The sequence below is a fragment of the Apteryx mantelli genome, chromosome 8 (genome assembly GCF_036417845.1).
Source record: "Apteryx mantelli isolate bAptMan1 chromosome 8, bAptMan1.hap1, whole genome shotgun sequence".
NCBI classification, from domain to species: domain Eukaryota; kingdom Metazoa; phylum Chordata; class Aves; order Apterygiformes; family Apterygidae; genus Apteryx; species Apteryx mantelli.
The window spans coordinates 35,719,706-35,831,504 of NC_089985.1; the positions used below are offsets into that span (position 1 = coordinate 35,719,706).

General features: G+C 39.6%; 2 protein-coding genes across 4 annotated transcripts; one reads left to right on the forward strand and one right to left on the reverse strand.

The window, feature by feature from the left end:
• Positions 1-6,077: 6,077 nt before the first annotated feature.
• On the forward strand, positions 6,078-78,531 carry OSBPL9 (oxysterol binding protein like 9). Of its 3 annotated transcripts, XM_067301237.1 has the most exons (24): positions 6,078-6,280; positions 17,649-17,699; positions 21,989-22,067; positions 36,338-36,414; positions 45,981-46,076; positions 48,146-48,193; positions 53,772-53,801; positions 57,101-57,151; positions 62,379-62,417; positions 65,431-65,524; positions 66,069-66,170; positions 69,631-69,790; positions 70,488-70,600; positions 70,892-71,010; positions 72,433-72,518; positions 72,821-72,995; positions 74,695-74,779; positions 75,052-75,162; positions 75,550-75,613; positions 75,728-75,868; positions 76,586-76,664; positions 77,003-77,094; positions 77,557-77,692; positions 77,809-78,531. In XM_067301237.1, the coding sequence occupies exons 1-24, from the start codon at positions 6,170-6,172 to the stop codon at positions 77,881-77,883; spliced, it is 2,214 nt and encodes a 737-aa protein (XP_067157338.1). In that variant the 5' UTR covers positions 6,078-6,169; the 3' UTR covers positions 77,884-78,531. The 3 variants fall into 3 exon arrangements, with proteins under 3 accessions (XP_067157338.1, XP_067157339.1, XP_067157340.1); XM_067301238.1 differs by lacking the exon at positions 62,379-62,417; XM_067301239.1 differs by lacking the exons at positions 6,078-6,280; positions 17,649-17,699; positions 21,989-22,067; positions 36,338-36,414 and adding an exon at positions 38,248-38,310.
• Positions 77,681-110,462, reverse strand: NRDC (nardilysin convertase). Its single transcript, XM_067301236.1, has 31 exons — positions 110,229-110,462; positions 105,096-105,411; positions 104,810-104,891; positions 103,342-103,495; positions 101,462-101,535; positions 99,931-100,026; positions 98,708-98,830; positions 97,169-97,226; positions 96,086-96,159; positions 95,819-95,888; positions 95,328-95,405; positions 94,791-94,911; positions 94,654-94,712; positions 93,988-94,042; positions 92,137-92,241; positions 91,788-91,911; positions 91,167-91,253; positions 90,662-90,781; positions 89,133-89,184; positions 87,840-87,990; positions 86,550-86,677; positions 86,059-86,221; positions 84,684-84,715; positions 84,243-84,381; positions 83,658-83,705; positions 83,242-83,294; positions 82,556-82,639; positions 80,722-80,812; positions 80,281-80,397; positions 79,881-79,970; positions 77,681-79,601 (listed from the first exon to the last, which is right to left on the reverse strand). Exons 1-31 carry the CDS (start codon positions 110,426-110,428, stop codon positions 79,404-79,406), a joined length of 3,342 nt encoding a protein of 1,113 aa, XP_067157337.1. The 5' UTR covers positions 110,429-110,462; the 3' UTR covers positions 77,681-79,403.
• Between the last annotated feature and the right edge of the window lie 1,337 nt (positions 110,463-111,799).

Consider the following 111,799-nt stretch of genomic DNA (forward strand, 5'->3'; position numbering starts at 1 on the left):
GCTCAAGTCTAATACATTATTGCTATTTACCTGGACAAAAAAAGAGAGGAGAAAAGATTTTTTTCCTCCAAATTTTAGTAAGACTTTGAACCATAAAGCCTGGATACTGTCCACAACGGCCTAATAATATACATATATTTTGGAACCTACTTGTATATGTATACACACTAGCTTTAAAGACAATGATATTGCAGAATCTATTAATAGCAGAATAAATTTAATGTATAAAAAAAAGAAACACTCCTTCCTGAAAATAAACATAGCATATGATGCTTATGATTAGAGACAATACGCTTTAAAATATCAAATCAATTCTTACCGTTTTCCCTCGGTAAAATTGCTTCGCAGCAAACTCTTCTGTAAACAGTGTAAATTTTGTGAGAAGACAATGCATCTCCTGCATATTTACGAAATGATTTGACTGCAAGGAGCAAGTAATCTTACTTGAAACATGTTAATAGGCCAAACATTATAAAAAGAGGTGATGGTGTGAAAGCTTAGAGAAAGAGACTATGCTTATTTGCCTTTTTTGTACCAGCGGGCCATGTACCACGCTGCAGTGAAGTAAACATTCCAGTCAAGCAGCATTCCTCTATATCTTTTCAAAGTCTCTGTGGAGACTAAAGCAGAAATCAAACCCTTATTTGTGGTTGAGAAAATAGCATAGACTTCTACATTAAATTTTAAATAAATTCTGCCCACAAGATGAGAAGATGCTTAAATCAAATGAAGAGATGTTACCCATCTAAGCAGTGCATTAGGAGTATAAAATGTGATTCAGCACACTGGGAACTCTAAACTCTTGTACTCGGCAAAGATATCAGGCCTGTTGTTCTAAAGACTAGATTATGATTTGTTGTGGGTTTTATAGTAATACCATACTACTAATAAGATTACCCTGCAAAATTCAATCCAGCATTTTTCTAATTGCTAGATATATCTCCAGCTGTTTCTTCAGTATAAAGGCTACGCAAATCTTTTAATTCTTTTGGACTAGATTTACAATATATTTAAGTTACAAATTTTGTTAGAAAATACTTTCCCTGTTATGTTTGTATTGTTGTTAATGCCTCCATCTCTGAACACTGAAAGATCTCAAGTGTGACAGGTAAGGGATGTGGGGGGAGTCCTCTGCCCATTCCTCTGTGAAAGACGTACACAAGATACCTGCATTCCTAAATGCCAAAGCCCCTCACCAAGCTAAGAAATGTAATTCTGGTAGAAATGTTGAGCCCTAAAATGTATATCAGTTTACATTTCTTGCAACTCCCTGACAATGTGTCATTATGTCAGTGTCCTGCAAAACTGCATACTGTAATCTGCATTCCTTTTTTTATGAAACCATAACAAAAATTAAAGTTATTTTATTGTTATACAGCTAGTCAAATTTATAATGCCCTTAAAATGTGCTTCCCTATGGAGGCTGTAATAGGGTTTGGTCAGTGAGCGAGTCACTCAATTTGTTTAACTGAATATCATCACACTCTGTTTTTAACACATACTGCAACATCTGACAAACTTTTCCTAGTCCTGTAGCATATTGGTGCCTGATAGGTGAGTCAGCTGCCGTTTTGCAGGATCATTCCTCCAGACATACAGCACTAGTAAACAGGATTAAATAACTAAAGATTACAGAAATCTCAGAAGATTCACTTCATCTTTGCCGCTGTCTTAAATACAAGAGAGATTCATCAGTCTTTTCTTAAATGGTACCATATTTTGGCTGAACACTTCCATGTGCATTCGTGAAACAGCTCCAGTATCATAATACTCCCCAGTGCAGTTCTAAACATCCCGTGAAGAGAAGAGAATCTGGACAACAGTAAGAGATCAGAAAACTCAGATCTTTATGATGCTTTCCTGAAAGTAAAGTCCTTTCTCTTGAGTAGCCTAGCCCAGACAAAGCTATGAGCCCTAAGCAGAACTAGAACAAGGATTCTGTGGCCTGAGGAATTTAATTCCATGTAACCAGTGGTAATTTGATTTCTTCTGTGCTATTACTGCACAGAAGTGTATGCTAATAAGGAATCATTGAAAAGAGTCGGAAGGCTCTGAGTAGCTCTCAGCAAGGTTCCCCATCCCTGACCTAGAGGAAGGTATGACAATTCATTAAGATCAGAGAAAAAACAAGAAAATGGGCAGGACTGGAAAAATGTATTGCTGATAGCTTTGATTTGCTGGGAACATACAGGAATAAACACTGGGGAAAAAAAGGCCCAAGATAGAATTATTTGTTTGCCTTGAAAAGATGGAGAACCCATCACTGTCTTCTTGCTGTTTTAAGTGCTGATTAGTATAAATATTCTTTTTTAAAAAGTAACAGTATAATAAATCCAGTGAGAAAATCTACTTATAATACACTTGATTTCATTCTCCTCTCTTAAGGATGATTGCTTGTATGGTAAAGGTGATTCTCTCTCATCTATCCTCCTCTCCACAAACCCCTAAAACAAACTTAATTCTGAAGAAATAAAATAAGAAATGTTTAGGCTCTGCCTAATGTTTCTCTTCTTAGTGTATTTGGCATATGCATAGATGGACTAGAAAATATCTTCTTTACAGGACAGCAGGAGGAGACTGAAGAAGACACAGAAGGCTTCATCTTCTATTTGATCTTGATTTATTAGTGCATTTGTTACCCATAAGAAATCAGATGGAGATTTTTTCCTGATGGTACAAATGAAAGACATCATTACTTGCTATCAACAAGCAGAAAAAGAATCATCCACTAACAGGCTAAAACATAATTTCTTAATTATGATGATTACATCATCAGTAGTTGACACAATGACCTGATAGGATAAGAAACACAAAATGAAACTGTTAGCCCATTTTTGATGGGGGGAGGGGGCGGAAGGGAACATAATATAATTTGTTCAGTCCTCAGATGGCTTCCTTATGTTCTCCAGCACCCCAGGCAAATGCAGCTGTTCCCAGAAGCTAAAGCTACTTTCACTGTTGCCAGTCACACTCTCTGACACCCTTAAGAAAACCCACAAGCCACACAACTTCATCACTGAGGTTCTTCAAGGTTAGTTCGGTTATAATTTCAGGAGTATTTTCCTCTAAAAGATCAGTCTTTCCTTCAGTATATTCTTTATTCTCAGTCTCCCCAACATTGGTCCCTCTCCAGTATTTATTCTAAATGGGCATGCCTTTCTCTTGGCCAGAAACCATACAAAATTAGACTGTAGTGGCCAAACAACAGATGCAACTTACTGGCAAGCTTGGACAAGGGGAAAGAAAAGACATGAAAAAAGTAGGGTGCAAGTTGGAATGTCCTGGAAAACACAGGAAGGATTGGGCGTATCTGAGGTTTCCCCCTACATTCCCGCTGGGACAGTCTGAACACTCCAGAGGCCGCTCTACGGGATAAATGATGCGGCTGGTCAGGAAATCTGTGTGTGGCTGTGATCCTGCGGGACACTGTAGCAACATAATTTAGTTGAGGCCTCTGCGCGGCAAGACAGTGATGCTGGGCAAGATTTTCAATGAAAGGAACAGTGCATAAAACAAAGGCAGCACAAGGTAACAGCTGCTGCTTTCCACCCAGTTCTGTTGATCCTTATAGTACATAATTCTCTTAGATGGCAGTAAGTGCCCTACTTAATGTTAAAGAGGGCGACACACTAGTCTAATTTCAATTTTGTAAAATATGGAGAACATCACAATAAAACTGTTCATAACTGTAGAAAACAACAGCTCTTTATAATTGTTCCAAATTGGATACAAAAGGAACATTACAAAGCAAACAAAATAGGAAGTAACTTACTAACTCCTATTCCAAATAATTTTTTATGCAAAATTGGTGATGATGATGTAATATACAAAGTACATAAAGACAGGTTATATCACAGCTGTGGCTAATTTCAGTTTGTTGATTTTTTTTTTTTAATTAACTAAAATGTTTGCATTGATCTTTAAAACAATTATAATGGGCACCTAGAATCTTTATTGGAAAGACATAGCTAATTAAGTCTAATCTCGTCAGCAATACCCTCACAAAAAACGCTCAATACGTACTGAAGTAATCTGATATACACAAAAGACACATCATCATGGCATGTGAAGAAAGTACATAAAACTATGAGATACTGCCTCTTGAATGCTGATAAATGCCCATGAAATTATAGCCTGTTATTTCAATTTGTATTTTTTTTTAAACAATGATTCTCTAATCTCTGCTAAATCACCTAAAGAAAACATCGACACTATATTTTTAAAAGAAGTCTGGAGAGGAATTCACCTTTAATATTGGTTAACACAGCTGCTCCATCTACTCTAGAGTCATCAAGGCTTAGTTAAACTGAGCTAGCTAAAATGTATGTCTTTTTCTAGCAGAGACAAGTCTTTGGCACATTTCCCCTCAACAAAGTCAAAGAGAACAAAGAACGAAAAAATGCACACTGAAGTGCAACAAACTCCGCCTCTGGCAAACCAAGGTACACAGAAAGTTCTTCTGCTGTGAATTTCTCATTGAGAATGCCCTGCTTATGGATAGCCCTTTCACAGTTAAACTGGGAGATTTTTTGTGCAAGCTCTTTGGACAGCTTCAATTCTTGTGGTATAATACAGTGAAAGTGGTGATCTGAGATAATAAAGCTCCAATCCAACTAATGCTTTAAATGGTAGTGCTAGTAATATTCTGGCACCATCTGATGTTTTTTGTTTTGCTTGCCTGGGTATAATCTCTAGGCAGCAGTGCTTTATTTAGGTCAGCGAAACTAAAGAAGAAAACAGGCTACTGAGGTCATATACAGCTTGTAAAAGAATGTTATCAAAATTCACAAGCCAGGTTTCAAGACTGAATTGTACATTAGCTAGACTGAACTGGTAACATCATGCACAAACGCACCACCGGGTGACTCCAAGGGGTATTATAAAGCCAACACTTTAAATGCCACTTTGTAACAAGCTAGTAAGCAATGTGACATGTGAAATGGGAGGATAAATTAGAAATAGGAAATATTTATTATTTTGTAAAATCAAGCATACAAGCCCTGCCTTGGACTGATTCTTTCACAAAAGGGGAAACTGGGGTGATTTTTCTGTAAAAAATAGTTAATTTGGTACGAATCTAACCTGCATTGTTGTAAGACACTAGAACCAATTCAGCCCTACAATGAAGGGCTTTTTATATCGAAATCAGAAAAACAAAAAGCTGTCTTAAAATCTGGTTGAAAGAAACAAGAAAAAGAAATCCTATGAATATTGTAACATTTGTGCAATAAATACAAACTTAATAGAAAAAAGCACCATTTGTGCAGCTATATTGTCTGTCCCTAGGGGGGAACCAGTATCTCTGTTGGTCCTTTGAAGTTTTTGTGTTACAATATAACTGAAGTTACTGTTTATGTTAGAGCAGACCAGCGCCAAAGAACATGCCTTGCACTGGAGCAAGAGATTTATGATTGTCCATTGCTCCTGGGGAATTCATTCCACATTCTTGGATCTGTCCACAGGAAAGCTGGGTCCTATTTAAATAAGCTTTAGCCTTAAAAGGTTACTCCAGTGCAAGAGAAGACAGCAATTTCCATCTCAGGTTCTGCATGTTCTTTTATGCACCCTGGACCCCAGCCATGTAGCTCCTTCGAGAGAGGGACCAGGGCCCTGGGACTGGCTTGGCAAACCCGAGAGGAGCTCTGGACAGGCAAACAAAGGAGAGACACCGGGTTAAGCACAACAGCGAGGGAAACGAAGAGGCGAAGAGGCGCCAGAGTGTTTTAGCTGACAGGATGTTGCTCCCTCACACACTCGGGCACCAGCACGTCCTGCCCCCCTGCCTCCCCTGAGCCGCGAGGTGACCGTGAGGGGAGTCCCGCCGCCTCAGGGCCAGGCTCCCCCCGCCGGCACCCACGGGCTCGACCCCTGCGCCTCCCCTCAGCCCCGCTCGCCTCACGACGCGCGGCAGCGCCTCGCCCCCGCCCGCCTGTCCGTTGCCCCCTAAGCCCCGCCTCCCCGCCGGCCGTTGGGCTCCCCCGCCTCGCCGCTGCTCTGGTCCCGCTGCGCGCGCAAACCACGCCCTTCGGGGAAGTGTGGCTCCTGGCCCCGCCCCCCTCGCTGCGTGCCCCGCCCCCTTCCCTCCTGGCGGCCGCCGCCGCCGTGTCTCTCCCCGTCTCCCCTCACAGAACGGGCGGGCGTGTGTGGCGGTGCCGGTTCGGTGCCTAAGATGGCGTCTATCATGGAGGGCCCGCTGAGCAAATGGACCAATGTCATGAAGGGCTGGCAGTACCGCTGGTTCGTGCTGGACTACAACGCCGGGCTCCTCTCCTACTACACGGTGAGGGGCAGCGGCGGGCCGGGCGGGCGAGGAGCCGGGAGCCCGGCTGAGGCGCAGGGTGGGGGTGGGGGTGGGGAGGGGACGTGGGGCGGTGTGAGCCCTCGGGCGGCCAATGGGGAAGGAGGAGGCGGCGGGAGCAGCCAATGGGGTGGCCGCGCTGGGAGATTTATCGTTGGGGGCGAGCGGCGCTGTTATTGTTGGCGCCCGGCGCTGGGGGGGAGGGGGCGTCCCCGGGGCGGGGTCGTTGGGCGGGAGCGGGCGTTGCGCCCTCGCGGCTGGTTCCCTCACGGCCGGTTCCCTCACGGCCGCCCTGGCCGCTGCGTGCGGGGCCTTGCTCGGTCGTGCCTGGGCCGTGGCCTCGGGCTCCTGCGTCCCGCTGCCCCCGTGTCCCCCTCGCTGTCCGGCGGGACCCTGGTTTGGCCGCGCCGGGGCTGGGCGGCTGCCTCCCTCCCTCGCCGGAGGCTCGCTGCGGGCAGCTCTGCGAGGAGCTGCGCTCTCTCCTGGCACAGAAACGCTGCCGCCGTGCAGCCCGCGCCCGCTGCCTAAGCAGCAGGTTGTTTCCCAATTTGAGATTTACTTTCCTGTTTCTGCTGACCCCTTCCTACTTTCAAAGGCGGACTTTGAAAGTACGTTAAGCTGCCAGGACATCTTGACGCGCTGCTTAACTGCTGATGGATACTGACTTGCTAGTTCGTTTGGCTTTGTATATAAAATACAAGTTAAATTATAAATATTTTAGCAGTACAACTTCTTTTTTTTCCCCAAGCATATGCCTTAAAATTAGAAGCCTAACTGGCAGAACTGCATGCACGCACGGATAAGCAGGCATGGAGCAGTTACTGTCACTGTGCCAGTTTGGATAAAACACTGACAAATTTTACCAGTAGTAAACAAATGATAAGAGATTTATGGTGAATAACATAAGTTGGGGTACCGTGGGGCGACATTCATGACTTCCTCTTCATTGTCTGAGAAGGTATATGCATACAGAAGCACTATATATAAAACTTTTTTTCTAAATCTGTATTTCCAGCTCTACTAGGAAAGAGCTTTGACCTCCAGCCCTCGAAGTTTATAAGACTCTACATAAACAAGTTAAGGACTCTAGACCAAATTTAGTTCATGTACACTTAAAATCCTTGCTTTACCCCACCCAGAATGTGAGTGGAGAAGAAAAAGTGCTTTTATAGTTCCTTTTTAATGGCTGTTCAAATGTCAGCTGTTTGGCTGAGATGAATTAGTCAGTATAATGTAAGTAAAGGTCCAAGGTGCAAAGACATTAATTGCTCAGTTACAGAAATAGAAATCTGTGCTGATATTTACTGAATGTGCATGCAATAAACATTCTGATCATTGCAGTGACTTTCATTCAGCGATCTTCACCTGTTTAATCAGTCAGTTCTTAATTTTCATTCTTTCCTGTGATTATGTATCCCTGCATATGCTTTACACTTTTACTCTGTATGATTTATTATGTTCTGTGTTATTATGCAAACTTTTAGTTCATAATTTTAAAAACTCTTTTTGTAACTACCTGTCCTAGAAATTCAACTTTAGGTCAAGAAATCAAATCGCCTCCTCTAGTCTGTGTGCCTTTACCACTAACAACACCCTACAGTTAACATTTACTTTAGAATGCTTTCTTTATCCACGTGCTATCTTTTCCGCACATACTTCTGTCAAGTACTTATGCCATTTTCTAGATACTTGAATTCATTTTTGTAGGTAAGGGTGTGTATCATGTTGAATTTAAGCTATTCAAAGACTAGCTGCCAAAAGAACTGGTCCTGCTGCATACACGCTTCTTCCTGTGTGCTGGCATAGTCACTCGTAGGGCTGCATGGTCAGCTGGACTGTGGGTATGAGAGAGAATTCAGATCAAGTCCCAGTTGACCACATGTCTCACAAGTACTAATATCAGTGGGATGCTGTTTCTTTCAGCTCTACCTTTAGCTTTAGAGTAATAATTCCAGAAGTGTAGTTTATAAGACTGTGGTAAATAAGCAACTTTAATGTGGAACGTTAGCAGGTTTGGGGGCATCATGTCTGTGGGGAAATGGCCTGTTACAGCTTTCTCCTATGATTCTGCATATGTATACTTGTATTGTCAAATCAAGTCTCATCTATGTGATTGGATATAGACAGTCATGAGCTCTGTTCCCTCTGAGCCAGTTTCAGTCTGAAGCAACACAGTTGTGTTACAGTATGACTCTGCTCATGTATCCATATGATTTTGAGCCCGAAACTGGCTCTTCTCCATGAGTGTAATGCATGGGTGGGGTAGGGTGAGATTCTAGCTGGCTGTATAGATACGCAATCTGGAAACAATTTTGCTGATGGAAGAAATTACGGTTCACTCATCTGCTCTTACCTGTTCATCACCTCTTGCAGACTCCCTAGCCCATTTCAATCCAAAATGATGCTCATGCAGGAAACACTTTCTCCAGTAGGTCCAATGAGCATTAACTTTTGACAGAGGGGCTGTGCGAAATGGCAGGGTAGTAACTTTTCTTGCAGCTGAATTTTCCATCAGAGCTGGATCCAGAAAAGTACATCTGTTCATAGGTGTGTCCTTGTACTGTTCTGTTTAGTCTTCTTGGGAAGTAGCTTAAAACAGACTGCACAAAAGTACCCTTGATATGGAATAAACATCCAAACAGAGTTAGTGCAGAATAGTACTGGGCTTGTGGAAATAGCCCCTAAATTAGTGTGCTTTGTCTTTTGGTAAACTGACTAAATGTTAACCTAAATGTGTGTTGAATACATGCATCAGAAGCAAATGAATTAAGTTTGCTTTTCTGACATGATAACAGCTTTCAAGAAGCAAGGCAAAAGTTTTACATTGTCTGAGTCAAAGAAAAAAATAGAATGTAATATTCACTTATTTGTGTTTTAATTTGTATCTTTCTTCCTCTATACTTTGTTGTATTGCAGTGAATGCTAGTACTACTACTTGGAAGTATGAATGCAAATGTTTCTCACACGCGCTTCCAAACAGTTTTACAATTTTTTTACAATGCCAACATGTTTGCTTTTTGTTCCTTTCTTCTTCTGCAGTTTATGCTTGTAAAATTTCTATTATGAAAGAGAAAAAAAAATCTTCAAATTTACTTGTAATTACATTTATTTATATTTACTTATGAATATATTCCAGAGAGTAAAACCTGGACTAATAGTTCAAACATTGTCTTACCTGCTTTTGTTCTAATAAATGATTGTTTGATAGCAGCAAATGGTATAATTTGCATGCAGTTCCATTGATATTGTCGCTTAAATCTCTTCTGTCTCTCTTCTTGCCAGAGTTTTTAAATCCAAATTCAGTTCTGCAAGGTCTAGGTATTTTTGTAGGTAATATCAATTGTATTTCTTTTACTTACTCCTGCCTGAATTTAAAGTGAATGATTATGTTGTTGTTGGGTTTATGTGTTGTTGGTTTTTTTATTTTTGGAAGGGCAAAGTATGAAGTAAATTATTGCATGCCATTTGGAATCAGTTCAACCAATGGTTTCATAAGTGTCTTTTTTTTCCCCCCAATATTCTTTGATTTGTGGACCCACCAATATTTTCTCTTGGAGGTATGTCTTCCTATGTAGTGCATGAAAGTCTACTGAAGCATTACACTTTTTATGGGGTGTAATTGGACATAGCTTTAGGCAGGAGATGACAATATTTAAAAGAAAAGTCTCCCAAGTGTCTCATTTCTGTCTTCTGCTAGCACTGGAGTTTTGAAGTTGTTCCCTGAGCTGGGTTCCAGCTGAAAAATAACTTTCTGCTGATATATATATATATTTATTTCAGTTGAATTTGTTCTGTAGTTTGTTTTTCTGCATGGCTGTATTAAAATGTGTGTTGGCATTGGATAGAAGATAGCATGAAGACAAAGAAATGGCTAGGGTGGAAGAGGGAGGTGAATGGCATTTGCTTTTTGTTTGTGTTTTCTGGCAGCAGTGCTGGCTTAAATACACATCAACTATAGCCTTGATTACCCTTGAGAATCTTGTAGAAATAATCCAGAGACACCCTCAAGGTTGAAAATCAGAATAACCTTTTTAAAATTCTTGTTTTAAGTGTACTTTTTAAATAAATATTTTAATTGTATAATAAATTGAAAGCTGAACTGGCATAGTTGTGCAAACAGTGCTAAAACCAGGGCCAGTAGATAGGAAGGTCAGTCTGCAATTTCAGTTTTCCTAAATGAGTTTGTAGTGTCTGCATGCGATAGTGATTCCTTTTTTTGTTTGTTTTAATTTGGAAGATTAGGTGAATTTTGGGTCTTAGTGCATTTTTTTCCTCTTTTAAATTCCATAAAATAACTTCCATAAAATATTTAAAACCTTCGTGCATTTTTGATGTCTGGCAATATTGAAAGGAGAACTGCTCATACTGTTGTAGACTGAAATAGCAGCCTTGTATAGTGAATGAGGGTTGACAGAAAAAATTGTTGTATATGACAACTCTGTAATGTGTATTCTTGAAACAAAATTTGGTAACCTCCAATTCTTTTATGGTTCTCTCATCAATACATTCCTAAAGAACAGATTAATTTAATCTGTTTAATCTGTATTTAAATATTCTGTTGTTTCTGTTAATCATTTCATCAAACTCTACTTTGTAAAACATGCTGCTTGAACTCTTTCAGGAGCAAAACCTATGTGAAACCATTTGTGAGGAAGAAGCAGTTGAGGTGCTCTAAGAATAAACCATAAACTGTAGAGTGGCCAAAACCAATTTATCTTTCTTTTCCTGTCACCCTGAACATCTGGTTTTATACTTGCCTTATATTTGATATTTAGTGTATACTGCTCTTTTAAAATGTGGAAATATGGCCTTGCTTTGTATATCCTTTAATGCACCAGTGCACCATTTCTTTTTATAAACAGAAAAGTCTCCTAAGCAAAATGATAAACATTATATAGTTTTACAATGTGAAAGTATTCTTAAGCATTCATATATCTTTTAACTCTGAACTATTTTTTCATCATTTGTAAAAACTCACTGATCTCATCATATATGAACTCATCATATGTACATATGACCTCATCATATGTAAAAACAGTTAGGCTTTATCCCCTTTAGGATAGGGGAATGGGAGGGGGAGAAGAGGTATTTCTCCGTTTGTTGGACTTAGATGACAAATGAGGTAGGATTCTGCAAGCCAGCATGTTAACTAACCCTTCCTGCCTTCCTAGACCAGATTTTTTAAATGGGAGGGAAATAAATCCAACAAACTGCAAATGATACACCAAGCTGTTACCACAATTATGTATGTAACGTAAGACCCCTTACAGTTTTATAGATGCCAATGTCTTTAGACACATAGTATTTTCAAAATCTGATATTTTTCTTAGAACTTGATGACTAGGATTCAATGCCTGGCACTGTATTTTCCTCCTGGGGGGTATATTCACTCAAATAATTGAGCAGTTCTTACTTCCTGGAAACAAATACAGGTGATCTCTGTGTGACATCTCCTCCACCATGTGCCTGGGGACAAAGCGTGCTTGCTTTCAGCAATGCTGAATTAATTCTGTTCTCTTTGGTAGTTAGACTATGGGTCTGGTTTTAGGGCTCTCAGTACTTGATCATCATTTTGCACTGCAGGTCTATGACATTTCTGGTCTGATATAAACTCACTCTCATTGTTCAGATCTGTTCAAAATATTTGATGGGTTAATTTTGTACTAGCAGTCCGAATTGAGTGTCATCGGTCCTCCCAAGGTCAGCCATGTTGTCCACTCCAATAATTTGACAGATGTGGTTGGGTGCTCATATAGGATCCAGATCAAGATGGGACTGTTTGGTGAATCAGTAATGTACAGATCATGTGCTACTTGTGGATCCAAAGATTTTAGTTATGCAAATCTAAAATACTAAAAACTTAGTTCCAGATGTTTAAATTTGAGCATCAGTAATAAATCAGTTTGCTTGCAGAATTATGTCTGCAAAATCTCATCTACTGCATATTTTTATTAATATGATGTGCAAAATAAAATCAGTAGCAATCTGGACTATCAAGTCCAGACTATCCAGACTATCAAGTTCTTTTTTTCCGATAGGTCACAACTTTGTATAAAACTAGGTATTTCAAAATCTTTTCTCAATGCAGTTTGCAAATGGAGTGGTTAAGCTAACTGAGGCTAATGATCTCATGAATTACCAGATGAGAGAGACAATATAATGAATATAGCTTTTTTAAAAAAATACTTTAAAATTATACAGTATGAGCTTTAATAGCAATGACAGTATTTAGAAAATTGAAAAGATCAAAATAATGATCAGGTATCCAGTATGGGCTTTTTAGTCTGTAGCTCTGCTTCTTGAGGGAGAGGTGGAAGGAGAGTCCTATGATTGTGCTGTATCTTTCACAACTTTACATTGGATCCGATTAAAGCCTCTCATATATTAATTTCTCATATGATTCTAGAAGCAGTGTAGTGCTTCTCTATGTCAGGAATCATTAATTGTTGCCTTTTTCAGATTTACGTGGCATCTATCAGGGTTAAATGGGCCCCATAAAGAGCAACTTCTGCGTGATACATGGCTACAGTTCGGCCACAGGTTTTGCTCTTATTTAAACTATACGGCAGCCTTTCACAGATTTGCATAACTACTCTTTCAAGACAGCTAAAAGCACCAACATATAGGTGCTTGCTATGAAAGAGTAATTAGAAATTGCTCAACATACTGCAATTTACCTGATTAAAGAAGAAACCAAAATGCTGAATAGTAAGTGTTGTTTATGCACATGGAATCCCTTGAAATACGAGCTTGCTCTTCTACCACTGATATGGAGACTGAAGAGTAATGTGCATCGTTTGGGATCTAACACATAATCTGAACATGAGAAATTTGAATTTTGGGAAGATAAAGTTTAGAGAGTAATTTTATTCTGTGAAGAAAATTTTACAGCCTGTATAAGGCATCTTTTCCTATGGTGTTCACTGTTAACTTTAATTGCCTGCACTTACCCTACAAAAAGCAAACCTGAATTTGTGCATAGCTTCTAGGAAGCCAGTTGTTGCAGCCTTCTTTCTTGTCAGTCAGTGCATATGCGAATATAAACTTGCACTGAAATCAAATTACTGATTTAATGTAATTGAGACTCTGAACACTTAAGAAGCTGAATGCTTTTTAAAAATTTTGCTTCTACTTGCTGTTTAATGGTGGGTTGGGTTTACACTGTCTGCTTTTTCTGAACATAGTGGGTGTATTCCTACTGAACATGAGTTTCTTCCACCTCTCACACTGTCAAGCTATTAGGAAGAAATCCACCTTTCTTACATCCATGGATCACGCTTTAGGAATTAATGGTGCCGCTGTGGCATCCTCAATTATCTGCAATAGTGTTTTGGTTCCAGCTTTGTGACTATATCCACAGAAGTCAAAGCTTCAGCTATACCAACAGCACCTGTTTGGTTTCAGTTTCAGGACCTGCAGTTAGAGGACTTCAGATCCCAAGCAACTTTGGGGTGTTACAGTCCCCCTTGTCCCTCAGTGAATTGCACCTGACCCAGAATGGTTAAAGGGGTTAAAGAAGTTGTAGTGCTTCTGTAAGCACTGACAGCTCAGAGCTGGCTATTAAATAGCTGTTACAGCTGTCCCTATGCTCAAACAGATCCCTCCTCTGAGAGCGGTGTGTCCCTTGCAAGTGACCTGGAGGAGCGGTGGGCTGGGAACAGCATGTTGAGTTTTTAATTTGTCAGGTTTTATCTCTCTTTGAGAAATGAGGGTTGCCTTAGCATTTGGAGCAGAACCATAGCTGTTCTAGAAACTGGTCCCACCAAGTCTTCTCCTATAGATGCAGTTAAACTGCAAAACCACTGTTTATATATGGAGCCTGTTCCAGGTTCCTCCTCCCTAAAAGGAAATAAATGACTTAAACAGTTTTGCTCATCTGTGTACTTCTGTTAGAGATTTCTTTGACAACACTGTATTAGTCAGGAATGTACCTCTTCATGTCCTGTACACTTCTAGTAGCGGAACTTGAGTCTGAGAACTTTTGGGGAGGCAGACAGCAGCTGGATTTTATATTGAGATCTGAAACTTCCCATGCAATAGCTAAAACTCTTGAAATAGTAGTAATTCTAAAGATGAAGGTTGGTGGGTTTTTTTTTGCTAGACCCATGCATTATTTGAATTTCTCTAAGAAGTTGCAGGTTTCCTGAAATGCCTTATATTAGATCAGTTCGGTAGTCCATCAGCTTTGCTCTGTGGATGTAAAAAGGAAACTAATAAAGGCCACTTTTTCAGCAGATATCTACATTCCTGGCACAGTGGTAGTGTATATTTTTGTTCATTTTTGCAAAATCTTATTTGAGCTTCAGCTAGAATTTATCTCTTGTTGTCCGCTTGTAACCTATTCAAGTCCATTATCATCAAAATCAGTACACTGTGTCTTAAGCATATTGAAAATGTCATTTTGTATAGCTACGAAACTGATCACTGAAAAAAAATAGCTGTATATTAAAACTTTGTATATAAAAAGAAAGGAAAATGTGACTTTTTAAATAGCCATTCCAACATGTCTTTCTGCTATATGAGATTTTTTTCAGTGAAATGGAACCGTTCCTCAAAGCGATTGCAGGATGGCATTGCTTGGACAAGAATGCTTGACCAAGTGTAGGACGTTCTGGATACCCATGCTTTGCACTGTGAGACTAGAGATAAAATTGTCCAATTCTTTCCCCTTCAGCCACAGGGTAAAACTTAGTGCTTTAAGGGGAAGCTGTCTGAATTATATTTTTTATAAAATCGTATTTTTTGGGGGGGAAGGGACTAAAATGTTGACTGAGGTATATTTTAAAGTACTCTCCTGCAGCAATTTGTGGAAGCTTTGCTATATTCTGATGAAAGAATACACCCCTGATAGTGATGGCAGCCGCATGCTCTAGCGCACCGGGAGCTCGGCTGCTACGGTGATAGGTGCCGTGTTCCACTTAGGTGGAATGAACAGACTTAACACTTCATTATAATTAGTATTAACCAATTAAAGTTCGGTGTGAAAGCTGAGAACTGATTCTGTGTCTTAAAGTCAGCTTTACCGGAAGAGACACGCTTATGCCAAGTTTCTCTTTATCTTTTTAAAGAACATTAAGAATTGTAATGTTTAAACTTAATTTCCATCCAGTTAAAAGGGGGAAAAAGCAACCCTTAAGGCTTTTACAGTATCTTTTGCAGTTGAGATGATAGTCAATCTGCATAATTTGAATCAGTGTGGTTCTGCCTACCCTTGCAGTAGGACTAGTTCTCATCTTCCCCTCACTTAGCCGGTTCAGGGGTTTAAACCAGACAAAACCAAATTGATGTTTTGTTACCTTCACTTTTTGTTTGATTTAGTTCCCTGAGTGTGCTCGGGGATTAAAGGAGTGCTTTGCCTGGCATATGGGAGGGCCTGGAGCGTGTCATCAGGACTCTCAGAGCACAGTAATCTCGCTGGGCTTCTTTTATCTGCTGCAGAGTTGCATCCTCAGTGCAGAAATCTACTTTCATGTCAAGATTATGGCAGTATTTCTTCCTGAAACCACCAGAGGGAGGAGTAAGCTCTTAGTAGTGCGCTCCCATTTTAGGAACTAGATCTCTTTATGGCAGTAACTGTAAAAATATACGTGTAAGTATACTTCGGTGAGGTGTGTGTAAGGTATATATAATCTCAAATAGAAAAATATTAGAGTAATTTATTTCTATATCCTTTTCTGTTCTTGTACTTTAAAAAAAAACCTTTAAAAATCTTTCTTAAGTGGACATTTTTATTTAGGAGATCTAAAAAGAAATTATACATCTGTAGAATATATTATGGATGGTCTTTAAATCTGTTTGATGCTAACCTGTACTGACATGAAAACAAGTAGGTTAATTCTCATGGGTTTGAATGTTCAGAAAAAAAAACCTCTTTGACAAATTAGACTGAATTGACTGAATTAGAGATCAGCAAAAACTTAACTTGATTTGAAATTCTGACTCTTATATTTTTAATTTATCTTTAGTCAATAGGACTTGCTGTGACACTTCATGCTTTCCATGTAGCTTTCTCTCTCAAATGAGCGGCCAGATGACGAATAATTTGTTGCAGTTAAGTCTGATAGTTCTGGTTCCTGTCTTTTTTTTCCCACTGATATCAATAAGATTTCATTGCCTAATGGCTTAAGTGAATGTAAGTTGGTCATAATCACATCAGTATGTTGTCTAGATGGAAGAGTTAAGATACTGTTGGAAAGAAGAGGATATTTCAGTAGCTGACAGCAAGAGAACTTGGTCATCAAACTACAGCGGTAGTTATGTTTTTATGACCTGAAAGAATGTAGTTGGGATATTTGGATGGCAAGGAAGAAGGGGTTATACTAGAACAGGACTGCCCTTGGAGCAAAGGCATGGAATTTCTCACTTAAAAAAAAGAAAGGGAGAGTTCACTGAAAACCAGAAGATGTTTTAAGTGCTATCAGAAAACTAAGTATTTATAGAGTTCCCCAAAATGTTTTCTTTTTTCTTTATCTTAAAGGATTTGTGTGTGTGCTACATGGGCTTGCCAGTATTGCCCCTTAACTCTTGTGACACTGGCAAAATGTTGCCTACAAAATCTACCCATGTCAGTGCTGGGCATAGCCAAAAGTTTAAGACACGACAAGTTCAAGCTAGCAGTGAATTGGCTGTTTAGACCTGCCTGTTTTGATTTGTCTTGATTTTGAATTTCCTTGTCATTGCTTCAAATGGAGATACTAAAGAAGAGCTTCAGGAATTTAGCTGTGAGGTGGGCTAGTCTACAGGATGAAGCACAGGATTAAGTAGGACTCCTGTTTTCTGATTTGGGATCTTATCACTTAGATAACATAACCATAACTTTTCTATCTCATGAGTAGACATAGAAACATGTCTGAACATGAAATTTGTGTCTGTTTGGAATGGGGAACTTTCTGACAGAGATAGAATTTCATTTGTACAATTGTTGCTGCACAGCTGGATTCTGTTATACGGCCACTTTTATGAGAGTGGGAGAGAAAGGAAGAGGATGTAATATCAGTACTCTGCCAGTTTTTAGTATTCCCTATTGAGTGCCTTTTTTCTTCACCTCTTCTTGCTTTCATAAAGGTGCGAACCGAATCTTCTAACTGTTTCGTCAAGGTATCTACAAAACTTCTTGAAGTGTGATATTGTATTCCTATTTTCTAAAGGATTACTTTTTCATACCGTGGTGGTGTTTTCTCTTTTGTGTCAGAGCTAACCTCTGTTGTAACAGTATCGGTTTCATTTAATCAGTCAATAAAATATTATAACAAACTGCTTTATGCTTTTCTCAGTTGTCTTAAATAACTAACTTTCTCTTGCAATTCTTACTAAATTTGTTAATCTGGTGATTTTTTTTTTCCTGTTTCAGTCAAAAGACAAAATGATGAGAGGATCACGCCGAGGATGTGTTAGACTCAGGGTAAGTATTGTTTTCTTTGGTGCTTAATGACTTACTGTGGATAATACGGCCTAGTGGAGAAAGCTGCAAGGAGAATTCTGAGGTTTGGACTTCTTTCCTGGCTCTCTAAGATACAGAAATAATGGACATATTTACAGAAGGAAAATGTCAGAGGTCAAGTGGCATGCTGGGCTAGCTACATTTTTATGGATAAAAAAGCATTATATGACAAAGTAAGATGGATTAGTAGTGACATATGCTATGAAGAAGTTGTGGTTTGCAGTTCTTGTTTCTTTGCGTGTGTGTATGGATATATATGTATATACATTTATGTTCTGTATCTACAGAAGATGTAAGAAACCTGCTGTCCTTCTGCCCTTCTGATCTGTCTTTGCTCTGTTACTGTGTCCTCCGTTCTGCCAGCTGGGACATTCTTCAGTGCTGCCACTTGACTGTGTTTCATTCAGCGTATTGCAGTGCTGTGTATTAATGTCAGGCAGCAGGTGGTCAGGCCTGAGCAAGGGAAACAAAGGAGGACTGGAAAGGGCAGGAAGAACCCAGCGGGCAACATTTTTGAAATCTCAGCTGGGGGGGGACACAAATAGGGGAGACAGAGCTGAGGAGATGCAGACTGGGAAAGCTGAGTGCTGTCTGTCTGAGACACTTTGCTTGGGACTTTTAACCTTGACTGCTGCTGTTGCACCTTGAGGCGGCACTATGGAGGTGTGCTGCGAATGTGACGTCTTTGCACGTGCCCGCTTTCTACCCTATGGGCATGCACTTAGCAAGAAATTTTCTTGCATAAGACCTTTTTCTATATTTATTCCCATTCCTCATAGGCTCTCTGGTTCAGTATGCAGCCGTACTGAGAAGAGCTGATGAAGGGGAGTGTCAGGAGGATAACGGGTGAGAATGGGAACTCTTCCGAGTACTGAAGGACGAGGAGTACAGGGAAGGTGCTCTGTGGTCTGACACACAGTCTGATGTATGTTGCAGCAGAACGCTGCCTCTTCTTCTCCCATTTATTCCTTCCTTCTGTTGTTAAATCTTTTCCCGTCTTCCCATGGGCCTAATAAAGGGGTTGCAATAACCTTTTGGGAGTCCTACGGAGAGTCCCCGTTCATGTGCATTCCAGGTGTCTTACTGCCCTTTTCTTTCCCCTCTTTAATGTATCAGTATTATAATTTATAATCTCTTTAAAGGTAATGTAAACTCAAACCACTGTCTACAAAACTATATTCCTGCAGATTCATGAGGATGTTTTTTGCGTTGTGTGGAAAAATTTAGTCTGAAAAAACATGTCCGCTTTAATAGTGTTGTGAGCCTGTCAGTGTGGAGGTTGGCCTCAGCCTGTCAGTTTAAGGAATATTACAAGCGAACAATCTGTTCAACATTATATTATCCATTTTTTCTGTATTTAAGAAAAAACAGTCCCTTTCTCTTCCCCCATCTGCCACCTTCCCACCCCAGATTGCTCTTTGGAGTTTTCCTGAGATTTGTTGACTTTTTTTCTCTGAATGTGTGTGTAGCTGTGTTGTTTTTTTTTGTGAGGGAGGAAGGGGTCTTTTTTCCTACTATTGTTGTAAAGCAGTTCTTTTGGCAGATGACAGCCATAGCAATAGCAGAACAGATGGGCTTCTGCAATCTGAAATTCTGTCAAAGAGGTTTTCTGTTTAGATTAATTGTTGATTTGTAACTGTAGGTGTGAACATAAACAAACATGTAATTTAAGCAGTTTGCCTAAAAATACTTCCTTTTTCCTTTAATAGATTTTTTAAAAGCTTGTTTCTCATCTTTTTTCATTTGGTAACCATGTTTCATAGGCCAGAAGATTCATCTTCTGTCTTTTGTCCTGTGTCATGGCATATTTAGGAAGGTGTGTTCAGAAAGGAATCAATGCAGTCTGTACTGTGCTTAGGTCCTGACCAAGCTTTCTGGAATACACACTTAAACTTTCACATGCTGGTTTTTCTTTTTCTTGTCCATATGTATTTTCTACATGACAACAGAAGCATCTTCTATGCTTATGCTCAGGCGCTTTGCCTTAGCATTAAAATCAGTGCGTGTGCACTTTATGCAACTTTGTACTGAGATCGGAGGATGCTATTTTCTTCCTTCTCAGTTTCCTCCCACCATTTTGGGTGGAGACAGGACTTAGTTGCCCTAGTCTTACCTTTTTTAGCCTTGCAGTAGTTTTATCTATATTTCCATTCTAATTTAACTATTTATATGTAGTTTAATTATTCCCTAATTTTATTTTTCTTGGTGTTTTCTTACCAGCTAGAAGAAGGCTTTGAATTGTAGTCTTTGCTTTTTGCTTCAGTTCCACTAATTTTAATTTCCCCTCCTCTGCTTGCCTTTCCCTCCTATAAGCATGTTTTTAGCTTAAGGAGGCTAAACAAACATGCAATAAGTCATCAGTTCCAGAAAAACTGGGGTCAGGAGTTCTGAGAACTCTGAGAAGACTGAAGAACAAGGATCAACAGAGCCTCAAATCAAGAATATATTGTTGATAAGTGAATTTCTCATTTGTCTTGCTAGCAAACATACAGAAGAGGAACCTAAAGGTTAACGTTTTAGTTGTTATGAGCCACAGGATCCAAAATTGGTATTTTTTGGTTACTCTGAGGAAAATATTTTTGTCGTGTTCTTGGTGTCTGACTTAGAGATTTTTGACGTAGCTGATGAGGAGGAGCTAGACTATGACTTTGTACAACTTGTAGTGATATTCTGTTTTATTGCATACCAAAACATGTACTTACAAGAGTCCTAGATGTATTTTATCTATTGGTCTTTAAAAAAAATTGTTCTGGCAAAATGCATTTGGCCCATCATGACATGTCACAGGCACACTGTGTGATTACCAGATAGGAATCAGGAATCAGAATGTAGTGGCTGGTCATCTGGTTGTTGTTGCATCCCGGCACTACAAGTATTCAGAATTACATCTGCTTGGTGTACTTTTGGGGACCCTCTTTTATAGCGATTGCAGAGCTGTCCTAGAAAAGCCTATTTGGAAAACACTCCTTTGGAGGAGTTAAGTGATACACTCTTGGCAGTGGAAGGGGAAAAAACAGTTTGGAGCTACCCCTTCCTGCTGTGTCGCCTTGAATTACCTGTGGTTGGTGTTATTCTTAAACAGGACCTGTAGCTGCCACTCTGTCTTCTTGTGCCTGTGATAGGCTTAGCCAGAAACGAGCTGGAACCATCTGCCAGAAACCTCATTCAGGGGCTATGAAGTATTTGCATGAGCAAGGTTGATTCAGGTCTCCCTGCCCCTAAATCTGTACCCAAAACATTTGTATGTTTGGGCCGGCCTGGTTATTCACCTAACCCTCCGCTCTGTAGTTGCTCTATGATACTTGACTGAATGAAATGAAGCACTCGTTGGCATTGACTCGTAGGGGCTCTTCCTGCTGTTACTTGCTGTTCACTTGGACACGAAGGGCAGAATTTACCCTTTAAATATGTGTGCTTTCCAGTGATGGCTTTCTGTTTTGTGGGAGGGGGAAGGACAGAAAAGGAGCCTAATGCTGTGACTGCTGCAAGAGAAGAGAAACTTAGTAAATCTGTCCGTGATACTTGAAGCATTTTGAACTAATGTTGCAATTTCTTGGGAGTCAATACAGGCATGGAATGGTTCTTTTAAATGTCCTCCTCCCCTGAGTGAAATTGCATTATTTGCTAAGTGTTTTGGTGGGGGAAGGAAGGAAGATGTCGATAGCTATGTAAATAGCTGAGCACAGATGAACTTAACTCTATCATTCACTTGCATTTCCTTCTAATAATTCATCAGCAATTAGAAGACAGCAGCTTTTGATATATTGTGTTGACTTACTGCTGATATTTATTTAGGGACTGAAAATTAGATCATTTAATAGGTTGAGAACTTCTTTTTGTAAAATATCTATGTATTAATATTTTTATACGTGGGAAGTATTTATAATGTATTGCTCCCTACTCCTCTTTAAAACATAGGGTGGAATGTAGTAGAGAATAGTGGATTACTATGTACTATAATGAGGCTGTAGTATATAGCCACCTCCACTCCCAAAGTAAATGATGCATATTATTATCCAGAAAATCACACAGTCGTACAAATAATTACTGTTTTTATCTGCAACTAAAGATTTAGTCTTTTAAAAAACTGACTTACATTCCACGACCAGACAGAGAATCCTTCTGCTCGTTACGGTGTTCAGCTGGCTTCTAATTTCTCAATGCTTTTTACATTCCAGGGGTGTAGTGATAGAGTGTGTGCTGCTGATGTCACTGCTTGCCTTATCAGGATTTTGTTCTTTGTTTCACAGGGAGCTGTGATTGGTATAGACGACGAGGACGACAGCACCTTCACAATAACTGTTGATCAGAAAACCTTCCATTTTCAGGGTGAGCTGAAAGCAGAGATTGTTTTTTCTTATAATAGATCCCACTTCTTGTATTTGATGGATGATTTTAAATGTTTGGCACCAGAGCAGCATGAATGAGCGTACTGAGAACATTCTGGATCCGGGGTGCTGCAGGTTAGGCAGGGATTTACATCTGCAGTGGATACATATATGCTAGAAAGAGACTGTAGCTCTGGCAGGATTTGGAGATTAAAAATGTAAAGAACAAATCGGTCAAGGGCAGAAAGTAATGGGCTTCTGATTATGGGTTGTGCTTACAAAACGTTTCCGATCTTCGTTATCAAGATACAATTATGCGTTTCTGTATGAAGAGAATCAAGACTGGTCAGAAGGTTGCAGTTTGTATTCAAATAGAAGTTAATACTCAATTATGAGGAGACTAGAGGAAACATTTGGCTTAAAGGTGGAGCTTTGCTTCAAGATTTACAAGCTTGCATTCTTTTCATCTACATTTCTGTGTCTTGTCTGCCAGTCACCATTTCTCTGCTATTATCCTTTTATTCACATTTACTAACACCAATGCCATCTGCCACTGCTATGTTTCGTCATTGCATGCTATGGTTCACCGGTAGAAAGGGTAAGGTACTATATATCATTGTTTCGTATTCCTTAAATTATTTTATCTGCAGCAGTAGGAGAAAATATTGTGAAAATATTGACTAGAGAACTTCTTTTCTAATGTTAAAATCCTAGAGAAGTTTGATAAAATAACTTTAAACTAACGTTTGTTAGTCCTTTTGATTTTCTCTAAAATGTAGTGACTAAAGAATATAATTATTTTGCATATAGCTGGAAATTTTAAATATCCAAGAGGCACATTTGCATGTAAGAAATATTATTAGTCTATATAAACTGGAATAATTCTGTAACCTATATTGTACAGTATATATTTGCAAATCAGTGATTTGTAAATGGGGGTTTACATTAATAACTGCTGTGTTTTTGTGAATATCGCTAATGATAAATATTAATTGTACACTGGGTTGTCTTTGGCATATGTATTCTTTGTGCTGCAAGGAATTGTAGCCTTGCTAAATGATGCTGCTGTACTCTGGCTTTTCACTGCATTAAGCCTCATAAATGTACCTTCATAATGCTGAGCTGACATCAATACTTAAATCCACTGTTTTCAAGGATAACTGATAAAATGCAAGCTAATTGCTAATGCAGGTAATGGAATGCCATGCCCCGGCAGTCTTTCAGTACTATGAAACTAAACACTGCTTAATATTTGAGGACTTAATACATGTGAATCTAGAAATCTCTCATCTGTAGTTACTAAGAAAAACCTTTTTTAGTATGTCTCTTATTTGCAGTGGTTCTTTGTAAGCTATATTGTGCTTAGGGGAATCAGATGTCTTAAAAGAGTGACAGTATTTGATACAAGGAATGTTCTGCTCTAAATAATATAATTTTTGAACACCAGCTTTGTCACATAACATCTCATGCTTTATAGTCTTCATTTGCATGCATTTCATATTAGGTCGGGATGTGTGTATGCTTCTGTAGTTTAGAACTAAGATCTTGTACACTATTTCTGTATTATGCTTTTACTGTTAACATATTTTGAAGATAACATACAAGATATCCAGCAAATTGTAATGGTATAAGCACAGTATTAATTTATGGGAATGTAAACTGAAAATGTAAAAAGACAGTTAAGATATTGGTGTTGGGATATTTCTGTATAAAACAGCTCTGTGAAACTGTCTGTAGTTCTTAAAATCACTGTAAATATGTGTTATATGCCTCATGCAGCCCTTGTGACATATTTATAAAATGCTTGTTCGTGATATTAATTTCATTCAATATTATACAGTATCATACATCTATGTAAATTGTAGGTAAACACCAGTCATGAATAATGGGTAATTATGCAAATACAACCATACGTATTCTCAGAACATGTAGAATACTATGTGTGTTCTGAGAATACATACAGATAGTATACATATAGTATTTCTAACAATTTATTTCTCTTTATTTTTATATGTGATGCAGATAGAACTTCTATTCTGTGAGATATTCATAGATATAAATATATTCACCCTTTATGAAAGAAGAGCCTTCTGAAGAAGGCTGCTTCAGAAACTGCAATTTTTTTTAAAGACATAATCTCTTCCTTCCCTACCACCTCCTTTTTTCATTTACAAAGACATCCAGGGGTCCAAACAACATGGAGCCTAGTTGGGAAAGGGAAGATAGAAAAGTAGAAAAATATATGAGCTCAATAGATGTCAAATGGCAAAACTTAAAAAATGTCAGGGTTTCAAAGATCTGCTGACCTATGGGTAAGTTAGGATCCCATCTGCAGCGGAAGTTTCTCTTTCAGGCTTCAAAAGAAAAATATGTTCCTATACCCAGACTTTAAGTATTGATTGGTGAAGACTTGAATCTCCTTTGACCTCAGTGAAATTTTCCTGACAGGCAGGGATAGAATTTGAATTTGGGAGAAGAAGGAAAAACTGTGTACTGGATGAATTAATTATTTCTTGATGTCGCTTGCTCAAAACTGCACTTCTGTCTCACACCAGAGATGTAAGTGATGAGATGAAGGCAAATAAGGCATTTAGAGATGTTTGATCAACTTCTCACAGGGATATTGCTTGTGCATGACTGTGCTTGTGTTTGTGTAGTTGAATTTTTAAGTGTTAAGACTCCAGCAGCTCCCACTAAAATTTGCCTGTCACTGGATCTTGGGAGATTCTCGAGTCCCTCCAGCGTGTAGCTCATACCTTGTTGCTGCCTGTGACAATCTCCCTCTTTTGTGTTTGCCACTGTGGTTCCTAGTGGCCATGTCTGTACTGAACATTATTAAAAGTTTAAAAGTTGTTATTACAAAGAAGATGCAGGCTTTGAGTAATGACTACATAAATATCAAATGGTACCATATAGTTAATATCTTGGTATAAAAGAGAAGAAGTGAATTGAATAAATATGGGCAACAGAACAAACAGCATGTTTTGATTTTATTGTCAGCTTAACTTGGGCTCTGCCAGGGTGCCTGGCAGATTTGTTCCCTTTATTTCGTTGTTACATGCCGCTGTATTGATACCTGTTCACTCTGGATGGGGTAAGGGAGGTGCAGAATGTCCACAGAAGTTTCAAAATATATTTCAAGTAATGTATTTCATCTCCTGACTGGCTCTTGCTTGGTCATACTGTATAGCCAGTTTCATGGCTTGATCCAAAGACTTCTGAATTGAGTAGATCTCAAAGCATTCTCACAGGTTTGTTCAGACTATATGCAAAAATCCATTTAATTTGCTGAAGATATTTGGAATAATACTCTTCTGTCTAGATAAGACTTTCCCATCAGGAGACTCTTTCTTGATAATGTATTTCTTTCTTGCTGTAATACACGTCCCTGTTACAAATGTTCATAACCTTCAGACACTGTGGGTTTTATTTTTTTTTTAACATCTTTGTATCATTGTCTAGTTATAAGCTCTTTCCATTTGGAAAGTCAGTTCTTCTGTCCTCTGTATCACTTAACTGCTTTTTCTGTTCACTGGGATGCTAGTGACTTAAATTCAAGAGTGGGAACATAATGTTCAAGATAGTCTAGCAAGGGTATTGTTGCTTTCTTGATGTTTGAATTGCTGTCTAACCTGAAATAATGTGTATTTTTTGACTGAAATGCTTTTTTAATACATTACATGAAGGAATAAGAATTCAGATTTCTTTTATAACTCCTGCTTGAAAATTCAGCGGTTATTCTTACCGCAGGCAGCACAGTTCTTTGGAAGACAAGTCAGTCTCGTCTCCACTGTGCTGTGTAATAAAGGATTGAAAGACTGGAGGCGGTGCAGTGCATTGATCTGAGATGATCTTACTTTAGCATTTGTCTTTCCTTTCCTATTCCTGCCACAAAACTATCTGAGAAATGAAGCGTGAATGTGGCTGTGAAACATGAACATAAACGCTGTCAGCCGGTAAAGGTAGATCACTATCGTCTCCTTCCCCAGCCTGCCCCAGTTCCTAGCTTCATTCGTGACTGCCTGCTGTCCCAGCTGAGAACAGAGGAAGATATGCACAGCAAGAGGTTGCCTTAATGTGTATGAGCAGGGAATTTTTGTTACTGTGGGGTATTGTCACTAAGGATATACTGGGGCTCACAAGGGCCGTAGTTGCTTAGCACTATCAGAATTTGAAATTTTTCAGTAGGGTGGCTTTAGGCCTGTGTTTCATCACTAGTTGGGGAAACTCTGTATGTTTATAGTCTCCTATAAAAGCTTCCTGTTGCCCACTGAATAGCTGACAAACCTGATTGCCCCTGTGGTATAAAGAGGCGCTTTTTCACTTAAGTCTACTGGGTTGCCCGACTTAAATACCAACCCATAAACTGTAGCCTTTTTTTTCTTTCCTGAAAGTTCTGAGAGTTTTTTTTAATTTTAACACAGATTTTATCTGCTATGGAAAAATGCCTGGAAAGAGATTTTGGTATGAAATCTTGGTCTGTGCTGTTTTCCTCAACTGCTGTGACTGCACTGACTGTTCTAAACTAACATTTTTCAGGCCTTTTGGGATCTTGCTGATGTTGAAGCAGTTGAAGCTGCTAACAGAGGAGGATAAGCAGCTATGTAAGAGTTAAACTTCCAGCCTTGTCTCTTCATACATTTCCCTCACAGCTGTGCTATCTGTCCTCCTCCCTGCTCATAATACAATATATATTCTGCTTTATGAATGTGATGAGATCCATGCTGACCATAAGATCTATTTCTTTTATCCTTACCATGAGTATGCTGTCTTTAATGGGGCTATCTACACTCATTTTTTATGGTGATATATACATAACTTTCGTTTTTTTTATTTACTGTGGTTGAAGTAGCAGATTTTGAAATTAATGTTAAACTTAGGAAGAGCAAAGAAAATAATACCTTGAAACAATATCCGTATGTGTAGTGTGTGGGGGTTTTATTCTTTCTTACAGAGGGAGGAAAAAAAATTATTGCTTGTTACTTTTGGCACCAATATGACTATTATCTCAATTTCAGATAAGATACATAGCAACTGTTTTGAAAAGATGAGCTTTGTGAGCATGAAGAAGAGGTTCATTGGAAGGGGGGAGAAATGGTCAAAAAGGTCTCGGTACAAGGAGTGGGGAGAAACTGAAAAGTTTGACGCTTTTTGCTTCTGTTGAACAAGAAATTCCAGTAGCAATAAACTTGAGTTTTAATGGTTCTTCAAATTTTTTTTTTGGTTTGTTTTCAAGCCAAAACATGGTTTCTACCTTCAACTAGTAGTTTCTGAGCAAGTTTAGTGTGATCTGCAATGGCTTTTAAATGCAAAACATAACTTGAAAGCTACTGTCACAGAATATGCTATATAAAGTGTTGTTTAGCACCATAAGGCTGCCACTTACACAAACATACGTTTAATCATTGCATGACCTAGAACATAGCTCTGATGGGAGGATCAGAGGAAACTGGAGTTCATACTGAAGATACTATCCAGGTTATAAGCCTGAATGACAGATAGCATGGGGGCTTTTATTTATAGTATTTGGGGAAATATGCTTAAGAGCTCCATTTAGTCATTCTTGAAGATAAGGTGATAGGTAGTCATCTGCAGGAAATACCACGAAGATAATTTTAACCAGAGGGAAGTAAAAGAGCAGATCTGCTGATGTGCATGAAGTGTGTTGCCTGTATTAACTTACTATCTAAGCTCTGATGGAGATAGCAAAGAGAAAAAACAGTTTGTGTATGGTGGGAAGTGGGGATGGTTGTCCTGAGACAAGAACTTTTAACAAGGCCTTTTTACAGGGCCTGCCTGCATTCCTGAGGAGGCTATATTCGGAGTAATGAGAAACTTCTTGACCTACCAGTTTGAGTTATCACTGGACTAGAAAGAATCATCATGCCTAAAACATCAGCGTTGAGGCAGAACTGAAAGCTGAATTGTGAGGAGGTTACGTGAATTATTTTAGGATGTGGGATAAGAAAATGCTATTGGCTATTTCCTAATCCCTTATAAGGTAGAGCTCTGAAATTTAAAGGTTGAGTCACTGAAAGAAGAAAGGATGGCCTGAAGAAAACTGAACCTGAAATGAGCTTTAGTGGGTATGTTTTTACTTTTAAAATACACAGGGAAGGGAAGGAAAGACTTGCATGTAGATTCTTTTGTCATTTCTATTCCAACTGCAGTTTTAGAAGAGAGAATGCTTTCTGTGGTCTGGATGAAATGAGGCTCTTAATTTGAAGGTTAAGCAAAGTGTTTGACCTAGACCCTTAAAGATCTGCCCAGTCTGGTGTTATAGGGAACATGGTATTGCAAATGTCCTTATAAGAAGATACATTTTCAGTACTAAGCTTCAAAACAGCAGAAATCCATGTGCCTGTCTTTTATTTGACAGACTGATGAGATTTTTCAATAACTGCTTTTTGCGATGTCACCCATGCCTAGATCCACAAAAATTATTAATGTAAATGATACCAACACAGCCAAATATTCTGAGCTAAAAAGACAAAAAAAAAAAACAGTAGTAGCTTTGGGAGCAGGAACTGCAACCTAACTCCCTCCACTCTCACCAATGAAGGCTGAGTAACTAGGTTTAAAACTGGTGCTGCTCCTTGCTTGTGGCACTTTTGAAGTACTGAATTTATTTTCCACGTGGTGACACATTTGGAACATATGACCATATCTGTTTCCATGACAGTCACTCTAGCTGGAGCTGAATACCCTTGGACCAGGAGGAAGTAAACCTGAACATTCACTTCTTTGGCAATCTAGGTGGTTAGAGAAAAGGTGGGGAAGCAGAGTGGAGGCAGCTTCTCTAGCCCTGTTCCTAAATGAAGGGAACTGGTGTCTGTGCTCAGTGTTGAAGCCAGTGCTGTCCAGATAATGTAGCATGCCCAGGTCCTTCAGGAAACTTTTCTTTAGGGATGCTTAGTACATGTATTCCAAGTAGTGTTGGCTATGACGGAGTTCTGCTATCCTCAGCTCAGTTTAGATAACACCTCAGGATCCTAAAAGTGGCAGAATTTTTAAGTATTGACGTTCTCTAGTGAAAACGCAGATACTTGCAGATTGTCCCATACTTGAAACTGGTTAATAAATTACAAATTGGGCATGAATTCCCAATGAGAACCAATAGCATCTTGACCATGTATCTTCTTTGTCACAGAAGTTTTGACGTGAATGTATGTTTATGGGCTAATTATAAAGCTTACTCAAAAAGCAACTCTTAAATTTACGATTCCAAATGATAGCAAGCTGCAACAAAAGTTGGCAAAGAAGGAAAAACACTGATAGTTGTGATTTTCCACTATCTGTACCCACTTCATTTTCACTGATCATCTTAAATAGATGGGAAACAGTTTTTAGGAATGTGAAGTACTCAGTAAAGTGGCTGTTATCCTGTAGCTCAGAAGCAATGCTGAATAATTAGGTAACAGTATAACAGCAGTTTAGTTGGTTTTTCAAGATCATAGATTAACCTTTTTAATGTATTTCATGCAGGAGACTACTGGATGTCTTGTGTGGACAAGATTAGAGGAAGTCTAAGAGTCTTCACTGAGTATGGGGGAACAGACTGGTCAATCCCCCTGCAGAACAAAAAAAAGGGTTGATTTTGGGGTGGAGGATGGCATCAGAAGGAATACTAGCAGAAGGGGGAAGAATAACTGTGACACCCCCAAAATTATAGAGGAGATAAAGTACTGAGACTGTCTACAACCTCCTGACAGATTTGGGAACTGCATTTCTTAGAAGGGTATGTGTAAGCAATGAAATTATGGCAATATGGTAGGCCTACATGAAACCCTGGCTACCTCACCTTGCATGCCTTTTCTGTTGTTTAAAAGGCTTCCAGTGACTTTAAAAGGCCATTTTTTTAGCCACGAAACAGCCCTTTGACCTTATCTGTATGAAGTGTGACTTTTCCACCTTATTGGGCACTATGGGTAAAATACTCTCTCCATTGAGATTGGTGGCAAAAATCCTACTGATCTCAATATAGTCAGAATTTCACCTCGGTGATCTGGTTATTTGTCTGTAAAGATAGTACAGTGGTTCTTAATTTGGTTGAGAAAATACAGGAATTTTGAACAAAAATCAGTGGAAGTTTTGTCTGAATAAAATGCATAATCGACTCTATTGACTCTGTGGGTGTAATAGATCTTTTTTTCCTGAGTTCTGCCTGTAAGTAGGTCACAGTGAATGCAAATAAAATATGCATCTCACTTTGAGACAGTATGGTGTATTTAAAATGTCAGCCAGTGATTTTTAACTAATTCTTGAGGTTTTTCTTTCATCCTTATGCCCATGTAGACAAACACACACGCGCACAGGCACCAGCATGCTAATCCTGAGGTGATGTGTTTACTATGTTATGTCTTCCAAGGATTGCTGAGCATGACCTAGAAATGCTAGCGGTAAGTGCTGTATCATGGAGAGGAGTTGTTGAACTTGCTTATATCTAATCTTTAGATGCTACTGAGCTTAGGCTAGGAAAAGTAATCTGTTCCATGCAGTTCTTTAGCATTCTATAAGCATTATATAAGTACATACAATCTCTTTTCACAACAAAGTAAACAAAATACTAGAATACAATAGGAATTCTAAGTTACAAAATTTATTCTGTATTTAGGAAATTAATAGAGGGGGAAAGTATTTCATGTAGTCGTATTTCATTTGCCTTCTTATTCTCATAGAATAGAACTTTTTAAAATCACTGTCATAGCTGACTTTGCAACTCAGGAAATGCAGAGATAAGAGCCTCTTTTAGGACTTGTAAGAACATCCTTTTTCTGAATGATGGAAATCCCTCAGTAGAAGCCACGATTGTTATCTTTAGTACTTTTTCCCTTCTATGGTTTTCTCCTTGTTTAAAGTAATTGCTTTTCTTTCTTTGTGCCTCTTTGATGAAAGAGGTGTTTGGTTTTTTTTCTATGAAACGGATGATAAAATACCTTGTAAATAAGCTCAGCTAGGCAGAGATCTCAAAAAATGCAGTGTCTTTAGAAACAGTTATCATACTAAATCTCATTGTAATGCAGTTACATACTTTGCAAGTGTGTTTCTGCCCACTAGTCGTAAATAGAGTTGTGACTGTCCTAAGTGCCCCATCGTTGTCTCTAACATGCCTGAGATGGCACAATAAATTATACAGGTAACTTTCTGTGGATGTACTATAGACACAAAGGAGCCAATGGCTAAGCATATGGGAACAAATCGTTATCTATTTTATACTCATTCTGCTACAAAAATGTAAAAATAGCTTAATTGACATAATCATGGTAAAGTTGCAACATCTCAAGCAATAATAATTCAAACCTCTTGCATTCAGCAGTGAACGTATGTAAACATCTTAAAGTGAGGGTGTAAAGTGAACAGGGCCAGACTCTTTCCAGTGGTGCCCAGTGACAGGACAAGAGGCAACAGACACAAACTGAAACACAGGAAGTTCTGTCTGAATCTAAAGGAAAAATGTTTTTATTGTGAGGGTGACTGAGCACTGGAACAGGCTGCCCAGAGAGGTTGTGGAGTCTCCATCCTTGGAGATATTCAAAAGCCACCTGTACAGGGTCCTGGGCAGCCTGCTCTAGGTGACCCTGCTTGAGCAGGAGGGCTCGACTGGATGATCTCTAAAGGTCCCATCCAACCTCAACCGTTCTGTGGTTCCATATTGCTGTACGTGGATTTAGCAGGTCCCATGTGTGAATGTTCACTGGCAAATCTTACTGTGGTAAAAAAAACAAGTTAATGACTGTGGCATCTTAAAATGAAGAGCATAGGGCCTGTTTCCATTCTGTGAACTGCAGACAGTATTCATATTTTTGTGGCTAGCTGACATCCTACTACACGTTGAGTTTAGGCTGACAGGGTAACTATTGCATTAACCCATCGGGCTAAGATCACAGTAAATATTCATGTAGTGTAGTGGGCTCCTATATGTAGGGTTTTTTTTTAATTAGTGTAAAATTGTGTGAATCACTTACAAGCAGCTGAAGTGTTTTTAACTTAAGTTTTTTAAATGCTGGATATTTCTCATGTAGATGTCTTGGTATTTCTTGTTTGGCTTTTGTAATACTGATGTTTTAGGAAGAAGTAATTTATTTCTGTCCTTCTTTCCCCCTCCCTCCCTCTGCCCCTTCCCTTTCTAGATGTTAGATTTCAGACATTGTTCCTCAATTTTTATAAAAAACAAGATACTAGTGAAATTCCTTGGTCTTGAAAATAATTCTTTTATCCCAAATATGTTGGCAGAAAGAAATTCTGGAGTAGCTTTCCCATAGGAATTAGGGGGGACATTAACTTTAAAATGGAGCCTGATCAAATCATGGAAAAGGTTGATTTCAGGGCAATTGAGCTGGGAACACAGGACTAGTGAGCAAGGAGTCCTTGTCCTCTAGCTGCTGAGAAAAGCCTCCAGCATTTGCTGATGCTGAGTGAATATTACACAGTGTGCAATACAAACTTTTTTACCTGAAAAGATATTAGAGCTGTATCTTTGGCCAAAGTTACCCTCTTTAAATGAAAAATGCCTTGGATATCTAGCTTTCCCTACAGAGAGGCGGATAATGCTCTCTGACCATTGGGTGTACATTTTTTTCCATAAATTGTTTTTGAGTGTGTTGGCTAATCTCTTTTTTGAATGTTTCCATTGATCTTTTTTTTTCATCAGTGATCTTTTGGCAGCTGTTCAGTTCTAAATTGCTTTTACCATTAGGGAGCTTTTACTTGCACTTAATCTCACAGCAGCCATTTTGATTAGATTTAATATGACTTTTCTCTCAGCTTGCTGTACTAAAAACTGCATCCTATTGTCTTCTCCATGGTTTTCTTAAAAGATGGTATGGAGGAGGTCCGGAAGGATTTGCCATTGGTTATAGATGGTCTGAATTTTTAAACCCGTGTCCTGAACAGAGAGTGCTTAAAAGGTTTCACCATTTATATGCAGTAAGCAGTGTCCTCATGGCAGTATTCCTGGACTTACAGTGACAGAGACTTTATTTTCATCACAGGGCTGATGTGATCCATGTCTTCTATCTCTAGATTGATCATGCTATGCTATGGGTTTGCTGTCTGTGGCAGGACACAGGGATGTGGCTTAGTTTTTTGAGTATATGAGGAAAAAAAAAATAGCTTGCATTTTTTGCTCTGCTGAATCAGGGATAAAACCAGGGATAAAAATGGTTGTTAGAAATATAGGAGCTTTGGAAGCTTATTTTATTCATGAGCTTGGGAAAGGGAGTCTAGTTTTTGAACCGTACTGGTTGGTTCTTTGGTTTCTAGGTCTCCCATGTTGCTGTGCGGCTTTTCTGCTCTGTTAGTACATGACCTGATACACAAGTCTTAATGAGATAACCTTTATTAATGGACTACTATATATTGAGATTAGTATTTAACTAATACAGTGAACTCTTCTTTGCTGGCAGTATGTAAGGTCATGGAAAGTCTGTTGCAACAGAAAGATTAATTCACTGGTGTGCTGCTTAATTGTTCCTTTTTTGTTTAAATAACCCTGGGCAATAAAACTTGAACACAGGATTTTGGTATCCTGTGAATTACAACTAGTCTGGTTCAATGGTTGGTACCACAGTTCCCCAGTAATACATTCTTTGGGAGGGGGAGATGATTATTAAACAAAACCAACAAACAAACAAACAAAACCAGAAAACAAACTCCAGAAACCTTACACACATTGAAATAACTTGACCACTGCCACTTTGAACACCCATTTAAAAAGTTTTGAACACTTGAAGTATTTATAAATTAATGATTCTTCTTCCCTCATCTCTTCCTCTGGCAAATGAAATACTCTTCACAGGCATGGATATGTGAAGAACTGACAAATACTTTCCCAAAGGAGGATTTATTAAATATATTTAGAAGACTTGAAATGGGTTTGAGTGGAGGTGGGTTTGAGTCGTAGAATTCCAAAGGGTAAAAGCAATGGAAACTAACGGGTGATAATGAGAACACTGAAAACAAAACATTTTTTGAGTCTGGATAGTACATTTCAGTATAATAACTTACGGATATTTTCTTTGAGCTCCATAACAAATAAGTCAGATAGGAATCTTAGTTCTCAGATTCATAATAGGTGCTGGTCTGCTTAAGGTTTCCTTGATTTTAGCAGACTTCCTGTTTCTTTTAAATACCTTCCACTTGAATGATGAACTAGGAACAATTGTCAATAGCTATGCTAAATCTGTGCACGGGCCAGTTTCTCTCTACAGTCTGCTTAATGCCGGTGGCTTTTTTCTTCCTTTTGTTTTTTTCCTTCTTTTCCTTCACCTGGAGTCTGCTGACCCTGTCTGCTCCTGTGTTGTTTAAACATTCAACAGGGCAAGGAACTCCTTCAGACTAGCAAAGTAAAGGTGGTGACATGTCTGTATTGGCGGGGGGTGGGGGGAGAAGAGTATTGGAAAGAAAATGGCAATGATAGCCCTTAATCTGTTTTGATCTGTTCTCCGTCCTCCCTCTCCAACTCATCTTCCTTATCCCCACAGTCGTGAAAGCTATCCACTACCCACTTTAATCATGACTTAATACATTGCTTTCTTAACTATCATTGACTGCAACTGAGATACATAATCATGTTTGCTTGTCATTACTTTCTGACTTGGATTCTTAATGAAAACTGTGTAAGAGTCTGTTGCAGAAGTATGAAAATATTATTGTGGATGTTGCAGTTAACATATAACTCAGGTTCTACTGAAAGACAGTTTTAGACTAGGATTGTGTTAAGTTTAACACTTATTATATACTTCAGATTACTCTCTGTGCTTCATTATTCAAAGTTACAGTGTCCACACTGAAGTAGAATTAATGGACAGTTTATTACACATTGAAGAGCTTCTGTTAGTTAAGAAAAATTTAAAAAGAATTTTTGTGCATTTCATTTTCCTATGAAGAATATATACAAGTTGTTATTTTCTTGAGCCCATGCACTTATTACTGTGTGATATCCTGATTGGCAGTTGTAAAAATGATTGGAATATTTGGGATTTAATGAATTAAGTGAGAAATGTCTATGAGAACTGTCTTCACATTTATGTCCCTAAAGATGGACAAGAGGCAGATAAACACTCAAATAGCAGGAAGGCAGAAGAACTTTTCTTTATATTTCTCCAAGTGTGGTTCCATGAGCAGGGGAGCTGATGGCAGAACACTGCTGAGACAGTCATCTTTCACCCTGACTCCTGGCTGTGCTCTCCTACCTTTAGGGATTCAGTTCACAACCACCACAGTGGAGTTTTTTTCTGGGGTGAGGGGATGAGCTGAATCAGGTCACGGGAGGATCTGGTGACTTCCAAAGCTCATGCAAAGCAAGCAGTGGAGTGTGTGGCCTGGTGGGGCCTCCTACTGAAGGACCTCCAGCTCTAACAGTGGTGACCTGTTAAAGTTGTTGGTCATCCCGTTTTGTGAACCCATACCTGAAAAGACCTTTTTTTTTTTTTTTTTTGCTTTGACCAGGTTTAATCTACTGAGCAGACAAGCATAGGAAAGTACAGCTATTTAAAACTGGCTCAGATTAAAAAAAAAAAAAAAAAGTGATGTTCCTTGATTGTAAGCAATGATGAAACTGAAGAAATTACCTCCTAATGGTAGTTCGTGATACAGAAACACAGTACTTTTTTGTCTTTGCATGTGTGGTGCTAACTTATTCTTTATAAGAAAATCTTTGTGTGTGTGTGTATGTGTGTTGACACATTGGCAATGCTTAGACCAATATTCGTAAAAGGAACTAAGACCCTGATTAAAAATAGATTTAGAAGTCTTGTGTATGCAAAGTACCACTTCAGTGCTCTGAGATGGTGGTGTTGGTACTTACCTGAAAGTTATTGTGTCTAAACTGCTGTCTGAATTTTATTATCATTGAAGGTAATATCAGAAAAATGGCATAACTTAAAAAAAAAAACACAACAGCACACAGTTATAAACAAGCTTAAATTCTCAAGTAAAGGAATGTTAAATCCTGATTAGAGCAGGAACTGAGAATATTTATGATTTGGAGTTGTTACTAGAATACAATTTCTAACAAAGCATAAAAGTTCTTTTGCCTGCCTGATTATTTAAAACACCTCTTCAGTAGTGTAGAGTAAATTAACACAATAATATATAGCTGTAACCACAAAAAAGAAACAGGATTTTGAGACAACTGTGGAATCATATCCTCGATTCTAGATAATATGGTTTAATTTTCATATTTAGTGAGGACATCACATCTGTTTGCTTAGGGCTTTTAGTATATATAACTTAAAATATTTTAACACTGTATTTTGAATACTTTTTCAGCTCGAGATGCTGATGAGAGAGAGAAGTGGATTCATGCTTTAGAAGACACTATTCTCCGCCACACTCTTCAGCTGCAGGCAAGTTTCGCTTTCACTTTTTTTTTTTCCCCCAGAACAACAAAATACAATGACATGACTGCTAATACCAAACACACCTTGTATACATCTGATTGTTCTATGGCCTATACAATCAGATATAGTAAAATAGTAATACAGGTACCTGAGATTAGATTCTAGTCTTTCTGTTACTATTTTCCTGTCTCACCATCATGACAAGTCAGTATGAGACTTCTCTTTGATGTTTTCAGACTGATCTTTACACATTTTATTTATTTGTTTGGTAAAATTGGAGTTAATTCTTTTTGAGTCAAACAGAATGAGACATCTGGAAGTCTGTTATATATTTGCATACCATCTAATTTTTAGACTGAGACAGCAGCACTGAGCGTATTTGATGAATGACGAAAATGGCAAATAGCTTATGTTTGAATCCACTGTGTAAGCTGGATATTGGTAGTTACCTTTCTTGTGACATTTAGCTAGGGAAAACTCTAACCTGAAAAAATTCCTCAAGATTACTTCTTCCTAGATAGTGTTTTTTGGTTGGGAGTGGCAGTTCTGAAAAAGGATGGTTGGACTGAGGATGGTTCTTAGCACTAGCCATACTAGCTCAGTTCCTGGTGCTGTTCTAGACTTTGACATATCTACGGAACACTCTAATTTTTTGCCCTGGACAGAATCCCAAACTTTTTAGGAAAGGGATTTTCTCATACTTGGTTTGTACCACAAAGGTGTCCAATTACAGTGTAGAAATCTTAAAACAGCTATTCATTATTTGTATTGAATAAAGGTTTACTGTGTTTTAGAGATACAGTGAGTGATTTGGGTCTCTTAAAGACTGACACTATGTAAAGAAAGATACATTAAAATCTTTAGCATCACAAAAGAGAAGCAGCTTATAAAGACTGACTTAGATATGACAACATTTTCCCAGTTTAAAAAATCAGACATAATCCTGAACTTATTCCATCCAACTTCAGGCAGCTGTGCATCTCAGTCAAGTGAGGATCCATTTACTTTTCCTGCTGTAGTGGTGGCTTTCAACCCTTTCTGACTTAAGGACCGCTAAAAATTTCCTAGTGGATAGCAGATCCCCGGATAACAAATTCAAGCCTGACAGTCGGCTTCATTTCCTTAGCGAGATGTCACGGATATTTTAGAAGTAATCTGTGCACCCTGGCACAGCAGCTGACCAGAGACAGGGGTACCCCGCTCTGCGCGAGGGGGCGCAGATTACCTGGCAGGCAGCGGACGTGGGCAGGGCGGGCCGCGGCTGGAGGGAGGCCTCCTCCCCGGCTCTGCCCGGGGGAGCGGGCGCCTGCTCAGGGAGCGCTCCCGTTGCTGCCGGAGGTGAGGCGCGATCCGCCTCCCGGGCCGCGGCAGCGTGTTGGTACCGCTGATCTTCGAGAACCTTCTGCCACGTGCCCGCGGCCTGAGCTCCCGTTCGGGAGCACTTGGCTTCACACCGGCCGGGATAGCGCCTGCACGCGGTCCCGCTCAGGAGCCTTCAAGGCTGCCCCCCTCCGCCGAGGTGACCTGCGGGACGCTTAAGAAACAGGCGAGCGACGCTCCGCAGAGCACCGCCGCGCCAAGCCCCGGCTCTATTTCAATTACACTAGCAGCGGGGGCGGGGCCCGGTAACCGCCGTTCCCCGCGGGGCGGGGCGGGGCGGGGCGGGGCGGGGCGGCCGCGCCCGCCAGCCAATCGGCGGCCGCCTTGGTTCTGAGGCGAGCGGCGGGGCCGCGGCTGCAGCCGGCGGGGCTCCGCCCCCGCCCCGCCCCCGCCCCCGCCCCGCCGCTCCCCCCCGCCGCCGCCGGTGGCGCTGCCGGGCCCGGCGGGCGGCCAGCCAGCCGGCCAGCCAGCCAGCCCCGGCGCTCGCCTCGCCTCGCCTCGCCGCGCGCAGGAATGGCCGGTGTGAGTACGGGGCAGACAGCGGAGGGGGGGAGGCGCCAGGCTCCCCCGGGGGTCTCGCTGCCTGGAAGCCGGGCGCGGCGGGCGGGCGGGCGGGTGCTGCCCCGCCTCACCCCGCCCCGCCCGGGGGCCGCGGGGCAGAGCGGGACTCGGCGGCGGGGCTGGGCCGGGCCCGGGCTTCCCGCGCCGCCGCGTGAGTGCGCGGAGGCTCCCGGCGGCGCCGCGGTGCCCCGCCGCCCGCAGATGCTCCTGCGTGGGTTTGCAGGAGCCCGCTGTGCACAAACATGCCTTGGCTTCAACTAACGTTCCCAGCAAAACGCCACTCCTTGCGCTTGAGGTTCTTCTGCTTTCTTTTTCATTTGGGCGATAAAGTTAAACGAGTTCCCTGGGAGGCTTGTCAGCTCTGCGGCTACAGGGTTTCGAGTGCTGTGGCAGAGATTCGTTTTCTGCAGGAGTGTTTTCTTCAGTGTTGTGAATGGAAACTTGGAGATATCTATCACATAAAACCTTTACGCATCTATTTTTTGTCCAAAATTATTTATCTTTCTTGAGTCTCGCTTCTGGTTTTTATGTAGTTTTCAAGCAGTCAGCCCATTCTGGTCCAGGAGCCTCCAAGTTTGGAAAGTCGGAAGTGAACCTTGGATGAGTTTTCTTCGTAGTGCCAGAAACACATCCGTTAGACCTGAGAAAGTATGCTGAAAGCTGGGTGGTTCGTGTGTGCTGTGTAAACCGATTGAGTGAAAGATAACAAATTAGTGCGAGACTAGAGAGATGAAGCAGTGTCTGGATGTTCTCAGCTCTCATTTAGCCTCAGTGATTCTATTTGTGCCTTAATGCTGTTGCTGTGTTGTCCCTAGGTTTGTATAATGGAAGTGTTTTGAAACACTTTTTTTAAAAAAGTAGGAACTTGAAAGAATGAGCTATAGCGGAGGAACTGAGTCATAAAGACATTGGAATGAATAAGGGGCTCCCAGCTGCCCAGAGGTCTGATAATATTATAATGCTGATAATTACTGATAGTAGTAATGTTGTATTCAAATGAAACAAAAATGGGGAGGAAACATTTCAGATATACCTGTAATGTAATTTCTCAAAATTTTGAAACTGACGTCTGTTGCTCTGCTTGCATTTTGTATGTTCTTATGCCCAAAGTATTACTAAACATGTGCTTGGTTCTTCTGGTGTTAGCTTTGTCTATTGAAAAGTCCCTGAATCGTAGGCAGTACGATAGCGTTGGAAGTACCATTCTGAAGCCCGCTGATGTTTTTTCCTCTTGGCCCTCAAGATATTATTGTTGTGGCATTGCTAGGTCAGTGGCTTTCCGGTGGCAGCCCTTACCCACAAGATAAGGGGAAGGGTGTACATGAGGTGAAGGTGTATGGTCGTTCGGGTTTCTTGTTTGCTTGGGCAGAGGTAGGGTGATAACTTATCTAAAATTTTCTTTTGTTCCTTACCAGAATCTGTCACCCAGCAATCCTGCTCAAGTAGGAAGTGCTTCTAGGCTTCTTGTGTAGTTAAATATCCTGCTTTCCTCCTCTGTCTTTCAAGCGGCACCCTAGTGCCAAATGTACTTCTTGGCTCAGGAGTTCTCCTGTGCCTAAACCCCTTAAAGATAACTCATGTCTTCCATGACCACAGTAACACAGCTCGCTCTTTTTTGATCTTAAAAGCACAAGACCACTGTTAAGAGATGAAGCTACCTAAAAAGCACCAGAAACTGTTCTCTTCTCATGCCTTAAGGGAATTCTGTAATAAATGAAGTAAATATAAGCATTTTAAAAGGCTGAATGTCTGCATGTAGACTGGTAGTTTTATCTTTCAAATAAGATCCTGTCCTTAGTAGTCATGCTTCAACCTGAAGGGATAGGCCTGTCTTTCCCCCCCCCACCCCCGCATTAGCTCAAGCTTTCACGCTAATTCTTGCCTTAAATCTTATATCCTGAGATGTACTTTTCCCCTCCTTTATTCCAGTGCTGCTACAAGATCTTGGTGACTGTCTGAAAGCGGCAGCTAAAGAAGTTATTGAGAATTTCATAAAAGACAACTACCAACTTGATTAAAAACAAACAAACAAATATAAATCTGAAAGTTGCATATTCTACAAATAAGATGTCTTTCATGCTTTCTGAGTACATAGGACAGTGATAATCCACATTAGAGAGTCTCAAAGTACTTGCAGGCTACTTGCAGGTTTGGATTGCCCACCAAAATTTACAAAAACCCTTCAGGTAATACCCCAAACTGTTTCAGCCTCTGCTTGATTTGCCTTACTTATTTGCCTTACTTTAGCTATGTGACTTACTGTAGAGACAAAGGAACAGAAATGATTATCAGTACAGAGGCAGGCTCCTTCTTATTACAGTAAAAGAAAAAGAAATTAAAAAAATTACAACTTGCCATTTCATAATTTGAATAAGATATTTACCTACCTTAGTAGCAAATAGTAAGATAGGAAAGCTATATTTTAAGAAGTGGACCTGGGATGGCTGCTGTGTAGGGTGATAAAATGACCGAAATACTGAGTTATACTATGGTTTCACTAATACTTAGAGTTGGTACTTCTGCTGGGAACAGTCTTATCTGTCCTCAGTAACTTACTTCTCCTAGCAAAAGTGAAGTGACAGTGCAGCAGAATATATAGCTGAATTGGGAACTGGATTTAGAAGTGACCCAAATTAAAACTACTCTCCCTGCCATCTTCCTTTTCCTAGTTTACTATTAACTCAGATTAGTTTCCATATAGAGTTTACTATGTGGCAATGCAAATGTTTGTGCTGACTTGAAGAGCAGAGTAAGGGTGAGAACAAACAGGGGAACTGATTTTCTTTCTGGTTCACTTATGCTGGTTTAAAGTGTTTGTGAAACTGTGCTGCTAGTAGCAGATCATTTAGTGTCATGTTAACCAAAATTTTTGATGAACTTTTTAAACCTGCAAATGAAAATAAAAGAAACAGTAAATTTTTATTACGCATTTCCCTTGCATGAACTGTGTTCTTACTCACTGGCTTTCAGATGCTGCTTCTAGTGTGAGTCAAGAATACTTGCATAAAACTCAGAACAGATTCTTTAAGACGAAGAATATATCTGATATAGATTTTTCAAGTGCTGGTGGAAGGCCATAGAGTTAACTGGCATGCTCCCCTTCTTCAGATTTTGCAAGTCGTAATGATCGTGAATGAATAGTGTGCGTGAATTAGCTACATCCATAACAAATGATGCAAGTAAAGGGATGGGACTCAATATCCTTATGTTCCTGAAAGTTGCTGTGAATTTGAAACCTCACAGAAGTTATGTTTTAAAGATAGACTTTTACACCTGTATGTAAATATTTTGGAGTTTTGAACTCTGTTTTTCTTCCCTCTTAAGACCTGATAATATCTCTAGCTGCACAATGTCTTTGCTAAGCATTTTGTCCTTTGCAAAGCAGTAATGCTTTTTCAAAAAAATGTGTGATAATCTGTCTATTTGGAAGGCTTATTTGCTTTCTGGAATTCTTAAAATAAGTTTTAAGAACAAATGTTTAACTGAGAGAGGTATATTCTAAGTTTAAATGTAAGTTAAAAATGTAGCAGAAAAAATAGGTTAATATTTGCCACAAAGAAAAGGCAAGAAGATATCATTGTTTAGTGGCTTACTAGTTGCTCTATCATTTTTCTGGTTTTCTATCAGTGGTTCTTATATGCAATGTCCTACTACACAAGAACAAACATGCCTTAGATAGGGGATATATTTCTACTGTAGAATTGGGGGGGTTGAGGGAAAACACTATTACTCGCTTCTCTAAACTGACTCTAACAAGATTTTTTTTGCTGGACTTGAAATCCTAATTACATGAAGACTCCAGCAAAAGTATCTTTAAAAAGATAAGAAAGTCAGTCTGCTCTGGACAGCTTTCTCTTTCCCTTCCCCAGCAAAACTATTCCACAAGGGCAACTCTGTCAAGTCTTCACTGCTGCCTCTGCCTTTTTCTTCTTTTCCCTGCCTTCACTACTGTTCATTTTCCACAGAGGTCCTCATTGCAATGCTTTTATTTGAGAAATATATCAGAAATTTTCTGGTATGCTTCTTCTAAGGATAATGTGATCTTTTCATCCCATCCTGTTTTGAAAGGACTGGTTTAAATTAGGCTGGAGGATAGGGAAATAGGTGATACAAACTTCTTGAGTGCTAGTAGTTCTGTAGTGGAAATAAGACGCATAATATGTGTTTTTAAATTATTCCATATTTTGCTGTTGCTCTCCCCTTCCCCCCCCCCAGCCACACACACACACACACAAAAAAAGGGATGTGTGTGAAGGGAATAATTTTGCCAGGCTCCTAGCTTGAGATTTTTCACTCAGACTAGCATGTAAGGTCTGTCCAAGTTATTGCGTATCATGCCATTGGGTATCATGGGGATCACACTGCTAATTGGTAGGTCAGTGTGCTGCTGGGCCCGGTGTGCTCTTACTACTTACAGACATCAGGACTGGCGTGCGTCCTATAAAGCCTAGTCTTCAAGCTTGTGATATGTCCTGAAGGGAAAATCTCAGAAGCTATAGGATGGTTGTGTGGGGGGGAAAGAAATGCTAAGTTACCTTTTCTCGTTTCTCTAGATGGGTTATCAAACATGGGCTTTTTGCAGGAGGAGTCAGACACCAAGTGTATTTTTGGGAGAGGTGGGCAATCCAAAAGATTTATCAGTTACTTGCTTCTGTAACTATTGCATCTGGTAATACAACTATCAGTTCCTTAAAGCTTATATATATGGAGCACAAAGTGCTGGTTATTGGGGAGAGATAAAGTATACTTACTGACAGATCTAGTGATTCAGTGGAAAAACAGATTGTATTACTTTGAATTGGTACTGACGGTAGGACTCAATGTATTTCTGAAGATCTAGAACAGTCTAGATTCCTCTTCTTTTTTGTAATTTGAAGATACTTATTTGTGGAATCATAGCATAGCAAACTGGAAGGGATCTCTGGATGTCATCTGGTCCAAATCCCTTCTCGAGGTGGGACCAACTTCTAAGTTACCAGGTTATTCAGGGTCATATCTAGTTGAGTTTTGAACTCTGCCTCCGAGGATGGAGATTCTACCATCTGCGGGCAATCTCTTTTGTCAATTTATGAATAGGACAACAGCATATAATAAATGTTTCTCATAAAAATTTGATTGCTAGTTCAGGTGTGCGGTTTCCTAGTTTACATGTTTAACAAGCTGTTTTAAACTGTGTAAAATAGTACTAACTTTTAAAATATCATTCTCTTACTCTGCTGACTCAATCTTTTGAAACCTTGTGTCCTACCTGGCAAGGAGAGAAGAAGAGGGTCGCTTTTTTCCTACTGCGTCTTTGAATAACCAGATAAGGAAGAAATGAAAATTTGCCACTAAAGCCTGCTCTTTTGCTTGTATGCCTGCTGTTTCTAAATTACTCCTGGGTTTGAAATATCGATTAGTTTTGTTTACTATTTATTCCATATTTACTATTTATACAGTGTTTTTTTTCTGTGCTATTGCTAGTCTTGATACTTTAACTTTCCAGGTGTCTTTGGGTTTTTAATTTTGAAACTCTATGAAGGTTTACAGTTATTAACCTAATCTCGTAGAACAAAGACTAGTAAATTCACTCAGTTAGTTAGCATATTCCACCTAAGCCGTCTTTACACAAACCCAGAGCAAATTAGTGAAATGCAACAGCTTTAAGTACCTGTGTTTCTTTTCAAAATTATTTCACTTGCATTTCACTTTTGTTTTACGTCAGCTTGACCCTATACTTACTTTTATGGTTTTCTCTTTCTGTTGATTGGAATTTTAACATTCTAATAGAACTTTTTTGGACAAGGATTTCACTCTGTAATTATGTGGACTGTCTATTCAGTTGTAACACTTAATGTTTTAATCAGCTTTTCCTTTAGTGCTGAGAGGCTGGGATTTAAGAATGGCCTTTTGTCTTTAAAGACACCGCTGTAAGTACTGGATTGTTACATATTAGTAGTCTTAGACTGATGACTGAAATAAAAATTAGCATTTTGATGCAACAAACGGATAACTTGCACCATAAGCTATACTTCTGTGTATAGTACCTTCATCAGAAATCTTCTGTATGATTCATGCAGTTTTTGTGTATGAAGCCTTAGCTCCAGAAATTTTTAACTGAGCATGCTAGATCTTTTGCTGAAATGATAGTGTTGGCTGCAAGCTGTACAGGCAATGCCTTCTTCAGCAGTTAATGCTGTTCTTATATAGTTTCAGCTTTAGTTTTAGTGTAATTTTGACTTGACCAGTTAGAATGTTGAAAGTTTCTTGGTTGTGAGAACTATCCTGTCCATTAGTTTCTTTTGATAAATTGTTACATTGGATGCTTTTAGTGTCTTTTTTTTCTTAATTTTTTAGCATAATCAAAACATGGAATTTTACAAATATAGATTGCATGTCCTTCCAGTACAAAATGTTTTTTCCCACTGGTTGATCTTTTCCCATTCAGGCTTTTGGGGATGCTCAGCAGTCAAAGCAGCACACTTGATGGTGTCTTAAGAGTTTGAAGTGAGGAGGTCCTACCTTAAATCAGTGTGATTATAGGTAAAATACTTAGGCTAGTGGGAAAGTTCTGACACTACCGTGAGGTCTCAGGATTATGTTTCTGTTGTAACTGATGTTTGCTTCTTTATCCCTTATGTTTCTTCTTATTTATTTAACTTGAACTGCAGAGTTTTTCAGGCCAGGAGTGCTTTAATATTTGTATTGAGTTCCAGTGTATTAAAGGTATTATTGAAATAAACCTTAAACATGTCTATGTAGTGTATGTGCATGAAGTCAGAAGTAATCGATTTCATGAATCCTCTCCATTTTCTCTCTTGTATTTAAAGATGTGGTAAACCAACAGGAGTTTGTTCAGTTTTTTAAACACACAGTTTTTCAGTTTAAATGTGGGGAACATACTATACGCAGAAGTGTGTGCTTTGAATTTTACGTTATGAAGGAAAACAAATTTGCAAGTGAGAAAACATTAAAGTAATCATTCTCATGGCAGTGGTATTTCTGTCCTTGTTAGCATATATTCAATGAAATGTAAGAAATCAAATGCAGTGAAAAGGATGCAAATTACTATAGGTATAAAGTAACTGGGACAATGAAGTAATCTGTTCAAAGTGTTCCACTGGAAAGTGAGTCCATCTTTAAGAAGAGGCTTAGCATTAATTTGCCCAGTCCTTCACTAAGGAGCTATGAGTTGAGCTGTGTTTCAATTAGCAAAGTTTCTGCTTGAAGTGTGGAAAGTGCTGTCGTACAGTTGGGTATGGTTTTGTCGTTTTTCATTGAAATGTAAAAATATGGAATCATGAGACAGTCTGCAGCAATACTGACTTCTGCCTCATGTTTTCCAAAGAAACTTTAATTATTGTTATTTAAAATTATATTTTTCAATTATAAATAATCAAATACTCTGGTGTGTGGTGATTAGACCCATTGCTGAAAATGTGTAGCAATTTACTGTTACTTATTTAACTGCAAGTAGAAGAGAAATGTGCTCAGCTGTGTGCCTGTGTTTACACATTGCAGGATGAGAGGCAAAACAGCATTTATCAGCCAGTTGGCAGGCAAAACTGTATTTTTGTTACCATTTTTTTCAAAACCTCTAATTATATATTTGACTTGTCTTTTTTTATTTTTATTTTTTTTTTTATAACTAGGGTGTGGATTCAGGATTTGTTCCCAGTGTTCATGATTTTGATAAAAAACTTACCGAGGCTGATGCATACTTACAGATCTTGATAGATCAACTGAAGGTATGTTAACAAACTCTGGTGTATTGATTGACTGTACTCTGAGTTTGCACATCAGTGTGGATTTCGAGGCTTGGCTGAAAGGTAGCTGAACAGAGGGAGGAAGTCATGTTTTACACTCTGAACATGTTTTGGTTAATGTGGGAGGCAAAGAGAGCTCAGCTGGCTGAGTGGAATATGAACATGAGAAAACATACCTCTCATATATGGAGTCTGCTGATGTCAGAATTTTCTCTTTCTCCCTACCTGAGGATATTACTTCTGAAGTAAAAAGATGCTCACTGGAACTAATAAAATTAAATGTTGTTATGAGTTTGATGAAAATGCAATTCTTGGTTTCTCTTAGAATGAATCTTGGGATTGTTAAAATAGAATTAGAAAATCAGAATAACTGTAAAAAGATTTTATAGAATGGTATGTAACAACTGAAATATACACTCTTGTATGTATAACTTTATGGAATTGGCAGAGATGAGTTTAATTTTAAAACATAATGAAGTCATTGTCTTGCTCATAGCGTTTCAGAATTTATTTTGGGAAAATTTTGTCATGTAATGTGTAATTACAGTTGCAGATAGCTGGAGACTTTGTTGCAGTAATGATAGATATCTGTTCTTTGTCCTTGAGTAAAAGCATTCTGTAGAAATTCTGCAGAAATACAGTTCTTTTCCACTGTGCACATGTACTTTAAAAGTAGGTGGGGAGGCAAGGAATCATAAGGTCGTAATCTCACAGTACCCACCTTATTGGGAAAAACAGAAATTTTTTTCTGCTGGCTACGACACTTTTCCCCCATGACTCAGCAGGTTAAAATTGTGCTTTAGATTGCTTCCATTCTGCCCGTTTGGACTTTTTTTGCTGATACTACTGGGCGAGTACTGCATGTGGGATATTCAGCAAAAAATCCGTCATTTTGGGGAGAGACGGGGAAGAGCATACAAACAGAAATGGAGGTGGCCAAAAGGTGCAGACAGAATTCAAAGCTAAACTGCAGAGACTTGATTCAGGAGTCAGCTCTGTCTCTTGCTCCCAGGCCATCTAGTAGGAGCATGCAAGGGAAGCACGCTTCGCTGAAGGAAGGTATTTAAGTCTGAACGCCTTCTGTTGTTATTTCGGGGCAACTGTGGGGAGGAGGTATAGGAACTAATAATGAGAGAAGAGAGAATTTAAGAATGGACAGAGACTACAGTGTTTTTTAGAACCAGAAATCGTCTCTCAAGGGAAAATTACATAAGTAACTAGATTTTAGGCAGGCAGTTGAGTGAAGTACTCTCATTCCACTGCTCAGAAGTGCAGCATCTTTTCTGAGCAAGGATGGATGAGATGAACTTCTGAGTATTACCTTTAATCATATTTCTTTCTTGAACAGCTTGTGCTTGATGATGATTTCTGTCTGCAGGTCTGAGTGCTCTCAAAGGCAGCTGCATCTGTTTCAGCTCGGCTTATATTAAATAGACAATCTTGTCAGTAAGAATTTGTTTAGTGTTTTTGGCTGCATCTCATATTCCACTTTTATTAAAAAATATATATCTATATATATAGATATAGATATATATAGAACGTAATGCTGTGAAATCACTATGTGTCTTCCCTAAGAAGTGCATATAAATCTTACAGCAATTAATATTAACACAAATGAGGAGGGAACCTAGGAGGGTTGATAAGGATCAAGGTGCGGTTGTAGTAAGCACACTTCATGCCCTAAAGATCTTTGTGGAAATAAAAACAGGCAGTTTGAGGTGTTCTGAGGAGTGTCACTTTTATTACTCAGCCTCACCTTTTTGTTCAAATCATGGCAAAACCATGCCAGCCCGAGTTCTGGGACTAGCCTCAGGAGCTGAGATCCCGTGTCTTGCAGAATAGGGTAGTGTGAGAACTGAGTTACAGAGTTACGGTATCACAAATGCTGTGAGGAAATATTAAGTAATAACTGCTTTGGGTCATAATACCAAGATCATATACCTTAAAAACTTGTTAAATGCTTTTGGTTTTGAAATTTCAGTGTTTCTGGCTGGTATTATATGGAAAAATGGCATTTTTAGTATTTTCACAAATATATTTTTTTCTTTTAGCTGTTTGATGAAAAACTTCAGAACTGCAAAGATGATGAACAGAGAAAAGCAAGTATATTTTATCTTAAATATTGCTTATTTTGCTTTATCTGATGGATTTGTGCATCAATTTGTTATAGACTATAGAAATTTAAAATCCTTCATCTATTTTCACATTTCTCAAGTTGTCAAAATCACTTAAAACAACTTGAGTAACTGATAACAGTGTAATTTGTGTAGTAAGTAGGAGGTGAGCTTAATTCTTTAGTAATGTTGAGTGTCATTCTTGAAACATTAAAAGTTTCAGCTTATAGGAAATGATTGCTCCTTTGATATTCCATTGTCTAAAGCATTTTTAACTTAAATTTGCTCTTTTTTTCATCTTTAGCAAGGATGGATGTTTGATGTGTTTGTGGGACTAGCAAAGCTATTCTTAAAAACAAAAAACACATGCATTTCACTTCATTGGTCTGCATCCTGCAGAGTTTTGTGTCTAACATGGTACATGTCGGAACTCTGAGAATGATATATTTCATTTATTTTAGGTGAGGGTGCCCAAAAATGTAGTTTTCTATCTGGAGGGCATTACCCTTTTAGCTAGATTGTAAATCATTTAACTGATGGCTATTTTTTTTTTGTATCCCCTCCCATCCCATTTCAAAAGCAAGTTTGGAGGTCGAAGTTCGGTTGCTGTGTTTAAGAAAGGCTGGCACATATTTTTGGTGCTGTGGGTTTAGCAGAAACTAGCATGCTAATTTTGTACATGAATGTGTGGTGTGGAGGACAGATTTAACATGTAAGTATAATTTATAAAGTGTTTATTACAGAGGAGTGCTTTTGTTTAAGTAAATGTAGTAATTTCAATATTATAAAGTGGTGGTGTATTTCATCCTAGTGTTTTTTCTTTTCGCTACTGAAAAACAAGCTGTTTTTCCTTCGGTGTTTGTTTTCAGTTTTGAAAACAGTTTGATGGCTTTCTGTGATAAATTTGCTTCCCTATGCAGTTCTGTATAATGGCTGTGACCTTGCATATGTTATCCGTCTCGTCTGATGTGTTATGGCATCCAAACGACTTCACAAGTGATGGTCTTTCTGTTTTTTTTGTGTATACAGGTTTTTAAAATAACTTTGAAGTGCAGGCATTCTCCGTTTAAGCATGTTTAATCTGTAGACAACTGACTAGAAAGAGCAAGACCTTCTGTATTTTTCCTTCTGTGCTTTTTACTGGGAAGAATAGTCCTTCAATTTTGCCCTCTCTCCAGATGCTATTTTGCAGATCAGGCAGTACATTTTTTTTTCATGTTACAGTGCTTCTAATCCCTGAGATTTCTCACACATTGTGCTAAGTTAGAGGTTATATGATTTCTTTCTTCATCTCTGCAAGGTATCTACAGAACAGACAGACTGACTTTATAGGAAAAGGAAGAGGCCAGTTTAGAAGAGGTCAGCTTCCTCTGGTTGATGAGTATTGCAATTTACTATAGATTCCATTTATTCTTTATTTAAAAACAAAAAAACCCTTGCAGATCACTCTTTTTGATCATGTCTATCCCTGGATTAAAGTAGCTAAGAGGTTTGGTAGCATATTTAGCAATTTTCCTGTTTATGTAAATATGGTTCAGTTATCAGGCTGTGGGCTGAGTCTAACCTGCAGGATACTTTCTGGTGAAGCAAGACTTGGTTATCTGAGCAGTGTGTGCTTCTCAAATAGCTGCATGCTGTTTTCTGCAACTGCTTATGGCCAGGCATTTAAAACCTGACCTGTTGTTTTTGTAAGTGTACAGAGAATTAAACAAGCTGTTTATGTTTCAGAATTTTTTTGTCTTTTAAAAATAATGGCCTAGGGTATAGGTGTTCCAAGATACTGCAAGGTCTTTTGGATATTTTATTTCTGAGGCGCGGAAATTTTTTGAACTTGGAAGAAGACAGTGCAGATATACAACTGATGAATTGTGCAGGCTTTGAGGAATACTGTGAATGTCACGAAGTCCCTGTGTTATACTGATACTCCCGGCAGAACTACAACTAGCACTGTGTAGTAGCATCATATTGCCTTGCAAACATACTATAACTAGCAGTGCTACCAGCTTTGTGGAAGCTACTGATAGAGTAAAACGTATACATCTGATTATGTGGGAAGTAGAGGAAAGGTGCGTAATCTGAGGGTACTGGCATTTCCAGGTGAAGACAAAATAGGACCTTATTTTCTTCGTGTCAGCAGTGTTATTGGTGAGAGCTAAACTTACGCATTTCTGTTTAGTTTCATGAAACTATCTTGACCACAGAGATCTTGGGAAAATGAAGCTGTAAGCATTTAAAAGTATCAGGACAGTGAAGAAGTGTATATTGGGCAGGCCGGAATGCAGCTGACATTTCTTGACAAGCTTTTGGGCGAAAGCGTAGCAGTTGCCTGCACGAGCTCTGGCCCACAGTGCTTCTTGTGAAGTAAGCCCTAGGCAGAGGAGAGAGCTTCAGGTTGTTACTGATTCTGCTTACGGGCCAGCTGCCTCCCCGTGCCCCTCCTGCCTCCCTTTTGGACAAGCTGATACAACTCTTTGTAGCCACATGATTGTTGAATGAGGCAAAAATTCTAATCTATGAAATAAAATTAGCTTTCTGTTGGGTCATCAGTGGCTTCCTGAAAAATGAGATGCCACAGAAGTGTAACAAGCAGCAAGTAAATAGTGTCAGTGTCAACCTGCAGTTTGGTTGGATTGGGTGTTGGATGCGTCTGCGTTCTTCAGCCCTAAGTCAGTTTGAAACAGAGGTGTTCCTCCACACATCGGTACAGATACCGAGGGAGACGGCGATGCAGAAGATAGTGCAAGTCAGCAGGAAATTGATGTTTAGTTTGAAAATACACGTACTCATTACCTAAAACTGGGAACATTACCGTATTAAAATTTTTGTCTTCACCAATTTTCAAAGTCAGAGTAGGGATCTTGAAGAGAGAAAATTCTGGTAACTTTTAGGTAGTAAGTGATATTCATTGATTGTATTTTTATTGGCTCATGGTTTTTTTTTAATCTTTAACACACCTCCTATTTTGCCTCTTTACGATTTTATTTACAACTTGTATTTTATAGAAGATCTATTTTTTTACTTTAGTAAAACTTTTTGCAAATATATTAATAATTTTTCTGTGTCAATAGCTTGATAGCAGCTGTGTCTAAATAGAAGAAGAAAAGTTTAAACGCAAAAGAGCAAAAGAATAAAGCTAGAAGGATTGTAGCAGTGTGTATGCATAGCAGTGGAGTTCTTATACAATCAATGAGAAGAGGTGCAAGCCTTCTCCCAACTTCTCCCCCAAACCAAGCACTTCTGTAAGCCAGCTAATTTGGAGTGGTTTTGTTGCTTGTGATCCTCCACTTGTTTTTCCTCTCCCCAGTGTCATGTCTATAGTATGTTTATATAAAATCTCATAGGGGAGAGTTCATGAACTTTATTTTACGGCTGCTTCCTTCACAGCTCTAGAATTATTGCTTATGAAACCCTGGACTTCCATATCAATGTTTTGCAGAGTCTTACAAATGAAGTTACAAAGTACACATGTTGTGGATAAAATAGATAACCCTAGAAACAAAGCAAATCTGTCATTTTCTTTACATTCTGTCCAGTGCACTTTAATTAGAAGGTCAAACTAGGACAAGCAGAGTTAGTTCATTTGCTTAGCCATAAGGGACAGGGCTGGTGCTTTTTAGGTAGGTCCTCACAGGGTCTGGGTCTGACTTGCCTGCACTGTTCTCTTAATTTTGTATACGTGTGAAAAAGAGAAAATTTTCTATGCTGTGCTCTTTCAAGTTAGCCAAAGAGCACAGATGTGGGAAAAAAATGGTTTGGTGCATATTGTGTGTTACTGCTTAAGTTGGCCTGATCACAATAAACTGTTAAAATGCCTGAAGAAAAAAATGCAATTTTGTAATTTGTGTATGGGTCTTGGTAACCAGATGGCCTGAGATTTACTCTACCTCAGATTTTCTGTGTGATCTCAGACAAATTACCTTTTTGTCTCTGCCTAGCTGTAAGGATAACAAGGTATTGATTAATCTGTCAGTTTTTTGAAATTCACAATTGGGTAGGAGGGGAAACAGTACTACCAAATTACATTATAGGGCATGTCACCACTTCCAGATTTTCAACAAAGATTTTATCAATGAAGGGAATGAGATACTAATCTATTTGGTGCATAATTACGCTGTAGCATGTTGGAAAAATAATCAAAACTGCTTATGACCGCTTACAGTTGGCTGTAAAACCTTCAGACCGAATGATTCGTTTCAGCTGTTCAGTCTTCCAGCTGACAAGATCTGTATGTTTGGGTACATTGCCTATTCTATTTGGTGCTAAAAGGCTCAGGATTTCACTGAATTGTTGTCATTATATTTAAAATGCTTTTTTTCAATACATGTTGATAAAGTTTGGTCTTGAAGTGTGGTAGAGACATGAAAATAAGAAAAAAAAAAGTAGGAATGTATAGCTGTTGGCATATTTCTCTGCTTGCAGCAGAAATAAATATGCTTTACTTTATAATATAGTAACCCTCAGAAACCGTTTCCTAGATCCGTCCAGTCTTTCCAGTGGAAGAGGCTAGGTGCCATTTGCCACCTCTTGCCAGTTAAGCACAGATTGAAGAAAATATATAATTTCCTTAGGAATGGTAAAACAAAATTTAATGGACAGATTTTCCCCAGGCATTAGCTGAAAAGCCATCTCTACATTTTTATCCACATCAGCTGAGGCTTTGTTCCTGTAGATGTATAGGTACATGTTACTCTCTTACAGTGTAGAATCTGTGCTTGCAATGCTGCCTGGGGACAAAAGTTACTTTACACGTTTTGGTTCTTCAGGAATCCTAAAGACTATGATTGAAGTCCCATGAGACATTCCTATTAATCAAAACAGAGAGGTTCTGTAATTGAATTAGTAGTGGTTCAGTGCTGAGTCCAATTTAATAATTTTGCCCTCGGCAGATAGACGCAAGGACATCAACAGGATGCATATGCTCCTTAGATAGCTCATGCTTATGTGTAAAAAGGCATGCAGATGCCTTTTCCATGCCTAAAGTTGAATTCCATGCAGGAAATCTTTATGAACGAGTGTTTCTAGATAAAATTTTTAAATAGGCAGATTTCCAGATGCACTTTTACTGGAGACTTAGAACAAGAAATATGTGCACTGTTATTTTCCACTTTTTTTTTTTTAATTGGACTTCCCAAATTATGGGAACTATTATACTTGAATGATGGTACTTTCAAGTAATATTAGCTACTGGAATGTACCATCGTTCAGTACACTACGTAAAGATACAAACTGAGGTTAGAGGGAATCTTTATAGTGAAATCCATTTTTGTTGCTGTTAATGTTAAGCAAAATTGAAGTGTGGACCTAGATGGGTAAATATGTCATGCTCAGAAAGTCCTAACCTTGTCACCTTTAAGCTATAATCATCAGTTTGATTTCTGTCTTGTCCATTACAGAATAAAAACTCTATATGTCTACTTACAGAAATAGTCTTTTTCATGTTGCTTGCTTTCTTCTACCCCCTCCCAATTTAAAATGAAACAGGGTGTTTGTAGAACAGTATTTAAGTAAAACTAGAGGCTTGAAATTCTTTCTTTAACCATATTATTTGGAATTTTCTTTGCAGAAAATTGAAAGTCTCAAAGAAACAACCAGTGTAAGTTTCTTTAATTTTTATACCTGTTATATATGGATTCTGAAAAATCACCTCATTTTCTTGTGAATGTTTTTAAAGGTTATTACAAAAGAGTGGAAACTTTTTCTTTAAAGCCATACAAGAATGGGATGTTTTTTTGTTTGTTTGTTTTCATTAAGGATGAAGAAGTTTCAATTTTGTTTTAATGTTGGATCAATGGAGCAAAAAACAAAATTTTTTTTTAATTTCAAACTAGTTCCGTGGGAGAACGGTTGTGATCAGTTTCATGTTTTGGTGAGATGTCAACTTTATTTGAAACTTTTTTGGGAAGGTTCAGCTTTGCTGAACATAAATTTGAAACTAAAAAAATCAAATTTTCTTCAAATGTTCTTTTTAATCTTTTTTTTTCCCCTCAAAAAGAGGTTCTCTTGAGAGAAACATTTACCTTTTGATAAATCCACATTTTCCAGCAGAAACATCTGATAAGACAACATTTCTTATCACAGATCTGCTCGTTAGAAGAGGCAGATGATACGGCCCTATTCTTAACTTTGTTAGCATGGAAAACTCTCTTCTCTCCCTTCAGACCTTTTAAAACTTCTAATGCGATGTGGTTGCCTGCAGTGAGGAGAGCTGATTCTCAGCTTCAGGAAGGTTCCTTTCTGTCGTTCTGTTCTGCTTGTTCTATCCCTTCACCCCAACAATTTTTCAGACACTTACTTTGTAATTATTAAGATGCATTTCATGTTCTTCCTTTATTTTATTGGAAATGGGTCTGCTTCCCACCTCACGTTTTCCTCTTATATTTGTTGCTAAATAACTTTGTACATGCTCAGCAGCCTTCTCATCAGCTAGGCTCACGCAGTTCAAAGTGACTTGTCTGTTCCAGACCTTTTCTGATTCTTTCTTGATATTTCTTTACTTGTGATAAGTGGTAGGGATGTCCTGTTGCTGTATGTATGATGGAAAGTGACCACTTTGCCTTGAATTAATTTTCTCTGAGTTTTGATAAATCAATATTCTTCTTTCCAGTTAAATTTTTTCATCACAGTATTATTTCTGATTTTTTTTTTTCCTTTTCACTTTATCTCATGTTGAGTCTTTTATGGAATCTTTTTTCTATTTCTTGAGTGCTTCTAAACTCTTATCATAGCATTGATTTACCTGTCATCTTCCTCTGCTCTCCTCACCTTCCCGCCCTCCTCACCTGCTCGTTATTTGAGCTAATGCTGAATGGATTACCCTGAATCATGGGAAGAGTCTCTGGACGACATGGCTACTGAGCGTAGTACAGGGTCAGCTTGGGGCCCACTGGACTTGGATTTTTTTATTTTTTCTAGCTGCTGTCACATCAGACCAAAGCTGGCTTCTGCAGAGCAGCAGTACCATCTGTGCATTATCCTGATGAGTGTTTTGGTTTCTGGGAGTCCATATCAGAAGTCCAGTACTGTGCCAGCAAAGAAGCAGCCTGGCTCTGGTGCCACGTTCAGATTTAAGTCTGGCTGCTTAGGATCATAAAATCATAGAATGGTTGAGCTGGATGGGCCCTCTAGATATCGTCTAGTCCAACCCCCCTTCTCAAAGCAGGATCAACCAGAGCAGGACCATGTCCAGTTGGGTGGTGAATATTTCTAAGATTGGAGACTCCACAGCCTCTTTGGGCAACCTGTTCAGTGTTCAGCCACCTCACAGTAAAAAAAGTTTTTTCTTATGTTTAAATGGTATTTCCTGTATTTCAGTTTGTGCCCATTGCCACTTGTCCTGTCACTGGATACCACTGAGAAGAATCTGGCTCCATCTTCTTTATACCCTCCCACCAGATATTTATACGCACTGATAAAATCCCCCCTGAGCCTTTTCCTTTCCAGGCTAACCAGTCCCAGTGCTCTCAGCCTCTCCTTGTATGACAGATGCTCTGGTCTCGCAATCATCTTTGTGACCTTTCACTGGACTCGCTCCAGCGTGTCCATGTCCTTCTTGCACTTCTCTTGAAGTGTGCTACAGGCACAGACCTCTCCAAGAGTCTGCCGAGATTTGGCTGAGCTTATTAGTGCTGGTTAAACACAAGCCAGGCGAGACCTTGGCTGCTCTGCCCAGGATGTTGTGATGGGCGATGGCTGTGTCTCTGTCCTGGTTAGTTTTGTCCAGCCTGAATGTAATGGGACCAGTGGGGCCCAAGATAATTGTGTGGAGCCACTGGTGTCCTGGAAATGTGGTGCAGAAACGTATCAGCCGATTCTCCGTGGAAACAGTTTGTGTCTGGCAGGGTGCTTGTTTGCTAGTTAAAATGGTCAAGACACAAGATGACCCCGTGGGATTATTGATAACACACCCTGGATAATGTTACCCTGGATAAAGTTATAGTGTTATGAGGATGTTGGAGAGCTGACTATAAACCAGCGTTTCAGTAGTTAATAATGTTAAATTTCCTCCGATTCCTACGCCAGTATCAAAACCTGTCCCTCCCTAGTTTCCCCTTCCTTCCACCCACCATTTACCCACAGGTTTGCGCACTGCTTGCTCTTCTATAGATAAACTTTGTCTTGCCTCTTTTAAGGCCCTTTCTAGGTCTCTTTTAGCTAATTTGTTAGTCATTGCTGTTTGGAGATTTTGTTTGCTTGCTTTTTTGGTCTTTTTTTAAACCCTGTCAAAACTTTCTTGCTCTTTTCATCGTTTTCTGTCCTTGCTTCCCAGTCTTGTCATCCTGCATCTTTTGATAGGCTGATGTTAATGTTTCCCAGTGCTCTTGTTTCATGTCCTATTTCTCTCCTTTTTGCTTCACATGTCCAGCTCTTTCATGGTGCTCTCTGCTGTTCTCCTTTTACTGTATTTCATGATATGTTAAGTATCAGAACTAGCATTTTTTACTCTTCTCTAGAACTTCCATTGCTTTCATCTTAATTAACTTCACTTGCTTTCCTTCACCCCTCTCCCTTATCTTCAGCTTACACAGAGAATTTGTCAAGTGTTTAAACCAGGGGATATCTTTATTAAAACTAAAAAAAAGCAGTGCTGCATAAATGCAGTAGGTGTGCTACTTGCTCAGAACTGACCTGCTTACAGCTCTCTGAGAGTTTAAAGTTGGCTTGCATTTCACCTTGATGTCTTGTACGTGACTTTTGGCTACTTCAATTTTCTACAGCTATGCTTTTGTCTTTGGCAAAAAAAGAGGAGGGGAAAATAAGGGTTTACAGAAGTGAGTGTCCATTTAATTCTTACCCAGTATTTCACTTAATATTGTATGTAACTATTAAGATACCTGTAAATATAAAATATAAGATGCTGATTTTGTTTTTTTTTTCTGTTTTTTGTTTTTCTAGAGTATGGTAGAATCAATAAAACACTGCATTGTGTTGCTACAGATTGCTAAAGTAAGTACACTGTAAACAATTTTGAACTTTAATTATATGGCATTAATCTGTGTGAAAACTCATTTTTTCCTCTGACACTTGAAATCTAAGAGTGTACTCGATCACATATGTTCCAGAATGTATTAAAACAAATTGGTGTAGGTTAACTTATACTACTATTTTAATGACTTTTCAGAAATACTGAGTTCCACAGCAGACAATCATGTTCACAGCCAAAACTTCAATTACTTTATTCAGCTTTTTGCTTTTGTTTGATGGGTTTTAATAAGGAAATATTTCTAAACATACTGGCTATAGTCAATATAACCTAATTCGTTTTGTAATTTGTAAAACTTCTAAGATATGAAGATAAGTAATTTATTGTAAGAGGGGGAAGAAGAATCCTTACACAAAAACATCTCTCAGCTTCCTACAAATAATAAAGATTAAAACACGTTTGACAGTCATAAAGTTTGAGCTAAAGTTGGTGCTGTATTGTTCCTATGTTGCCATTGCAAATGTCTTTTTAAAGTACTAGCGTCCCTGCATTCAGCAGGTCAGACTTCCTACCTGGGAAGAAGTTTTTGATATTTATTTTCAGGTTTTTGAATAAGATAATGTATATTTCATTGACTGGTTTAAAAAAACGTTGTCAGGTTATTCATACGTTACCTACTATAAATGATAAAATCACAATAGCTGCTGTGGCCCATTGTAATAGCTATACCAGTAGCATTGCTTCCAAAGCATTCAACTGCTTCTTCACAAGCTGCAGTGATACTCCTAGGTCCCTGACTGGCCAGGACTGGTGCTGTTTTGAATCTGCTTCTAAAACATCTGCTCTTCTTTTGGTCTTTATATTTGCGTTGCAGGGCAATTTTTACTGACCTGAGGGTTGCTTTTCAGGAAACTGATGTTCCAAAAAGCTCAGCATGCAAAAAGAAATTCTTTTAAAGTTCACCAGCAATTTGTAGGAAAAGCAAACTCTGCAAAAGAATGTTTAACTCAAAAATTTGCTTTTCAATTAGACTAAATCAGAGCTTTCTACAAACGTAAGGGTAACAACAAAAATTCAATGAAACTAACTAGTCTTTCTGCTTCATTTAAGAATGTGACTAACATAAACAGTAAAAGGGAAAATTATGATGTTAATAATCTAAACTGTGATTTGACAAGGCTTTTAATAGGTCTCGGGTTCATGATGATGGAATTTCTTGAAATAGGAATTATGTTATTTGAGAATACAATTTGGGTAATACACTTAGAGACTTTCACAGCACTTAAAGGTTTTGTTATCTTGTTAAAGGTAGTGAGATTTGCTTATTGGATTTTTTTTCAAATTCTGTTCTTACCGGTTTTCATATGTGGTATGTAGCATATGTTAACTATGAGCTGCTTATTTATATGTCAGGAGCAAAGTTAAGGAAGATGTTTTTCTGCAAAGAAACTAACTTATACCATTTTCAGAATTTACAACTGATTTTAATCATAACACATTCTAATTTATTCAGAAATAGGCATAGGCACTTCAGTTTTTTTTTCCCTGTACTCTGGATTAACTTTTTTTAGGAGCTTTCAAATATAATGCTGCTGTTTGTCTTCATTTCTAGATGCCCAATACATTTTACAGAATTTTGAGGCCCGTGAAAGTTGAAGTACTTAGAACCTTGCAGGGTTGGGTTCCTCTGGATGCAAAACTCATTCAGTAAAGGGATCAGTGCATCTTTGTGAAAATTAAATGTTCACATTTTTAGTTAATAAAGATAGATAAATTCTGAGGACAAGATGCATTAGTTAACATGTTATGCAGCAACAGTATTTTACAAGTAGCAGGGTACATTGAAATAGTTTTGTGCCACATGCATCTAGAGCCAGAACAACCTGTGTATAGCGTGCAGTGATACCATCTGAATCCTTCAAAGCAGCGATAGCAGAAAAGCCTTGTAAAATCACTAAGTGTTGCAGCAATACTCAATGCTAAAATGAAATCTCCCAAGTGTCCTTAGGGAGTTTCATCTGCATGGGAAGCTGCAGCAGGAGGTTGGCCTGTTGTCTTTTCTCCTCTTCTCCTGGGTGCTGGGACCTCCCAGTCATGGCCTAACTCCTTTTCTCTTGCTCACTTTGTAGCTAGGATGGGCAAGGGGGTTTCAAGAACATGTCAGTGTGTCTCCGCTCAGGACTGCAGGCTGCAGCGGTCCCTCTTGCTGGTGTTGCTGGCCTTGCTCTAGGGGACACAATTTGTTGGTGGGGAATGGAGGGAGAGAGAGGGAGAGAAGTAAAGGCGCAGTGGGTCTCAGTTGCAGTACTAATACTCTGTACAGTGTAGCACTAGCGGAAGAGTAATGTCGTGGAGCCTTTGGTAGTGTCAGTACTTAATCATTTGCTTTCATTTGGTACTAGGTATATTTAGAATTGCATTAGTAGCGTGATTCCAGCAGGTTGCATGTCGTTATTTGGTGGATTTGGGAGAGTCGGTTATAGATTAGATGATAGTACCCTAGTTTTCTTATGCAGACATGTAACTTGCTTGTTACACGTTGTTTCTCCAACAGCTACCTCGATACAGCAACTGCCTCATTTTTGGTTGCTTACTTTATAAATGTATGTAACTGTTGTAATTGTCACAGAGGTTCAATTCCTGTGAAATTTTGCTTTTTTTTTTTTTAGCTCAATTTTGCAGTGTAGTAGCAAAGCTGAAAGAGCAGAATTATAGTCTGCTTTTCAGATTCTTGCTCAAAGCCGGTTACAGGTGGCTGAGTTAGCTTTCTGGGGCAGTTGACTTTTGAATTCCATTTCTGTAATGTGCTACGGGTGAGTTTAGTGGGGCAAGGGCAAATATCGTTCAGTCTTGTGCTGATGATAAGCTTATCTTTGTAAAGTTGGGAAATAGCTTATTGACAACAGACAAACTGAACTTGTAGTGGCAGTTATATGGCCATTTTTTGATCAGGTTCAGGGCTCTGCTGCTCCAAGTAGCATATAAGCATAAAGGTAGATGGAGTTGGGGTCCTTTTGGGGACTAAATCGGTAAATGGAAGAAGTTGATTCATGCACAGTGAAAAATATCCTCTTTAAATCTTCCTGCTATTTTAATAACCTCTCTTCTGCTTTGTCTTCCTCCTCTCTCTCTTAAGCAAATACACTTGTTGACAACGTGGCATTTTTGATTTTCTTTTTTCCTTTCCATGAGCTTTATTGATATCCTGATTTCTTACTGCTGTAGGCAATAAGAGTATAGTTCTGTCAGTTGCATATATGTAAAACGTTATATATGTAAATTTTCTCGAGGCTGACTGGTAGCTTTCTGTTGAGTTCTCCAGTATATAATCTTCTAAGAGTCTAGAAGTTTTCCCAAAGCTATAAGGCAAGTATGGCTGATGACTTCCTCTGCTAAAATTAAACCATTTTATCAATACCCCTCCCACCTGTACTTCTACAGTGCCTTTCCTGTTAGGAGACACACTTCATAGTTACCTGCTGATTGTTTGCATACCTTGAAAAATGGCATCCTTTTTTTAAATATTTGGAAAGTATTTCGGTTTCAAATATGTAGACATTTATTATTTGGATGATTTTGATATATTGAGGCAAGCTGGTTTCTTATTGTGCGTCAAGTTGAACTGCTCTGTGGAGTTATAACAGCCCGCCTTGTACAATCATGAATAATAGGAATATGAATAATTTAATAATGAATAATGAAGTAAATACCAACTCAGTAGGTATATGATATAATACAGTGCTTTTACAAATACATCTTACTGAAAAGCAATCAAAATAAACTAAGTGGGATGGGTAGGTGAAGCATTTGGCTTGCGTGAATGACAGTTGAAGTTGTCCAGTTTTGCTGATCATCTCTGCGTGTAAAATATATGTAATGGTCTCTCAGTGGTTTGCTAAACTGTAGTCTTATAACAGAAATCTATATCATACACTTTATGAAGTAGCTTTTATTATTTAGATACTTAGCTTTGGATCTTTGCCTTCCCTTTTTCACCCCATCGCTTGCAGTTGGTTTTGCCTGTCTAGCTTTGGGGCACTTCTCCCTTCCTTACCTCATCAACATGCCACACGCGTTGCTGGCTCTGCATTGCTGGGACAGGATCGCAATCTCTTGTCTTATTTCTTATACACAAGAGATGATAATATAACATGGAAATTTTGTGTGTGGAAAAAATGTTAATATATTTTGGGCGCAGGTGGCACTTTTGTTTGTCAGTTTGCAACCCAATGGACCTCAGTGTCCCTAGTGCCCCCTTTTTGTCATGGAAAGCCTTGCTTAAGAAATGTCAACTAGCAGACATGAAATTTGGGCAGCCTGTTGCCAAAACGTATAAGCTAAAGGAGAGTGTAATATTGTAGCCATTTTAAGTATCAAAACATATGTATGTTCTAACTTTATTTTCAATATTATTTACAGCTTTTTTCTTTTCTTGATTCTCTTTTTCTTCATAACTTTGACAACTGGAAATTTGGGGAAATACTCTGCAGATGTCTTATGTTTTACACTGACCAAAGCAATGGATAGATGTGCTGGCTAATATGAACTTCTTGGCAAAAATGAAGAGATTTGACTGAGTGGATTAACAAAATTTAACACTGTTGCTGCCACAGGGTTAAACCTGTGCTCACTGTAGATTGGCATTAACTTGCCTGTTGCTAGCGTAATTTCCCCCCGATGACCGTTCTTTCCATGCATTGCCTGCTCTGCACGTAAGCCTATAGGCCAAAGCTAGTCTCTTAATAAGATAAAGGGGTTTTAAAATCTAGTAGAGCTTAAAACATTTAATTTCAAAAGGCACTTCTGCCTTTCAAAAGCCAGAAGTGCTTTTGGAAATTTGACCTAGATGCTAACCATTGCTCTTTAGAAACAAAGAACTTAATGTGTTTCAGTATTTAGGGACTTGCTGGTACTACAGACCATGTTTTGGGGGACTCTCAGTTATTTAGCAGGAACCTACGTTGTAAGGCATAATAGCATTATACAGTGTGGAAGGGATATTTTTAAAATTGTTCAGATTTGTGTGGACAGGTCTTCAGAACACCCTAATCATCGGATATGTGGTGATGATGTATAGAGTTGTTTCTTCTGAATCTAGCTGCTATTTCACATGATGAGAAACATTAACATTTTATGGCTGAAAATGTAAACATTCCTGAGAGAAACTTACTGTTATAGTTCTCACATAACACAGAACTGATAAGTCATGCAAGATTGATATGTTGATATTTTTAACATTTTTTCCTTAAGGACCAAAATAATGAGGAGAAGCACGCAGATGGACTTATAGTAAGTTTAAATCTAATCTTTATCTGCCTTTATTTCTGCAGACCATGTGAACAGAGACCTGAATTTCCACTCATTTTGCAACATACTTCCTTCTTTCTCTAGTTTACTGCTTCAAGTCTCTTGTTAAAAATACTGTTGAGCTGTTAGCTTCTGAGGTTGGCTGCCACTTTTGCCATTAGAAAATACAGTGACCGGTTTTATACTGACTGTTTTAAATGGCAGTACTATGACTGAACACTTAGATAAAAATCTGCCATGTGAACAGATGCAAGGGGCAATCACTGGGATAGAAACAGTTTTGTGTTCCATCTGAAGTATCTTTATGTATAAAATAGATCTGCTATCCATGTGCTTCAAGTAGTTTGTCTTCTCTGCTGTGCTTATCTGACACAAAGTTGTATTAGGTCCGTTTCAGCAGTGTTTCATCTTTAATACAACTTCTTCATTTTCAGTGACTTCTGTCATCTCTGCTTTCAGTCATATGTGACTTCTGTTTCTTTGTTCTGTTTCTGTCACTTGAATACCTTCCAGATATTTTTAATAGGAGGTTGGTTTCAGTATAACATAACTCTCTAAAAATCACAGTTTGTTTTAAATACAGTTGACGGTAATTCCTAAGCTCTACTTTCTCTTTCTGTGACATACAGTTTTAGCAGTATGATTTTTCTGGTGTGAACTTTGAAGTAAAGATGCATGTACAAGTTTTGGTTTCATGCTTATTGTAAATATATGTGGAGAGTCACATAAGGTAAGGGAATACGTTCTGTTGCATGCCCTGGAAGAGAAGTCGTGCAGCTGTACGCTACTGCAGTTTCCTGTGGCAGAGATGATCTGCAGCTCTACGTGTTTGCCTCTTAACTAGATCTCTTTTCTCAGAAATGCAATACAGATATTAGGACTTTCGATAGTCCTGAATTTTATTAGCCACTACTGTAATTGTCCCTGACCTAGGTTATGTGGAAAAAAATGTATTTTTGTAAGAATATGTAAAGTGATGCAGCAGTGATTGTGAAGGTTGAAATTTGGGTGCCACTGAGGTTGATAGTGTAGCTCCCATTAGCTTGGGTTTAAGTTCAGGATATCGCTTTAGGTTCAGGCAGGAATATGCTATCAGCTTGATATCATGGTAAAAGGAGTTTGTCTTTTTTTATTTGACTGTTTTTTTTTGTTAATTATTATTAAAATAAAAGAATAGGAAATGCTTTTAGATATGCCTTTGTCTGTTTATAAACCATGAAGGCATACCCCAAAATACTCAAGGCAAAACTCTAGTTAGTGGTGCAGGATGGAGAAATATTTAAGAATAAGGTTACAATCCTGCATACAAAGTCAAAGATGAAGTTGCTGTGTTTTCTCTTTTATTATACCAGTGTTCTGCATCATATAGCTTTTAGCTTTCCTGAAAGCTAGGGGAGGTAGAAATAGCAATGGCATTTTGTGCCTCATAGGACTCATCTTGTTTCTTAAGGTCTCTCAGGTCTGATCGTGATTTTTAACTGTGAAATATGTAGGACAGGGACCTACTTATGTTGCATGCATAATTGCACAAGCAGTTGCAGTAATGTGTAAGGGACGGTTGTTTCTAGGCTGGAGCGCGGTGGAGTAGCAGTACAGGTACTGGACTGATTATTTGCATGTTAGTCATAAGTCACATCAGCCAAAGCTTAGGAGAGCAATTTTTTTTTTTTTTTGATAAACAGGGAATAGTAGTGTTGTTTTCAATTAAATAAATTCTGTGCTATAAAAAAATTTCATTGGATTGCTGATCCTGACGTAGAAGTAAAGTTCAAAATAAGGGTTAACTAGGAAAAGAGGCGAGAAAGAAGTCATCCCTGTGTAGGAAGATGGGAGAAGGTTAAAATGATCAGTTTCCCTCAGTCTACATGCAAATGAAAATTATTTAAGAGTAAAGGAAGGGAAGAAGATTGACTTTTTTTAATAGCAAAATTTTAAATACTGATCTAAAAAGAGGATAGGATTAAACACACAGATTAAAATTAAAAGCAAAGCTCATCTTTTTTTCTTCTTTTTAAGCAGAGCATTTTTTAAAAATAGAACTCAGTATTATTATGTTTCTACCTGCACTTGGTATTTTTCTATTTAAGCATAGTAACAAGACTTGCTAACAAATCAAGGCGAAGATTTTCACAGTTCTGATGAATTAATGTTTTTTTAATTGCAAGAGGTTTGGAAAGGGGTTTTACGTGCCTTTTACCCAATTAATAGCCAGAACATGGCAATTCTGTTCTTTGCATGTAAACCTATATAGGAGCAATTGTTAGATTATAACAAAATAAAAGGTCAGTTAAGCAAGGTAAAATCATGCTAATTTGAATTAAAAGACACTGCTGCTTATCCAGCAAGTATCTTGGAAATCTAAAAGCCAAGAACATTTACTGAAGTCAGTGACTTTTAAGCGCTGAGTTGGGCTGGTGCTTGGTTTTCAGAGAGCCTGAGTTTGTCCTGGGAGATGGAGATGTGCTGAAAACTGTCAGCTTGTATTCACAAGAATTTTGGCAACAAAGTGCCACTTTATGGCTGTAAATGTGCAAATATCCTGTTTTAATTCATACATTGATTTAGTGTTGTCTGGACAAATTATTTTCTGAAGAAGTTGTTTTTAAAAATACAGACTACTTATCCTAATTTTGCCAGATGATTTGTGTCCTTCTTTCTCCTCCTGCACACAATAGTTATTAATGGACATTGTAAAGCATAGCAGAAGATAAAACTTGAAATACAGAACTCTTTATAAGATGATTCAAATCTGTAGCAAATTCAGTTTGGTAATTTAAAGTTTGTGCAAGAATCAAAGTATTACTGTTTTGAAAGTATTTCTCATGTCCTCAGCTGTCAATTTGTGTGTCATTTTTCCTCTCTCAGGACTTTGCTATCTTGCATTTGGGCATTTCTTGCGCTCACAATGTTCTTACTATCTATGTTTTTTTCCTTTTCTTTTTTTCTTTTGTTTTTTAATTAAAAAAAAGATTGTACTTTTGTTTCTTTGTCTCAGAGTACTATAAATCCTGTTGACGCGGTGTATCAGCCTAGTCCTTTGGAACCATCAGTGATCAGCACGATGCCTTCCCAGACTGTCATACCTCCAGGTATGGTACATAGAAAGAAGCTCAGTAGAAATATTAATGAACAGAGGAGGATGAAACTGCAGTCTAGATGCAGAGGCTGCATGATGCTGGGTAGCTTCTGTGTCATGTTTGCAAAACAGATACACTGCACTTGGTGGGGCGCACACACCACAGCAGTGGGAAGGAAGGAGAAGGAGTGGGAAGCATTGAGCCAGCCTGAGCCTGTAGCTTTGTGAATACGCTGATTTGTTTTTCTGGTTCTAAATTACTAGCTTACATTTCTAATATATATTTTTAGAATAAATGAAACTATAGTTTTCAGAAAACATAAAACCTTACTAACTACGATTTTTTTTCTTAATCCCATCTTTGCCTATTAATGAAAAAAGCTAGATAATGATGGAAAAGTGCATTTTTCTGTCTAAATGGCTTTTATAGACAAGGACTTCTTTTTGTGAAGGTGAGGTGAAACAATGGGGCATCTCCTTCCCAACAGAAGCACAATTCTCCTATTTAAACATGGGTTTTGAGTTGTTTGGTTTAACATATCAAAATATCCCCCTAGAACCTGCTCAGTTGTGCAAATCAGAGCAGCGACCCTCATCCTTGCCAGTGGGACCTGTGGTAGCATCACTTGGAAATCAGACTCCAACACCAAATAGTACAGGTACAGTTTTGTGCGACTGTCTTATCAAAGTACAAGAAACAAAACCTGAATATGTAGTGTCTATAATCTAATGTAACTGTCTATTATGATAATGTTATTTAGGCCAATTATAAAGGAAGAGTTTAAACTACTAGAAATTTTGTTCTTAGTCTTATCTCTTCGTGTGAGCAATACTGATATTCCCACTGATCACTTCTTCAGAGTTTCACCTTTTCTGTTCTGATGTGATTTTGGGGGGGGGGGGGGATACAACTGCTTGGCTTGAGCTAATAAACTTATAAGCTGGTCTAACCTATGTTTCGCTATATTTCTGAGAAATAGTTCTGAAGCAAGAGGAGTCTCCCTGTGCCTTTGTGACATGACTGCCAGCTCTCTCAGTAAATTTCTCTGCCAAATGTGTGTAGCCTTTGCTTTCCAAATCCTGACTCAGATGAAATCTTCCTCAGGGCCTTCATTTTTATTCCTTGACTTGACGGTTTTCTTTCTTGAAAACCCCAGAGTTTTTCCTTCTATTTAGATTTTAATCTCCTCCACTGTAGATCGTTTTCACGCACAAATGATCATGATCATATCAGCCTACATCTTGCTTTTAATCAATGTCCATTTCAGTGTTTTAAAATCAATTATTCTGGCTCCTGAATATCATACTTAAATATGTAGGAATACTGCTAGCTTGCTCTTTTATTTCCACCATCACAATCTTACAGCAATCAGCACAAGGATTTTGCAGTTACTACATCATGCATGACCTTTTGTTTTTTTAATTCATTTATTCCTCCCTCTCCCTCTTAAACAGTATTAATTTGAAATAAAACAGATAATTTTGTAAGTTATTTTATGATGTAAAATCACCTTTCCAGTTTATTTGAAGATAGATTTCTACAGCTTTCTCTCTTTAACAGTTGAAGAGTAATTATTAAAATGCTGCACTTAAAATGAAATTGAACTTGTAATACTCTATTGGATTATAGTATTTTGTTCAAATACCTAAAAACTAATCCCCCTTTATTGAAAAACATGATGAGATGTCCCCAAAACTAAAGTTAAACAGAACTTAAAAATACAACCTGATTTATTGCTGTAATGTAAATCAAGAAAAAGCCTCACTAACTACTTGGTTTTCATTTATATTCCAGTAAGCTAACAGGCTGCAAGGATGGTTTAACCACCACCACCCACCTCAAAAAAGAAAAGCACAAACAACCCTCATGTTCTCCTTGTTTGAGCTAGCTGTAACTGTAGTATTTCAAGAATGTCTAATTAGACTTAAAGTCTTAATGAGGGAGAAATATCAATACAGTAAGTTCTAGACTGCCACTGGCTTTATAAAACTTTATTTTTAAAGAATTAGAAAGTGATAAATATTTTACTACATACTCCTTGCTTTTTGTCTGTTCTTCTCGTCTTCAGTATGACTTAAGAAAGTAGGAAGAACATAGAAATTGTCACCTTAAATTAGACCTAATATCCATCTTAATTCATTACCTACCTGCAGTTGTTTCAGAAGAAGCAATAGGAACCCCGCAGAAAGCGGCTGTGGGATAATCTGCTTCCCAGCAGGAGGTGTCGGCTTGAATGCTAACAGCTAGAGATTTGCTTAACCTTTGAAGCTCGAGGTTTAATTCTCTTTCCACAGAATTTTAATAATTAACTATCATGTAGGGTACTACTAACTATAAAAAGTATTTAAAATTCTGAGTCCTTGATCTCAAACACTTCATGTGAAATGAATTATACAACATGTAATTAAACTGTGAGGAAAACTCTTACTTGTGTGCTGGTTTTGAATGTATCGTCTAATGTAATAGGGAAGATCTCATGTTTTGAAAAAGGAAGATGAAATCCTCTATATATCATATATTGTTTTGAATGTTTTTATCATATTTTCTTTCTCATTTACATTAAATATAAGCTAGTCTTATGAATTATTCTTTCATACAAGTTATTTCAGTCTTTGAATGCTTCTTTGCTTTAATTTCAGTAGTATCTGTTTTAAGATGAGCTGACCAATATTACATACACTATTCCAGATTGCACTGTTGAAGTATATGAAGTTGCTATAATCATCTGTGCTTACACTTCCTTGGGAAAGCTAATCTTCTAATTTTTTAAAAAATCATAGTTACATAGCCAGCATAAATTTTTATTCATCTGCCTACACTGACTGTTACTTTCCTGATCTGATGTGTTGATTGTATTGTCCAGTCATCTTAAAACTCTCCCAGCTCCCTCCTAATTTTTTCTGACTTTGTGTATGTAAATAATTATGTTCTGTTACTTTGTTACTACCCTTCCTTCCCAGAACACTAATAAGTGTGTTAAACTGTACTTGCCCCAATCTGAAGAATGAAGGATATCAGTGCTAGCTTTTTGACAGACTTTGTCATGACAGAGTTCTACTTTTAGTCTTACTCTATGCATCTCATCTTCTAGTTAATTTCTGATGTTTATATTATTTATGTAAACACCTTAGTTTGCTTAGTATCCTCAATTGTGACTGAGGCTTCCACAAAATGGTCTGTGTCACTGTTCCCTGTTTTGTTTTTATTCTTTTGACTTTTTTGAAAAATTGTAAGTTAGTGGTGAGACAGGATTCCTATAGTCCTTTTTAGTTTTGTGTATAGTTTTGGGCTCCACAGTACAAGAAAGACACAGACCACCACGATGATTAGGAGGCTGGAGCACGTGGTGTACCTAGAGGCTGAGAAAGCTGGGTTTGTTCAGCCTCGGGAAGGTCAGGCTTAGTGGGGATGGTATTGCTGTCTTCTGCTACCTAAGGGGAGGGTATAGAGAAGACAGAGCCAGGCTCTTCCTAAGAGATGTGCAGCAAAAGGATGGGGCAATGGGCACGTGGTGCAAGGAGGGAAATTCCAAATAGATACCAGAAATCTTTTTTTGGGGGGGAGGGGAGGGGCTTAGCGCACACGCGCTCTCTCTCTCTCTCTCTCTGTGTGTGTGTGGTCAAACTTTGGAAAAGGTTCCCCAGAAAGATTGTGAAATCTTCATCTTGGGAGATACTTAAAACCTGACTGGATATGATCCTTAGCAAACTGATCTAACTTTGAAGTTGTTGGTGCTTCAAGTGGGGAGTTTGACCAGATGACTTCCAGAGGTCCTTTCCGACATAAATTATTTTATGAATCTATACAAGTTTTCAGTATTATTATTTTGCTTTTAATCTACAACTTTGGGAGAAAAGTCTTTTTTATTTTATTTTTTTTTTATTTTTACTGTTGTTCTGTGTTCTCGATGTTCCTGGTAGACCTTTCTTTTATTAACTGTTACATGAAATTGAACGTGAACCTGACTAATTATCACTTCTAATTTTGTAAGTTATCCTATCTTCTGAGTTCACTTCAATCTTTATTAATTTGATCTAACCTATTCATAAATTAGAACTGGTGGATTTTAAAATCATTTCTGTTTTATTATATCTGTAATTCTTTCTAATACTCTGTAGGAAGTGGACAGTCAGCACCTAGCAGCAGCCTAACTTCTCCGAGCCATGTCAATCTCTCTCCAAATACAGTCCCGGATTTTTCCTACTCGAGCAGTGAGGATGAGTTCTATGATGCTGATGAATTCTATCAGAGCAGTTCTTCCCCAAAGCGATGTATAGAGTAAGTAGCTGAAGGACTGCAGTACCTGCTAAATACAGTTTTTATCTACAAGTGCATGGTTTGTCTACTTTTAGGGGTTAGTTAATCTAAATAAGCAAATAAGTCATACTGGCAAAAAACTTTTTCATGTAACAGAGTAAGATCAGTCCCCCACAGCACAGTTCTCTGTCAGGGATGCAGTTTCCTCCCCTATTCCTTCTTCCACCACCCCATTGCACCTGATATATATGTTGGCAAAACTAATGTAGACCAAACTTGGGAAGGCACCAGCTAAGAAAGAGAATTAATGTGTGACCTTTGGGTATTTCATACCTATTTGTTGCAGCATTTGGTAAATAAATGATCCTTCTCACACCTACTAGAAAGTCTTTAAGAAGTTGACTTCCTTTCCCCAAAATCTCTATTTACTATTTCTTTTATTATTGTTATTAGAAAATGAATTTTAAGAGATGGTACATGTTTCAAAGAGGAATTACAGTCAGCCTTTTTATACCTTTACCTTATAACCTAAGACTGCAGGCTTTCCCAGGCATTAGGCTCCATTCCATTTTAGGTTTTCTGTGAATCAGCATATAGCATATGTGCTAACGTCTGTCAATGAACTCCTTAGGAAATTGATGCCAATGTACATCAAATTGTAATAACTTGGTCTGAATTAGTTCATTGTGAATCATGAGAACTTAATACTCTTCTTTAGTTCTTCAGGGTCTGCTGCCATTCTGACTCGCAGCAGCACGGGAAGTAGTCTGAAACGTCCAGATACCACGGAGTCCCTCAATTCTTCCATGTCTAACGGGACAAATGATGCTGGTAAGAGGACTGCGTTAACTTTCAGTAGGGAGCTCTCAGTTGTTAATCTGTTTGTAAACTGTGTTGATATATGTATGATCATAGAGATGACATGATGCTTGTGGAAAGTGGTTTATCTGCTGTTTCTTTACTAATGGAGAATTGTCAAATTTGAAGACTTAGAAAATCTTAATTTTATGAGTAATGCTTTTTTGACACCTAATATGTATGCTAAATTAAATATAGGCAATCTTTGGAGGTTTTATATCTTTCAGCAAAGAAAAATGAAAACTATTTGGTCTTTCTCTTTAGATCTCTTTGATCCTCCTGATGACAGAGATGATGATGGGGAAGGAGAATCAGTGGAAGAACATAAGAGTGTTATCATGCACCTCTTGTCACAAGTTAGATTAGGAATGGATCTAACCAAGGTAAGCTTGCCTACTGTTCATTTATGGAAGTTATCCTGAATTCTATGTAAATCAATTCAATATTAAAGTAATATTCTAACTGTACATTTGTTCTGAGAGCCAGTTAAGCTGTAATCTCTTTTGTGTGATATATTTTTTAATTGGAGTTGTTACTGGGAGGGGGAAAATGAACACAGAATAAATATATCCAACTGCTAAAATCCTGTAGATTGGGGAATAGGTTGCTATGGAAAATAGCTTTTTGTTCTCTTTGAACCTGGTCCTTGCCTGTAGATTTGGGATAAGAGGGATGCTGTATGTGGTAGTAATCTTTCTCCAGTCCTTCTGCTTCCTAGAACAAAGATCTGCAAGATCCCAATGTATGGTAACATTCAGTAAGATAACATTAATATAAAAGGGGGAATTGAGCATATAATGAAATGCCTTGCTTAACTGGGATCATGTTGAATAAGTTGCTGCTTATTTTAAAATGCTATTTGTGGGATTGGCAAGTATTGAACTGGAGACTTCTGGAATGTGATTCATGATGCAATGAATAACATTTTGGAGGTATTGATTTTTCTAGACACCTTGGTTAAACTTAAACAACTAATTCCAGATATCATTAGTTTCCTTAAGTGGATGACTTTCTAAACTCTCTGGTGTGGAACTCGTAATGGACAGTAAAAAGATGAACTGAAAACACTTATGAGGAAGGAGCAGGTAGCTCACATGTAAATACAGAAGGTTTCTGGGCTGTTCTGAACAGTAAGCGATCCAAAAGACATCCGTTTTGGGGACTCCTGACATAGTCCAAAAGTTACTGATCTCAAGTTAAGCTGCCAAAAAGCATTGTGTGAATGCTTCTTGTCTGCATCGCTTTAAAATCAACTACGGCAATCCACGCTGCTTTCAGCAGTGGTTTATGCTACACTGAATCAGACTGAGCTGATCCACATGAGTGGATCCTGGGAGTTACTGTTGGGGAAGAATAGTGGTAGGGGAGAGATTAACCTTCATCTTGATAGAAGTGAGTGAAAATTTAGTTTCCATTGGATATATAAGAGAATGTGACTCCATGGAATGAGATTTTGACTATAACTGAAAATTAATTGACAGTGTACACATAGAAGAAACGAAATGTGTTCAGTGTTACTGTAATAAAGAACAACTTTTTATAAGCTCAGCCATACAGCTGGATGTGCTTTGGGTGTGACTCAAGTATACACAAGACAAGAGGCAGTTCAGTTTAGACCTTTGGTTATATAGATGATGCCAACTGACCTGCATATGTCAGAACTCATTGGTAAGTTTGAGGACCCAGCTGACTTGGAGAACTACAAAGCCTTGGGTGGTTTGTAAGCCATTTACGATGAGCATGTAGAATGCTTTTGTGCAGGATGTTAAAATATCTTGATTTGTAAGTTATTTTTCTTTTCCCAGGTGGTTCTTCCAACTTTTATCCTGGAAAGAAGATCACTGTTGGAAATGTATGCTGACTTTTTTGCACATCCGGACTTATTTGTCAGGTATTTGATTTTCAAAGTAGAGCATTTTAGCTGGTTCTGCTGCTGTTTATGGCCCTTGAGGACTGTCAAAAGTGTTACTAGTTTTGAATAATAATGCTTGGGTTTTGATCAAAACTTGAAAGTTAGTCAAAGTAGTCAAACGCAGTAGTGTAGTCAAACTTCTAGCTATTGAAAAAATCTGCTGCATTTGAAGTAAAAATACTTGGAGCATTAGTATTTACATTTTGATTCCTGTTGGGAAGCAGTGACTTGCTTGCATTACATATTGCCTGTCCTTTTTTTCTCTCTTTTGGCCCATGTAGCATTAGTGACCAGAAGGATCCAAAGGAACGAATGGTTCAAGTGGTTAAATGGTACCTCTCAGCTTTTCATGCAGGAAGAAAAGGGTCGGTTGCTAAAAAGCCTTACAATCCCGTTTTGGGCGAGATCTTCCGATGTCATTGGGTATTACCAGGCACTGAAGGTGAAGATGATATGGTTAGTTTTCTAGTGGTATCTTTTTTGGTGCTTATAATGCATGCGAGTAATTCCCTAAGCTCTATTAATTTACTGACTGGAATGGCTTATGCTATGTTTATGTAGCAAAATTGATGAAAATGTGGCAATATCTTAACTGATTTTTCTCCATTCTCCTTTTCCTTGGGCAGATGATGTTTAAAATATCTTGCGTAGCAAAATTTGAGCAATGAAAATTTTTATTATTTTTAAGAACCTTTTGACTTGTTGAAAAAGCTTTTTTTTCTGAACTGTTTTCTAGCACTGAGTGTGAATTTCTTTCTTTCCAAAGTTCTGATTTTATCAGTTCTCTAATCCCTTACATTTTAATAGTGGGTTCTTTTTCCATCCCTTAGAACCTGGGAGGCAGTGCAGTTTCTTCACTATATTTCATTCTCCTTTTAAAATCCTTTCCTAGATTTTGAAAGGTATGAAGTCATACTTCTCAAATTTGGAGTCTGAGCTATTTTAGTTGTACATCTGTATCTGACCACTGTTCCTTTTGTACTTTACTGGAATATGTGTGGCCAACTGAAGGACGGAGTAGAAGTCTCACTTTTGTGATTTGAAATTACCAGTCGATGATCTCTGCTTTTCCCCTATTTGTCCAAGCTTCAATCAGCCTCAAGGATTAATCAGAGATATTTGTGCACGTGAACCATAGTCAACACGATGCCCTACTAATTCTGGAGAAAGCTGTAACACTTACTTAAAAAAAACAAAAAACCCCCAAAGTGTTGCTTTTTAACCTGGGAAATCACAAATGATGACGTGGGAAGAGCTCATGTTCTAATCAGTGAGGCACGATTCTGGAGATCATCTGCTAAAATACTTCACGTAGCCTCAGTGTCGTATGTCCTAACGTGATTGAGAGGTGTAGTATTTTTCCAGTTTAATGAGTTTTTGATGTTAAAGAGATTTGTCTTGTATCAGAGGTACTTTGTGGAACCACACGAATTTCTAGGTTGAACTACCACTGCAGTCCCACATCACACTTCTAGATTAAGTTGCTTTTCAAAAATCAGCATTTCTCCTCCTGTTTATTTCAGGATGGATCTGAAGTAAAATATCTCTTGCTCTCTTTTTTGCATTTACTGTTTGTTTGATTAAATCTTTCTGTTGTTTCTGAGGTGAACATTTGGACTGTGCTGGCATAAGGACAGTATTGTGCTGGTGCTTCCATCGCTTCTAACTATGAGTTATATTTTCCTGTTTTGCTACAGGAAATGAATGCATTATATGGTTGTGTGATGCACATAATCTGATTATTACTAATATGCATATAAAACTTGCTCAGAAGCAAAAATGGAAACTTTCTGCTACCCATCTGCTATTACTTAATAAGAAATTAAGTAGATTTAAGTATTACTTTGTAATTGGATTTATATGTGACTGTTCCGGTTTAACTGGGGTTTCAGTATCATGGACATGTCTCTGAATACAGTTATAGTAAAAACAAGAGAACAAAAATTGGAAATTCTTTAAAGGCATCATAGGTTCAGAAATCAGGAGTTATTCCGTACTCAAATTAAGCAAACAGGCAAATACATTAAGACTATTGCAATACATTTTTAGAAGCCTATTTTAAATGTAGAAGCAGCCTCTCTTAGAAGCATCCATTCACTTCTTGGTGTTTTGAAAACACCATCAGTGAATGAAAAACCTCTTTATTATCTTGCAGGAACCAGTTTCAGAAGGACCAATTCCTTGGGTCAGTAAAAGCAGTGTAACGTTTGTGGCAGAGCAGGTCTCTCATCATCCTCCAAGTAAGTTGACAATAACTCTGCTAACGGAGATGGTATCTCATTTATCTGGATAGGAGCAACAGTAAAGTCAGCTTTTAGTTTAGATTTTGGATTTATGTTTTCTGTATGAATTTGAGAGCTAAAAGCTGTGTTCTCTATAGACTGTTTTCATGAGAAACAGTTTGCAAACTCTGTAGCCATGTAAGTATCAGGCCCTTTGCAGTATTTCCTGATTGATAGAGTAATTTGGAAAAAAGTAGTATTGATGTCTTGTTAACACTTCTTTCCTTCAGTTTCAGCATTTTACGCAGAGTGTTTTAGCAAGAGGATACAATTCAATGCTCATATATGGACCAAGTCAAAATTCCTAGGAATGTCTATTGGTGTTCATAATATAGGGCAAGGTAAGTGTATGTGAATTCAATAAGAGAGAAATTAACCTTCGGCAACTCAGATTTTTACAGAAAATATTTCAAGTCATTCTCTTAAACATGAGCATTTGAATTGGCATCTCTAGATTTTACATCTCTAGAAACTTCAGATTCCCTGTGTAGAAAATTTACACAAAGTGTGCTTAAATCGCTTTGGGCCCAGTCTCTTTGTGAGCACCACAGTTCTCCCAGCTTTCTCTAGAAGCTAATCATACTCAGCATCTGTGAAAAAATAAAGCCCTTCACCTTTCCTTTTTTATGTTACCTGCTTTTAATGAAGTATTTCAGGAGATTGCTATGAAAAGTTTTATAGAAATTTTGCTGGATGTTTTTAAATCTATTTTTATTTTTCTTTGATAGGGTGCGTCACATGTCTAGATTATGATGAACACTATATTTTGACCTTCCCCAATGGTTATGGAAGGCAAGTAAATGCTCTACCTGATATTTTCATTTTTAATGCCTTGTAATACTTTAATGGTTATGTAACACTTAAATACTTAAAGGGTTATAAATATACCTATGTTTATTATTGCAGATCTATTCTCACTGTGCCATGGATTGAACTTGGTGGAGAATGCAGTATTAATTGCTCAAAGACAGGCTATAATGCTTCCATAGTTTTCCACACAAAACCATTTTATGGAGGAAAGAAGCACAGAATTACAGCTGAAATTTTGTAAGCCTCTTTCTTTCTTCAGTTAATCTCACTTCTCTCTGCTTAAATGCTGCTTTTAAAGAAAGAAGTCAATTTTATACACCAGTGTAAAATACTGCAACAGCTATATCCAGCAACCTACTAGCATGTCATTAATGTTCTGCTGCAGACCGTTTCGTATTTATTTATTTATACCTGTGTTCTGGTGTATTTTGGTTAGACCCTGTGCATGTGATCTGTATACAGAATTCAGGGGCAAATCGCATCTTACTTGGAGGCCTGCTGTAACAGTAATACAAACATCAGAAAGTGATGCAGGCAAAAAAAACTGGGTTTAAGTCACTTTGTGACACTTTCACATTGATGCACCTCTTTCTTAAACTACTGTTTGTTTTCCAGTAGTATGGGGAAGAAACTTTGAGTTCTTCAAACCTTTTAAAGAGCTCTAGTTCCCTCTAAATCTGTTTTGAAAGCCTGTTACTAGTTTCCTGAACTTTAACTGCAGACCTAAGGCAAGACCTGTCTTATGTTGGAACAGCATTTTCTTTTAAGGCCACTTGAACTAATATATGCAAAACCTCCTGCTTGGAAACGGAGCTTTTGTCTTTTCAGTATTGGTGATTATCACTTTAAGCCCTTTACATCAAAGAGTGTACAGCAACTAGGGTAAAGTTTTGATCCTTTGGGTCTTTTGGTTAGTGTAATACAAATGAAAAATGACTGTTTTTCTCTGTCTAGTTCTCCTAATGACAAGAAACCCTTCTGCTCGATTGAAGGAGAATGGAATGGTGTCATGTATGCAAAATACACAACAGGGGTAAAGCAGCTTTTTTTTTTTTTTCCTTTTCAACAAAAGTGGGAGTTTAAGTGCTTTTTTTTTTTTTTTAATGCCAACTTTAGTAGTTGGAACTCCTGTGAAGATTCCCAAAAGATCACAAGAATGCTGAATTTGGGATAAGAGTCCTGGATTTATTTTGTTAATTTATTATTACAGTAACCTGACTCTCTTCTTGTTATAAAAATAAAGAGAATAGTATGTTAATGTATTTTCTGACAACCAATATACTAGAGTGAGAGGGTGCATACATGTGAAAAGAATGTACAGTATGAAGAACTGATTTTTTTTTTTTTTTTTTTAAACCTCTCACTCTCCAGGAGAATGCCGTCTTTATAGATACCAAGAAAGTGTCTACAATTAAGAAGAAGGTAAGGAAACTGGAGGACCAAGAAGAATATGAGTCTCGCTGGTAAGAACTCTAGTTAAACTGAAAATTAAAACATTTTTAGTTAGAAAAGACCCAAGTTGATATTAAACAGTTTGACTAACTGGATGCACCTAACACCATTCATTGCACGGACAGCTGTGCTCTTCGGTGGGCCCTTGCTGCAGGACAGAACCAGGTTACGAGCAGGTCCAGGTTTTAATGGGGAAGAGAAGACCTGCAGTTCTCAGTCGCATCCTTTTCAGGACCCAATGTAACAGGGAGGTCCAGAGAGCCTCTTTACAAATTTCCCACTTCTGGCAAAAGACTTCTGGCAATTGTGGTTCAATATATATTGGTTTTTATTTCCGTGCTTTTGATAAGCGAGGCCTACCTTAATTCAAACAAATAGTGATAACTAATAACCAGTAACATGTTTCTGCAGCCTCCTAGCACTGTTTGCTTCCATAAAGCAGTCTCCTTTCCATTCAAATTCCTTTTTTTAAGCTTGTGGAAAGATGTAACCTACAACTTAAAAATCAGAGACATTGATGCAGCTACAGCCGCAAAGCACAGGCTTGAAGAAAGACAAAGAGCTGAAGCCAGAGCCAGAAAGGAGAGTGAGACCTCATGGGAAACAAGGGTGAGCTTTATTCAAACAGCGTCAATGTTCTCTGACCTGTAGCATTTTACTGTTCCTTTCCAACTTAATCATAAAAAGCTTACATTTAATTATTCCCCCCCCCTTTTTTTTTCTAGTTATTCCATGAAGATGGAGAATGTTGGGTTTATGATGAGCCACTATTGAAACGACTTGCTGCCAGTAAACATTAAGTGGGTTATAAAAACTGAAAACATTCAAGCCTTGGCTTAGCGAAGTTTACATCTGATACCAAGATAGTCATCAGTTATCACGTATGTAACTTCTGGAGAACCTGTCCCCTCCAATTACAGTGGTTCCTATCTCAGGGATACCGGACTTACTGATGCAGATAAGCAGTTATATAAAACAGAAAACGTCTTGGCTGTGCAGTAACTTAATATTGGACTTTGCTATAACAGTAGTATATTCAGGCTTCAAAGGCAGGCTGTTGGAGCCCTTTTATTAATGCTTCTAAAGCATGGAAGATCTGGGCTGTGAAGTATACACTTTGTATAACCACTGTGAAGGCCATGACATTTGGTATCAGTTGCGTAATATTCCTGGGTCCTACATATTTAAACACCACCAACAAAAAAAAGCAAGACATCATTTAAATCTAGCTCATGTTTGCAATGTGTAAATACGAGGATTCCTTTGAAGGGACAGTTTGTTAGAAAATGCTACATAAATGTTATCTTCCACCTGTATGATAATCAAATCTTTTGGCATTTCAGTGTCTTGCCCAAAATAACTTTGTTATTTTATTTTAGAGATTAAAATGTAACCATAGATAATTCTACTCAATGCATCTTAAAGCTTCATAAAATAGATTTTTCAAACTTCTCTTATGGACTTTTATTTATTTCATAATAAACCTTTGCAGCAAGATTGTTTTTGCAGCTGAGTGATGATCAGTTGTTTTATGTGAAATGTATTAGTACAAGTTTTTCCAGTGGAATCCTTGTAGCTAAACCTAGTTCTTAAAGTAGTTAATAAACTAGCAAAAGGAACAGAATTTGCACCACTCACAGCAGAATTTTTCTGGAAACTTATGTCTGGTCTTACTTCTCTAATAACTAGCTAAAGCTGTAGGAACCGTTGCATTTCTGTGATTTAGCCTGAAGTTAAAGAATGTTTGAGTAAGCAGCTATAGGTAGCAATCAAACTATTTTTTCCTTCCACAGTTTAAATCTAGCGTTAATTTGATTTAACCTCAGTTTTGTCTACTTTGCACATACATAAAAACTAAAAAAGCAGTCTAAGATTGAAGCCTTAAGTTTTTGTTTTTGTTTTCTCCTCCACATGCACTTTGTAATTCCTACAGGAGAACTGCAGACTATTTTCTTTGAGGAAACGTAACTTCTGTTAAGCAATTGCCACAGCACTGTAGGAATGATGCACATGACAGCTTGAACAAAAGGCAGCCCCCACCTTCAAACAGCTGGAGAGGGACACACGGTGTTTTTCTAGTGAAAGGGAAAAAAACCCTCCCCTCTCTCCAGCTGGAAGTCAGCGCTGTGCCTGTTCTTAACAAACTTGGACATTAAGGAGAAAGGCTGGCTGAAAACTGCTTGAGGGAAGCTACCTCGGTACCTGAATGGACTTCCTCATCTCAGCTACCACTGCAGCTTTGTTAATAAAACCAGTTTTGCGATGTTTAAGTTGTAAAAAGCACCTGTATTACACATCACTGCAGGGCAAGATGTTGTTTTTATTTTAATATTTTATGGTAAGGGAGAACATTCAGAGTTGATGTGTAAGCTTTGATGTCCTTGATGGAAGTAATGTTAGTCATCAAGGAGGATGGGGGTAAGAAAGTAAGATGAGGTATTTCACCAGATGAAGAATTCTGTACTTCTGAGACAGCTGTAACCTCTGAGTCCCCTTCATGTTTTCCAAATCCAACCACCTGGAAAAGTTACCAGAAAAGAAATTTGGCTCTAACTTTTATAATTAATTTATACCTCCTTCAATGCTCATCTGCCCTGAAAATTAGATATAGATACTTAAATGCAATCTAATTGACAATATTAATTAGGAAACCAGAAAATATGAATAATAATGTGGATAACTAACAAACTAAAAACCTCACAGAAATCCCAGTAAGGGATGTGGTGGCAAAAGAGTTAGGCAGTATCAGTTTGGCATTGCAGAAGTGGACAACACGGACCCGCCGGGCAACACTCACATGTACACTGAGCACTTTCTTTTCACTGCTTCTGTGAGCTTGGAACCAGGTGACCAGGTCTGATTTAGTAACAGACTTCAGAGCTTCAATCTAAAACCCACAAACATACAGGGATGAGGTGTAAATAGCACAGTGATGGACCAGTTATTTTAAACAAAAATGGTATCATCTCCATGAACGCATCCCATCAGATAAAACAACCCTTTAAGAGTAACATGTATTCTTAGGGTCAGTGCATCACTCTAATAGAATAAATTCCCCTGTTTATACTTTGCCTTTAAAACATGGCTGCAAAAAGGTAAGCAAGTGCTCATGTTCCATTTGGCATTATTTTAAAAAACAACAACAAAAAAAGAAAATTGCATTACTTGCACTTTGAAAGGAATTCATAACTAACTACCTCACGGGCAAGCCTGTCGAAGAGATACTGCTGCGTCACAACTTCGTTCCAGTTCCTATCTACTTCTTCACCAAGATGGGAGTCTTCACATTCTTTAAGCTTTATCAAAGCTGTAACCTACATTTGAGAAAAAACAAAACAACTGGTTTTAAAGGGTTTAAAGTATCTTAATTTACGATCTATCTATTCATCTATTGTGTTCAGTGATACTAAAAGAAATCCTAAATTACATCGAACAAGGCAGTTACTTGTTTTCAAACTTAACTGTAAATTTCCAGAAGAGCAAGAGGCAACAGAATGAATGCAGACAGGGAGAGGCAGGAGTCAAAAATGAGGCCTTTGTGCAGAAAGCCTCAGAAATAAGCCACTAGGTGTAACCACATCCTCCAGTTTCAATAGCATTTAGCAGTTAAGGAAGAGCTTTTTAAGATCAACTTTTACCTGGGTGCTAAACGCTTCTTCGGTTAAATGCTTGATTTTCTCTTCAAAGCAAGAAAGAAACTCCTCTATTTTCTTGTCAACCAATTCAGAACTAAAAGAGAGTTAGTTAAATCATCTCAGAAAAAAAAAAAACCAATACTGAGGTGTAAAGTAGCAGAACAGCAATCAGTTAAACATTAAGAGGGAATACTTGGGCCTCTGCCCCTTCCCTGCATTTGAAAGAGCACACAGCTGTGACCACCAGCTTTTTATATTCCTTGTTATCAGGAGGTAAAAACCAGTGCTCAGATCTTATTTGTATTAAGAAGAACTTTATACAACCAACGTGCAAGAGGAGGTAGCTGCTGCAATGTTAAACCCCTCGGGGACCCAAGCTGCAGTAAACTAAACACGGCCGCGTTCGCTACAGCATGCTGCATCAGGACTGCAGTTTAAATTTCAGCTCTGAGCCCTGCACGTTGACAGGTAAATGCTAATCACTTAAGATAAAAAGAAAGAAAGAGGGTATGCGATGTGATGGATTGTGACACCTTTGAAATATTAAACCTTCATAGATGACAGAACTCAATACTGGAAGTGTCATTTAAATGTAAAAATCAGAGGTAGCAGTACTCTGTGCCAATTAAACTTTCACTGACAGAGAAGCCTTTTCATAGCTGCAGCTATTTCATATATCCGCTTTAACTTTGACAGATCTTCTCCCTAGTACAGGTCATTGGAGGAAATACCTGTAGTTAGCCCCAGCTTTAACCAAAAACATAGTAGTGGTCTGGCTGCAGAAACTGGGTCAGAAGAAAAGCCAGGCAGTGTTCTCTCCTGGGAGAATATGTTCAAACGGGCAGGGTGATATTTTATTTAATCGTTGAATTATTTATCTCTATTCAAGTTAGGACTGCAGCAGTTTCAGAAGCTGGAGGCTCTTGCTTTTGCTTCCGTCCCTATGTCAGCAGTGTTACAAGCTAACGCAAGAAGTGCTGCTTTCAGCTTCCCTTCGGGATCATATACAACTCCCTCGTTCAATAAAAGCTGCTGGCCTGAAACAGGTGAACATTACTGCATATAACTCTTACATGAGAAGAGGTGCACTCCAAAGCTCAAGCAAAAGCAAACTTAAGTCAGCTGTGACCTGTTCTACTAAAACAAATAAAAGATTAAGTGAGCTTCACTCAGCACTTATTCTTCAGCTGGATGTTGTGCAAGTACATTACTTAAACAAAATACAGCATGTAATATGGCCACATATTTAGTTTGCTACCTCACTATATCCAGTGGGTCTTAGACGCTTGCTACCTAATAACATGCATCATCCACTGACCGCCCTGTTAGCCATCACTTTTCCAAAAGCCCGTTGACGTACGTACACGCTCTACACCGAGGTCTTTCACATTCAGGCTACAGCTGCAACAGGTGCCGAGTACAGCATCCCTTTACACAGCAAAACTCGATAAACTTGAACGTTCGCTCGCCCCATCGTTCCCCCGGGGCTCTTGAGCACAACGTTCCTCTGTACAGAATGTACCCGTTTCAATTTCTTTCACGCGCCCGCAGCGGCGCAGTGTGTCGCGGTTAATGCTCTTCACAGCAATGGGCAAAGAAAAGGCTGTGGCCCACAGGTGCGGCCTAAAGCCTGCGAGATCACTTTGACCAACCGCTGCGGAGGTGGATCCTGCGTGAGCCTCCTGCAGCCGAACCCGCCAGGCCCCGGTGCCGGTGCCGCAGCCCCAGCCGGACACGGGGCAGAGGCCCTGCTGCCCCCAGCAGAAGCGAGCGCAGGCAGCTCTGAGGCGCCTGACCGCTGCGGCAAGGCTGGAAACATCAAGCACTGTGCACTTACTTGTACTTAGTTGCCTGCGTTGCTACAGTGACGGAGAACCCAAGAATCCCAGAAGTATTCCTGCAGGTGGGGTACACGTGGTAGCTTAAAGCACAGGGAGACAAAAAAGTCATTCCACAAGCACAAAAATTCTCATCTACAGCACAAACCTACACGTTAGAATAGTGCTGGCACTTTACAAAACAATCTCAGTTACAAAGCCTCAAAATATTCTTTCCTCCATCAAAGCACTTCAATATTTTCTCATTTTTAGGAAATCCTTTGAAGCCTTGCAGAGTATTTGTGTTTGATAATTCCTGCAAACCAGTTCAAACAGAAAGCGATACACCTGCAGCTGTGAAAAACTCATTCCAGTTTCTTGGAATAGAGGATGCCTCCGATGGAGTCTTACCACCACAGAGTCGCTATGAAAACAGCGATGAGCACACGGAATGGCAAATTATTTGGGAAATGGAAAGAACAACTTTCTGCTAATTCCAAGTTAGCTTACTGCTAATGAATACAATTTTTATAGGAATCTAGAGCAATTCGGCTGGAGTTTGTGTTGAAGGGTGCTCTTGGTTTTGATGTGTAATGCTGCTGTTTCAGTTACAATAAGCCAGGAATTAGCCACTGTGCAGGAAGTAAAAATACTAGGAAATAGCAAAAGCAGGCGAATAAGAGCTACGCTGATACAGTGCACTCACCCAAGGGTTTGCTTGGTTCTCAGGAAGTCAAAGCAAGGCTCTTCCATGTGCATCTGAAACAGAGCACAAGTGAGTTACAGAAGCAGCGATGCTCCTCTGTAGCCACCCCGGATCGCAACATGGGAAAAAAATGAACTGCTGCCTTTCCAGCTTCACCCGCTGAACTAGGAAAGGTCTCAATCTTCTGGGGTGGCAGTGAAAGAAACGTTGCCTCCCCTACTTTCCATCACTGAGGCAGTTTGGGTATCCTGTCCCGACCACTCAAAGTCTAATCAGTGAGCAATACTGTCACCTTTGTGTCATTTAGCCCCATGGCCTTAACTTAGTTCCAGGCACTGTTTTCAGGGAAGACCCTTTCATGGGTTGGGACTACTAAAAAAGCCTGCTTGGAAAGACACAAACACCAGCCAACTTACCACAAGCAGCTCCATGAGGGTATATTCCCTTAAATTCCTGGCACCTGACTAAAAAGAAAATTGAGAAGAATTTAGGGTGATTTCATGGAGTTAGGTGCTACAGTCCAGACCAAGGTGACAGCTGCGACATACAAGCCTCAGCCCAGACTGCAGCATTAAGGACATTATAATTCACAGCAGGGACAGTCAAAAGTGCCTGAAAATGGCTTTCAAAGCAGGAGAGAGGGGTTTCACCCAAGACCATAAGATCGGTCATAAGGAAGCTAGGAAATAACTAAGGCACAAAACCCAGCTCCTATCCGCTAGCACAGGCGGGGGGGGGCAGATGCCAGTTTGAGAAGGGAGGAGACCGGCATGATGACACGTACCCGCACCCCCCCCCCCCCCCGCACGAAACACCACGTGCTTTGAGAGCCCACCAGGGGTTAGCCACCGAGGCCAAGGGGCTGCATTTGTGCTAGTTTTCACCGCACGCCGTAAAATCCCTCTCCAGAGACTGGCTCTCAAGACTGTGACGTAAGTACAGCTACAGCATCAGCAAGTATCAGCGGGAATGAACTTGTACAGACAAAGCTAACACGTTACCTGGTAATAAACTGTCACTTCAGAGTTGGCATCACCTTTGTTGAGCGTTTTCACCTTACAGAGGAGGTGCGTGTTTGGCAGATCCACCACCCGGAACTGAACGGGGCAGGGATGGGCCAGAGGAGCGAACTGGAGCTTTCTGAAGTTAGTACAAACAGCAAAGTGTCAAACCCCTGCTCACATCTTGGCCAAAACCAATACAACACCCCAGACGTTTACACTCCCCAGTGGACATTATTTTCCTCTTCCCAAAACCGGAACAATGTCCTGCTTAAGCTGCCGTGATGAATCACCACCTCCAGGGAACACCGGCAGCACTGCACCCAGGATGGGAGAAGACAGGTTCTACATCGCTCCCACCCTGATGCCTTCCTCCAAAGAAGGATCTTAACTTGTTTTTAGTTACCCAGTGAGAACTGCGCTGGAGCCAGAGATACTCACTGAACAACGTAATTCAGAAAATCCTTTGCTTCCTAGGAGAGAAAGCATAAACATAAGCTTTATTTAGAAGTGAATTATTAGCCCCAGTTCACAGGCACACGCTACAGTACATTGCTTGAGAAAGTGATCCCCGAGCAGAGCGCAGCCACGTTCTGGCACTCCACCTACGTCCCCGCAGCCTCCCCGAGGACTCGCCCTCTCCTAAATCCCCCCGAGATGTCAGCAGGGCCACCTCCACCTCGTGCAGCAAAGCAAAGCGGACGTCTCCAATCAGTTTCTTGCACTTTAACTTCCCAGCAAGGAGAGTGCAAAAGCCAGAGAAAAGCTTCCGCCATCCCAACAGCGCGGGATGCATGTGGGAGGGCCCCTCTTCCCAAAAGGCCCCTCTCTCGCACATGAAGCTGAAGTTTGGGAAGGAGACTCGGGCTTGTGTGGAGGGAACGGGAGCACGTAAGTGAAACATTAGAACTAATGCAGGAGTTACAGGGTTGCATGCGCGGTAGTGTGACAGGAGCTTCGCTCACGCAGAAGCGGCAGCAACAAAAACGTTTTGAATGAAGATTCTTCAACAAATTGTGATTAGACTCTCAGGCCTCCTGCTGCCCCGCAGCCCAAGAGAGGGCACAGCTGACATTGCAAGAACCTGACCTCCAACAAGGCACGAGCAGGTTTTCCTCAGGAGGCTTTAAACGGTTTGAGGACAAACGCTGCCAGCTAAGACAAACTTCTTAGCATAAATCACATCTGCAGAAGGCTCCTCTCCCTAGCCAAACATGTGCACTCATGATGCTGCATTCATGGGGCTAAGCCCTGTTACAACCCTATTTTAAACAGCTTCATGGGATTATGTGTCACCTAGTCCCAGGGTAGAAGTCTTCAACAGATATTGCAGGTGTTAAATGAGATTGAAGATGACAGGCCTTCAGTGAGGTTTACTCGAACCACGCTGGCAATCCAAATTCCAGAAAAAAATGTAGTTCAAGGGAAGCCTCCCTCTGTAGCACCACCATCAAAAGTTGTCAATATCAAATAAATCAATATATCAAACAATATCAAAAAATGGTGGCAACAGTGGCAACAGGCTACAGGCATATTTCCACCACGTCTTCCCCTCTCTGCAGTTCACATCCGAATTCCTGAAGAAAACCCCTATTCAAATGGGCTATTAAGGGCTCCCCAGTGACTCATCCACACTAGTGCTCCTCAGTTGTCAGTGGTGAAGCTGCCCTGCACCACCGAGCCTCCAGATTGCCAGTATGGAAGAGGCAGCAGCAGGCAGTTAGCAGCAGCAGCAGCGTTAGAGTTGCGGCAACTGCATTTAAGCACATTTTAAGCAGGAGGTTCAATAAGGGTCAGCTGCTGAAGTTATGCTTACTCTGCTTGTGAAGTTTCCTTGTACGAGACCCTCCACGAAGAGCTGCGATTTGAAAGCCTTAACAAAGGATGAGAGAGACTCGATGGAAAGACCATTCATCAGCGTCTGGTACTTATCTATCATGGACCATCTGCTGTGTTCTAAAATCAGGAGACGCACGTCCCTGCAGTGCAAGGAGGAAAACAAAAAATCACAAACCGTCAAGAGCCGTTTCACGTAAAAGATCCCATTTCCGACTCAGGGACGTACTGGAGACAGGGAGATGGTAGCCAGAAGCACTGCTATGGGCTCAGCCCGCCCTCCCCACGCAGCCGCTGTCAGCTACGGCCAGGTTCAGCTAGCTGGATCCCTGGCTGCAGAGCCACTCGAGCTCCCTAAGGCACAAGCTAACCTGGAAGAGCCTCCACGAGCACAGGGCAGATTCCGGAGCTCTCCGGCTCGACCTCAGCCCTTAGGGTGCTGCCCCCGTCTGCCCTCTCATGGACACTCACTTGGCCAGGGTCTCAGGCTTGATGAGGATGTTGAAGTATGTCTTCTTCAGCTGCTCTGTTATCATTTCAAAAACCGCCGGAGTAAAGCTGAAGTCAGACAAGTGATCAATGATGAGCTGAAATAGCAGCTGGAAAGAAAACAGTTTCAAGTCATTTTTGGAAAAGACGACCAGTCTAAACTGAATTTCATATACATATAAAAAAAATCCCTGTTTGATCAACATCAAAAAACACAGTGTTACTAAAGCACATTCCTCAGTTCTCTTAGACATTCTTCACCAGACAAATCACTAGACAATTATATACCAAACTACAGACAGTTTCAAAAGGACAGCATTTTTTAAAAGTGAATGAAATAATTTCAATATCTTAAATAAACAGGAGTTTTTGCATTCTGTTGAAACAAACCTAGCCTACAACATCAACACTTCCGTACTGGATATTTCAGCTTTTCCTGTTACAGCTGACTGGCTTCACAACAGAGCAATATCTGTGATTAAAAAAGGATCAGGCTATTTGCATCTCTGGCTTTTTCTGTTAAATCTCACGTTAATATGTCTGATGGATGATTGACAGTTTTGGTAAAGACTCCAGTCCAGCCCTTGCACCGAAAGGCTAAGGAAGCTGGGCAGTTCTCTCCTCTCTGAGGAGAGTTATCTCCAACCCATACGTCCCTCCACCTGGGCCTGCCGCGTCCTGCCCGGGCAGCAGCGAGGGAAGGGGAGCAGGTTCCCTCCCACCCTCGGAGCTTCTACCAACCCAACAGAGAAAACCTGCGTCCAAAATGAGCACGTTCAGAAGCTGCATCTCCCAAACCAAATCGCAAACAGAACTGTTTTTCAGACACGTTTCTCCGGACAATGTGCAAACAGCCTTAGCTTATAGAGAGTCAGGTTTTAACACGCTAAAGGAACATGGGAGACTCACAGCCCTGTTTAAAGGCAAAGCTGCTAAAGGGTTAACGGAGGCACAGCTACTACTTGAAGGAAGCCAGCCAGCCAAAGGTCAGTAATTTGAGCTTGTGAACAAAACTGTATCTTTATACACGAAAAAGTGTTTTCTGCATTTCCTTATATCTGAACACATATACAGAGATACACATTTTCCAATTAAAAACACCCCATCTAAATACTAAAAACTCCAGCCAAGAGACTTTTCTAAGTCATTCTAATGATACGGAAACTGAATTTTCTAGGCCAGTCAGATGAGCAGCTCCACTACTGCTAGCAGAAGCAGCACATGCATTGAAAAGAAGCCTGCACGCGTACTTAGCAGATTAGCGGTACTTACAGGTAGTTTATGATTGAACCCTTTCACTCGAATGACTAAGCCATGTTCTCCAGCTACTAGCTTGTATTCCAACTGAGCGACGTCTGCTTCGTAAGCTGGTTCAGCAAGATTGTGGGAAAGGATGTTTACAAACGTATCAAACAATACTATGCTGCGTGGAGAAGGGGGCAAAGAGTCAAAAAAAAAAAAAGGATGAAATAGGAGAAAGAGGAAAAAAAAAATCAGGGCCAATGAGTCTGATGGTACACATGAAAAGTTCTCCAACAGAAATGAATACTTGAGTAAAATCAGATTCAAAACCAATTTTCAGAAAACCTGGAAATACAGAATGCCAAGTTCACTTTGCCCAGAAAGCACACAAAACTACTTAAAAATTATTTTGACATTCAACTACCCTTTGCACTGAATAAGATTCCAACTTCGTACGATTTAAGATTTCTCAAAAAGTAGGAATGCATATTGTAACACGCCAATGCTCAAAACTGTGCATAGTCACACAGAAAATGAGATTTTTACACTTTATGTAAAGGATTGGGGGACTCCCTCAGGTTTATTTGAAGAAGCTTCTGCTATGCTGAAGACTTGAGTAATGAGACTGCTATTTATCTACTGAGCTATAATAAAAACTGAAATAAAAATAAGCTACAGAGAATGAGGCTGCAAAGTGGGAACTACACTCCTGTACTTCCAGATTTTTGTTATTGCCCAGGCTCCAGTTCAACTTTCAAACCAACTAAGTCCCAATGAAAACATTTATAAAAGCATTCCCAAAGCATTCCTTTTGCAGGTCTCAGCAGAATTATAATAAAACCACTATGAAAATTGTTACAAATGACAGCGCTAGCCTAAGATTAGCTGAAGTGCTGCACGTGCAGAACTACAGCCCCGAGGCCTGCGTAACAAACCGCGGGATCCAAATGCTGGCGACGGTCTCTTCACCTGCTCCTACCTGCTCCCAAGTTGCTGGGTTTGGATACGGCTGTGGACGGCTCTTTTTCCTTACCTGAGCACTTCCTCCTGGTACGTGCACTGCTGCCGTTAATATTAATTTTCCAAAACTTGCACGGGGAAATGACGCACCACGCTACTTGCATACGTCTGTCTGCTACAGTAATGCTCTGCTGCAAAACCACCCTTGCCCAGCTACAGATAAAACCACTACAGAAGCGTAAGAACATGAGGAAAGGTAGCCTTAATTTATTCCACTTTAAAATTAATCTTTTTCTGTACTTTTTGGCTATGCACGAGAATTCAATTGCTCTGCAAGATAAGCACAAATAACGTAATCCTTACTTTTCTGCAGACTGCTGTATCAACGGAGAGATCAGATGGAAACGAACATAAGCTGGTGAGGAGAAAGAGACTTAAATGAGCAATTGCATAAAAGGTGGCAGCTTTCCAAAGCCAAATATATTTCTGTCGGGTTATTTTTGGTCATGATTTGACCATGACATGACCATGACTAATGAAAATGGTCATTCAGCTACAAGAATATAGTTTTGCTTATATTACTCATCACCAAATGTCTTCTAGTTTTCAGCCCCAAATCCTTCCTAAAAAAATATCAATATAAACAAAGGGGAGTTCTAAGAAAATCCCACAAAAAGTCTGTTTACCAGACCCTAACAATTGTGACATTCTGCCTGAAAACAGCAATACATTTTCCACACTTATCGCAATTCCAGCTTGCGTTTTTCTCTTTCTGTAGAAGCGATTGCAGTCTTTCTAACTAAACTTGCTTCTTCATTCCCAAGCCCTGCTCCCAGTCACGTATTCTGTCTGCCAAATTCTGTCCATAGTTAAACTTCCAGAAGTCAGTATTTTTCAGTAATTTTAACATGAGGTATCAGCAGTACTTGCTACAGAGTAGTTTACCTGCTTCTCTTCTATCGTGGCTGATAAATATATCAAAAAGACTATGGAAGAGCTGACAGTAAGAACTGATTTTAAATGGTGAGCACTATTATGGGTTACTGCCCTTCAAAAAAAAATTCCAGCTGTTAAAAATAGGGATTTCCTGCAAGGAAAGCCCTAAGAATCTAGGTATATCATTGGTGGACCTGCAATTCCAAACAGTCCTCAGAAGAGATGCACAAGTTTTGCATGGAGTGTGCAGCTTGTCCCACACTATGAAAAAGGCTGTACCCCTTCCTCCTCTGATGTACAATTTACATTAGAAAAGGCAAATCTCAGGGTTACCGAAAAGGGAAAATGCAATTTTACCATGCAGCAGTGACCCGAAGCTTGCAAGTCACAGCTGAATCACAGAACTGTCTTTTCACACTGCAGGAACAAGTACTCACAGTGCTGCGCATAAGGGGAATCCAGTTCACAGCTGGGACTGGTCATATTATTAGGCAACATGCAAGTAAGTTGGCATCTAGATTTTTATAAACAACCTAAACCAAAAATCTTTCATAGCATTAAACAGCTGCATATCCTTATATCCAGACTAAGACAAACCAGAGCCAGGACTGGCAAAAAAAAAAAGAAAAAAAAAAAAAGAAAAAAAAAAGAAAAAAAAAAGAGAGAGAAACAAGTTTCTGAATGGTTGAGAAAAAAAGAAAAGCAAACAGACTACAGATACTACGACAAAAGTCTGAACACACCTTTCTTGTAGTTAGACAAAAAGGAGGGTTATATGGCACATATATATATATACAAATGGCAGGTAAAGCAGCACTCTCACATGAAAGGCAAAAAGTAGCAACAAGCCCCACAGATTATCAACACTACTCGAGTGCCCATTGCTTCAGAGAATTTTTTCTTTTTTTTCTTTTTTTTTTGCAGTTTGTGAAGTACACAAAATGGAAGCCAGTTACCTTTTGGGATTTTGAATTTATCATCCTTCCTGTACCAGAGGCAGCCTTGTTGTGTGCTTAGTGTTTTGACCGGATATTCTGTCTCAGGGCAGTCAGCAACTTTCAAAGCAAAGTCAGTGGCTAACAAAAAAAACAAAAAAGGGAAGTTACTGTATCTCATAGCCACAGTGAGGCCACATACATAGAGGTCATAGAAGTCATGCTGGATTAAGCAAATAAAGTTCCCCTTCTCAGGTGTCTAGAGCTCTCTGTTAGTTCTCACTGACTGCATGAGGCCTGCTCTGTTATGGTTATATGATCTATAAACTTGCATCTTAGAAAGAGTCGATTCTCAAACTTATAAATAAAAGAGTATTAAATAAAATGCAGATGAACATAGTTCCCGTGTTTTTTAATTTACAGAAAAAAGTTAATGTTCAGATGGAAATAAAAAATGTGTGAAAACCTTAGCAAATTCTCAAATAAATTATTGGGGGAAGATTTCATTCATGCTCAGGTGCCTTACCTATGTATTTGTTTTCTTCTGGAAGGTGTAAATCCTGATTTAGCTCAAAGTCACTGGCCCATAAGTCACTCCAGTATTTGTCAATATCTATTAAAAAACACGAAATGCATTTTGTTCAACAGGAAGCTATTATTATTCTATTCTCTAGAACAGTCGCTTCATCTCTTAGCTTCTACTGCCTCCACCAACATCTGCAGTATGACAGAGTTTCTTCATGTCATCTGGTTCATCATAATTCTGTCTAAATCCCTTCCTAAAGCTCTCTTGGTGCAGGACCAAAGCAGCCCTGTTTAAAAGCAAATCAGGCCTGCATGCATTAGCAATCCAACTAACCAACATGCCTCGTCCTTCGCTGCTGGTCCGTACTTGAGCAGCCGCCAAGAGGAGGGCTCACTGCAGTCCCTCCCTCCTAAACACTGCTGAACCAGGGAGAGGGAATCAACTGATACTGCACAAAGAACAATTACACACTAGGACCGAGTACCTGAGCAATAACGAGGTCAGCTTAGCACTGAGCACCCATTTACCTTCTTTTCAGCGTGGCTGTATTTTGTGTTGTCGCCCTTTCAATAACCCTAGTGCATAAATCAGACATTCTCTAAGTTTTCGCTGCTGTTTTACCTTCCACACTGTACTGCGTTCCAAACCACTTCTCTTTTAGATGACACTGGCCCTCGTTGGCAGCAGACAGCAAAACGAGGTTGGCTCTCTGAGGTGTGAGCTGGTTAAGGGCATCAGCAATGATCTGCAAGTTCAAGACAACGCTTCAGTTCAAATGCAACTCTGTCTCTGCCTGACCCTGCTAAGAGGTCTTAATCTCAACACACGAAGAACAAGACATTATAAGCTTAAAAAGAGATTTGCCTTCTGAATAAAGAAAGTGTGATCCAATTAATGCAAAAAACGTGCCCCAGTATGCCTACATTTTCCCTTCACCAAAACATACAGTCGAAGTTCGAAGAATATTTACCTCAGGCTTGTATTCAAACAGGAGCTGGTCTCCTGTCAAAAAATCCTCCTTCTGAAACAACTGCATATTCTCACAAAGGCTTTCCACATAGTCAACTGGATCTGTCTATAAATAAATAAATAAAGCTATTTTTCACATAATCAGAAACTAGAATACCAACTTTCTGTGCTGAGAAGAGCTTGAGTGGTCAAGTATGTTGAGCATGGGTTGCAAGCTGTGTTTGTTACTGCATTTAGTTTCAGTTATTAAACCAAATATACTTCATAACCATATCTAATGCTCAGGACTCCTCTGAGGATCCTGAAACATCAGAGACATCACCTTTACAGAAGAAAGAGTCTTTAGCATGTGCTTTAGCATTAGCCAAGTTAAAATCCCAGTAGAATGAGCTCCTTGCCTCTGGGAACACAAGCAAGTCTAGCAATTCAGGATTTAAAGTGATCTGGAACCTAGAAAGAGCAAGCTGAGGAGCTGCATGGGCATCTCTTTGATTCTGCTCCTCCCCCAGGTTCTCTGGGAGGATGTGCATCCAGAGAAGGAAAACATCCTCCTATTTGGACATGAAAGTACAGACTGTCCTTTAGCCATGTAAGACTTCCTAGCGGAGAGCTTCTTACTTTGTGCATTTTTTTGAACCAGCCAGCATCATACTGTAAAGATTCTGGATTCAGATACAGACCACATCTGCTCTGAAAAGAGATGAATTTGACACATCTGTGTCTTATAAATGTAGTGGAAAACATGACTAAAAATTTCTTAAGACACTGTACATCTGAGGAAACATTCAGCCTGCCTCAGGGCAGACAGGTGCTTACCCCAAAACCATGCCTCTGTGACTATCATTCTTTAGGATGGCCAAGTAGCAGCTCTTTCCATCAACCACGATGCAGTGGGGTGTCATGACTAAGTCATTCATCTGTCCCAAACACCAGCTTACACAACCCATAAAGGCACACATAAGCCTCCGTCCCTTGCTTGGTCAGTGAAGTCCCTGCGTTGCCAGCAACCTCTTAATGATTACTCAAACTCAACACTATCAAGTGGTCAGAAAGGCAGGACTCTCAATAGTGGGTGTTTCCCCAGTGTGAACTATGAATATTTTCTGTGCCCCACCTGACTTGATCTGGAAAAGTACATATTCTATTAGAGCAGTGTGACAGTTTTGGGTGCATAAAAGGCTAGCTTGCAGCATCAAAAAGAACCAAGACGACTAATATGAAGCTTTCAATACTACAGAACTTCATCTTGATGAAGTCAAACTTCAAATGGGACAACCTCATTTGCAGTGATTAGAGATTGAACATAAAACTGCATGTAGGACAACGGATGTTCTTGCTATGTACGACATTAAATAGCCAGTCTTCAGAGATACTAAGTTTTAGTTGTTCTCTACTGTTATGGGGAAAGCTTTTGCTAGGAGATGCTAGTTGGTTCCAATTTTATAGTAGTTGCATTTTGCTAATGAATTTATAGAAACTGTATTCTGCTAAAAAAAAGCACATTTAAAAGATGCACTTGTAAATTGGTATAAACTTGCTCCTACTAAAAAATCCACTACTCTATTACATACTATTTGGGGTTGTTGGCAGCAGTCCTTGCTGTCTGCATCACTTGCAAATACCACTTTCTTCTAGTATGTGAAGGTCACCAAAGACACTCCATAGTCCTGATCTGCCATTTTGAAGACAATTACAAATGCAAGGATTTGAAAAAAACAGCACTTCTATCATCCTGATGCTCACAGCAGACTGGCAAGTCTTAGAGTCTCTGAAAAGACTTGGAGCATCCGGAAAGAGTTTAGATCCTTTTTATGGTTTACCTACACACCAACAGAAAACAGTGGAGGCATACCTGTTCCTGGTAGTGAAATTCATTAGCTTCAATCTTCTGGATTTCTTCCCATATTCTGTAAAGGAGGGAGGAAAGGATAAAAGTGGATTTCCTCCATTACTCCATCACATTTATCAAGAAACTGAAAAAAAAGCAGTCTTCCAGGAAAGGCATCAAGAGTGAGTTTCTCCACAGTGATGCTTTCAGGTACAAAACCTAGATACCAGTCTTACACACATACATCTCCTTCCATCCAAACATGTTAAAGCATTTCACAATTGGCATCCGGTAACTGCTTTCCAAAGTGGGACAGACATAACCGCAAATTGTCAAAATCTGATATCATATTAACATAAAGGCTAACACCAGAACACCACATTCCTGACTTCCAGAGACCTGTCTCAACAGCTGCACCTCACTATCTATTATTATTTATTTAACTCAGTGTAACCTTACTTTTTACAACTTGCATTTACACTACTTCAGCTTAATAAAATTAAGAATCAGATCACAATAAATCAATCTAAAAGCTCCAAGAAGCAAGAATAAACATTTCACAAACTGGTTTTTAAACTTATATGAAGTTACACTGATACATCTTTCCCACCAAAAAGTGCACACACTACAAATAAAAGGCTAATGGGGAGGACAATCTCAGCAATAGCTGCTGTGATGTCAAACTCTTACCTTTTATCTGGCCCTCTTTTCTGCAACATCTTCAGATACTGAAATACAACATGGGCAACCTGCAGACAGAAAGGAACTGATTAACTTTTTCAGACATTAGGAAAAGAGTAAGAAAATCAAGTTGCAGTAAACCATACCTCATAAAAGTGCTTGTAACCTTCATCAGTCAAAGTCACAGAAATGCTAAAGATGGAGTAAGTAGAGTTCTGCTCAAATCCTGTCTCACCATTTCCTCCATATAATGCAAGAGCCCAAAATCTATGGAAGGGATAAATGCCTGTTACCCCTTTCAGCTTTACTTAAGTTTAATTGCAATTAGCATATTATAACTTTACTTCTATGGTTTCCAATCTGTTTATAGTTTACACAAAGTTTTTCAGCTAAGATGGTAACTCTAGGATACAGAATTTAAGATAAACAGTCAAAAAGCTAAGCTATCTTTGGGAGAACTCTTAAAAATCAGTCACAGCTGCCAATGGTCCATGGACCAAACACAGATCAGAAACCACTTATTTCTTACTTGGGACTATTCTCAGCTTCAAACAATATCACTACAAAAGGCTGATATAAAAAGGCACACTTGGCCTGATTATATTTATCTTTGAAAAAATACAGTTCACCTTTAATTTAGTCATAGTAAAGCATTTAATTACTATGCTTGAAAAAATACATACTTTTTCCTAAGAAAAGAAAGAACACTGCCTTTGCCTTCATGTCCCACCAACCAGGAAATATAATGAAGTGGCTTCACTCTAAAAAAAAAATTAAAAAAAAAAAAAAATGAAGGAGATTAAATGCCAGGAGGTAATACTTATCACAGGAAGAACTCAAATCACTATACAAACGACTATAATATATGCTGTTTCTTCATTAGAAGTATTCCATTTACTGATAGCATTAAGATAACAAGTTAGAGATGTGGGAGTTCAGAATATGACAACCGATATGAGTCAGTGAGGAATGACGTTAATTCAGTTGTGTGCCAATCCACTGAATTTATGCAAGAACTGTATCTGCATAAACTTAATTCATTTTAAATACATTCCCCATACTGAATGAAAGTCCACTGTAACACAAATAAGTAAGATTCTTTGGTTTGTTGTGAAAGTCAGTAAAAATATTCTCAACATAAACATTGCCCAAGGAAAATGCAGCTCCACCTTACCTGTAATACTGCTCTTGCGGAGGAAGTGCCCAGGTGATACTCAAAGAATGAACTTTCCTGATTGGAACAACTGAATAGAAAGAAATTTAATGAATGTAAATACATGATTAGCAGTAGATAAGAAACTTTACATAATGCAGAAAGAGATGTGAAAAAATTATTCAGAACCACTTAGAACTATTCTACGAAGTATCTATAGCCCCGTAAAACACAGAGGAAATATGAACCTATGTATTCAGAACATTTGGACAAATCTGCTTTACTGACCTCTGTAAAGCTTGTGAAATTCTGGTGTGTCAAAAGGCTGAGTCAGATGGCCAAAGCTCGGTCTGGGTAAACCACTTGAAAAGAAAATTGAAGAGTGGATGTTAGTGGCAAGGACTCAAGGCTGCGCTGAGCTCATCACAGGAAGGTTAGCATCCGCAGGGCTGAAGCGGCAGAGGCGGTACCCCAGGCAACCCCAAGATGCCTCTTAATCAAGGGTGCAACGCAGGATCCGCCCGGCCCAGACTGCAAGGGAACCTGGCACTCACTTGCACTCTGCCCACACGACAGAGCTTACTGGTAATTACCCAAGATTTAGGTCATCAACTCCTCCCTCTCCTTCTGTCCCAGGCAGCAGCAACACAAGGCTTCCTTTTGTGACAGGGGAAGCCAAGCACAGGAACAAGCTTCTCCAGCTGGCCCTAGGTTCACAGAAGCCTGCGGGATTGCCTTGCCGAGGAGGAGGAGGAACAGAAGGGCAGCGGTGGGGAAAGACAAATGTGGCTCTGTGTGGCATTAGGCTTTCACGAGTGCATTCCCACCACAGAAATAAGTATCTCGCAAAAGCAGAAAATGAAAGGAGAAACAAAATGCTTTCTAAGTTAGGAAAGTTTTTGCAGAAATCCCACTTCAGACAGCACGCTGGAGTGAATTACTAAAAACAGATCAAGTCCTAATCAGTTGGCACTCTAAAGATGACACTTACATTCCTCTTCGAGACACCACCTTAATTTATTTTGCTGCTAAGTATTTTTGTCACAAAGCAAAGATAAAAAATATAAAATGATCCTCCATGTTTGAATGGTTCCATCATAAAATAAAGACATCAGCACAGATTAAGCAAACACTACTGCAAGTTGGCGCCACACAGCTTGCAGGCTAAATAATTGCTATGCACAAAGTCTCCCTGAAGCAATTAAAGACAGTTTTTAACTTTCCAAGTTGCACTTTTTTTTTTCTGGATGAGGATAAACAAATATTAAATAACACCTCCAGTAAGGGATTTTTTTTTTAAATGTCATTTTGAGCACTGTACCCAGAGAATTCTACAGTTTGTAATGTCATTTTGCATCAGAAGAATCTTACTTATTTGGGATCTCAGAGAAGATTTCCATCACCCACTTTTCCAATGTATCTAGTGTTTCTAGTAAGGAGAGAAAAAATAAAGTTAGAAATTAATTTCCTGAAAATGTAAGACAGATTATTTATCTTACCTCACCAGTCAAGTTACTTTAAAGAGGCTGCAGGTCAGCATATTTTAAAATTGGCAAGTTATAAATTATAAGCTTCAAAGCTCCTTTGAACCTATTCTTAAAATACACTAGACTATACCTTTGGTCATACCTCTGTTTTTGTATATACTTCCAGTATCTCAGGGCTGAGACAACTGGGATTTAAAGCTTGGTACCATCTGGTATGACTGAAAAAGAACTACCAACTTAGGAATTTGCAAAATCACCAGTACATGCTGGATCAATTCCATCACTCCAAATCCAGCGCATATACAGCAGTTTGCGCACCTAAGCACAGTCCTGCAGTGCTAAGAACTCCATCCCCCCGCTCTCTTTTCTAAAGGAAATGGGTTAAGAACTAGAAGCTTATTTTTAAAAAACAACCAATTGGAAAACTGCGTACAGACGAGAATTCTGTATTCAAAAAGTGATGCTGTACATTAAAAAAAAAAAAAAAAGATGAAAAGAAAAGGAAGGATTCAGGGCATGTTTTTTGTTTTAACAGAGAGAAATACAAAGTTGACCTGCCTGGCTATCAGTTCCCATGGCTTTCTTCCCAATCACCAGAAGAAACAACAGTACAATCAATCCATTGCTACGTAAATGATTATTAAAGAGACAGTCAATGCCCTAAGACATTTACAGTCTAGACAGAAAATAAAAGGGTAGAGAACAAAAGAATTACCACCTCCCTTCTACAGATGGGAATTGCAATCAGTTTTAGGCATTCAACAAAACACTTAAAGCACAAACCAAACTTGAATGTACTCAGCTATTTATTTTCAGCACAGCTCTCAAGTACATGCTTAATTTCTAAGCAATTTATATCTTTTTAGTCTCAGAAGAAACCAACCATAGGTTTGAAGTGCTTTGCTGAAATGAAACCCAAGGCCATTTGCACAGCATTTTTCAGTCTATGGAGAAACAGTCTTAAAACCACTGTTTTCCATAGAGGAATGTGTTTTATTTTAAAGCCTCTCTTGAAGAAGACCTATACAAAGGAGCAAGACAACAGGGACACCCAGTCTCAGTTTCTCCATCATTTTCTGCGCAGGTTCACTGTTGACTGCAGGAAAAGTCATTTAAGTGGTATGATCCTATGTTCCTACAAGTGTTTGTTTAAAAGTACACCTTTGAGACGTCATCCCCCACGTTAATCTGGACCCCTTCATCAGTTTCAGTTAAAAGTTTCTCAAGAAGTGGCAGGATGACAGTAACACAGCACAATTGCATAAGCCTCCTTTCATTTGGAAACCAGGCTAAAATCTACATATAAACACCTCTGCAGGACAGGACAATCCACTGAAACGGCTTGGGCTACAGCTAAGCTGGAGCCAAAACCACTACTCCAAAGACAGCAGAGAACTTGCTTTTAAGGAACAGCTGGTGTTACCTTTAGACTGGACAACTAAAGTCATATAGTGAGCAGAGTAATGACGCTGCCAGAAGTCCCTCAGTCTGGTGTAGGTATCAATATTATTCATTTTAGGCTCATGTTTGAGTGTATCTGCGTTACCTGTAAATGTAAAAAAGTGGTTAGTTACCTAGATACTGGCTATGTCAAGGCCATATCTACCTGGAATTTCTTTTCCTCCACTGTCACAGAGTCTACGCCTGGATTCCTTGTACCAGGAGAGGTCTCATGTATGCATGTATGTGGAGTGGAGGAAAGAACAGCAAGTTTTAGTGTCAACTGTCGACAAAGCTGAATGCATGCCCACATCCCACTAGCAGGAGCTAGGATTTCTGTAGTAAGCACATCAAAAATAATCATTAGAAGTTTGGATTTCAAAGAATGTTAACTGAAATTTAACTTCTTCCAGTTTCTAGTTTCTAGTAAGGGCAGTTGATATTTCTATGACAAGAGAGGACAAAGTACTTCTCTATATCAGGATCACCCATACTGTGTACTACACAGCTCTTGGTGTATGTTGCCAGCTGTTCTTTCACCCATGCAACTTTCAAAACAGGGGAGGAAAAAAAGCATTTAAAGGAGGAGGAAAAATATGATGTTTAGTATATGCCACTACAGGACTTCATAAAATTATCTACATTTCAAAGTTGTCCATCTCTATTACCCATCACACTTTGCAATTTATTCCTAGCAGCAGCATGAGCGTGAGGGAACTAAGACTCTGTTTGGAATGTGCGGTCCAGGATAGGAAGGTCAAATTTCCATTCTACTCCTCTCACATGGCTGTGAAGATCTACTTCCGCAACCTCAACAATGAAACATTTATTTTGAAAAGCTTCCTTAGATTCAAATCCAGAAATAATTTATCTTTCCAGGGTAATTTTAATAGAAAAAACAAGCTTAACCAAGACAGAGATGACTCGGAGAACACTACCTTTACACTAACAAAAAATTACAATGATTATAAGCCTAAGGCAACCTAGCTTTAATGTCAGCAAAAAGCAGTACCAGAACGAAAAGTATCTTAAATGAAGGCAGCTGCTTCTATTCACAAGAGCTACACTGTTAAATGAAAAGGTGTTCTCATACATTTGAGCAAGCCTAGTATTTGCAGTGATAACGCCTCTTAAGTTAGTGCATCTTTTAAGTAGTTAAAAATTAAAATATTATCACCATTTTTATAGCATTAATGCAGAACTTACCCCAAAAAAATTTCTTCATAGGATGTCCAGGCCTGGCAAGACTCCCAAATAGCATTTCCTTTCTGTTTGCATCAGAGGGTCTTGCTAGCTGATACTCTGTTAATTTAAAGAATTTGCAATGTCATGCATCAAAATTTGAGGTCAGGTTCCCATGCAAAACAAAATCACTTTGAAAAGGAGACATACCACACAGACATAGCTTGGAATACTTTTGTTTTCATGGATGATGAAGGATAAGAAATATGACTTGCTAGCAATAATCAAAATAAAAAGTCAAGAGAAGAAAAAAATCTAGTTCATTGCTGACAAACAAAGCAAAGGATAAGGAGAGGAAGCACGTAAAGCCCAAATCTGTCCTGTCTGAACACTCTCAAATTCTGTTAAGTTTAATAGGAGTACAAGGCCATCAATTTTCCACCGAGTCAGGCCCTGCAGGAAGGGCCAGAGAACTATTACAAATCTGCTTCTCTCTTACATCACATAATACAACTTCTACCAAAATAATGAAATCAGAAATTGAAAGCTGAGCAAGAGAATTGCCAACATTGCAGTTTCACGGTTAGTTTACACTGATCTGAATACAGGCATCCACCAAAAAGCAAGAATTCACCCTCTGCAACTGCATGTTCCTGCTCCTGTCTTTGCTGGTAATAAGAATCATGCAGAGCAGAGCTGAAAACTCATTCTTTTGGCTGGGTCACACTGCAGCCAGTTCATCAAGCTGACACAGTTTACTGGGTGTCAATACAACAGAAGGAGCGGAACTGCATAATGAAGCTAGCATAAGTGAAGTGAAGGTTAGTTTAAGCTGTTGAAGAAACCATACCAGAAACTACAAGAAAAATCCGTTTATATTAACACTTATTTAAATTCAAAGATCCAATTGCCTGCTTTTCCTTTTCAGTGGAAAAACGAGGAAAAAGAAAAACTTGGAATACATATTTGAACCTGTCAGTACATCTGCCAATAGCAGTTTTTTCTCCAAACCATCTTTAAAAATTCACTTTTAGGTATTCATTATATATTGTACAATAAGCGAACACCCATTTCTAAGCCAGGCTCAATTTCCTTCTGTGAATCAGAATCACGTGAATTTGTAGTTATTACAGGTGTTAGGGTTAGGAGACAAAAGTGCAATCACCCCTGCTCTCTGTATGACCTCCACAGAGGGCTGGAGAGAGCACTGGGGCTAGGCTGGAGCTACAGGCATGCTGTTGGCCAAAAAGTACCCACTGCTCCTTTAATTGTCCTACTGGTTGCTGCCAAACAACCTCAAATAATTAACTTCTGATTAGAGAAATGAGGTGGTAAATTCTCTCAGTGACGGCGCTATGTTCAGGGTCTCTCCCCTAAACAGCCGCCGATATCCATGAAATTTAAACAGAAATCTAGGAGTTTAATCCCTCTGTCAAGCTGAATGAGCTATGACAGAAGGGCTCAAAAGGGGAACCAACAAACAAACAAACAATGTTGTCATATAGGTATCATTTCTTTAAGATGGGCTAAACAAACAGATAAAAGAAACTCTTACCACTGTCTACAGCCTCGACTTCTCGATCTATTGCATCCCTGATCATTAGTGGGTGAATAAAGAACTGTGCCCACCTATGAAAGAGAAAAATTCATAGGCTTTTCTTCAGTGTCTATTAAGCTGGGACAAAAACAAACAAAAAAAACCAACCAACGCCTACTATTTTTAGTTTATAAAGTTGTTTGACTTATTACAAATTATGTAATTCTGGACTGTATTATCTTAAGGAATGACAAAGCCAGTTCTGTGATAGCTTCAAAAACCAAAGGGCAAGGCCCCCCTGCTCCATAACGTGGGAGTGAATTGGTTGGACCTGGTGGGAGATAATACTAAAGGATGCAGGGTTATCCGTGATCTGCCTTTACAGCCTGAGAGTGATCATACCAGATCAGACAAGTGATCCATCTAGTCTGGTTCCTGTCTCCAACAGTGGCCAGTATCAGATGCTTCAGAGGAAAAATGCAAGAATCCTCAATTGTTCATTACAAACAACATGACCATAGGGAAAGTTTCTTCCTAACTCCAGGCAACAAACTGTTGATTTATGCCCTGAAACATAAGTTTTTATATCCATTACAATTTTATTATCTAATACAAATGTGAATGTTGTTTTCCAGATACATGTTTTCTCCTGTACCCTTGGAGAACAGAACAACGGAAAGGGACAGTTAGCAGTGATTGGAGACTCCGTGCAAGGCTGCCAGATAATCTATTTTATCTGTATTATTTTTAATGCTGCACTGGACTTATTGAAGCAAAAGGTTAACAGGAATACGTTACTGACTGAGTTCTACGGCTACACGATCCATTAAGCTAAAGACTATTCCCTTCTACTGATCTGAAATGTGATGTCTTTCAATTTCTTTAGTCCCCAAATTGCTTGAACGAGCAGAAATCATCATCAGCATCCATTTATCTTCTTTGTATGAGATGTTATTTTATAAAACTCCTAATTTCTGTGTTTCCTTTCCACTAAGCGAGCTCTACTGACATATCACAGTAACATTTTTAGGTTCTTCTGCACTTTTAAATTTCTAAAAGCTGGACTAATGAAAGCCAAATTTGGCCCAATAAGGAAGATTTAAGCAATACTTGGTAAAACGTGCACACATGAGTTTTTGGCTTCATTGGAGGAATGCATTTTAATGAAAGCATATTCACAGTGGAGTCAGCTCTCCTCCTGAGATGTTTCACAGCATCAGGCGTACTCAGTTGACATGCCCCCATGAACAAGTAATTTCCTCTCACAGAAGGCTGCTAATCTGACAGGTGGTGTCTAGGTACAGGTGTTGTCCTAACATAGCTCATAGCACAAATGAGCAACTTATATACTTCCGGGCACAAGATACATATTTTGCTGAATAACCTGCATTGCTAAGTGTATCCTTTTGAGGCACACACTGTAACATAACATTCAAGGCTTCCCCACCACCCCACCTTGATAAACTAGCTTTAAAAAAGAAACAAAAAACCCACTCTATCCAGATAGCTATGTTCAAGGGTGAGTCACTACAGATTCTGGGGGCATTTCCCCTCTGAAAAGTTGTCACATTGAATAAACTAGTAAGTTTGATGACAGGAGAACTCTTAAGAGTGGTAAACCAATCACAAAGCTATGTGCTTTAAGACATATGGCCCTCACACACAGATTCTGTGTAATCATACAGCAGCTGTACAGCCACTAGCTCAAAAAACAGTAAAATATCCAAAGAGAAATTGTATTTCCTTATGTTCAGTATGCTCTGTTGCAGCACAAGGATCTATGGAAGTTCAGCAATGGCATTAATCACCCCAAAATGAAGATCTGAGCAGTTACACTCAACCTTCTGAAACACATACAAACATTCATTAATAGCTAACCACCATTTATATGAAGTTACCTATCAAGCGCTTCTTTGAAGTATTTTCTCTGCACATCAAACTGGAAGACTGTCCGCTCACAGTCGGTTGAAGCATTGTCACTGCCCCCGTGCTTCTTCAGGAACGCATCAAACCCATTCTCATCTGGGTACTTCAAGCTGCCCATAAAAACCACTGGAACAAAAATCAGCAAAATTAAGAAGATGATATAACATCTGTTATTCCTAACTGCAGCTACGACCACCCCTGTTCAGCACAGCGTTACCAACAACTGTCCCACAGTTCACACGCACCACTCATCCACTAAACACACTTATCAGCTCAATGATTTTTTTAACCATGCAAATCATTGTGCTAATACAACATTCCAGCTAGATGCAACCTTGTTAATAAAGAAACCACTGGGTCCTGGTAACACCAAGTAGAGGCTGAAGCCCAGAAAGGACTCCAGCCCAGGCTGGACTCCCCGGGAGACCGGGCTCTCCTCCGCTTGCACACTCATTCGCGCACCCTGCCGCCCTGCCACACGTGGAGAACCCGTGCAAACATGCTCGCTGCTCAGAGCGGCTCAGCTCAGCTCACCACAGCAGCTCCAGCCAAGCACTGACACACTGTCCTTGTCAGGACTGACTCGATAGGTCCCAAATCCAAGAATAAACTGAGTTTTAACTTTTGACATCACTTCTGAACACGAGGTAAAAGAGCATATGTGAGATGCCAAATTCCAGGAAACCGATTCAGGTTTGAATCAGCAAAGCTAAGAAGCAGCCTGAGGACATGGTTAGACGAACTACTCCATTGGCAATAACATAAGTTATGTCCTCAGTAACTGGTTAATGCCATTTTTACTGCTTGACTAAACAGACCGTTTTAAATGACCGGGGTTATAACACACTTTTTTTAAAATAAAGTTATTTTTAAACACAAAACATTTCATGTATCATGACAACATTAGACAGTGGCAGAACAGAAAGTGCACCTTCTAGCAACAGATTGTGTGATCTGTGCAATACTTAGTGTAAGACGCTCAAATAGACTTAAAATAGCAATACCTTTTCTAGGCACAATCAGTCTTTAAGTCAAGAGTAGCATATTAGGGGATGTCTAGTTGGAAACTTCATGCGGCTTCTGTGTCTGTATTACTAATTCATCATCCTTTACTACACAGATAAGCGGTCTATGGCTCCAGGCTAGATACGACTTGCAACTTCACAAGACCAAAGGCAACAAGCTCCCCCCCATGTTTACTGGATAACGGAAAAGTGCACATTAATGCATAGCCTGCCAAAGGGTACGTGACACCACCTCTCATACGGAGTTCCTGACCAAGTCAGTATTTTTATAAAAACATGATCTTATCTAACTATTCAAAATAAATTCCAGGGTAGCTGAAATAGGAAACCATACTAAAATACTGCAGAAACTCAAAGCTAGCAGCACTCATCTTGCACAGAAGTTGGAGAAGATGAAATAGGAGCAGATACATACTATGTTCCAGGAAGTGCGCTAATCCAGGCAGATCTTCAGGATCAGAGAAGCTGCCAACAGCGACGCACAGGGCAGCTGCAGACTACAGAAAACACAACACTCAGTAAAAGCTGCTTCAATGAATACTTCAAGAAGTGCTCCAAGAAAGTGACAGAAGTATGAGACAAATCAGTCAGGACAAACATACCAAGAAGAAGAGCTAGTCTGAATGCCTAATCACAAGGTTTCAGAGCACAAGAAAGCTTTCTGTACAATAATTTTTCGCTCTATAGCTTTAAGTACATACCTGCTTTTCTGTACAACCTCTCTTTCTTGTTTCTTCCTTTTCAGCTAGCTCTTCTAATTCACTGTCATCAGGATCATTGAAATCCTCATTATCTCCATCATTGTCCTCACACTCATCCTCCTCATCACAGTCCTCATCATCATAACCTTCTCTGCCGTCTTCGATCTCTGCTCCAGAGTCGTCATCCTCATCGCTTTCCTCTTCAGATTCATCATCGTCGTCGTCCTCCTCCGAAGATAACGCAGATGGGGCACCATCCAGGTTATTCAAATCCGAAATTAAAAGTGCACATAAGCCATTCTGCAGCCTGATATACCTGAAAGAATAATTATTTACAATGACTATGCTCATTTCCCAGATACGAATTTTCAGAAAATGTGGGAATTTCTGTATTTTCCACAACAGTTCTATGCTCTTCAACTCAGATTTCCTAATAAAAATCTGAGATTAGCTAAGATGATGAGCAGCTTTATAGAGGAAAAGTAAAAATACGAATCTGTTTCCAACAAACTGAAGTTCTTTTTGTTCCATCCGCAAAGCATCAGCCATTATGGAATTACTATCCATTCTTAGTACAGCAGTGCATCGCTTTTACAATTTAATCAATCACTGTCATACAGCTATCATAAGCTTTAAATCTATGAAAAAGGCTAAACTCAAAGTCTCATAGCCAGGGACAGGTAATCACGACAGGTTCTCACAAGCAGATAGAGCCCAATACCAGTTTCCACAGCGAGCCGCTCATAATGCACTCAGGCCTCAAGGAGATGCGCAGGCAGCCGCAGGAGCAGGAAAGAAGCAACTCAGAGTGGTAATGGAAGCCCTTCTTCTCATGAGGTTAGGGACACTGACTCGGGCTTTTATTCTTCTCTGTGAACTATTTACGCTATTAGCACCTGGTTAGAGAAAACTTTATATACTCAAAACAGGCAAAGCCAAATTTCCAGAGAATATTCTGAAGCAGAAAGGGCAGTGTACAGTAGCCTACTACACTTGGTGAGCTCTTGGAAACAAGTATTTTGTGGCAGAGTTCAGGTCCCAGAGACTCCATTTTATTTATGCTTTCCATAGGAAGGGGGCCAATTTATTGGGCAAGTATTAGAACAGATCTCTTCTGAAACCTTAGTAAAATATACGATGGAGTATATGGTTGGGTTGCTATCAAGAAGTAATATATATGTGCATGTATATATACATACGTATATAAACTTACGTCCAGTACCATTCTATAACTTTTCAGAGCAAGGATTGCAAGTATCACTACTTTGATACCACATCTCGCACAAGTTTCTTGCCAGATCAGAAACAGGCACAGTCACATTTTGTCAAATTAGCCAGCGCACACCTTCTGGGAGCTTACGCTGGCTGTTACGCCAGCTGCAAAAGAAAGGAATTCTGACTCAAGAAAATTTTTAATCCAACATTAGTAGTACAACAGGGACGGGGGTATCTGATCCAGCATGAAGCCTGGTGGTACAAAACTAACCAACAGTCCTATCCCACCCCCCCGCCATCCCCACGGAGTCTAAGCGAGTACAGCAAGTTTATACCAGATCAGAGCTCTGCAGTGAGGTCACTCATTTGACTAGCAGCAGCAGCAGCAGTTTTAAAGCAGTTTTACAGATCAAGCTACACCATAAGTATCCAAATAAAAGGCACATTGTGTATTTTCCAGACCCACGGTTCCTGAAATTTCCCACATATTATTTCATTCATGATTATAAAATTTCAATGTTTCCCACTGATAAAAGCATGCACTATTATCAATATCCCAATTCAAAATACGAAGTCAGTGTAAACTTCCCTGCCTCGCACAGAGCTGCGGGCCACTTACTGTGACTCTGCAGACCACAGATCAGATTGAAAACAAGCTGCCCAGGATATTTCTTTCCCTACTGAATCTCATGGGAAAGTATTTGGAGGAGAGGGGTAGAGAGGGCAGCATGACAAGAGTTAAGCAGCTCTGTGATACAGAGCACATTACGCTTCTTAAACTACCAAGTCTATGAAAGCAGCTACATAACTAATGTTAATAGCTGTGTTAAGTTTATGAATTATAACCATTTATCAGCTGTGGAACAGACAGCATTTACTCTGGCCCAAAGTGTCACGATCATTAACACCCGTTTTGTGTGCTGCAAGAGCACTCAACAGTACAAATCTGATCCAATCAGGTGAAAGCACAATTGCATTTTTTTGTTAAATTAACTACAGTACACGGTGTATAGGTCTCGTGCAGAGACCACAACTAACGGCAGGAATTACAGATAGTAACTAGATGTGATATAAAATTTCTGGTCCAAAGTTAATCACCCATATATTCTGAAAGTTTGGAATAGCTAAGTGCATTTGCACCATATATATATTTTCCATCATGTAGCTGCAGCTCTTCTGAACACGTAACAGGGCTCCTAAGAACAGACACACTGTACTGCCAATCCACGGTGCTTCAGCCTCTGGAGAACTCAACGCTAGAGCTCCAGACAGCGCAGCCAACATCGCTGCAGCATGTCTTCCGGCACGTCGTCTTCGCCTCCGTAGACAGCTGTCACCTTCAGCTTTTCATGCCCCACGAGGAATATTCGCTTCCCAGTGATCGATCAATATGCAGTTGTGGAGGGCAGAGAAGAGAACGGTGCTGTTCTTCCAGAAAGGTTTGCCAGAAAGCTGTTTAGCCAGCTGTATCCAGTAGCTCTTGTTTATTCTTGCCGCATACCTCCATTATACTAACAGAGCAGATGATTTCAATTTTTCATTACTCATCCTTAGGCTTGTGGGTGTTACATATTACAACAGAAAGACGGCTCCCAGGAGCAAGGCAACATTTGAATTAAGCAGCTGTTGCAGGCTATCGGATTTCAGTTAAGGAGAATCTAGAACAGTTTAGGTTATACTGAGTAAGAGGCACCAACTGACATAGGTGTTCTTTACTTTTTCCATGTTTCAGTCCAATGGAAAAGGACAAGTGTAATCAATACATAGGCATCAATTAGTATGCAAAATACAATAAGAAAAATACAATCACTGAACATAGAAGCAAATGTAGTCCAGTTTCTTTTTAGTAGTAGTATACTGGCACTGATATAAATAAAACTAAATAAAATTCAAATTCTTAAAGATACTGTTAAACATCATGGATAGGTTTAAGCAGGATTGTTCTCGCACCAAGGTATTTTCTTATGTCAGTGATAACTGCTCAGCAGTTAAGTAAATACTGAAATACCTATCAGTGTGTGGTAAATACTTACGGAGATGTTTTATTTTCCCAAATTACCAAAAAGAAGCAATACAAGCCCATGAAATTCCAGATGAGAATGAATTTAAAGAAAACACACCTTTTGGGAAAGAAAACTTAGTTAAGGTAACTAATCAGTCTTAGCTCTGACACACAGCAATATCATGAACAGAAACAACTTTGATTATGACGACCGCTTTTGCCCCAACAAACTCACTTTTGAAAATACATTCTGCACAGCCTCTGTCAGCACTTCTGTTTTGAGGGTCAGCATATTTGAGAGGATAATTTGGTGGAAAGTGTTATATTTCAAGACTGATGTCACCAAAAGGACAAATTAAGGCCACTATCAAGGGCCTTCAGTGTAACTCACCATGTGTGAACAGGGGAGAGAGAATGTGTATGCATCATTAGATCACTTGCCTTTAAATTTGCATGGAAGATTTGGAATATGGTTAGCTGACACAGGCATGCTTTACTCTTAGCAACACTGAAATTCTCCTTCCTAATGGTAACATTACATTTGTGTGTGTTTTGTGCAAGGCTTGCTTGCTGTCCACGGAAATCAAACTGAAAATAAATGATTCTTGGCTTCCAACTGAACATCTGTTAAGCATGGAGAGCGGGATTTCTGAAAGACTTTGATATTAGTTTATTCCATGTTATAAGCAAACACACTCTCCAATTCGCTACACACTGAGGCAGTTCCTAAGCCTCAGAAAAGATAGCCAGTGACGTTGTTTTCACTGGACTCCCAGAGCTTCATTACTGCGCTGCTCCAGGTAGTAAAGGCAGAAGTTTCCTAAGCTGGCAGAGTCTCTATAAAGAACTTTTCAGACAGACAAGCCTCCTGCAGAGTAGCACGAGTAAGAACATAAGCAGGACAGGCAGGCAGAAATCGGGAGGACACAGCAAGGAAGTAGGACAAAAAGGAAGAGAGTAATTTTTTTCTTAAGCCAATGGGGGCAGTCCTTTCCATGCAGCCAGCAGGGAATTTCACTGTAAACCAATGTCATTGCAATTCCAAAATTCAGCCCCAGATTTAGGCTTAGGGAGACTGTTCACTGGCCACACACATCAAACATCATGAAGGATAAAGATTAAAAAAAAAATAATAATCTAAATATGGGCTGAATAATATTCTGCCTAACAGAAAAAGTGATCATAGCGTCCCTTTGAGAAGGGCTGCTTGACACCATTCAAAAAGCTGGAGCTTGCTGGCTGCTCCCTGGAGAAGGCCATAAACTCTCTGCTGCTCTGGGCTGCACTTAGGCAAGGCGATGCTTCTCCACACTTTTAATGATATTACTGATAAGCATAAAAATGAAAACATGAGCAATTTGGTAGTGTAAAAGTAATTTTTGTCTCAACTCACGGACACATTTTGGTGAAAACTTTGGAGACTCATCTAAAAGAGGAAGAGTAACAGCCTTCATAAAGAAAAAAGAAAAAAGCCGGCATCTGCCCCGAAACACCAGTTCGGCCGCATTTCACGCTGCGGATGACCACCTTCAGCAGCGAGTTACCTGGAGGGGGGCTGCAAGCGAACAGTTTGAAATATATTGCCCCGCACCTAGAGCAGACGCAGTATCAGAGCGGGGTCTTAACACCAATACCGTTTCGTGTGCGTGTCTCTCTCTGTTCAAGCCCCAAGCTGCCCACGCCGAGCCAACCTGACTGCCCGTTTTCACCGGGACCCCCCTCGGCACCCCCCCACCCCGCGGCCTCCGTTTTCCAGGGCGGAGAAGCCGCGACTCGCCCGGTTACCGAGCCGCCGCCGGGCTCCCGTGCGGCTCGGCCGGGCCCCCTGCGCAGCGACCCCCGTCCCCCCCGTCCCCGCGGTCCCTCCCAGCCAACGGCCGCGGCGGGAGAGGCCCGGCGGCGCCGCCCGCCCTCACCGGTACTGCTTGGGGTCGCTGGGGGACTTGACGATGTCGGGGTCGCCGAGGCTGGCGCCGGGCCCGCGCTCCTCCTCCTCCTCCCGCTGCTGAGGCGAGCGGCCTCTGGCGTCGCGGCCGCCCTCCACCGGCTGCTGCTGCTGCCCCGCCGGCAGCTCCGGGCAGCTGCAGCCGGCCGCCGCCTTGTTCCTGCCGGGCATGGCGGCGGCGGCGGGCACCGGCTGGCTGCGCCCGGCCGCGCTGCGCGCCCGCCCCGCCCCCACGCACCTTACTCGCCCCCTGCGCGCGAAGGCGGCCACGAGCCTGCGCATGCGCCGCCGCCGCCGCACCGGGCCGGGCGGCCGCTTCCCTCCCCGCCGCCACCGCCGCCCGCGCAGCTTCCGCCGCACGAGGAAGGAGCGGTGACGGGCGCCGCGGCCTCCCCGCCCGCACCAGTCAGCGCCCGCCGCGGCGTCACGTGGGGCGCGCCAGCCAATCCTCGGCCCGAGCTTGGTCGAGAGGGCTCTGATTGGTAGAAAGGATGCTGGTGGCGTGGGCGGCTGGGGGGAACCATTAGTGGGGAGAGACGGGAGGGAGAAGAGCAGACCCTTTCAGAAATCAGACTCAGGACAGAAAAGGATGAGAATAGACGCAGAGCTCGGGGACTTCTCACTGTGCCGCCCCGGCCCGACATTCGGGCCTATCCGCTATAGTAGATGTCCCCCCGCTCTTGTCTTGGATTAGTCCAAGGGCCGACGTGGGAGGCCGGCTTTCTCCCCCAGTGTCCTTCAACTATTGGTCCAAGCAGCTGTCGCTCAGCGCTAGCGATCCAATCAGAAAGCAGTAGGCTGGGACGCCTTGCCCCACAAGGAGGGGGGCACGCCGCGGCCTCGGGCGCCATGTTGTGGCCGTGTGTGGCACCGGCCGCGGCCCGTCGCTCCTTGCCGGTGGGTTTTCTAGCGCAGCCCGGAAACAAGGCGGCGAAGTCCGGCCCCGCCGACGGGCCGGGCCCAGGGCGCAGGGGAGCGGGCGGCGGTGCGCTGTGTGGGGCCGGCGCGCCGAGCCCGGCGCGGAAACGGGGCACGGGGAGATCGGGCCACCGTCAGCGCCTGTCAGGAAGCTAAACGCCGACCAGATCGAATGAACTTGACCAAACGTACCCATGTTTCAGGATCTAAAAAGCCTGGCCTCGCTATTGGTTTGATAGCAAAACTGCCCCTCAGGTGGTATTATTCAACATTTAAATGAACTAGACTAAAAGTTTGCAGCTGTATTTCAGCAGCCAGTATTACAGACCATTTCAGCCCGTGGTCTCTTGAGAGCCGTTACATGCTCCCTGGGGGCTTCTCATGTCTTAGCCCCCTTAATGGTGACATTGGCTTAAAGTTTGGCCTCACAGCTATTGAACAGAGAGTCAGATTTGTGATGTTCAGTATTTATTCTTGCCATGGCCTAATCTTTCCAGTTCACTAGTTCTCAGCGTTTTCCAGTTTGTGAATCTGCTTTTTGTGTGTGAAAGTGCAGATGCCTGGGTAGCAAATTAAAGCTGCTGACACCAGAAATGCAGCTTTTGGTCATCTTTCAGGCACCTC

Bases quoted from the DNA above. Each gene is read 5' to 3' on its own strand.
- OSBPL9 (XM_067301237.1), top strand. From the start codon at position 6,170: ATGGCGTCTATCATGGAGGGCCCGCTGAGCAAATGGACCAATGTCATG. The intron at 6,281-17,648 runs GTGAGGGGCAGC...TTCCTGTTTCAG, and splicing joins GGCTCCTCTCCTACTACACG to TCAAAAGACAAAATGATGAG. The intron at 22,068-36,337 runs GTGAGCTGAAAG...ATACTTTTTCAG, and splicing joins GAAAACCTTCCATTTTCAGG to CTCGAGATGCTGATGAGAGA.
- NRDC (XM_067301236.1), bottom strand. From the start codon at position 110,428: ATGCCCGGCAGGAACAAGGCGGCGGCCGGCTGCAGCTGCCCGGAGCTG. The intron at 98,831-99,930 runs GTAAGTTCTGCA...TTACATTTACAG, and splicing joins TATGAAGAAATTTTTTTGGG to GTAACGCAGATACACTCAAA. The intron at 86,222-86,549 runs GTGAGTGTCCAT...CTTGCACTGCAG, and splicing joins AAGCCTGAGACCCTGGCCAA to GGACGTGCGTCTCCTGATTT.